The following is a 121896-nucleotide window of genomic DNA, read 5'->3' as shown; positions in this document are numbered from 1 at the left end:
ATGGACCACCGGGGGGCTGCAACATGAACCAACATGAACATGAAAGGTGCAACATGACATAAGGTCTCCATTTGTAATAAGAGGCCGCTGAGCTAGCGGAGGGTGGGCTCGTGACCTCTGGGGTCCTTCTGCTGCATGCCAACCTGAGAACTGTGACGGGGACACTGAGATGGCTGCCATCCTGTGCCTTCTCTTTCCCAAGTCTCTGGGCAGACATTTGTGTGGCGCTTTGACTTTCTAGACGCTGCCACATCTGGGGCTTGGCAGACAAGGCAAGGCGGCGGTCCGGTGAGTTGGCATGTGGCCCAGCGACACTTAAACCTATAAGGCACAATATGCAGGCAGCACCACAAAGCTCTTCAGAGGGAATCGATGGCTCCAGCTCCTGCCTTGGCACCCGATGTGGTTGGGGTCGGCTCTGGGACTCAGTAATGGCATTAAGAGTCAGACGGGGGTCTGGCAGGTGGTCTCCAGACCTTCTCATTTAAGGTGTGGGCTCCGCTGCTGGGACTGCCCATTGCCATGGTGACCTGTTTGGTAGGCCCACCTTAACCTGCACCACTTAAGTTGGCCTCTCATTTTATGTAAAAAGTTGGCACGTGGGCACCCGCATCTCAGGGCTTCTAAACTGTGCAAGACGCTATATAGTAGGGTCAGCCTTGTTACGTGCTGCACAGTGTGAAGACAGGAGCCAATGCTGGCCAAGATGCCAGTCCTTTATGGAGTGCACTCAGGCGGACACCCCGGGCTGATCCATGTGCCCACGTGTGCCAGTGTTCGTTCATTCTGTTGAGATTGATTGAGTTACTCGCCTGGTATTTTAAATTGACCAACTGCTGCCGGGAAGGCGAGAGCCCAGTCTCTGTCAGGAAGCCACTGGGTGTGAAGGAGACGGGCAGAAAGCCCCCGAGCGGCCAACGAGGTGCCAAGACGTCACTTCCTTGCCTCTTCGCTCAGATATCGACCGTTAGTCCACGGCTAAAAATAAAGTCCCACGTGGTCTCCGTCCGGTGCCAGGGGGCAAAGCTTGACTGCCCTTCCTCACTGGGCGCTCATCGTCATCCTCGTCAGGCTCCGTGGAGGGAGGTGACTTTCTGAGGACTCAGGCTGGTCCTCGGGGGTCCGTCCAGACAGCACTGGGCCACCTCCGGTGTATTAAATCAAAAGACTTTCCTTTTTACAGCACAATCTCATTTTAGTCCTACAGGACATCGGAATTTGATTTTCTTATTATGTACTGTGACAGGAGTGTGCCAGGGGGCAGCCGGCGGAGTCAGCTTTCACGAGGAGCCATATTGAACACAACGCTGGACGAAGGGGGGAAAGCCCAGGAACACAGGAGGTCTGTCAGTGGCAGATGAGGGGCTGCCAGGGGCTGGCACTGCGCCAAATGCTGTGGCACAGCAGGGGGTCAGGGTGGCAGTGAGGAGCCAAAAAAAAAAAATCAATGAGAGGAAGGCCAGACAGAAAAACAGGATTCTTGCTTTGGATTGAGGATATGCCAGGGTGAGGAGTGGGCACTCTGAGGCTGCCAGCTTTTGAATGGGTCTTTGCTCCTGCCATCCTGTGTTTAGTACTTGAATGTTCAAAACACAAACCTCTGCCCTGACAGACACACACACATGGCATGAGCCCCCTGGCATTTCACCTTTGTCATTTCTTTTGCGATTGTGCATTAAGATGCACAAGTCTAAACCAAAGCTTGTGCCCATGTATGTTATCACGTCTGCCAATGCGCTGATTTACGAGACGTGACAAAAGGTGACGACGATCACCTCAGCATACATGACAAGGCATCAGCGGGCACCAAAAATATGGCAAGGTGTACTGTAGGAGAATGGTGGCAGCCACCCACGTCACCCATGAGAGAAGATCATCAAAAATATAAAAAACATCTGGAGATTCAGAGCGTCACTTGGGGGGCATTCCCAAACCTGGAGGGGGGCTACAACTGATAGAGAGATACTTTATGAATCCCCAACTGGGCTGACTGAAGTGGGCCGACATATCTGATAAGCGCCCCCCCCAGGACCCTCTCCCCCAAATCAGAGCTTCCGCACAACATAAAGTTTGCATTTCATCTTTAATAGAAAATGAAGCCATCACTTAAAACAAGAAGTCATCATTCAACGTGTGCCAGACAGCGGGCATCATCCCCTCCGCGGGCGACGTCCGCCTTGTTAAAACCTCAGAGCAGTTCTCTCAATGTGCCAGCACTACAGTAAGAAATTCAAGGGGGTGCAGAACTTCAGCGGGGTCCTCCAGGGTGGGCCGGGCGACGCTCTACTCCACCTGCCAGGAGCCAAGCAGCGCGTCGAGCTGGGAGGGCAGACGTCCCTTCTCTGTTCCTGATGGCCACCAACCTTGAGAGGAAGAAAAGGGACAACAGCAGCGTGCCACCGACACCGAGTGGGCGGACGATGCCATTGAAGTAGTCAAAGTTGCAGAGACACGTGTATGGATGGGCAGCAGTCTAGTGACCCCCTGGCACAATAAACAAAGGGGGGGGCTTGATGCCCACCTAAGCACAGCAGTCATGACAGGCAGCCCCATGTCATCTGCCGCTCACCATGGACAGAGTGCCACAAACACCTGGCACCTCCAGGCTGCGTTGGCAGAGTGCGGTAAACACAAACAAGTTCCTGGGCGCTCCGCTCCTATTAGACCCGCTGAGGAACAATTTGAGCCTCAAAGACAATCATCAGGTGCCATCAGAGACGCTCAATTCAATGAGTCCGTGTGAAGCCATGGATGCCAGTCCTGCACAATGGTGCCCCGTCACCCGGGCAATTAGGCACAATTAATAGCCGTGTCAGCTGACTGCAAACCAACTTCACACCAATGAACGGAGAGAGAAGCACCGACTTGAGGGGGCGCCAGGTCTCACCACGCGGGCACTGTGGGTGCAGGGAGGGCACACCGGAGCATAAGAAGATCAATGAAGGAACACATGGAATGTCATAAAATGATAAAAAAATAAAAAGGACACAGTGAGTCGTACAGAAAGTCACCCCTCAGGTGGTCTCACACAACAAGAGACCACCCTACCACTTGAAAGCAAGTGAACGAATGAAGGGTACGTCCTCATTGTGCCCGCAGTTTCAGGCAGCATGCCCGCCATAGGGAGAGAGCAGGCTGGACCACTTAGGACAACACTGGAAAGTCAAAGCCCACCATGAAAGTGAACAGACCCCCCCAGTGCTGCACTCCCAGATTTACTCCTAGCTAACAGTGAGGTGTGCAGGGGGTGTCTCTAATAGGGGGCACAGCTGGCACACAGATATCCTGGTCCATGGCGGGTGGGCGCCGGGCTCACATCTTCATCATCTTGCAGATCTGCTCTCGTCTGCGCCGCTCGCCGGCCAGCAGTTTACTCCTGGAGCGGAACCTGAGCAGCTCGTCCTTGTGGTCCTGATGATGCATTGGGCAGTAGGCCTGCGGGTCACACCACATCTGGACAATCGAGAACACGACACACGTTAAGAGCAGGAGCAGCTGGCCCTGAACTGATGACCAGTGCTCAACTGGTTTCTGCCCCTCACCCTTACCCACACACAGAGCAGCGGTCGGTGGCCAGCTAGCTGGCAGCGCCTCACTTTACGTGTCGAGGACTTCGCTCTCGTGCCGCGCCACACACCGACACCGGGCTGCCAAATGCATCACGACGACAGGCGCCATTAAGAGGACGGCCCTCACCTTGTACTCGCGGAAGAACTCTTTATAGCCCCCCTTGAGGACGTACAGCTCGGGGTAATGGAGAGCCGGGTAGTCATTGGCACCGCGGTCCTGACGCCTCAGAAACCTGCACCTGGAGAGAGGAAGACGGAGAGTAGGAGTGAGCCCACCCAGAAGTCTGGCCTCGTCCAGTGGGACCCCCATCCGCCCGCATCGTGGTGAACAAGGCCCTTACATCTTGGGTGCTCTCTCAGAGGAAAATTCGCAGTGGAAGACGAGGACAATTCGCTTTTCTGCGGAGCTGGCGGTCACCGGCGAAGCCAAGAAGTAACGGCAGACGTCGTCCTCCTTGTGCAGGTTAAGTGCCCCCTGGTGAGCAAACAGTGGATGACACATCAGACCTCACCGGACAATAAAGTCCCTCCCTCGGTCCGTCTATGCAGAGCCCACCTTTACCGTCACGTGTAGAGTGCCAACGCCCCTGGTGCCACCACTCTGCAGTGTCACGAGATCAGAGGTACGAGGACTTTATCACCATCCAGGCAGCGGTGGGCACAAGGCTAATCTGCGATGCCACCTCAGTACCCACACATTCTTCTATTTAGGATGTTTCAGTGTCTTTTTCCTAAAAGTGGTCTCAGGCAGCAGACCCCAAGCTCCGTGATCTTTAACCCTTCACACGGTCCAATGACGCGTCCTCCTAACTTTACTGAAAGCTCTCACAGCTGTCCACCCACCGAGTGAAGCCCTCCATGAAACCCCCCCTGGTGGCCCCCAGTGCCACACGTCCGCTCTACATGCCAGTGCTACGGAGTAGTGAGCGGCCCCCACAGAGAGACCCCAGAGCAGCGATTCAGTGCGCGTAATGCAGACCCACAGACGAGTGAAGGCCACGTGACCGACTGACCTTGATGTGTCCTCCATCGTACTCGTAGGGGTAGCGACAGTCCACGATGAAATATTTCTCGATCAGGCCGTTGAATTCTCCGCAGAGCAGAGACACCATCTATTACAAAATCAATACGCAAAGTAGAGAGATTAGGAGACGAGCGCCCACCCGCCACCCTCTCCTGCCACGCGCCAGGGCCACACTGAATCACTCAGAGGTCAGCAGTGCCTCGGTGATGTCATCATCACCATCAGTGCCGTCACCGCCCGGCTTTGCTCGTTCATCTCTGCCCAGGCGGTTTCAGACTCACCGTCTCAGCGGCGATGTACTGCAGGTCTTGGTGGTTCCCGCTCAGCGTAGGGAGGATCCGAACCTGTGAGTGAGGGGGTCCAAAGGGCGAGGGTCACTCGAAATGGCAGGCAAGCAAAACGGGACAAGAGGAAGGGAAACGTCTGACCTTTGAGAAGTCGCCGATGAGTTCAGAGGGCACCATGTCCTCCTCCAGAATGTTCTGGATGTCCATGTCACACGAGAACGTTTTCTTCATCAGAGTTCTCTACAGGGAGGCAGGGGGACGACAATATTATGGATGAGAAGATGGACACACAGTAAAGGAGCCCGATAACAAACCTGCACCCTGTGCCCACATGATGCCAGGGGGTCTCGCATCACCTGCGTCTTAACATCTGCCTCTTCTCGAATGGGGCTGCTGGTGCTCCGGCTGCGCTTCACCCTCATAGGGGTCTCCAGCTCGTCTGCCCGCTCCGGCCTTTTTAGCAGGGGTCGGTGAAGCTTTTCGGGCATGGAGGGAGACCTGAAGAGACCCTTCCTCACTCGACGTGCAGGTCTGAGCACCTTAAGGGTAGAACACAGCAGGCTCAGGTGACGGAGCGGCACAAACCCACACTTGGAAGGGAAGAAAAAGCCCACTCACGGAACCACAAGCCGCCCCCTGGCTCATCAGCGGGTCCGACAACAGCAGCGCCATGCTGGAGGAGATGCTCCCATTTGTACCTGCCTACAGGTCACCAAACACAAACACAGGAATCATTACAGGACCTCCAGGGACACTTGAGGAACCAAAAGAGCTTCAGTTATCAGAGAAGAAGAATTTACCACATCCTCATAGCCCCCGAGAAACTCCGAGAAGCCGTCCAGGCCATCTGTGACCACAGAGACCTCCATGTGGGAGGATGGCTCCAGCGTGATGGGACTCATGTCACAGTGCGTCACTTGAATGGCAGGCTAAGGGTGAGAGAAAAGAAATTGAAGGAAAAAAAACAAAAGAAAAGATAGATAGATAGATAGATAGATAGATAGATAGATAGATAGATAGATAGATATATGAAAGGCACTATATAATAGATAGATAGATGGCTAGACAGACAGACAGATGGATGTTAAAGACACAATATAATAGATAGATAGATAGATGAAAGGCGTTATATAATAGATATATAGAAAAGAAAGGCGCTATATAATAAATAGATAGATGAAAGGCGCTATATGATAAATAGAATATAAAAGTCATTCATAAGGTATGTGCTGAGGGTGCACTTGAAGGTCAGCGTCACGGGCACAAGACTTGCATGACACAGAAGGCCCAGCTCTGTTGTTCTCAATGGCCGCTACAGAAGGGAGGTCCAGCGCCACATGACTGAGGGCAACACAAGAAGTGGGCACACAAAGACAGTGAAGAGGAGCAACGCTAGTGAGGGTCTGCTGCCCTGTAAACTCACCGCTATGGCACTGGCCTCCTGCTCCCATGTCTGCCCCTCCTGGTCACAAACCGCCGCCGAGGCCACAGAGCCCTGGAAGTGACGGGCCACCTAGAGGGGAGAAGGAGCGTCACGTTTAGGACGTCTACAGTTAACTGGGCCCAGCAGCACCAGTAGCAGCGGCCAGCTTGGATGCACTGCCTGTCAGTAACGGGAGGCTCTTTGACTTTTTCTTTTGTTTCCCGTCACCTACTAACCCAAACCTTCTAACAGTGGTGGACTTAACACCAGTAAACACCACTTGCATTCTCCTTGTTGCTCAGGTCTTCCAGCTCTCCACGATGTTCTCTGTTCACAGGAGGGCCGACTTTCGGACTGCTGCACATCAACGTGGGCTACAAACAAACAAACAAAGATTAGACAAGTCAGGGCACACAGTCACCCGGGTCACCTCCTGGCACTGTGACAGTCTGTGACATAATAACGCAATTGAAAGAAAAAACAAAACAAAAAGCTTATAAATCAGGGAAGCAGGAGAAATGGGGGTAAGCTGCCACTGCTTGACTGGTGACAAACGGGGTGGCACTGGGCATCAAGCAGGCTATGCTTGGGATTGCTTTCAGAATGGACTTTCCAAAGATGGCATGAACGGCTGATGCCCAGTTAATCCAAACTGTGCTGATGAGGTGGGGGTCCCTAGAGGATTAAAGACAAAGTGGAACATAAAAGCAAATGACAATTAATAAAAGTGACAATAAAAAGGTTACAATCTCAGAGATCTGCTCTGATGTTCAGTTAAAATCTGTTATGGCAAAGAGGACACCTCGGACACACCATAGGGGGAAAAAGATCGTCTAGAATGCCCAAAAAACCCGTTACTGAGGGGGCAGAGATGGGGCTGCAGATTACAAAAGGAGAAGCTTTCAAATGACTCCTTAAGGGTGGAAGAAGAAGGGGCACCTTGGGGGGGGGGGGGGGGGGTCACGGTGATCATTTAAATGGATGTGAACAAGCGACAGGGAGATAAAGAGGAAGAGGAGGGCTGGTGGTCCGAGGACTGAATGCTTTACTGGGCACCCCTTTATAAATCCCATCTATGCTACAAAGGCAACTGCCTGGGGGGGGGGGGTCACCCCGAGTTAAGGCAGAGGTGGGCGGTCAGATCAGAGCCACAGCACCAGTGCCACAGCTGGCACCTCATTCTACAACGGAAGAGAAAACTCCACCGGCTTACCAGCAAAGACCGCAATCCTTTAAAGCGCTGGCTCCTGTAATTACAAAAGAACAAAGGGAGTTTAAACAAACGGGAGCAGCACAGCGCCCGCCCGCCCGCCCGCATGACTTTTTAAATGAACCCAAAGAGCCATCGATACAAAGGAGCGCACTCGGTGTGTTTAAATAGAAAAGCCTGAAGTGAGCCAAACGCCCTGCCTGTCCACGTAAACACAGGGACGTCCAGAAAACTTTCGACTTTGGCATCTTAGACAATAAAAAGCGCCATAGTGACTAAGAGGGCACAACACCCCAGTGCCACACATGAACACTAAAAGCAGAGAGCCGCGAGGCACCGCGCACGAACGCTTCACGTTTTTTGGTGAAAGTCAGGAGAAGTGCGCCCGCTTTCGGGTACTGCTGCGGTGAAAGTCAACGGCAAACAGCCACTCACTCACCGGCTCCTCTCGCGGTGCTGTCACCTCCCCACCTTGGCCCGCGGATGGAGTCGCCTTTCAGTCCATCGCAGCGGGCTCGAGCGCACATCCAGGCCCCTGTTACATCGCCGCGTGCACAGCAGCTCCTCCGGCGCGCCCGCTGAAATCTTCAATGGGGCGCAGCGGGTTTTTGATGAATTGACTTCACGTCCGATGTGGGCTCTTTTTTTGGTTTGTTTTGACCCCTAACTCAGGTGGATTTCTGTATTCTGTTGGCAGGTCCTGTCGACGTTAAGCGCTCTATGACCAGCTAGCGTTACTTTTGTACTTCATGTTCGCAAGTTTACACTCACATTGCCGCTGCCTTCTTGCTCTTGGTGCCCGATTTCAGAATTCTTTCTACTAAATGTCTGTGTGTGGCTGTGCCGTTATTTGATACAAAATGCCGCGGACACTGTTGATCGTTATAATAATCTGTGCTCCGAGCTCATGCAGTTAATTAGACCCATGAGCGGGTGGGGTCTAGAATGGCGATGTCGCCAATTGCACGACACGTTTAAAACACATTACATCATAAATCATCAAAAGTGAAGCACAAGTTGTTGTGACGCGCAGGTACGAAGCCAGGGCCGGAATCTGCATGGCGCCCCTTAAATTCTGGACTGGCGGTGGCATTTCGGTGTGTTAGCCAAACTCTCCTTTCAGTTCCAGTCCTGGCAGTAAAGTACAGCAAGAAACACACGAAGCCTCAGAGACATGCAGTGTGAGCTCCTCTGCCCCTCCCGCTCAGGCCCTGCTGTCGATGCCACCCCTGCATGGCATCACATATCAGCTCAGACTGGGTGAACAAGCTGCCCACCTCCTTGCGATCGTCTGCCTCCATCACGGTGCTAATATTGGGTTTCGTGACTAAGGAAGTGTAAGTGGGGTGGCACGGTGGCGCAGTGCCTCGCAGTTAGGAGACCCGGGTGTTTGTTCTCCCCGTGTCTGCGTGGGTCCAAACACAAGCAGGTTAGGTGCATTGAGTGTGTGGGCTGGCACCCTGCCCGGGGTTTGTTTCCTGCCTTGCGCCCTGTGTTGTCTGGGATTGGCTCCAGCAGGCCCCGTGATAGCGGGTTGGATAATGGATGGAAGTGTAAGTGGCGGAGCTCGTCACTTGTGCTAATCAGTTTTGTCCCCTTGTCCTGCCTCACTGGCTCCCAAACAGATCGAGACTGATGTCTGCTCAGCTATGTTGACCTCTTCTGCTGAAGTGAATCATGTAAATGTACAAAAGTCAGTCAGGTTTCGATCTAAATCAATTGTATTTCACGGTCGTGCTCAGAAAAACGTAAAATGGCTGCATGTGTGACTTCCTTCAGTTTACACCAGGAGTTCACATCATGCATTTGGTCATAAGCTGCCGACACACTCAGCGGCCATAAAACTAAATGTCGGGTTCTCTCAAAGCAAAAGAATTGGAGGGGTTAGAAGGAAGGCAAAGGGGCGTGTCTTCATGCAAATAAGCTAGATTTATGCAAAATTCGAAATTTGTATCATCGCGAGTATTTGGCGACGCGTCAATTAGTCCCGCGCATCGAAACAATTCATTGATATGGACACTCAGTTCCATCTGTTTAAGATCAGGACGTGAACTGTGTGTTGTATTGCACTTTGTTTGTTGTGAACAGAAACGGCTCATGTACTTCTACTCGATTTGGATTTGGACTGGAGTTACGGTGGCGAAACTCTTCACTGGGTGGCGTTTTCCACTTTTCCTTTGCGTTGGGGGCTTGTAACACTCCGCTGTACACCAATTCCTAATCAAGACGAGTGTTATATTTGCATTCAAAGTTCACACCCGCGGTTCTGAATCGGTCACCAAAAAATAAAAAGTAGAAAAGTTTAAATTGCCCGCCGGTCCAGAAAAGATGAAGAGCGCAACGCGGACAGACGCGCGGTTTTTGGACTTTTATTGATTTATTTTGCCCCATTATTCAATTCAAAAGGTGACCAGAAGAGTGTAACGTGCTCCTCCATCACTCACTCCTCTCGCCATTTACTAAGCTTCATATTCATTCGTCGCACATTTCCTGAGGTGTACATGAAGTGTTCACTTAAGAGCCCAAGAAAGAACTGTTAAAGTGATTAAGAAGACAAAGAGCTGCTCAGGCGACAGGGACTTCACTCTCAGGTCTCTCTCTCTCCCCTGTCACACACGTCTAGTGACAAACACGCGAATCTCAGCCATGGGGCTGAAGCAGAAAGGAGTCCCGAACTTCAGATCTGCTCCACCTCACCTTCCTTTGCGTTTGAATGGGACATGCAGGCCGATGGCGGAGGATTCTGCTGGAATTCCGCTTTTGTTCTCGTGTCGCAGTTCAAGGACATTCATTAAATATTTTTAAAAACCTTGTGCCACTTTGTACTGTTTTGGGGCCAAATAAAGTCAGCGACTGCGGCGAGCGTTTGTTAGTTCAGCTTGGCTGTGTCGTAAATGTCGCCCCGCGGTGCTGTGCCACATGCAGGAGTGAACTGCGCGGTGATGCCAAGGCTGCCAGTCCTCACTCACTCGACCAGGGGTGGATCTGCTAGGATGATCGTGAAGCTTAAGGGACCCTAAACCCTGGAGGGGCCACAGAAGCACTTTAATTCAAATTGCTTAAAGGTTTTGGGTGACTTGGGGGGGGGGGGGGGGTTAAAACAAAACAAATGCGGTATGGCGAAGGTAACGGTGGTCACCCACAGCTTGTTGCTGGTGGCGAAGGGGCTTCAGGGCCCCACAAATGGTGGCGACTGTCGACTATCTGTAAGGTCCTTCTCTTTACTCTCAAGTGGGATTTGTATTCAGATCGTTATTTAATGATGATGATGATGTCTGCTATCATTTTGTTTCTCTCTTTTTACTTTTCTTTTCGCTGCACCACTGCGCTCTCGTTACGAACGTTTTCTCATTTTGTGGTAATTTTAACACGTCAGATGTCCGATCGCTGACACGTGACCTGCTCTGACCAGCCCCGCTCACGGGGTGCCACCCGGACTCATCATATATATATATATAATATATATATATATATATATATATATATATATATATATATACATATATATATATATATACATATATATATATATATACATATATATACATATATATACATATATATATATATATATATATATATAATATATATATATATCTATATATATTATATATAATATATTATAATATATATATATATACTATATACATATATATATATACACATATACATATATATTATATATACTATATATATATATATATATACATATATATATATATATACATATATATAATATATATATATTACACACACACACACTTTGTATTTATGGCCGATTGCAGGGGCGCGGCGTGTGCGTTGGGGACTTTTTCTGTCGTATATGGTAAGGCTCTGTTTGCAAACAGGGTGACAGGGTGCGCACCCAAGTCACCCTCCAGCCTGGCATATTAAAGTCTTCTCTATTGTCAGCCCCACAATCTTAAACTTTACTGGTTTATCGGAATAGAATTTCAGAACTGGAAGGCGTATTGTGAACACTCTTTTTACAAGCAGATGTCCGTTGAGGTTATTATTTTTTTTTTAAACATGGCACATCAATCACCTCGTTTCCTAAATTAGTTCTTTTCCGTAATTTTGTGGTTCACTTTTGCGGACGACAATGCAGTCAGTCGGTCGGAGCGAAACGCAATCACTTGGCAGGAAATGACGTGTTTCGAGCGCTCCAGTCCCTATGACGTGTCGTCTTTACGTCACAACTGTCGTGACCGCGCTAAAGACGGGGGTCCTGAGCGGGAGCGGCCCGTGTTGTGCCGAGTTCAGCCCCCCCAAACCGTCCGGGCATTAATGGGGCATAATCTACAGGTTTAGTAGGTGACAGCCGATGAGATCTGAAATGACTCAGAGTTAAGTGTGTGTGTTGGGGTGGACGGAATGAACTTTTGATGCCCATCCTAAAATTGTGCTGCAGCTCCAGTCTAATAATTCCTGCCTATAACGCCGTAACACGCAGAATATAAAATAACTGCCACCTTACTAACATTATGACAGCACCAGTCACTGGCACGTACCGAAGTCGGGGTCGGCTGTTGAATTTGGCACAACACCTGGCAGCCTCCTGCCACAGCCGCTTGACTTGGCAGAAATGACGCGCGATACATTTGCACACTATATAAAATAAAAGCTATTATGGGCGTAACCTTGCATTTTTGTAAAGGTCCTTTCATGTAGGATTTTGAAGGCCCCCACACACATTATCTTCACTTTATATAATAGTAATAATAACTGGAACAGGACGGGGTTTAAAGTCCAGTCCCTTTTGTCACCCGAAGAGTCGTCTCGACAGGTGACGTGCGCCAACAACAACGACGAGCGTAGAAAGGGCAGAACTTCAAACGACAACTTTAATAAGATGAACAAAAGCCGCAGTGCCAAGTCATTCGCCACCTGAGCACGACTGCAGCGACTGACAATTAAGTAGTAAAGCGACAAAAGATTAAGGAAACGGACAATCCGGGCAGTAACGGCCCCCCCAGGCCGCAGGCCTGGCCATTAATCTGTGGTCTCAGGATGCCACCTAGAGGCCAATGTTTGTCAAACGCGACAAGCCGCCGCACAGCTCGGCTCCTATGGCGCGACGACTCGACTGTAATTTCTTTTTACAGCGGCATCGATCTGAGCCGCACTGCCAAAGCAAATGAAGATGTCAATCGCGGGCTGCCGGAGGAAGCCCGATGGGAAGAGCTGGGACTCTGAACTCGAGACAGAATCCAATATTTGGGAGGGCGCTGCCACCTAAGGTGTCTTTACAAGACGAGGCGGGCCGGTGATGAAGTGTCTGACAGTGACGGGAACAACAAATGGGCAGAGCGGAGGAGTCGTTAAAGAGCAGGGGAGCGGGCACCGAGCCCGAGATTACTCAAAGTAGATGGACGGAAGCTGGCAGAGCGGCTCACCGACCGACACGAGGGTGCAGTGGCGCCAGTGTCCGCCAGAGGGCACTGCACACCCAGGCCTCCTCCTAATGCCAGGAGGGAATAAAAGAAGACCCCGAGTGGGATTTGCACAGGTACCCCCAGCCGGCGTCACGTCCATCTCAGGTCTGATGGAGAGCAGCTAACAGAAGAGGGTCCAGGAGGACCAACGCTGCCAAGTAAAATCCAGTGGGCACCAAGGTTTGCTTTGCTTGCCTGAAATCCCCTTCACTGTCCCGAGTTAATCGCTCGTTACTTTGGGTAAGCAAAGTGCCGCTTTTCATACATTTGGAGCCTTCCAGCCCTTTTAAATTGACCTGCAGGGGCTGCTGCTGTCATATACGCAGGCCAGGAGAGTGGCTGCGGACTGTCACTCGTTCTTACTTGTCACCTATCCTAACACCGGCCAGGACTGATTTAAAGGCCAAGGGAGCACAGCCATTGTGACGTTCAAGAGGACACCAAACTGTCATTCATAGCAGTGGCTCCGTGCTGGACTTTTGTCACACACAACATTAAGCAGATTGTCACGAGATGGGACACTAAGAGCATTCGTGAGTGTAACGTCATCACAATAAAAGAGGGGCCACAGGGAGGTACCCTTTACAGTAATCAGAGGGGCCTATTGTGGTGGTCCTGAAGGAGATGGTCATTAGCTGGCACCGCAGTGGCATCAGCGCTCGTCGTCTTGTGGCTTTTGTTTTACGTGACAATGTAGGACTTTGGCTGATGTGATATTTCTTCTTCTATTAAATTTACTTTTCAGGATTTCCCTGCCGACTGTCTGACCCACCAGGGCTGCAAGTGTGAACGCTCTTAGGAGAAATCGAGCGGCGGACAGCAAACCATAAAGGGGGACCCGAAATGACACCCACAGGCCAACGCTTATGAGGACATCGTGACACCGCTAGGTGCTGTGTGTGTGTGTGAGAGAGTGACGGATATGAAATCAAGGAGGACATTCGCGGGAACGGTGACAATGAAATCTCGAAAGTGAAGCCATGTCACTTATGATCAGCGAGACTGTGGGGCTGTCATTAGACCGGTAAAGGTGACATTCTGACAGGGATTCAGAATTATTCATTACCAGGTGACACAAATTCCATAACAGGAAATGCGTTTTAAAACACCAAAGACAAAGACTTTCATTGTTGTTGAGTCGTGTGCATCACCAGCGTGAACGTCTGGCGTCCTTCTAGTGTCCCACGTCCTTGTTTGGAGTGTCACCATTCGAGCTGTTTGGACTTGTGTGTGTGTGACGAGCTCGCTCTGCCTGCATGCATGGCTGGTACCCGACTGGTGGGCTCCGCTCCCCACAAACATAAGCCTGGCGTAACAATGCACAGATCATTGGGTGGGCCGCACGTCACATACGAGTGTTTGAGTGATCTTCTGGGTGTTCACGCGTGTCGTTTGTCATAGCATCCCTGGGTGGGCTGTGAGAGATCTTGTGAAGGTGTGTGTGTGGGCTGTGAAAGGCGCTATATAAAAATCAGTATGGATTTAAACACAGATACTCTTGGATATAATCAAGAGTAGTCGTCATGACCCAGTCGCAAGTGTACGTTACATCTTCAGAGCCACCACGAGAGACGGGATTAAAACAAACGAGAGCGCGGCCCGTCACCCCTAGGAGCTTTTGGCAGCCCATTTGCCGGACGTTTCCATTTTGTCTGCCGATGCTCAGGATGCGCCTCTCAGTCAACGCAATTTCAGGACTCGGTGGCTCAGCGTTTTTTTTTCCTCGACAGTAAAAGTCATTTGTCATAATGAACAACACATGAGAAGACACTACAGCAAACCATGCAGTGCTTCGAGCCGTAGCTCAGTGGGCAGCAGTGGGCAGCAGCGGGTAGCATGGCCTCTGAAGAGTACAGACAGGGAGCCTCACATCCACAGCACAAACAAACAAATCGCCTACAAAGACACTCGGGAACACTGGAGCGTTCATCCCAATGTTTTATACGGTTTAGCTATTTAAATAAATCATAAAGTTTATAATGAAAAAAAAAAAAAAAAAAATACACCTTTTAACCTGCAGGGGAGACTCCAAAGCACAAGGAGAGCTGGGATTACCTGCAAGAAAAATACAATTATTAAAAAACACAATAGAAATAGCAGATAAAAGACGACGATGACAATGACAGTGACACTCTGCTTTCAGTGGACTGCGTGAATCCCTGACCGCGTTTGTGAAAGGTGCTGCGTAATGCTGGCAGATGAAGAAGCCCAGTCAGTGCGTATGGATGTATTGTGGCCCATAGGGGGCGCTCCGACCACCCGGCCCGACACAGACAGACGGGCACAGGAGGCACAACTCCCTCAAGTTCCAGCAAGCACAACCCTCTCTTTCCTGTCTTCTCCACTCCTCCTCCTCCTCACTGAATAGCGTCCACCCGCCCTTCATATAAAAAGGCACCCAAGAACTGCTGCAGCACCACCTAGTGGCGCCTGTGGACCCCAACAGGGCCCACTGATACCCAAGGTGGCTGGCACATCTCCTCCCTGCCCACGACAGTGTGTATGTCTGATGCCATCGACAGCACGCAGCTTCACGCCGCACAGACAAACGCGCCACGCAGTATCAGACAAACCAAATACGATGAAAACAGAGCATCAAACACCAGGAGGGCGCCGCATGTGCAGCGGACAGATTTGAAATGGCAAGAATAAAAAAAAAGCATAAAATATCAAAACACGGCTCGGGGGGGGGGGAACATTTTAAAAATGGGGGCTCAGTCTCTAAAGCAAGCAGTCAAAGATTATGGCGGGAGTGATGTCACCCGTGTGCTGCTCTGCCAGCTGACAGAAGACAAAGACTCGGTGACATCGCTGGCCAGCCATTGGCTCCGATTCTGCACGACTGGGATGTGCTGGTCAGTTGGCACAAAGAGAATCGTTTTATCGTTCACAACTCCTCTTCGGCCAAACGGTGGAGCGGACCGTAGACTTTCATCGCCCGCTATTCAGGGGGTCCACGTCGGTGATAAAGCAGAGTGGTCCGGTAACACCGAGGCAGAGCAGACGCTCATTTTGCTTAGAAGTCTTCCTCATCTTCCTCTAAAGCTTTTCGCACTTGCACGTGAGATTGCGGTTTTTATTTTCCGTGTGTTCCTTAAATGTGGCCAGCGATGTCCTTAACGTGTTCGGGGACAACTGAATCGGTAGTGGGACACGCGCTCGACCTGCAGAACTGATGGAGGATCCCCTCGTTTAGCACACTAACAGCTCAGTACCAGGGGGTCCCGCACATGTACACCTCGAGGTGCCTCCTCACTCATCACGTCAGTTTCTTTTTATTTTCTTGTAATTCTCGTGTTTTACCGGATGGGTTGTCGTCGCTCTTTGTTTGAACTCTTCTGTAAAACCCAAATCTCCACTTGGGATTAATGAAGCGCCTGTGCCCTCAGGACGTCCACCGCCATGGCCTGCATGCTGTGACCTCGAGACTCGTCAGGCCAGCGAGTGCCATGTGAAGTCACAGACCTCTCCACGTCCTCGAGCCGCACGACTGACCAAGACTTCCGTGTAACTCTGAACCCCGCGGTTGTGTGCCGAGCTTTAGATGAATTCAGTATGCTGATCCAGAGCAGCCAGTCGAGCAGGAGGTCTTCTCCTCTGCTGTCTCTTGTGTGACACTCACGCCTCTCGGTTTTCAGAGGGGATTTCTGCTCTTCTTCTTTAAGGCAGCGACTTCCCCTCGCTAAGAAAAAACTAGAAGAGCGGCCTCGGTGTGGTGGAGTGGACCATAGCTGTTGGGCCCTGCCACCACAATAGCACATCTCGGCCACCCATTGCCGTTTGCTCAATAAACGCATGATTATTGTCTGGCAGATCACATCAACTGCGAGTCCTCATTGTGTTTCTTTCTTTTGTTCCTCTGTTGCCACCAACCCTGTACGGTGTGATTTATGCCACCCTCAGCCTGCCCTTTGGTGCATTCAACCGCCTTTAGTGCTTAAGAGGTTTGGGGTCAGTTGATGTTCTTGTAAGGACGGGCCTCATAAAGTTAGTCCCTCATACTAAAGTGTCAAACTAAGGGGCACAGCGGCGCCACCTCACCTGAGGGACTCTTGACCTCGTTACATTGAGGAGTCCCCCTCATTAAACCAAACCCTAACCCTCACTGCCCCTCACTGATACTGATGGCTGCCCTGCTCCTGAAGACGAGTATTAGTGGCGACTCATTAATGAGCATGCAGCTCTCACTCGCACACACTCATGCGCACACACACACAACTTCAACAGGACATTTGGTGTTGTGAGATGCCCACCATGGGGTCGCATTTCTGAGCAGACAACTGGCAAAAGAAAAGATAGAAACAGGCTGACCTGGCTCTCCGGTGTCCGAGGCGTCGGGCTCGCCATTTTGACTCAGATTGGAGAGGTCCAGACGGCACTTTGGTGTGTTGCTGAAATAAACAGGAAAAGAAAATAAAAAGAAGACGAAGAAGAAGAAGAAGAAGACACCATGTAGAAGGTCAGACAGCACAGCATTGGGCTACTAAAGGGAACAGCTACGGCGCTCAGAAGGAAAATTCCTTTGCTGGGAAGTCACGCTCTGAACACAAAAGGTAGGAACAGACAGACAGACAGACGGACTCCGGGAGGTCAGGAGCCATCAACTTGGGAAACAGCATACACAGACGGAGGCATGTCCGCTATACCTTAACATATTATTATTCCTCATGGAAGACTAGCCATCCCCCTGTGGCTTCGCCCGCATATTAGTGACACAGGACAGTGAGGAGGGCCCCGCCCACTCCTGACGTCACTCTTCCTCCTCCCCTCAGCCTGAAGCCTTCATCTCAGATTAGCGTGAATATCTCGATCCTGCTAGTGAACTCAGATTCTTAGCACAACGAGAGAAGTTGCAAATCAACCGGAATGTTCAAGCAAATTCTAGAAAAATAAAACCATCTAAATCCGCTAAGTAGTTCTCTCTTGTGAAAACAGACAGACAATTGGGATTTATATATATATATATATATATATATATATATATATATATGTATAAATAAAAGAAAATCCTGAGATGAGACGAGACTATTAGGCATGCCGGGGCTCAGCCTCCCTGCCACATACACTTGGGGGTCCTGGATTCTGTCACTTAGCGACCCTGATGGCCAAAGATAAGGTGTCCATCTGGACTGAAGGCCGCAGCGCAGACTGAACTCTGTGTGAGTGTGTGTCTCTCTACATTATAAAAGAAAATCCTGAGACGAGACGAGACCACTGACAAGAGACGTTTTCAAGTCCCACCCTCCTCTCCACCATTTCCGGTTCACAGCCCACGCCCTCCCGCGCTCCTCTCACCTCTCGTTGGTGTGAATGCTCTTGTCATCACAGTTCCTACGCTCTCCAAGCTCTTATACATTTTAACGTTTTCCTCACTTTAAGTTCCCAATTAAAGAAGATGTATTATGTCCAAAATATATTGAAGAATTTCATCACAAAGGGTTATCAACAGAAGGCTTGAGTACTCGGGCAACCCTAGCACTGAGAAACAATGAAGTCAAACAAATTAACGTGAAAATTGTTGATCGGTTACACGGCAAATTGGTGAAATGCGTATCAATAGACTCTGCTGAAACAGTCGGTGGTGAGGATGAGGAAGATGAAAACCTCAACTTACAATATCACGAAGAATATCTACAACCGTTAACACCGTCTGGTCTTCCACCAGCTGAATTACTGTGGAAAGATGGACGTATCCAAGAAAGGTAATGTAGTCCATCTTCACTAATGACATTAGACACCAATGGAGATCTCGATATGCCAGTTGTAGTGCTGGGTGACATACCGGTTCATACCGAAAACCGTTTTTATTTTTTTTTATGATATGGATTTTTCTTATACCGCAACACCGGTTTACATTGCCTAAACGACGTTCGGAACGTGGCGCAGCGGGAAACTGTTCAAGTGTGGACCTTTTTCACTGCTACACCGCTAAACACAGATTTGTTGCACTAGGGCTCTTTTTTCACTGCTACACCACCAAATAGTGGGGCGGTAGTATAGGTATGCTGCGCGGTGAAAATGGACAGAGAGCCGAAAAAAAAGGAGTCACGTCTGTCGCCTGGACATACTTTAGTTTTAAAAGGTCAGATGTGTAAATACTGTTTCTATACTACTGGATAATACTGCAAGCCAAGTTGTACTTGTTTTCAATACAGTGTAACGTACCTGGGCACTGTGTAATAGTGTGACGACATGTTCTCGACATTTCCACTTTAATCTCGACGCTTATGACGAGAATATATTCTTTTGACTCTATTCTCGTAATTTGTCATTAAAGTAGAACATCGTAAACTAAACTTCATCATAAAATGAATATTTAATTTGATGGATTTTCTCAAACCCCGTCATAAGTTATATAGCACATTAAATGCTTTGTGTTAAGTGATTCGTTCAGAGATGGGCGCAACTCTGAATGGATGGCATAATTAAACATGTATAATGAAGATATTTTTAAAGTTCTGAACACTCCGTGGGCTAAGTTTTATAACTAGTTTTAATTTCACAAAGACGTTTATCGTGTGGTGATTGGTTATGTGGTGAAAGAAAAAGGAAGGATAGGAACTGGGGTTTTGGTAGCCTACGTCAGATAGAGACAGCATGCATGCAATAAAGAGAGCCCACTCAGAAGAACATGCATTGAATTCTGTGTTGGTGTCTCTGACCAGCAGATCACAAACCAACATTTACACAATATTTAAGTTAAACCTGTGCGATAGCTATTCATACATCCAGTTTTTTGGAGGCCTCGTCACACCTGCCATAAAGTTCTCTACACTGAACGTACACCTGGGGACCCCTTACTGCAGAGGGAGCAGCACTACCGCCTCACTAACCGCGCACGTGTAATACTGCTTTAATGCATTTCATCATGAAAATAATATCAAGTTATTATCTTAGCATTCTAAATTTTTCAGAAAGCAGGAATATCATGAAGTGAATGGATTCTGTATGGTGATCGCTGTCCTTCTCTTAGTGCGGAGGAAGTCAGTTTAAGAAGCGTAGTGATTAACCACTGGGTCGGGGAGCATAACACAAAGCATTTAATGTGCTGCATTAAACTTATGGCGGGGTAAATTAAGTAAATTGATTAAACATGGATTTTAGGAAGAAGTTTAGTTTACGACATTCTACTTTAAGTATCAAGTAAACTATGAGAATAAAGTGGAAAATGTCGACTTTAATCTCGACATAAACGGCGAGAATAAAGTGGAAAATGTTGACTTTGTTTCTCGACATATAGTTTGTTTTTTTCTTCCCAGTATAGCTTAGCTTGAAGCAAGGTCCATATTAATGCAGTTTGCCTAAATGATGGTTCAGTTGATAAAGATGTCACCACCAAGTTGCACTTGTTGTATTTTATTTTAATTTGGTGAATACTGTGTAATGCACCTGGGCTTGAAGTCTTGAAGTAATAGTGCAACTATCAGTAATAATACTATTATTTATTTTATTGTTATTATTTATTAGTTTAAATATTATGCAGTTTAATGATGATAAAGTTGTTTAAAAAGTCACTTTAACGTGTCAGTGGACAGAGATTGTTAACATTAACAGAAAGTGTAGTTGGTTTACAAAAAATATTTACTATTTATTCCTTTTCTAAGACATATTCGGTGCAATACAATTTTTTGACAAGCACTTCTGGATATTTTACTAAGTCTAAATGCCTCTTTGTATGGTTGAAAATATGTTGTCAAAATTATAGTTTGTTTTTGCAAAATTTGTTCAATAAAAAGGTTCTATATTTTGACTGCATCTGTCATGCAATGTGATACCTTCTCCATTAGTGCCACCCCCTTGAAAACTATCACTTTATGGGGCAATGCAAAACTGTATTAATACTTGTGTGCACATTAAATTGTTTTTTTTTTTTTGTACAATGTACAATACTCTTGACAGTGGAATAGGTTATTCTTAGCCAGTAATTGCAGTGGAAAATGTGGTTAACATCCACTCATGCATGGGGGAAAAAATACCGTCGAATACCTTGAAACCGGGATAATTTAGAAAAATACTGTGATATAGAATTTTGGTCATACCACCCACCCCTAGCCAGTCGTATTTAAACGTTAACAGTTTCCTGTTAGAAGAGCTTTTACAAAGACAATTAACAAATCGCAGGGATAAACATTCAAAAAAGTCGCTTTATTTATTAGAGAGAAAGAAATGAAATTCACTCACAGGCAGTTATACGCTGTGTTGTCACGATGAAAGTAGAAACACGGAATCAAAATTCAAAGAGATAGACAAAAAGTTAATTCCAAAAATTAAAAAAGTAAAAGTGTAAGTTTAATAAGTATTTGTGTGTTAATTTCAAAGCCACACAGAATGAAAATGTATAACGCAACGAATAACTCGAACGCAACATGAAACATAATTTTCTTTAAATTTATTATTTTTTATTTTGGTTAATTACTGGCTGTAATGTAAAATAGTTCTGTTATTCATATGTAAGAATTCCCATGAAATCTGTTTACATTGTACATCTGCTTCCCCATACGTAGTGCTGGGTGGTATACTGGTTTATTATTTTTATGATATGGATTTTTCTTATACCACAACACTGGTTTAAAGTGTCTAAACAACGTAAGGAATGTGGCACAGCGTGAAACTGTTCAAGGGGGGGGGATGACCTTTATCACTGCTATGCAGCTAAACACATGCGTTAGTGGAGGTGCTGAGCGGTGAAAATGGACAGAGAACATTCGGAAACTGAAGCGGTAGCAGACGATAAAGTTCAACGTGATGACACTGAAGAACTTTTGCCAAAAAAAAAAAAAAAAAAAAAGGAGTCCCGTCTGTCGTCTGGAGATACTTTGGTTTTAAAAGGTCGCATGTGGACCATTATGTTCAAATGTGTGAATACTGTCTCTATACTACTGGATAATACTGCAAGCCAAGTTGTACTGGTTTCATTTTTTTCACTACTGTGTAATGTACCTGGGTACTGTGTAATAGTGTGGCGACATGTTGACTTTATTCTCGACATTTCCACTTTAATCTCGACGCTTATGATGAGAATAAAGTTGACATGTTGACTTTATTCTCGTAATTTGTCATTAAAGTAGAACATCGTAAACTAAACTTCATTGTAAAATGAATATTTAATTTCCTAGATTTTCTCAAACCCCGTCATAAGTTATGTAGCACATTAAATGCTTTGTGTTGTGTTCCCTGAGCCCAGTTGTTAATCGCTTGACGCGCTTCTTAAACTGACGTCTTCTGCACTAAGAGGAGGCACAGGCAGTGATCGCCGCACAGAATCCATTCACTTCATGATATTCCTGCTCTCTGAACATATAGAATGCGAAGATAACACTTGATATCACTTATATGATGAAATGCATTAAAGCAGGTATTAATCATGTGGGGGCACAGTGGTGTGGAGGTTGCACTGCTGCCTGGCAGCAAGGGGGTCTCGGGTGTACCCTGCCTTGAGTTTGCATGTTTTTCTGGTGGGTTTACTCAGTGTGCTTCACTTTCAAGGTCATGTAGGATGTGGGGTTTTGTTATGTAGTATTGACCCCTGGTGTGTGTGTGTGTGTGTGTGTGTGTGTGTGTGTGTGTGTTGCTCGTATTCACCCTGTGATGTGCTTGGCACCCCATTCAGGATTTGCTCCTGCCTCACACACAATGCTTGCTGGGATGGGCGCAACCCTGAATGGATGGCATAATTAAACGTGTATAACAAAGACTTTTTTAAAGTTCTGAACACTCCATGGGCTAAGTTTATAACTAGTTTTAATTTCATAAAGATGTTTATTGTGTGGTGATTGGTTATGTGGAGAAAGAAAAAGGAAAGATAGGAACTGTGGGTTTAGTATGTCAGACAGACAACATACATGCAATAAAGAAAGCCCCTCAGAAAAACATCCATTGAATTCTGTGTTCGTGTCTCTGACCAGCAGATCACAAACCCAACATTTACACAATAGTTCAGTTAAAGCTGTGAGATACCCAGTCAGTCAGTCAGTCAGTCAGTCAGTCAGCTTTTTGGAGCCTCGTCACACCTGCCATAAAGGGTCTCTATGCTAAACGAAGACCTGGGGACCCCTTACTGCAAGGGAGCAGCACCACCACCACACCGCCGTGTATGTTTAATACCTGCTGTAATGCATTTCATCATGAACATGATAACATCAAGTGTTTATCTTAGCATTCTAAATGTTCAGAGAGCAGGAATATCATGAAGTGAATGGATTCTGTGTGCCGATCGCTGCTGGCGCCTCCTCTTAGTGCAGAAGAAGTCCGTTTAAGAAGCGCGTCAAGCGATTAACAACTGGGTCGGGGAACACAACACAAAGCATTTAATGTGCTACATTAACTTATGATGGGGTTTGAGAAAATCTAGGAAATTAAACATTCATTTTAGGATGAAGTTTACTTTACGACATTCTACTTTAATTATAAAATAAACTAAGAGAATAAAGTGGAAATGTTGAGAATAAAGTCAACATGTCGACTTTATTCTCGACATATAGTTTTTTTTTTCTTCACTGTGGCCCTCATACACTCCCATAGGGCTTTACCACAAATAGCATCATAAATGCAAGTTGCAGTTTTATTACTTATGTATATGGCTTAGCTTGAAGTAAGGTCCATATTAATGCAATTTGCCTAAATGATGGTTCAGTTGGTAAAGATGACATCACCAAGTTGCACTTGTTTTATTTTATTTTTATTTGGTGAATACGCCGTAATGCACCTGGGCTGGAAGTCTTGAAGTAATAGGAGATAAAGATAACAGGCCCAGTGCTGCTGGGGTAGGCAGTGCCACCCGCACCGTGAACAGGACAAGTGGAGTAGAGAATAGACAGATAGAAGTGAAAGGCACTATATAATAATAGATAGAGAGATAGATACTGTAGATAGATAGAAGTGAAAGGCACTATATAATAATAGATAGAGAGATAGATACTGTAGATAGATAGAAGTGAAAGGCACTATATAATAATAGATAGAGAGATAGATACTGTAGATAGATAGAAGTGAAAGGCACTATATAATATAGATAGAGAGATAGATACTGTAGATAGATAGAAGTGAAAGGCACTATATAATAATAGATAGAGATAGATAGATACTGTAGATAGATAGAAGTGAAAGGCACTATATAATAATAGAGAGATAGATACTGTAGATAGATAGAAGTGAAAGGCACTATATAATAATAGATAAAGAGATAGATACTGTAGATAGATAGAAGTGAAAGGCACTATATAATAATAGATAGATAGATACTGTAGATAGATAGAAGTGAAAGGCACTATATAATAATAAATAGATAGATAGATAGATAGAAGTGAAAGGCACTATATAATAGATAGAGAGATACTTTATTAATCCCAAGGGGAAATTCACATTGTGCAACTATCAGTAATAATACTGTTATTTATTGTATTGTTATTATTTATTAGTTTAAATATTATGCAGTTTAATGATGGTAAAATTTTTTAAAAGTCACTTTAACGTGTCAGTGGATACGGTAACATTGGTAACATTGGTAACATTAACAGAAAGTGGAGTTGGTTTACAAAACATATTTCTCATTTATTCCTTTTCTAAGACATGTTCAGTGCAATCCAACTTTTGACAAACACCTCTGGATATCTGACAAAGTCTAAATGCCTCTTTGGATGGTTGAAAATATGTTGTCAAAATTTTAGTTTAAGTTGTTTGCAAAATGTGTTCCATAAAAAGGTTCTGTATTTTGATTTGTGATTCCTTCTCTTCATTAGTGTCACCCCCTTGAAAAGTGTCACTTTATGGGGCCATGCAAACCTGCATTAATACTTGTGTGCACATTCAAATGTACGATTCTCATGACAGTGGCACACGTTATTCTTAGCCAGTCTACCACAGTAATTGCAGTGGAAAATGTGGTCAACATCCACTCATGCACGGGAAAAAAAATGCCATAGAATATCATGAAACTGGTATAATTTTGAAAAATACCGAGATATAGAATTTTGGTCATACCACCCAGCACTACCCATACACAAGCAGCAGTGCCATGAATTGGTGAGCATGTAGCGCCCACACAGGGGTTAGTGAGTGAAGTGAGCATGGGGCAGACCCCCTAGTGTGTCTATATGTGTAAAAAAAAAACAAAAACCCCCACCATAGCCTTTTGTCATTCATTCCACCTTCACTTGAGCCGGTCGGGCCGTCCCTAGTGATTTGTATGAAACGGGACGTGCAAAGCTGCTCAGTCCTGACAAATATTAAGGAGAAAGAGAAGCCCTCTTTGTACTCGGGCGACTCGCCACTGTGGCAATCAGGTGACTGAAAGTCTGCAAAGTCCCAAACGAGGACACTCGTGTAACACGTATGCCAACGCATAAAGCTCATCCTCGTTTGTTTAATGTCTGCTTTCTCTTGACATGAACAGTGAGGGATGAGGACCCCAGGGGTTTGGGTAGGGGGGACCTTTCATAAACCGATACGCAGGACACAAGCCGGAGCTTTAAGTGGAAAGACATAAATGTCAATTGTCTGCTTCTGGGTCCTCCTCAGATTTAACGGCAGCTCTTCATCAAGCTTTACCTTACTGCACCACCACAGTGGGCTCCCCCATGCAGTTTCATACAAGCTTTTCTAAATATATTGTGAGGACGGAGCTAACAAGTTAGTATTCTTCAGTTATTTATTGGGACACATGGCCTGAAATCAGGACTGACCCCGTCACTGCAACATCTGGCCACCCGGGGAGATCATACTGCCAGTGAAATTGTGAATCATTGCAACCTGCAGATAATGACACTGTGACGCAGCTTTAGGGTTATGTTAATATTGAGGACCTAAAGTCACTGGGGCCTTCATTTATATCTGGATGACCTTTTGTTTTTCTTGCTTGCATTTATCACTTTTATGGTTAGAACAATCGTTTAATTACTCTGATATGCCTTACAGCTTTGGCAGGACTGAGGGACTCGTGTTCTTCATCGAGCAGAAACAAAGTGCTGACGCTGCGTCAGACCTGCCAATGGAGTCCCAAGCACTCAGGCAGCCAGCGACAGCGACTTCCTCACCGAGCACGCAGTCTGCCGGTGCTTCATTAACTTGTCTTGGGGATCTGTTTGCTGTCAGTAGTGGCTATCAGAAGTGAAAATATACAAAACCGTATTTAAGAAGACAGACCAGTTCACAAACTCATCAAAGCTTTACAAGAGGAGATTTTGAACATTAAAAACTCTGATATCTCAGTGAAAACTGAACCGTCTCGTCAAATATGTATAAAATATATATAAAAAAGTATGCTGCTGCTGCAGTATGTGAATTTCCCCTTGGGATTAATAAAGTATCTATCTATCTAAATTCCCTTGAAGATACGTGTGCCACATTTCAACAAACTTTATCCACAGGGGGCTGCCTTGTTTCACGGGGACAGACAAACAGACCCAGGCTCCTACATGAGGGGCTCAAGGCAACTTTAGAATCGAGGGCACCAGTAAAAGTGGGCTAAACAACAACGTTTTCCAAAATCCATCCATTAACACAGGGTCACGGGGGTCTGCTGGAGCCAATCCCAGCCAACACAGGGCACAAGGCAGGAACCAATCCCGGGCAGGATGCCAACCCATCGCAGGTTTTCCAAAATGAAACGTGAATATCGGGCCAGGACCTCCCGCTAGGCCGCACGTGAAACAGAGAAACGTTTCAAAATAACAAAATCTGGAGTGCTCTCCCCTCGACTTTCTCGTATACTCAGATATGGGGATGGAGATTTGAGGAGTGAACCACAAGGCAATGACTACATTTTTCTATTCTGTACATTAAAGAACCATCAACAGCAAATTTATAATAATTGTTCAATATATTATTAAAGTTGAATAAATCGGACTCTGTAGCTACATAAATAAAAAGTAAAGCACCACTTCTGGTTAACGGAAACAGCCTAAAAGTTGATAGAAATCAGCGTTTTGTACCTCATACTTGTATGCAAAATTTGGTTGACCGAAGTGAAAGCGTCCTCGAGTTATCGTCTTTATACAAACACACACACACATAGACACACACAGACGTACAGTAATGGTATTTTCAGACTCAGGGAGGTCTAAAACATCGAGATTCATCAAAATCTCGACATCAAATTTCTGGACAATTCCAATACTTCCCCTAAACACGAGCAAGTAATCGTTTAGAAGGACTAAGCTGACTAAAGGCCGACTTCACATAACAGACGACTCCTTGTGGTTCTCAGTGAACGTTTCTAGAACTTTAAGGACAACTGAACCCAGCCGATTTCTCCAAAAGAACATCAAGCTGAGATTTGAAGCTCCCCAAGTCCGACTCCCTAGCACATTATTTGGTATTTTATTGGCATTCTTTATCACACATCAATGGCTACTTTGAAATGTTTGAGGACTATTTGCTCTTGTATGCTTAACCCTAACTTCTGATCCACTTCACCTCTGACCTCTGCTGTAATATTCCTCTCTACACGCCTTTCAGCTTCCCTAAAATACGTTTGGCCCTGTGACTTGAGCTGCAGGGATTCGTCTTAACCAAGTGAGAACACACACACACACGTCGATCCATCGCTCCCCACCACAAACTCACAGCGTACCCTTCAGCAAAGGCGCTCAGGCTGTTCAACTTGCTGGCCAGGTCAGTGATGGGAGACGCCGCCAGATCCGCACTGCAGAACGAGGATTCCTTTTCCAAAGCCGTGTTCAATATCAGTCGGCATCCGGAGCGAAAATTCATGCTGTCACTTGTAGGATTGTCCTCCATGGCAACAAACACATTCACTGCAAGAAAGAATGGAAAGCTGAGTAAACGTGTGCCGGCCACTGCTCTGCAGACCACCAGGACCATCTATGGGAGTCTGACATGCCAGCTATTTAGACTGAGGTGACATTCAGGGACTTCATATAGCGCCTTTTCACTGGCACCCCATCACAAGTCATATTACAGGAAACAATGACATGACATCTCGCTGGGACTTTCTTGGTTTTCTAAATCAAATGTCATGAGAAGTCGAGCAGAATGACCGCCTTTGTTGGCGGAATAGAAAGATCATGAGATGCCAGCTTCAGGAGAGACGGAATCAAAAGAAAAGAATCAAAGAAGGGGCCTGAGGTGCCTCGAAAGCTGGCATCTTGTAATCTTTCTAGTCAGCCAATGAAGGCGGTCATTCTGCTCGACTTCTCACGACATCCATGACGGCCAACACGGTACAACAGCCCAGAACTAAATCAAATGGCAAATTCTATATGGAGTCTTCATGTAATCTTTCATATATCCATCCATCCATTTTCCAACCCGCTGAATCCGAACACAGGGTCATGGGGGTCTGCTGGAGCCAATCCCAGCCAACACAGGGCACAAGGCAGGAACTAATCCCGGGCAGGATGCCAACCCACCGCAGGACACACACAAACACACCAAGCACACACTAGGGCCAATGTAGAATTGCCAATCCACCTAACCTGCATGTCTTTGGACTGTGGGAGGAAACCCACGCAGACACAGGGAGAACATGCAAACTCCACGCAGGGAGGACCCGGGAAGCGAACCCAGGTCCCCAGGTCTCCCAACGGCGAGGCAGCAGCGCTACCCACTGCGCCACAGTGCCGCCCATCTTTCATTCTATGGTTAAATAAATATTCTTTCATTTCTCAGTCTAATACACGGCTATCATCTTATTCCTTATATGAATGTCATTAAACATAAATTGGACAGTTTAAAAATGGAATAAAATCAAAGAGGGCCGACATCCGAGACAACAGCCTCATAACATGAGATCACACACACACAGGCAACGTGAAGTGACACACAACAAATATAAAAGGGGACACGATGGCTTATGGGTCACTCGATCACACAGACTGCAGCCCTCTGCCGTTAGCCTACTGAAGCCAAGGCCAAATGAGCGCCGAGTCGCTGCTGTGTGATCACACGCATGATGAACAACGTGAAGCACTTGAATTTGCTTTGAGCAGAGGGAGTGAAATGTGCAGAAATTCTTTGAAAGACGTTAGCCGAGTACAGAAGTGAAAACAGCAGGACTCAACGAAACGTTCATGAAAGGTTTAAAGAGGAAAAAATGTGTGCAACCGACAAAACTTGACCTGCTTGATCATCAACATCACGCATACACACACAAGGCCAGACTGCCATGATGAAGGTCTTCGTCAGACATTACACATCTGGATATCAGCTATGGATCTGCACACGCCGCACTGCATGATGGACTAGAGGGTCCCGTAAAGTTGGCTCCCCAAACAGCACACTGATCTGTACAGCTAACAGCGCATGGAGGTTTGAGCCAAATTCCTAAAACATTAGGAGTGTTTTGGAGTGGACTGTCACCGCTGATGAGACATGGGAGACCAAGCATGCAGTGGAAACAAACATCTTCTACAGTGAAGAAGAAATTCAGCCCTCTGCCAACAAAATCACAATGACTTTCCATTTGGACACAGAGGGTCCTATTCAGGAACACACAGATAATCAGTGACCAGTGCAGCATACTGGGCTATGCTTAGAGGGAAATGGAAGAATGTGGTCACAAACTGTCCTGCTGCTTCATGGTAAGCCAAGTCCCCGTGCAGCAGCCACACAACAGATGCAGTGTGAACATCTTCCACATTTCTCTTACAGCCCTAATCTGGCAACATTCAGCCATCACGTTTGAAGAGGCTCTACGCGGTCGCAGGCTCACTTATGGTCAAGCGGTGAAGGAATTGGGGCAGACCTGGACTGGGGAGCAGCCAGACAGCTTCTTCTCCGTAGGAATGAAGAAGTCAGTGGAACAATACAAGAAGTACATTGACCTGCAGGGAGACCACATGGAGAAGTGATAGGACTGCTCACAGATACCACTCTTAAAGGGTAAGCTGCCTTTATTTAACTGTACATTCCCCCCTACACACACACGGTATATATAGTACCTTATGATCCAAGTGAACAAAACAACAGGTCTCAGCAGTGCTAATGCAATGGCAAAGGTTTCTCTAATAACCAGATAGATAGATTTGAAAGGCACTATATGATAGATAGATAGATAGATAGATTTGAAAGGCACTATATGATAGATAGATAGATAGATAGATTTGAAAGGCACTATATGATAGATAGATAGATAGATAGATTTGAAAGGCACTATATGATAGATAGATAGATAGATAGATTTGAAAGGCACTATATAATAGATAGATAGATAGATAGATTTGAAAGGCACTATATGATAGATAGATAGATAGATAGATTTGAAAGGCACTATATGATAGATAGATAGATAGATAGATTTGAAAGGCACTATATGATAGATAGATAGATAGATAGATAGATAGATAGATAGATAGATAGATAGATAGATAGATAGATACTTCATTAATCCCCAAGGGGGAAATTCACATTAGCATTAACACACGAGTAATTAACGCTAAGCTATATGGCCATTGACCATTAGGACACTGAATTGTTGCAGCAAATGGGGCTCTGCAGCCACATGTGAATAACAAATGAAAACATCAGTAATTCCAGGCTGTGATAGCCCTTATAAACGCTAGTAATGCCTTGGTTAGATTTTAAATTAATCAACGGTATCTTGATACTAAAAGGTATCAATTGCTATTAAAAACATGAACATTTCAGGGTGACCCCCAACTTTGAACGGTAGCGTATATACAGACAGACACACAGACAGACACCGAGACTCAGTCCTAAACATGAATATCGAGCGGCACGAGCACAGGACTTAATCCGGTTTAGTTTCATTAGGAGTTCGAATTAGAAGTAATGACAAAGATCGGGAGGACCCGACTTGGTCAGACTGCAATATAAAGCGGCTACCGGGCGGTGATACGTTCTGTCCGTGTCCAGATAACGTGACTAAAGATAGAAAAGCGCTTTATTATGTGCAGCCCGGTGAGAAGGTACTGACCAGCGGGGCGCAGAGAAGCCCGGATCGCCGAATGGAGAAGCTCCCTGGTCACTCTGGTCCGATTCCTCGGTGGTGGTGGTGGTGGTCAAGAAATCCAGGCTGTAAGCACAAAATCAAGGAGAAGCAAACAGATCTGAAGTTCCCATCCAGGATCTCGCCGATTCGAAGCGCTAGGCCGAAGACAAAATCCTGAAAAGCATAATTCCGATTGCAAAGCCGACACGGAAGTCCCTAATGAACTATCTGAAAAGCCAGGACGAAGAGGGATCCCTGGACGCCCCTTCACACTTTGTAAACCTCCCAGAACATGCCTGAAATTCCCTGCCTAATCGCACGTTCTCCTTTTTTGACTGATAAAATGCGAGGGGTTTAAATTTCGCACACTATTCTCCACCAATAGCATCTTCCGTTTTTAAAATCCTCTAACCGCTCCAGTGAAGCTAAAGAAAGCCCGCCTGTACAAACTAAAAGAAGAGCAGCAATTCGTTAAAGACGCTGTCACTCAAAAAATATGCGCGCGTGTCCTGTCCTATGGCCGGGCCCCCGTGATGAAAGAAATGCAGAAAAAAAGAAAGAGACGAATGCTTTGTATTAATTGGCTAAAGTGCAATGTCAGTCAAACATTGTGGCCCCGCCCAGTGTTTGTTGCACGCTGCCGATTTGGAGGCGCGTCGTCAGTGAGTAGGCGGTGCTGATCGCGCGCGCACCTGACCAAAATAAGCCTGAAAACGAACGTGTCAGCCACGCCCCTCGCCCTAAACTGCCGGGAGATTTAAATGGAGGTGGGCGCCGGGGGGGCTCACTACTGTTTGAAAAGTTTTTGGGCTTTGAGAGTATGAGTAAGTTTAACTATGACCGGCCACGGCTGCCAGTGGAGAGCAGGTAGCTTCGATGTCTCTAGTTCTCCGACTTTTACGGTTTGATTTACCGTGTCGCGGCGGTTCGTTACAGGACTGCGGGTCTCTTTATATTCGTGTTGGTGTCTCTTGTGGTGGACGCTCTGCGTTTTCGTTAGGTTTTGTAACCATATAACGCTCGTTGACATGGCGTTAGATAAAGTCGGATTTCATTGTGTCTTTGTCCGTGTTGTGTGGAGTGTCCCGTTTTTCACTTATCTGGGGGGTAAGGTGGGATTTCTTAGTTGGTAGTATTGCTGTTATGGCAATGGGATTGGATTGAAGCCCCTGAACTCACTATAATTTGAAGACCCTTAGCAAGGTGATCTGTTTTCTAGAGACATTTGTTAAGCCAAATCTAAATTTCTATTAATTTAGATGAACGTGTGTCAAGATTTCCTCCTGTCAGTTTCTTACCACAGGAATAGTTTAAAGAGCCGCTGCTTGAACTGCCCTGCTCTCCCGCCAGCCCAGCAGCTGACAGTTCTGATTGGCTGCCTATAAATGTGAGGTCATTACTAATGTCCAGGATGTGCTGTGATTCTCCCACCTCCTATTAGCCATTGAGTGGGTTGGGGACGGGGACGTGTCTGGTTTGAAGCCATCTGACTGTGATCTTGTGTTGGTTAAGTGGGGACACCCTGACATTCATGGATAAGTTCTTGTTGATTGTTGGGGGGAGTAAGTTAACTGTAATTTAAAAAAAAAAAGTCTGTTTTGTGCCCAATTTATTTGAGACTCGCTATAGGCCGCAGCTGCTGTCTGACTGGCTTCCTGCTGTGGATACGAGGCTGGAGAAGCGGGAGATCTTTCCACAGAATCTGCAGCTTGAGCCATGGATGCTCCCTGGATGCAGCAGTGCTTATAACAATTTAGTACAGTAAGTAAGAAGTCACGTTGGCATCTTTTATTGTGGGATGTTGCAGGAACGATCCTGTCCTAATTGCACTCCTTGTTGGGGTTGGCACTAGCGCTCTTTTGGTTTCCACTCTGTAGATGGTGTGATACGATGTTCCCATTCATTCATATGCCGATGATGCGTTGCCTTAATTAATCAGTCCAGTTGAAGGTCTCCACAGTTGGTGTTTCATCACCTTAATAAGAGGACCGGAGGTGAATGGTGGGGTCTTATGCCGGGTGAACATTCTGCAGACCGGCAGGTTCCTCTCCTACTGTCTCCAAGGGCCTGAATGTTGCATCTGTGAGATTTCTGCACAGTTTGGCGTTTTATTCTGTTGACACTTTTCCTCCATAAGTAGTCCCATTACGGCCCAGCGTTTCCCCGTTAAATTGGAGGGGTTTTCTCCCAATCTGCATGAGAACGGGCATCTCTGCTCATCAAAGCTTGCCATTACAATCCACTTCATTCTTCTAAAATATCAAGTTTGGATGGTCCTCGAAGTCCTGCGGTTTACCACACTACTTGGCCACTTATTCTTGTGTCTGTGGTTCTCTGTGAAAAGAAACTTCCGAATTGTGCGAAATTCACCCTTCAGTTTCCAGCTGTCCCGATGCTCTTGATGACCTCGTTTTAAAGTCACCGTCTCGATCCACTGGACTAATTCTCTTCATTATTTTAAACACTTCAGTCAGGTCTCCTCTTAATCTTTTTCTTAAACTGTAAAGGCTCAGCTCTTTTAGATAGATACTTTATTAATCCCAAGGGGAAATTCACATAGTCTTTAGTTCATTCCTTCACTTTAGTCTTTCCTCATAACTCATCCCTGTATTCCTGAATCAGCCCAGTCGCTCTTCTCTGGACCTTCTCTTGTGCTCTTATGTCCTTTTTGTAGCCTGGAGACTCGAACTGCCCCCAGTACCCCAGATGAGGCCTCGCCAGTGTTATAAAGCTTGAGCAGAACCTCCTGTGACTTGTGCTCCACACATCAAGGCGCTATATAACCTTCTGAACACCGTCTGGCAGTTGACATGAGTTGATGTCCAGTTCTTCTCATAAGGTGGACTTTTGATTTTTCAGACCTCCCTTCTTGTATTCAAAGCTTTTTCTTGCCTATGTGTCACACTTTACATCTGTGGCAGATTTAAATTGAACATCCGTAAATCTGCCCGCGCCTGTCTGCTGTCCAAGTCCCTCTGCGATGAGTCAATGGATTCTTGATTATCTGCCAGTTCACCCATCTTGGGGTGTGTGCGTTGTGTGGGCGTTTTGTGTCTTAATGGAAAAGTTAGTTTGGCATATACCAAGAATAACGTCGACTTAAAAAATGCCAATCCTATCCTTTAATACCCCGTCTAGAGACATGCATAGCTGAAATCTAAATCTTTGATGCCACCCTTGCTCCGTATTCCTGAGCCTCCATGCCCTCTGTATGCAGACTGTCCATGCAGTCAGTTGTGTGGCCAGCTTAATTTTTTTTTCCTGTTGGTGTGTTTCGGGGTGTAAGCCTGTCAAGTCACAGGACCCTCAGATCACGTTCTAATGTGCGAGCCTGAGCTGATCACATGTGTGTGAGTAATGGTGGGCACAGTCAAGCTTGACTGATAGACCTGTACTGGCATGTTCTACACCACGCAGGCAGATTCTAGAGGCTTCTGCTAATCCTGAAGAGCTGATCAGGGCTAGAGGACGTGGACCAGGAGTGTCGTTTTGGAGAAACGTTTGGTTCCCCCAGAATGCGTTGGTGTAGTTTGACTGCAGTCAGTGTGCTGTGCTTATTGGTGGCAGCAAGTGAGCGGACTTTGTGCCAGTGCCCTGAAGTGTGGTGTGTGAAGTATCTTCTTGTACAGAGCTTGCTCCGTGTGAATGAAGCCAGGGAGTTCTACACGACCAGTAGGCCTGTCTGGTGCCACCATCTCTGTAGACCCTACACACGTTCTACACGCTGACTTGCTGCCACTTGTCATGCGTCAGTCACATTTCTTCTTGCCCTCCACATCTGTAAATGTCGCTTATCACATTCAATCAGAACAATTCATTTGTTCCTTTACACAATTCCCTTAAAGCCATTTCTCAAACTGATCATTCGTTTTATTGACTGCTTTGCAGGTACACAGATGAATTGTTCATGTTTGGGGATGGCGTGAAGTTCTAGCAGGTGCATGTGTCTGCTTAGACTACCAAGGGGGTCTAACTCCTGCTGTCATTCCTCAAACTTGTTGATTGAATATTTTTTTATCTGCTGGTATCCTGGCACCTCTGGTTTACACCTCGTAGCTTTGAGCCATTGGCTGTTTTCTTTGGTCTGTTTCATGACGCACTTTTGAAGTTCCTAATGTTTTTGTCTCACTACTTTTTCTGCAGCTCTCCGGTGAGTTCCATTCCTCCTCCTCCTCCTCTTCCTCCACCTCCTCCTGGCCTGAATGTGTTTCGTTTTCCTCCAAATCCAACTGACATTAAAAGGTACGTCTAAGATGAACGGGTTCGCTTGATGGGCACTGTTGGGGTTTGTACCTGAGCTTTTATTCCATAAGATTCTGGGCACCCAGAGGTGGTTGGTGTCTTACATTTGAGGTTTTCTTAAGTTCTGAGTAGCGCTGCGTGAATTTGGACCCTGCAGGGCATCCATTCTGGAGCGCTGTATACTCAAGCTGGACACCACCAGTGTTGCCGTGGGAACAGAGGACTTGGACAGGGAGTGGAGAAGGTTGGTGACCTCTGATTCAATGGGGGGGGACCTTTCTTGCTCAAGACTGGATTTTGTGACTTTGGGTGCCATGGAGTAAGTGAATGTTGAAAGCTTTGGTTTTTCTCCCCCTCTTAGTTCGCAGAATTGTAGAAAGACCCCTCAAAATCTGGACCCAGCAAAGTGGGAGCTGGACGAGTCCGTACTGAAACGTCGGCAGAAGCAGATTGAATACGGGAAAAACACCGTTGGCTACCAGAACTACCTACAGGATGTTCCAAAGTACCTGTGCCAGGCTCTACTGTGCTCTTTTGGTTCACTATGACCCACATGTTGAGGTCTTCTCTGATGCCACCTGATCTGCTTTACCCTCCTGTTGGTGGTTGGCGTTTTGAGGAGTCCTGTCCACATCTGTGTTTTAACATTTCACCGTTTCTGGTGAATACAACTGGTTTTGGTAGAGCTGACATTTTGTGTTTTTAAACAGGAAGTCGCGAATACCAAGCGTCCATCCTCGAACTCCCAACAAGTTCAAGAAGTACTCGCGTCGCTCCTGGGACATGCAGATCCGGCTGTGGCGGCGAGCACTTCATGCTTGGGATCCGCCTGGAGAGGACCACGAAGTGTTTGACTATCTGTATGTACTCCGAGGGTACCGAGCACTGATTGGGGGGGACGCTCTTCAGTCACGTAGTGACGCTTGTGGGCCTTTTAAAGGTTCTTGTGTACTGACAGTGTAGAGAAATGTAATCTAATTTAATACACACCAGAGACTGGTGTGCAATACACGCCTGGCAGGGGGCTCATTCTCACGTTGACCTCTGTTGTCATTCCAGGTTTATACCTCTCGACATTCCAATAACCCCTGGCATTAAGAGCCATTGAGCCGCCCGTAAAGAGTCTACTTGTTAGTTTGTGGGTTTGATTTATTGATTTGTCTGAATGGTTCCTGAAGTCCTTCCATTCAACTCCCAAAAACTGGAGTTTGGGTCTGTGGCTGTGAATCTTCAGAAACTTTGAATGCAAATGGCCCGGAGTGTGAAGATTCACTGCATTCAAACAGTAAACCACGAGGGGGTGCACTCTTAAGATTGGGGAGGCTTGGGTTTATTTTAAAGTAGTGGCTCCACCCACAAAGTAGTGAAACAGGACAAACTTTAAAAATCAAATTGGTATCGCTGGCTAAGGGGACACAAGGTGCACTCCAACAGGTGGAGCGACTCGACTGGAGGCTAGCATGTGAGTGAGGATCCCGTTAGCACCCCCCTTGGCCCGCAGGCTCTCGCTCTTAGATTAGTGTGAATATCTCGTCCCTGCAAGCAAACTGATTCTTAACACGGAGAAAACTTGCAAAATCAACTGGAATGTTCTAGAAAAGCCCAATCAAAATCCGTTAAGCAGTTCTCTTGTGAAAAGCGGAGACGGACATTGGATTTTATGTCTTCTACGTGAACATCTGTCCGGAAATCTGTCTGTCCGGCCTAGCAGTGGAGTTGGGGGTGAGGATACACAAGCGAGGCCAGCATGTCGGCAAAATGAATCCTCCGAGGACCAAGAGCGCGAGAGTCGCCCAGAGGAGGTCCTTTCAGTTACCTGACTGACGTCTCTACGTGTCCATTTTATTTTTATTCTCACTATTTCAATATTTTCTCGGACCCCAGGCTTACACCACCACTATAATGTATATTTATTACCTATATACTGTATGTGTGTTGTATTTTTGGCACCAGAGTCCAAGCAGTAGTCCATTTGACATCAGGCCTGCACACAAGTGCCCCCCATGGCCAGTACGGTGGCCACTTGTCTCCACTTTTTTATTTTAATGTGCCCTTTCATTGATCGAGATGGTCTCACTGTTTTGTTGTGTGGTGAAAAGCTGGGCTCCTCTAACGTGTTCTTATTCTTTTGTGCAGGCAAGACTTTCTAGTAGACACCCCTGAAAACTTTGGGGACAACTGCTGGGACCACCAAAGTTGGTCAGAGCCCAACAGCAGCGTACATCTGCCTTTGCAGGTAATCTCTCTCCTAAACCACTCTGATGGTCTCTTCGGCCCCCCTTAAGCTGGTGGAGGTGCGACGCACACTTGGGACGGTGGGTTGCCCCTCTGCAGGCTCTTGGCTGGTGTTGATGGTTTGGTCTTTCTGATTTTTAGACCCAGCACGTTGGGTGTGATGCTGTACCAAGTGGTCTGATTGTTGTAAGTTTGGTGGTACCGCCTGTCTGTGTGAGGTGGTTGATGTTTGCCGCCTCCTGAGGTGCAGATGGTTGTGGTGTTTTTGTTGGACTGACTTGATTTTGAGTTTGTCCTCCTGCATGTTGACCAGCCTTTGCTTATGAGTGACTTGTTGCCGTGTGCTGGATGGTCCGGATGACTCCATTCCAGAACTTGAGTTGGTGTGTAGAGATGTGAACTTTGTGGTTTGTGTGTTTCGTTTTCCTTGCTCAGGTCCCTGGCACAACCTACACATTTGACAACAGTCGCAGTCCTGAGGAGAACCTCTTGGGTTGGATTCGCTATCTGATGGAGCCCGATGTTCTTGGTAATGAGATGCCAGTGTGCTAATGTGAGCCTCTTCTCCCACCTTGCCATGCTGCAGTCTCGTTAGGACCCTTCCATTCAAGTTTTCTCTCTATGAACAAACGGCACCTTGGCAGAGATGCTGGGTGCTTTTCATTTTCTTGTGCTCTCCTGATTTTTGTAAACGGTTTGTTTTTGTCTGTTCTCTTTCCCCTTAATAAATTTTATTTATTGAGGATCTAACAGAGGAGCTGCTCTTTCATTTAAACTCCCTGGTACGGGGTCTTGGCACTTAAACTGAGGAGGAGCAAACGGGCCATTGGAGGGAATTAAGGGTGGGCACCTAGTGCTGTTGGGTTGCTTGGAAGTTGGTGGTGGGATTAGACTGACCTGCAACGTCACATTAAAGCAAAGCCTAACTTTAATTAATCTAGTGCTTCAGCCTCTGCTCATGTAACCTCCACCTGGGTGATGCAACAGCCGCCATTTTTGCACCAGTATACTCGCCACATGTTAGGTAGTCAGAGTAGCCATTAGACAGGATGACTAGACTGGTGGGCAACTTAACCTGGACATCGGGGCACATCCTACGCCCTTCACAAAGGAGGCCCAGGGATCTTTAGTGATCAGAGAGTAAGGACCTCAGGTTTTGTCTCCTCAGAAGGATGGTGCCATCTTCTAACGGCACAATGTGCCAGTCACTGCACTGAGGCATTGGGATCCTCATTCAGACCATGGGCTGAGTGCCCCCTGCTGGCCTCAAACTCCTTCTGCCAGCAGCAACCCAAGCTTTTCCTCAATTGACTCAAATCCCAATCCTGGCCGGGCCTGAACAGGCTTGGCTTCGGGTGGGCGACCTGTTGTTGTGCAGTTCATGTGGGATGGAACAAACTGGGCAGTGACGGGCATACAGTGGTTTGCTTGCTTAGGTTTGATACAATTTGGAACATCTAGGGAGTCAATGTGTAATCTGATATTTGAGACCATCAACATTATGATGGGTGGGCATGCCCATTCCCTGCCTGGGATGCCAACTGTACTGAAGGACCAGGGTTAGAGAGAGAGCACATTGGCAAGGCAATACCTTCCCTGGGACACTAGAGGGCAGTCCTCCTGGGTGGCTGTGTCATGATACATTCCTGCAGGGCATGCTGGGAATTGGAGTTTGGTGCAGTGGGGTGACCAGGGGGTGCCACAGAGCCCTATAATGGACTAATTGTAGTTAAAGGAGCCAATCCTGAGGAAGGAGTGGCAGCACAAAGGCCACTGGAACAGAAGGTGCTGTTGGAGCAACGAGAGCTCCACCACTGAATCAAGGGTGTTGGGTGCTGGAACTCGTGTCTGTGTCAGGTTAGGGTGGCTGTATGCAGCCCAGTGGTCCATACCATCAAATGGGAGTGGTGGGTTTGCTGGATTGCAGGAACACCTTGGCTGAGAAAGTAAACCTGTGCCAGGATTGTGGCTCCCGCTTCTCCGAGGCAGATTTTAAATCTGAATGTGTGGGTGGTTGGGCTGGGCAGGCGCCTGGGGGGTCCTCTCTGCAGACTCAAAATTCAGCAAGCAGAGTTGGACACACCAGAGTAACTAAAGTGTGCCCAACGTGCCTCTGGATGGTAGGAACATCAGGCCTGTGGAGAACAATCTTGAGGGCTGTCCAAGTCAAGTTCAGTGCCAGTCCAGTTGGTGCTTCTCGGAGTCTTGGGGGGGCCTGATGTGAGTCTCAAACAGGAGTACCTGTCTGGGGGCTACGTGTTTACAGTTTGTAGTGCGTAGCGGTGACATCTGCTGCTGCAAAGGCTCAATCATCGGGACTTCCTAAGACGTCCACCTCAAGGATTTGCACAGGAAACCCACGAGAACAAAAGGCCCAATGCAAGAAAATGAAGCCTAAAGTGCGGCCATCAATGCATAGCAGAAGGCGGCCGACGTTTACTTTGTATGTTGTGACGCAGACTCTGTGTCTGAGAGAGGCTGCTATCGGCCGTAAGATCTTTGACATTTTGACCGCTGCATCATTCTGTGACATAACCACAGCCGGCCGAGATGAGCCTTGTGGTCTGTAGGCCGAGTGTTCTGGTGTGGCAGCCTTGCATTTCCACTGCGACGGTGGTGTTGAATTTCCGTTCTTGAGCGTAGCTGTGCAGTCAGACGGTGGGCGGGTGATGTGCGGCCTCGGTTGGTGCTTTGACTAATGGCAGGTGGGCTCACATCTGCAGGTCTTGGTGATCCCAGCACTGCTTTCTTTTTGAGGAGGTGTGGCGCAGTCTTTAACTGCAAATCTTCATGAGCGTCGCTGCCAATACTTCACCCTTCCATCGACTCCTGCAATGAACAAGCGAGTGTGCGGCCCCTCGATTAACATCCGCCATTGATGGCTTTGAATGCCAGTGTTTAATCAGATGTTCCTCACTTGTGCCAGTTTTATTGTAAACACATGCAACGTGTTCTCCAGGTCTGATCCACTTGTGTTTTAACTGGCATGTTTAGGAGACCTCTGGGCTTTAGGAAGTTACTGTCTGGTTAATGAGAGCAGCGTCACCCCTCTGAAGATTACAGCCCACTGTGTCCTCTTTCAGGCGGCCATTTTAAACTCTCGACTGCCTCGGAGCTCGATCAAAGCATAGCTGACATTGGGGAGAGTGGGCTATTCAAAATGAGAGAGCAGATTTCAAACAAAGTGGACAAGACAAAGCCATCGTGCACATCGCTGGACAGAGGAACGTTCAAAGTTTGGTCCTTGAGGTTACGTGAACTCCACATGAGCACCACGTGTAGCACGACAAACATCACGACGGTAGACCAGTTCTGGCCACACACGACTCAAATGGTCCCCAGTTACTCAATTTACAGCTTCCTCAAATCGATGTCACAAATCGTGAGGATGAAGACTAGCAGGCATAGGTGGAACAAACCCCCTCTTTAATGTACCGCCATAGGAGGTCTGGAGACCTGGGAGGCCACAGACGATGAGCAAGATCTCGGTGTCCACCTCTCCCAATCCATCGTCCTGGTAACGCTGGACCTTCATGCAGGATGGTGCGCCGCCTCATGTCCACTTGGATATACAGACGACCCCTGAAATTCATGGGGGTTACGTTCCTAGAGGACCCGCGAATTGGGAAAAACTGCAAATTTTGGATGTGGTTAAAAAACAAAAAGCCTATTTTTATAGTTTAAACCCTAAATCTGCCCCCAGAACACTTCAATTTCATTTCAAACTCCGCTTCATACGTTACCCTAAAAAATGAATGTAAAGGTAAGCCCGTCTACTGTCCAGTACTGTACTGCTGTGTCACCCGCAGGGCTGGAGTGTCAAATACCGACGTTACCCCAGTATGTACTGGAATTCATGCAGGCGCGTTCTCTTTGGTATAAGTAAGGTGAACACGTAATAATTTAATAAAAATACAGTAAAATGTACAGGTACTCACCAATAACGAATGATGATGATGAATTAGCGGTGCAGTACGATGAAGGTCTGTAATGAAGATAAGGACTGCACAGCAAAGCAGAGGATTTACAGCTCCTCGGGTGGCACCTCTTCTTCAGGAGTCGTCGAATCTTCTGACGGGTGGGCTTCTGGTGGGGTTTTGTGCTGACTTTTCTTCATAGGTTTGAGGAACATTCAGATGGGAAGTTGTGGCATAACGTTTTAGTTCCTGGAGCAAATCCAGCAGTTCAACCTTCTCCTGGAGTGTCTTAAACTTCTTCTGGCACTTGGGGTCATCGCCAGAAACCTTAGAAGGTGAAGAAGAACAGAGCGAAACACTCGAGATAGCGACACGTGGTAAACTGTTATGATGCGGGAATGCTGGGCTGCATCTGCCGGAGACGCGTCTCAGGGCAGCAGCCAATCAGCAGCAAGGAGAAATGAATAACGCTCTCGGATTGGCTACTTTCACCATCCCAAGCCGCGTTTTCCTCTACGGTTGCTTCCTGTTCTCTCTACAGTGCAGTATTGCCACCTAAAAAGCCATAAAAAAATTGCGGAGGATATTTGCGGTTTCCGTTAATTATTAGTTCGGCTCTAAGGACAAATCTGTGAATGACTGAATCGTGACTTCACGGGGGTCTACTGTGCTGTGTATATATTCACTAGGGGGCTCTGCCCCCTCCTTGCTTCGCTCACCAACCCCCGGGCGGGTGCTGCACACTACCCACTTCACGGCTCTGCTGCTCGCGTATGGGAATGCGGTTGTACAATTTAAACAGATTGTTATTTTCGTGGGAATTGTTACATATGTGGAATAGAACTAACTATTTGACATTACAGCGAGTGATCAACCATATTATAAAAGAGTAAAACGTAATAATTTGAAAGTAAATTATGTTTCATGTTGCGTTACAAGTATTCTCTGCGTAATATGATTTTGTTCTGTTTGGCTTTGAAATTAACACTCGAATACTTTTTAAACTTACACTTTTACTGTAAAACTTCAGTAAAAACAATATCTGGAATTAACTTTTCGTCTGTCGCATTGAATTTTGATTCCGTGTTTCTACTTTCATCGTGACAACACAGAGTATAGCTGCCTGTGAGTGAATTTCGTTTCTTTTTCTCTAATAAATAAACCAACTTTTTTGAATGTTTGTCCCTGTGATTTGTTAATTCTTTGTCAAAGCTCTTCTAACGGGAAACTGTAAATGTTTAAATACGAACGGCATATCGAGATCTCCTTTGGTGTCCAATGTCATTAGTGAAGATGGACTACATTACCTTTCTTGGATACGTCCTCTCAACAGTAATTCAGCTGGTTAAAGACCCGATGGTGTTAACGGTTGTAGATATTCTTCGTGATATTGTAAGTTGATGTTTTTATCTTCCTCATCCTCACCACCGACTGTTTCAGCAGAGTCTATCGATACGCATTTCACCAATTTGCCGTGTGACTGATTGACAATTTTCACATTAATGTGTTTGACTTCATCGTTTCTCAGTGCTAGGATTGCCTGAGTACTCATTTGTTCTGCTGATAACCCTTCATGATGAAATTCTTCAATAAGATTTGGACCGAATACGTCTTCTTTAATTGGGAACTTAAAGTGAGGAAAACGTTAAAACTTATAAGAGCTGAGAGAGCAGGAACTGTGATGACGAGCATTCACACCAATGAGCAGTGAGAGGACCACATGGGCCGTGAACCGGAAATGGTGGAGAGGAGGGCGGGACTTGAAAACGTCTCTTGTCTCGTCTCGGGATTTTCTTTTATAATGTAGAAACACACACTCACACACAGAGTTCAGTCTGCGATGAGGCCCTCAGTCCAGATGGACGCCTTATCTTTGGCCATCAAGGTCACTAAGTGAGAGAATCCAGGACCCCCAAGTGTATGTGGCGGGGAGGCCGAGCCCTGGCGTGCCTACTGGTGGTGTTGCCTCCCTTGCAGATCTTCTACGTGATTTCTACACGCGGTTTGCTACTCCTGAACAACAGACTGGTGGGGAAGGCAAGCACCTCTCAGGGGGATTCTGCTGGATTCATCTGTTACTGATGTGAGCTTTGAATGTGAACTAACACCATGCCAGGCTGAGTGCACAGGGGACATGCCAACCAGCTAGCAGGCATCTTGGAGGAAGGTGCCATCTAACTGCATCAGTTGATTATTTCTGTGAGTCCTGCCCAAGTGCTTCTAAACCACCACCACCATCATCACTTGACCCCCTTTAGCCTGGCCTGTCACCCAAACTGATGCCAATTCACTGGGACCAAAGACACACTTGTGCTGGAATGCTTTTCATGGACTTCAGTTCAGCTTTCAATGCCACCCTCGCTCAGAAGCCCATGGGGACTAGGGGGTCTGCTAAGCTACAGCAGTTCCCTCTGCGACTGGACTTCCCGACTGTCCACATTGGAAATGCCATCAGCCTGACATCTTGTGCCCCCCAGTGCTTCGTGTACTCGGCCCACTTCTGTTCACATCCTCACTAAGTGGGCGGGTGACACGACTGTGGTGGGTCTCCTCGGCTTACAGGACAGAGAGAGAGGTGACAATCTTCCTCCTGATGTGGCCCAGACGAGAGACGATTGGTGACCTCAGGACGTGCCGTGCTATCCACACCTGACACTCCGCTGTGAGGCCTCACCGGTGGCCTTGGTGCGCACACAGCGGCTGACCTCGTTTTAGTCAGTTTGACCAAGAAGGCGCAGCAGCGTCTCCACTTCCTTTGGTGGCTGAAGGTGCTGAGCTCCCTTTTCTATTTTCGGGCCCCTGTAGCAGCATCACGGTCTACTTTGGGACCTGCGGAGTGTCGGCCCTCAAGGTTCTGCCACAGATGGTGCACACAGCAGAAAAGCTCACTGAAGACCACTTTACAAAGCGCCGCCTACGACATTGTACTCCCTTTGTCCTGCTTTTATCTGGCAGGTGCCAGCGTGGCATCCAAACGGGTTCTGCCAGCGACTCACGAAGGTGTGGACTCTGAGCTCTGTGCTGCCCCCTAGTAGTTTGTTTATCTGCAGTATCTCTGTCTCGCTTCCCCTTTATGTGCCAGTTTATAGTTTGGCTCTTTGCCATCTTGCACTGCTCTTGTGTTCCTGTGGAGGTGGCACCACGGTGGGCCTTATTGGGTGGCATAACAAAGCCACTTGACTTGGCCCAGTGAGACGCGACTCATCCTTAATGGTGACGTATCCTAAGTAAACGAATCCAGCCCCGCCGGTGGGATGTGGGAGGAGTCGGATCACAGCCGCCTCCCCTCCGTAAGGGTTTGGTGCTGCAGCACTGGCAATTGGGGGGCTTCTGCCCTCTGTCTGTATCTGTGCCCCCCCACCCCCCCCCCCATTTGGCTCTTTCCATGTCTTCTCAGGTACTTCATACCCTGCTGCAGACATTTAATAAGTCTGGCTTGGAGACAACCGTACCAGCCTGGCCGTCCTCAAGTCTGTGCTGATCCAAGCCAGCGTCCCCAAGAGTCACCTGTCCTTAGCCCTAATGGCTGTCAGAGATGCCCCTTTAGCAGTAAGGTGCCTGCAGGTTGCTGCCCTCTAACCTACTGTGTGCCCTGCACTGGTCCTGTCGTGGCCAAGCTGCGTGGCACTTTCTGTGGAGGTCACTTTGTGTTTTAGCACACACCCCACCCCACCCCACCACACCACACCACATGGCCGACTATTCAGTGTAAGGAAGTCGCACGATGGCGGCACTCTTTACACTTCTGTCACCTGCGTTACAAAGGAGTTTTATTAGCTGGAGGTCAAAATAGCTGGGCTTGGGTTTGTGTTTTGAGCCTGAGGTTGAAGTCTTGGTTGAATATGGGGGGCTTGTGGCGTCACTGATGATTGGGTCGTGTCACTTCAGCCACTGACTTAAGGTGGTCTGCCATTGGAGCGGAGTGAGGCTGCAGCTACTGTCCATCATTCAGCCCGCCACCACGACTCAATGGATCTGCCGTCACCCTTTTGTCTTTGGGAGTCTAATCCTGCCATCTCTTAACAGATAAATCAGTCAGACCTCCTTACGTCACAGTGAGGCTGGGCTGACTCCTTACAGACAAAGATCAGGATTTGAACCCGGGCTGCTGATCGGGGCAGCAGCATGGCTAATTCCTGTTCTGCCGTGTGTGCCTGTGGAATTTCCACTCCAAAGCAGACACCCCCATCTGACGCTGTTAGTGGACAGGTCTGGCTGTGCCCCCAGCTTCATGGTGACTAAGGGTCCTCCACTGTGGGCCAAGCAGCAACATCTGTGTATGTTAAAAACAGTAAAAGACCATTTCAAGACATGGCGTGCCTAACAGAGCAGTGTTATGTGAAAACAGGGAAACCGAGTAAGATCCCTATACAGCCAAGAGACAAAACCAGAATTCAAGACCCTTTAAAATCGTCCACACCGTAACGAACCAATAAAATCAAATGAAGTTCAATTTGAACATTAATGGATGGAGGACCAGCCCACATATTTTAGAGAATATTCCAGCAGGTGGCGCATTGGAGACATTTAGGGATACAATCCGGACGCAGTGCGCGAATGCCGCTCTGGACTGGCAGCTTTCTTGGCCCAGTACTGACCCGACGATATATCGAAGATTAAACGCCTCTTTTCGCCGGTTATCGAAGTGGGAACTGCAGAATCCGTCTGCCGTCCGTGGCTCGGGAAAAGGGGAATGAACGGCGCAGGACTACACTTCCCATAACTCTCCACGAGGGTGCCTTGTCGATACGCGAGTGCCCGGCTCACGACTACGTTTCCCAGTTTCCCTCGCGAGGCGTAATCTGGAATACGAGAGAATGCAGGCGACGACTACATTTCCCGGAGTGCACTTCGAACTCCTCCTCTAGCAGCCGCGCTGAGACGGTACCACTTGATTCTGCACGGGGTGTTTCGGTCAAACACAACAAAGCGTTTTCTTCTCGTTTTCGGACAGATTGTGTCGGCATCCCAGTGAGGAGAACTCCGTTTGGGTGCGCGCGTCGTCCGATCCTCCTTTCGCTTTGCCTCTCACGACTGATAGTCGCTTAAATAAGCAACCGGTTAAAGACCAACGGCACCAAACGGGCTTTGTAATGCTGGTCAACGGTGGCGATTGAGATTGCGGCCGCCGGCGAGCCCCCCCTCCCAGCAGTGGTAGCGCCCGCGTACTATTTATCTCCGGTGCGGGGCTTCTGATCTCTCCGTGCGGCTCGGGGGGGTTACTAAGGAGACGCTCCGGAGGTGGCTGATGCTCTTAGGTGAGGATGAGGAGGGTCTCGAAAACTGGAATTAAAACTGTCGGAGCGTAGCTGTTGGCGCTCTGCGCCGCAGTCCCGGAGGGTGGGTGGGGGGGGGGGGCTGCTATTAATACACGGAAAAAAAAGGGAGGGGGGGGGGGTGTGCGTGCGCCGGGCAGCCAGGCGTGTTGGGCGTGCTGAGCAGAAGCCAAAGCGCCGACATCCGCAGGAACCGAGAGGGGACCGGACGGAGATCGTGCCCGGGCCGCTGGCGGTGTGCTGAGGTGCCACGGGGCAGGAGAGAGGGAGCTGACAGAAAGTAAGTGACACAGGGCAAGGGGGAGATGGTGGGTGATGGTGTGCCGAGTGCCACAGGGCAGGAGTGGCCCGGCAGAGGTGATGTGGTGAGAGTGCCGTACGACCTGAGCAAGAAACGGAGTGGCATAGAGAGCATAGTGAGTGCCAGTGGGCAAAAGTGATCTGGCAGAGGTGTGTGCCATGGGGCAGCAGGGGGCCTAAGACAGTGTGGTGGTCCATGAGGCAGGAGAGGGAACTTACATGAAGAATGGCATTGGGCACAAGTGGCAGAGATGGTGTGGTGAGTGCCACAGGGCAACAGTGACCCGACAGAAGTGATTTAAAGTGAGTGCCATAGGGCATGAGTGAGTGGTGGACAAGAAATGGAGAGGAAGATGAGGTACGAGTGGCATAGGTGGTGTGGTAAGTGCCATGGGGCAAAAGTGATCTGGCAAAGGTGTTGTAGCATGAGTGGCACAAGGCAGGGCTTAGGTTTGTGGTGAGCTAAGAGTGCCATGGGGCAGGGGTGAGAGCAGAGAGTAAGAAACTGAGGGGATGATGAGGCACGAGTGGCATCGATGGCATAGTCAGTGCTATGGGGCAGTGTTGACACAGTGAATGCCATGGGGCACAAGAGAGTGGCAAGCAAGGAACCAAATGGGAAGATGAGGCCCGAGTGGTAGTGATGTTATAGCGAGTGCCATTCTCGTGATTCATGAGAGACACACCAAGTGCCTTGAGCTGTTGGGCACGCAACATGCATGATGCAGATGATGTAACAGCATGTTATGGTTCTGTGACACATGGCACAAGGGCACCCCTGCCCAGGAAAATGGGTGCACTATTTGCCAAAACAAGTGCAGTTAAAGGCAGGAATTTAGCACTACTGGTGCCGGTCCTGCCATTGAAGCCGCTGGCAGCATCCACTTTAGGCCCCGTTGACTGAGATGGGCGACTGGATGTTCATCTTTAGCAGGCTTGCTGAAGTGTGGCACGTTGTGCTTGACTGCCCGCACCCTAATTGCTAAGTGCCCCGTCTTTCTCCCATTAAATGCCAGCTGCTCTGAGGGCACCCCTAGAAGGGGGTGCTTTACACCATACCTGAGGGTGAGACTGATGCCCCTGCAGTCAGCTGCTCACTTGGCACAGAGGGTGGCAGCAGAAGAAGCTGTGAGAGCAGAGTTCTCTGGGGGGCTGCGAGTGCCAGGGAATGCTAGATTCCTGGAGCAGCTGCATCACTAGGGCAGTGCAGGGGGTGCTGGGTGACCCCCAATGGCAGTCACATTTTTGTGTAGTGTTTCAGGTTGAACTCACTAAGAGGGATGCCACCCCTTCACCGCGTGCCATTAATGGTTGCATTTACCGAGTGGCATCAAACGGCCGTGTGTTGGCGCACTGCATTGTTAAAAGTGTGTTGAAGCCCCACTCGTCAAGTCACCCAGGGTCCTGTGGGGTCTTAATCCGGCCTTAGTGATGCCACTGCTTTGGAGGGACCCTCACAAGTGGGCACTGCTTTTGGGGAGACTGCATTGGACTCCTGGGGTGTAAGATGGGCACACATCCGGTAATCGGCCCAACTGAGTGCCCTGCGGGTGACTTTATTTCAGGTTTTGTGGGCACATACCCTGAACCTGGCATCTGGTTGTTTGTCGTCTGTTGGGAGGGCATGCCAAGTCACACCTGATGCACCCTGGCTGGGTGGCAAGCCTATTTAGGAAGTGCAGGGTCAGTCAGGGGTCACGGTGTGGCATGTCAGTTTTGAGCTGGGCGACCAGTGAGCTGATGCCAGGGTGATCCCGGCCTGGACTTTCGAGCCCGTCAATTGGAATTGGGGGCCATGCTCTGTTAGAAATGGCATGAGACTGAGAGCTGGCACTGGCGGTGCCAAGAACAAAGCCATTTTGGTGGGTGAAAGGCCCCTTCTGAGGTGTCAGGGTCAAAGCGGGTGGGTGAACCTGGTGACCTGGCCCATGGTCTGACTATGAGTGGCACATGTGACATGCCACCAAAGCGTTCCTCTAGAGTGTGACTCAAGAAGGGACCCATGTAACAGTAGTTGTAGTGATCTGGGGCCTTGAGGGGGACTTGGGTGGTCCCGACGCGATCTGCCATGTTTGTGCTGCCCAACTCTGCATCTGTGGCCACCTGGCATGGCAGCCTGTGAGCTGGCATCAGTCAGGCCACTCGGGGTGTTCTCACTCAGTGGTATTCCTCCCACAGAAGATGCAGTGACTCGTCCTGCAGGGTCCCCAGACGGTGGCCTATGTAGCCTCGGGGTGCCCGCAGTCACCCTGTGCCAAGCCCTGCGAGGTCTCGGTGGGTGGCAGGGTCCACTTCTCTGCTTGTCTTAACATTTCCTGTCTTCTGCCCACAGGCAGGTATGAGGGAGTAAGTAACGCATCAATGGAGCTCAGAGACATGAGGGCCCTGGCAAAAGACTGAGGGGGGCTCTGACCTGCCAGAGTTGGCACGACTCGCCCCTTCTGCTGCGTCATTGGACCAGGAGAGCCTTGGGCGTGACAATGGTGACCCTGATTACCAAGCAACTGCAGAAGCAGAGTCTGGAGGACCGGTGCAGCCCTCTGCACCTCCACCTGGTAAGAGGTTGGCCTGGGCCCGCGGTGGGCGGGTACCGTGAACGCTTGCCACCCTAACACTTGTCTCCGTGTTCCTTCAGCCGGCGCCTGACCACCCATGTGCTGGAGTCTGCTTGGCGGCCTGTGGACTGACGCCAGGTAAGAGCTAGGGGTGGCAGTGCCCCTCTTCTCATGCGGGTAACTCGTTGAGCCAGTAAGTTGGGGCTCGTTGCCCGTCTGGATGCCATGTTGACCTTCTGTTTGCATGTGCCAAAGTGTCAGAAGATCCCAGTGGTTGTGGAGAGGGAAGAGGTGCATTGTGGGAGGAGGCCCTAGCAGCCGTGGTGTGGAGGTTCATGTTTGGGACAGAAGGCAGACCCCCGAGGATGAGGAGCGGTGGGACGCACAGGTCTGCAGAAGGGCACAGAGATGGTGGGATTTTAAAATGGGGACCCAGAGAGGCAGTGGTGAGATGTGTGGCTTATTAGGGGTACTAGAGAGACTGGCATTGCGGGGGTCCGTGTGGGACCTTCCCAGAGTTTGAGTGCTGTGTATGTTGTGTGAGGGCTGGATGGGGTCTGGAAACGCGTCCAAGATGGAGGAAGCGCAGCTGGGGACGTCCTTTATACGTGAAGACAAAGAACGACGCTGAGACGGGGAACTGGGAGTACTGGTGGGATGAGTCGAAACCTCCGCTGCTGTTGGTTTAGAACCAGTAAGACAACGGCCATTGGATTGTCCTTCAGTTGAAGGAAGTTGCTGGTCATCCGATAAGAATATTGGGGGGCGCCTTGGTTGGGCGATAAAGCCGCGGGTCGTCAGCATGGCAGTGAAACTGAATAGTGTGATGGCGCAGAACGGTGCCAAGGGCATGAATAGGAGCCACCCTGGAGGTGGGCAACTGCAGCCACGCGCAAACTTCACCGTTTGGTCACAAAGTCATTGCGTTTTGAGACCTTGGGGATCTGCTGTAGGTCACCTTGGCATCTCCGTGGCTGTAGGCCGAGTCCATGGCAGTGTTTGTCCACCACTGGATCACACCGCCGGTGGGTCGCCATTGATGGGTCGTGGTGGGTGGTCCGAGTTAATCGAGTGTTTGTAAGTGGGCTCATCTCATTGTGTGAGGGTGGCAGTGAGGGCCGAAGGCACCAACCTGAGAGGGTCCGCCAACCTGAGGCTCTGGGAGATAATGAGCGCCAGGCCTGGCTTTGCCCGTTTCTGGAGTGTCATTACCCCGTTGTTTTCTGATGGCTGTTGGACGTCCGTAAAGACCACCTCAACTGGGCATGGCGCTGCGGCACTCCCGTCATTGGTGTGCAAGGCCACAGACGCCAGGCCTTCCGGAAGTTGCTGACTGAAGTGCCCAGTGGCTGCTGATTTGTAGGCTTTGGAGGGGGGGGGGGGTGGATGAGAATGGAGACTGTGCCCTCAGTAAGATGGGCACTGCTTATGATTGCCATCATAGATGGTAGACCAGGCAGGCAAGCAGGCCGGCCTCAGTAAGGCTGGTGGGGGAACTGGATTTACTTCCTAGCTCAGCTGTGAAAGGACGGGCAGATTCCACAGATGAGCGGGCAGTTGGTGGTCCAAGTGCGTCTTACTATGTACAGGGAGCCCCCGCCACCGGAGTTCAGGTGTGAAATCAAATATTAAGAGCTGAAGACCGCCAGGCGTTTCAGTGGGCTGCTAATTCTGCAGATACAGCAGATGTGACGCGATGGGACATGCTGGCACCTTGAGTGCCAGGTGGGTGCCAGTGGCGCAAGTTTGTGATCTGAAATGGCTGACTCAGCAGGAGTGACCCCCCCCTGATGACTGGAGTGACCCCAGAGCAGTGGAGCAGGTCTGCTTGTGAGCTCAGAGCTTCACCTGTTGGGAGAAATGAGAAGAGACGGGCAAAGCCACCAAATGGTGGTCCGCGGATGTTGTGAAGTCACATAAGGGGAAGCTTTCACTGAAGGACAAGAGTCACCCACCAGACTGGGGAAAGATGGCACCGGGGCCAGTTATGTGGCTGGTGAGGTGGAATGGGATGACGTCTTATGCCATTAGCCCCCCCAGGTCTGCAGAGGGAAGGAGTGGCATTAGTGGCAGTGCCAACCCCCAACTTGGGCTGGTATTGTAAGGCCCTGATGTCGTCTCCCAAGCGCGGCTTTCACCACAGCAGTCGGGCGTTGTGTTAAAATGTTTGCTAAACATGTTGGTGGGCACATTGAAGTGCCGCTTCGCGGGGGTCTTAGAAGTCGTTGCACTTGGAGCAACTCAGACAGCTGGCACCACCATAATGACAACAGCAGCAATTGCAGGCGAGGGTCCACAGCCATCCAAAAGAAGATTGGCTTGAGGGGGTGGAGTGGGGGGACGCAGACCATAATACATAGAGAAGAGGTTGGGGTGCCAACTGGGTGACAAAACAAAGCAAGGGGGCTTCAGTCAGCCGTATGTAAGAATAAAGAGGGGCCCGAGCCAGTTAGGCCAGTCTGGGAGCGTTCGGCGCCAGGAGGGGCGGGGCTGAGCGTCGCTGAGCAGCTTTTTGGTGCTGCGGGTTAAAGAGGAGGCACTGTGAGCGTCGGCGCCCCCTCTCGTCTCGGGGTGGCTGCACGTGTGTGATGCCAACGCGTGACCACCTGCCCTCCGCGAGCAATGGGGTTTACAGACGTGAAACTGCAGGACTAAGATGGAGAAAGTCGTCCATGGGGGCCGAGTCTCCATGACCAGGGGGCAGAGCGCCACGTTATAAAGAAGGGAAGAGCGTAAACGCCAGGGGGGCTTACTCAGTGGCACATTGAAGCCAACACATCGGTCAGAAGGCAGACCAGAAAGAGCGAAGAGTCCTGTGATCCCCTCTTGGAGGTCTGCAGGCGGCTCGGATGGCATTCAGCGGGTGAGGACGTCACATAAAGCGAGGTGGAGACGCACTCGAGTCGGGAGCTGGCAGACGCAGGAAGGGTAGCCGAGAATCCGAACGAACGACGTCTAAACTTGCAGACTCCAAAATGTCCGTCCATCCGTCTAATTAAAATCTCGCACAAAAAAACAAAAACGAACGGGAATCCAAAACGAAGACGATGAGCGGCGGCGACCACAATGTGCCAACATCCACTCACACCAGCGGGTGCTGGATAAGGACGGGCATGATGGCCCTTGGTGAAGGTGACTGCCGGCTCATCGTCATACATCGGGGTCTCGCAGAGAATGGGGGGGGGTTTGGCCCATCCACACTAATTACATAAGGTGAGAATTGTTCCAGAGCCCACCTTCTGTAATGTGCCCTGGGTGCCACTTGCCGTGCCCCTCGTTGTGTGTCTGTGTTGTCCTCTTTTGAATGCCATGGTGCCACCGATTTACGTAATGTCCTTCTCATCGCTCAGCGACGCAGGGCACCTTGTGCCAGCCGCCCGGCTGTGGCTTCGTCTTATCAGAGGTGGAGCCGCCCGGCCTCAGATAACCCGGCTGGCGTGGAATCGCAGAGGGAGATTAGGTGGGGGGCCTCATGACCCACCCTGTGTGCCTACAGCTGACACATGACGGCTGCCCCCCCCCCCCCCCCAACAACACACTCGTCTTTCCTGTCTGTGTCTGAGGGTCTGCAGCTGCTGTGGGTTCATTGCCAGGCTGTGGTCACCTCTTATATCCTGGTATGGCCCCTGGCTCAGCTTCGAGGGTGAGGCTGGCACAGAGCTGTTGTCTGTCCATTAACACGTGTGATGCCCTGCCACCCCACCTAGTCAACATTCAGGGCCTTCATGGGCATCTTATTTGTGGGTTCTGCCACTTCTTAGTGGCGACTCACACTGACGGTGGCACCATGGTGTGCCACACTCGGCCTCTGCCAATGTATTCGCTGTCTTTTTTGTGGAGACATGCAGGTAAGAATCTCATTGTGATGCCAACCTCCAAATATTAAATTGAGTCCAGTGTGTGGGTGCAGCCCCGACTGAGTCAATGGAGCCCCAGCACCCTGTAGTCAAATAAATGGCCTAAGAAGAACAGACTGGCACTCATGGGCACAATCGAGCATTGAAGTAGAGGAGCATCTGACTTGAAGCAGAGTTGGCAACATTGGGGAGGAAAAGGGAGACGTGGCAAAGACATGAGTTGGCACTGGGCAGAGACAGGTATTCACAGGGTGCTGGTGGAGGTGATGTGTCCCAAATGTCCCCTTAAACCGACGATCCTTCCGGAAACCCAGTTGACCCTACTTGGCATCGCCTCATTGGCCCACTTTGCCCACACCACCCATTCGCTCGTCTGTAAGGGGATGTGGCAGCCAAGAGGTGTAGCAGGGGATGCACAGGCCGAACATCGGCAGGGCGAGCGTGTCACGCCGGCTGATGTGCCCACCGATATCTGGGCTCCAGAGAAATGGTGCCGACGCGGGTAGAGGCACATTGGATTTGGTACCACGGTGAAGAGGGCATTCTGGTGACAAAAGCGACCGTTCAGGTACTTGGGTACATCCAAACAGAGTGGCCCACTGAGCCCTGGGAGATGATGGAGCACCAAGGGAGAGGGGTGTTGAGGGAGACCAGAGTTGTGCCCACCAGGGGGGGCATGTAGGAGGGCTAAAGGAGTGCCCATTAGGAGTGGGGAAGATGTTTAGGACGACCAGTGCAGTGCTCATCATGACAGGTAATGCCAGGAGCGGGGGCACTTGAGGATGTGCCCATCAGTCTGGTACTGTCCAGGAGTATGATGGTCGGGGGTGGGGGGGGGGCGAGGGGGTACACGGGGACTACAGCATAGGGACTGGCAATGCCAGGGGCAGAGGCTGTGTAGGTGGAGTGGAGCAGTGCCCATTAAGAGTGATGCTGTCTCCCTGGTATGGTGGAGCCCCATCTTGGCAGCGTGTCAGTCTGGTCTCCCATCCGCTTTGCTGAACTTGGCACCTGTGCCCATTGTTATTTTTTGCTGTCCTGCATGGTTCACTTTGTGACTTTTTTTTCTTTTATTTCTTCTGCCAGAGAGTGCCAGCTGGAAGGCTGGCAGTGCCCCACCCAGTGGAAATCTTTACGAGGGTCCACGTTTGTCATCAACAGCCCACTCTGAGTGCAGTCCTGGCCATGCCCTCCAGGAGGTCCACATGCCCAGCGTCTCGGCCGCGGATCTGTCCACCGGCCACGAGACCGCCAGCACTCCTCCCGCGCCCCCACCCAAGCGCCACTGCCGTTCTCTGTCTGTGCCTGAGGACTTGTCCCGCTGCAGGTCTACCTGGCGCCCCAGTGGCTCCAAAATCTGGACTCCGGTCAAGCGGCGATGCAACAGCGGAGGGGGCAGCGGGGGGATGTGCCCGTTTGCAACTCAGCGGCCCGCCAGTCTGCGCCTCCAGAAAGTCACCAGCACCTCGCTGCACTCCATCAAGACCTGCAGCCCCACCTTCTTCAGCCTGGCGCTGTCGCCCGACTCCCCCGTGCCCTGGACGTTCTCCCCGAGCAGCGGCTTTGGGGACTGCTGCTCCTCTGCCCTCCAGTGCCCGAGCGACTCGGACGCCAGTGGCTTCGCCTTTCCCGCCTCCTTCTCTGCCTGCGCCCAGAGGCGCTTCTCTCTGTCGCCAGTGCACATGCACGAGGGACCCAGCTTCTTCGCCCCCTCTGCCAGCAGCACGCCCTCCTCCACTCCAGAGCCGTGCCGCCGAGCGGCCGGCCTCCTGCCACGCAGCCACTCTCAGCCTTGTGACCTGGACCACCGCAAGGTCGGCGTGAAGCGGCGCCATGACCACGGGGCACGGTGGAGCCGGCCTGTGCTGGACTTCTTCAAGATGACTCAGGTGAGCGTGCTTGGGGGGGGGGGGGGGGTCTCGCCAATCTGAATGGGTAAGCGGGCATCACAGGGAGGACGGAAATTCGAATTGTGAGCTTGGAAAGCCCTGCGTGTGTCAGGTGCCCCTTTCCCATCATGCTCTGGCCTGACGTCTCTTTGGAGGGGCTTGAGGATGTTCTGGAGCATTATGGGATACTTCACATCATGACAGAGGATTATGGGATATGCCACGTTATGACAGCATCATGGGATATGTTGCATCTTTAAAGAGCATTGTGGCTTACCTAGCATTACTGCAGAGCATTCTCCTAGAGCATTGTGGGATACTTCACATTACTGCAGGGCATGATGGGATACGTGGCGTCATTACAGAGCAATGTCATAGAAGACCTTCTGCTTATCAGAGTTATGTAGAAATGCTCTGTAAGGATGCCACGTATCCCATCATGCCCTGTAGTAATGTGAAGTATCCCATGATGCTCGGCAGTATGCTGTTCTCTGTGCCCCACCCACCTCTGGTGCTTCTCTGCAGTGCCTCCCTTTTCCCATAATGCCTTTCTGTGGGTGGAGCAGCTGGCTCCTCACTGGTGCCACCTGTTGCCAAACATCTTTGGGCTGTTTGTTTTGCTAGAGCAGTGCCCGTGGAGAGTGGCATTGGCACAAAGCTGGGGATGGCGGCCTAACGGGTGCTTTGTTTTGATTTGCAGACCCGGAAGTGTCCAGAAGGCGAAGTCCAGAGCGTCCCCTCGAGAAAGTTGCTTCTGCCGTTCGAGGAGCCGCCTGCCAGCCTGAGCTTTGGCACCCTGGGCGAGAGTGAGGCCGAGGCCGACTGGCCCATTTTTCAAAGGGACTGCACTGACCTGGACCTGAATCTGATCGAGGAAAACTAGCAGCTGTGCTGGCCGTCGGCAGTGACCACCGCTACTCAGGTCTCCCCACTCTGGGTGGGCCCCTTCGGCTCTCCCGTGCTGCATCCTGTGCCCCCCTCGGGGACATCCTGTGGGCACTGGTGGGCAGGCACATCTTGGTTCTGTCTGGAGGGCCGACGGCAGAGGGCCTCTCCACCCATTCTGAGGTGGGGGGGCACACGGGTGAATTCCTGTAATTGGGGTCTCCTTGGAGATGCCAGGCCTGAACTCCGCCACTCAGCTTTTTTGGGTTTTCTCATTTGTGCACTTTTGGGGGGGGGGGGGGGTACTGAATGGCCAAAAGCAGGGGCCACGGCGCCAGGGCACAGCGCAGCGTACTGTACAGCACGGGTACGTCGTCTTTTTATTGTCTGTTTTGTGGTGGGCTCTGGCGCACGCGCGCTGGCACCTCGGGTACAAATTAAACTTTCTAGAGGTGAATTTTCCAAAACTCCTCTGGTGGCCGAAGCCTGTGCTTTGTTTTGAGCTATGAGTTCACCTCTGACCTGTGGGGGGGGGGGCACCTTGAACCCAGGGTGTGACAACTGCAGGTACGGCGCACCCGGTGGCTTTAATGCATCAGTGCCAAACATGTTTGGGGAGGGTGAACCGGGTGAGGACAGAAATAATTAAATCGCAGGATGAGGGGATTCGCTAAAAAATCCACAGGGGATGCGAGGCAAGTCCTCGAAAAAAGGCCTGGATACCCCAACACGATGCCAGGCCATAATACACCCGAGTTACAGAAAAAGAGGCCAAAGGAGGCCTAAACTGTCTTAAAAATGACCAACGGGCAAAATACGCCAAGCCCACCTGAATCCTTCAGTAGACCCCGGGATGTAATACTCCAAATGGCCAGGACCCCAACTCTCGAGACAGGCCAAGGGCCTCAACGCTGCAGACGGCCCAAGAAGTGAACACTCAAAAAAACAGAAAATGAAACCTGCAGCAGAAAGGGAGCAAAGACGGAGACGACCTCGGTGGGGTGGGGGTATGTGGGCTTGTTATGGTGGGCAACATCAGCCACTCAGAGACCCTCGAGGGGCCTCGCACTTTGACATGAAGATGCCCGCCTCGGCTACCCTTCTTGGTCTTTATCTCTTTGATGAGGTTGCGTGTGTCTTTTCGCTTACGGCGCCACCACCTGGACAAACTCACCCTTGTTGCTGGGCTATCGGGTTTCTTCCGACATTGCAGATGCGACGCCAGCCTTGAAGAAGGGAGACAGCAGGGCTCGGCTAATTCTGTGCCATGCACAAATATGCCAAGTGTGATAACAAAATTCAAAGAGGACCCGAAAATAACAACCTAAGTAACTGCCAGCCCACCCGGAGAAGAGGGGCGTCCCGCCAAACGACTCTCAACTGTGGTGGCTGACAAATGCAAAGCATTCGGACCACCGACTACAGGACCCCAGTGGAAGTGAAGGGCACGTGCATTTAGGACTGAAGTCAGCAAGAACTTCTTCATGGGAACAAACTACGGAGACACCGAGCCAAAGTAGAGACCTTGAGAAGGACCTGGAGGAGAGCTGGAGACCACCAAGCTGGCAATCACGCAGGCTTGGTGGGCCGAGTGGTCTCTGCTCGTTGGTCGTATTTCTTGTGTTCTTCTCATCCTCAAGGCTGGTATCGCAGGTTCATTTGTTGAATTCCCGCTGGCCGATGGACCTGCCCGCTGGCCGATGCCCCCGTGGACCATTCGATGGCTGGCTGGCTCGTGCATTGGGATTACTGTGTTAATCTGCCCATCACGGGACACACACACACATGTAGCCGGGGTCTCTTCACAGGTCGTGCCCACCGACGACCTGCAATCAAAGAGCCAGTCAAGCCCAAGGAGACGTTCACCAGCTCAGGTGACCAGTCATCCTTGTGTGGGCCAGCAGGTGGGGGGGGGGATGCAACCAGACCAGTGAGTCCTTTGGGTGGGGAAAGAAAATGAAACTCCAGAGACAACCCACTGAGAGACCAGAAGGGGGCGCAAAACCAAGAGTCCCCCCCAACTGGGAGCATGCTGCACCGGCCCCCCGCTGGACCAGTTTTGTATAGTGCCATGCTACGGTGGTCACCATCTATCTGTCATCTAGCACCTCTGTTCAGTGTGCTGCCTTCCCTATCTAGTTATCTGTTATATAGCGCCTTTCATATCCAGCAGCAAGTCAGCGTGGAGTCAAACTCGGACCACTCTTTCATATCTTGTATCTATCCCCCTGTGCCTTTCATATCTATCTGTTTATTTCTATTGATCTGACTGATCCAGCGCCTTTCATTTCTACTTCTGTATCGGTCATGCAGTGCCCCCCCCCACTCATTGTATTATATAGCGCCCCACATCTGTGCATTTAGCCTCCGTGCAGTGCCTTTCACATCTGGTGTACAGTCCAGTTCAATTCTTCATTCCATGTAAAATGTTGCTGCCCTCTAGCAGGGTCTTTAGTGTCTTTATCCCCCACCCTGGCACTGCCCCCCAGCACAAGACGGGACTCGCAAGCCAAAGGGGACGCAGGGTTGGCACCAACAGCACTGTTATCTGCAGCCCAGTATCGTCACCACTGAGCACAGACCGTGTCCCAACCCGATGACAGTCTGCCACTAGGGTCACGACTACCCAAAAGGACAAATCTGTCAAAGTGCCTTGAGCATGGGAAAGGCGCTATATAAATAAAATGTATTATTATTATTAACATGCAGACTTGGCTTATTGTGGCATTTAGCTGCCCTCCCAACATATTCAAGTGCCCTCCCATGATAACATCCAACTAGTGCCATGGCCCGTGATGCAAGGTGTCGACCCTGCCCCCCCCCCCCCCCCCCCGGGACAATTGGGCAGCATATTCCTGACGGTCATTGCTCGTGGTGCTTGTTGTCATTAGATAGATAGATATAGATACTTTATTAATTTTAATTAATTTATACACTAAATGTGACATATCACGTAAGCCCCTTACGCCCGTCCTTACAGCCAAAGAGCACAACACACTATCAAGAAGGATGAGTGCCAGTCCTAAATAAAATGCGACGGGCCAAGCCATGCATGCGCAAAAATGTGTGAGGGTGGCACAGGTGCTGGGCACCTTACCTTATGGCAGTGCCAGCCCCAGGGGCTCATTTAGCAGGGCTTAGCCCACCCCTAATCCCCGGCGCTGTCGGTTGTGCTGTTTTCTGATGGATTTTTGGGACTCTCTCTCACGATGCCCACCACACTTTACCGTGGCCGCTTTGGGCACACTGGCACATCCGTCCTTTTGTCAGCCGTTCCTGGACGGTCCTCGAGGCGACGTCTCTTTCACTCCTCCCGTGCGTGCGCTTCAGCCCTTGGCCGCTAGGTGCCGCGACCAACGAAGCGGCGTGGGACGCAAAGCCCCAGAGGAGCTCCTCTCTCCCTGCCTCGGAAGGAACTCGTCGAGTAGCTCTCTGACCTTGTGAACCGAGGGCTTCCTCTTTCATGGCGAGCTGGAGAGAACGCTGCTGGCCGACTGCGAGCTGTCCCGCCCCGCACTTGGACTGCGCCCGGTAAGCCGTCCGGGCGAAGCGCGAGGCCCGGGGAGCGTCAGCGGCGAAGGGAGGCCGTGATGAGCCGCGGCGACACACTCGCTTACTCGGTCGCTCACGCACGCGCTGTCGGTCGGCCGGCCGGCCCTCCTCTCCGTTCCGCTCGTCGGCTCCCGTCTGTGCCTGTCGCGCGCGTTCCTCGGGCTTCGCGTTTCGCTTCACTTTTTAGTGACCACTCGAGGGGTTCTTCAGGCCCGGGGGGCGACTCGCCGTCTCCCGGACGCCTGCTTTCGCCTTTTCCCGTTGGCTCTTTTCTCTTTCTTCTCTGTCGCCCCTCGGAGGCCGCGGCCTGCACCCTCCCCCACTCACCTGCACTCATTACCGCGGGGGTCTCCGCTGCCCTCCGCTCCTCCTGACCTCCTCGATCGGCCGTTGTTTATCCCTGGACTCGGACTGCCGCTGCTTTCTCCTTGGATTTGCCACTTCCATGTCTGCTCGGCTTTCTCGTGCCCCTCCGTGTTGGCCGTTTGGTGCCCCCCGATCCCCCCGCCTTTGTCAGCTGCCATCCTGTCATGCCATGTCCTGTCTGCCCCCTGATCTCCAGTCTTGGTCTCCCACTGACCCCCTGTGTTGGCCTGTCAGGTCCGCCGTGGCGCGGAGTATGGAAAGGGGCTTCACGGGGACCCCCGAAGTGATTGGAGTGTGCCCGGCTGTGCCCTCGTTTTTACACTTTGTTCGGAGGGGTTTGCTTGGTGGTCACCACCTGCGTGCCAGTCGAGCTTTTTATAAAGTGGAAGAAAAAAAACCAAAAACGACTAAGCGCTCCAAATAAGCGTCTTTATGTGGTGCCCATCATGCCAAGGCGCTATATAAGACCACAGTTCTCCTGTGTTTGCTTACGGTGAGGGTGTGCACAGATGAAGGGAGTGTCTCAGGATCACACTGGCACTGCCCTTCTGGTTTGTAGCCCCTGGAGAGTTTGGTTGATTTTTGTATAGCGTCTTTCCCTGAGTGCCGGCGCAGATCTGACCTCCATTCCCAGTTACTGAGCGCGTGATGCCCTCACCAAGATGGTTTATTTAAAGACCCCGATGTGTCAAAACCCCCAGGAAACCAAAGTGAGTGATGTCAAATGTAATCGCTGACCAATGGAGGGAAACAAAAACTGAAAAGTCGACCTCTGGGTGTTCTGTGGTCAGTTATAATGGACAAAGGCCCCTGCTGGTCACTCTACTGGGCCTCCCAACATGACCAGTAAATCTTCCACTATCTCGGGTCTCTTTCTGTGAGCAGGAGAACAGCTTGGCAGTCGAGAATTGGGCACAGCAGGGCACCAAGATGTGGAACCAAAATTGGGGGGGATTGAACGGTCAGTCAGAGTTCACATTTCACACCAATGGCCCGCTCATGAGCTCCCTAACCGGGGTATGCCAGGCTAAGGTGACCCGGTGGGGCATCTCCTATACCAGCAGGCCGGTCCCACCACGGCTTTGGGGCCTGGCAGCTGTGTTCTTATTGATCCTTTAGCAGCCTGACTTGTGCCTGCAGCTTTGGGTCATTCCGAGTAATCGGCTCTAAAGGTAGCTGGACGCCAGTGCGACGAGTTGAGGACGCGGGCGATTGACGCAGCAGCACTGTGAATGAGGCCGACATGTCGCAGCGGTCCGTCCTCCTCGGAGTAAAAGCACGCGTTTATTTCTCAGAATGCGTCTTACTCACAAGTGATGTAAATATTACAATATTCAACAAAAACTGTGGCCAGCGTCAGAGGGGCTTTAGATCTGCTGCGTTAAAGTGACGCGGCGGTGTTACGGTTGGCATCGTCTCCCCATCAAGTGCCTTGTCCCTTCTTTGTCAACCACCCTCTTCATTGAATTCCTGGACACAACAGGAGAAATGGCAGAGCTGAGTGCCCTCTGCGTACCAGTTTGTGTTGCCCTGAGTGCCAGGGGTGCTGTATGTGACTTCTGAAGGTAGTGATGCCCACATGTGTCTGCAGATCACGAGATCGACTTGAGCATGAGAAAGGGGCACAAGAAATGACCTGCAGCACGTCCTGTTGCACTTCTTACGTGAGAAGACATGAAGATGGTGTTTGTGAGCACAGTGGCACTTCTCGGGTAGAGTGGGCTCTGAGTGAGAGGAGGCCGAAGCTGCGTTTCAAGTACGTTTAATAAATGTCTATAAGGAAAGCTGCAGGTGTGCCAGCGTGTTTTGCACAGGTGGGCTTTGTTTTGAGGTTTAGCTGGTGCCCCCCATGGGTACCACTGCTTTTAGCTCAGTGATGATTAGACTGGCATTGTTTTTATGGCCGACTCCTCGCTGGCACTTCTATTGGCTTACCTTGTGTCCTCTTGAGTTCCTATGTCTAGTGATAAAGCTGAGAGCGGGCACTGCCCGGGCACCTTTTCACCAGTATTATCAGCTTGTTTTCCAGTTCAGCCCTGAGCAGAGAGGTTTTGTGAAAGCTTACGTTCCTCCATGCCGCAGCTGAAAACTGAAATGCCGTCGAGTGGCCTTTTCTTGAAGCCCCTCAGGTGAGCAGCAGTGCGCTATTTTGAGCGGTGGTCTAGAAATGTGAGTGGCATTGGAGGAAGCAGGCAGACATCTCAACGTGCAGTGCGGGCCTGGGAATGTGGTGGTCCACAGTGTAACAACAAATTGGGGGGTTTGTTTCGCTTTGGGGTTTCTACAGAGCGGCTTCATTGTGAGCTACGGGGTTGGTCTTCACTTCACTGAGATGTCCTGCTTAAGAGAAATGCTAAAAAACAGAAGCTCAGCCCTCGCCATCTGTGTACCCACTGGATTGGTCAACTCTGAGATGATGATTCCGGATATTTCCATTTTAACAAACTCTTTAAAGTCGCCTGTTCTGTCAGAGAGTCACTTGACTCCGTTTGTAACATTTGCTTTTGGTAAAATGTGAATTGCTGAAGAGTAGAATTCCGCTGTCACGATGTCATCGGGCTTTCGTGTTCCAAATGTGTCCCCCCGGGTTGTTTTTTTATTTTTAATATTTTTGTTGTTGTTTCATTTGTCCTGCCCTTATCGTGAACTCATTCTTGTCATTTTGTCTTAGAGTCCCCACGTCGTTGTCACTTGGCCTTTGGTTTTTAGGGTTTCAGAGCCCACTTTGTTTCTGCTGCCTGTGTGTGCAAATGCAGAATTTGAAAAGGACACGCTAAATGTACGCCGTTGTCCTCTCCGCTTACAAATGTGTGACACTGCAAGTTAAACGGTCACAGCTCATCGGGTCAGTGATGTCGTTTCGCTCTCAAGGCAGACACAAATCTGTTTTTGAGCAAACTCCATAATGGGATAAATGTGGTGCTAATGAGTGTGTGTGTGTGTGTGTGTGTGAGGGCAGAGCCCACCAGAGGAGTGGCAGTGACAATAATGTCACTAAAATAAATTAAAGCCCAGATGCACACAAAGTGCTCTTTAGTTGACACCACAAACGCAACTGTCTGTCTTAGCAGCGAAATCTGAGTGTCGATGAGTTACCATGCAGTCCTGCGGCCCGTAACCCACCACACACACACAACTAAATCAATCGGACAAAACGATCATCAAACCAAAGTCAAAGCTAAACTGTCACTTCCTTCAGGTCCAGGTGAGTCCATCAGCCCACAGACGCCTGGCCAGGGCACCAGGAAGCTCTTTGTCACGCGTGTGTGAAGAGCCACACAGACTGGAAGCAGCTGGGACCCCCCAGTGAGTGTTGGCCAGTCCACTCACTGTCTGAAAGGCACAAAGCCCCCTGTTATTCACAGGGCAAGTCACACACACAGCAGCAGGCGGCACCCCAAAGCCGTTCAGTCGGCAATCCCACCTATAAAAGGGGCTCACAGTATAAAAACACTAATGGGAGAAAAGCAGAACATCAAATGGATGGCAAAAGGCCGGAAAACGTCTTGGACCTGTCAAGGGTGGATGTCGTCCTGGGCGGCTTTTTAATTGAGCGGTCACTGTGATGTCTGGATGCAGGGGTCCCGTCCCTCTCCCGCTCTCTCTGTTTTTTGTTTCTTTCCTTCGACATGTCTTGGTGTCCGACTGGTCACTCTGTTGTTCTTTATGTTGAAGCTCCACGGGTGTCTCCAGGACACGTGACGTGAAGTCCCATCTGGTAGGCCTGTTGTCCTTGTAGTGAGTGACGGCACTCAGAGGCTTTGGTCCATTTTGCACCTCCTCACTTTTTTTTTCATTCTCTCAACCACTGAAACTTCTAGGAAGGGGGTACAAGAGAGGTGGGCCTCTGAGGTCCTGTAAACTCCATTCCTCCCGGTTAGTTTGAGCAAAATTCCAAGTTATTACGAGCCGCCTGGAATTTGAGAAGGAGACAATTTCACCCTGCAGGTCACCCTCCAAAGTCACATCAACGACGACGATGACATTTTATTTCTACAGCACATTTCATACAGCAGTGGAGCACCAAGTGCTTCACAAGATGACAGAGAGAGTTACAAGAAAACCAAATTAAGATTAGGCAATAATATGAAAGAATAAGTGACAACAGTCCAGGCCAGGAGGACCGTAAAAACTCAAATGTGCAGGGGTTCATGTGGCGACGCCATCACATGACAGTGCTACTCCATTATTAGCCTGTGGTGTTACGTCTTGAGAGCTTTGGCATCGAGGCGACACCTGAATGTGACGTCCCCATCCCTGAGCAGCTCCACACCCTGCCCTCCAAGCGGCTCCACGGCCCACACGTTGTCCGCTGGCCATTGGATACAACTGAGGGGACCAAAGGGTGGAATGGCAACGGAAACCTGAGCAGAAATAGAAAGGTGTCGTGACTCGAGCCGGTCCTGGGGTGGCTGTGACTGCGCGATTTCTTCTTCAATCAGCCGGGCCGTCCCACTTGTGACAAACAATCTGTTTCGTATGTGACGTACTTCATGTTGTCTGTGGCGACAGGTGAGATAAATCTGTACTCTTCGTGCCGAATGGCGCTGATGTCCCTTTAAGAGGACCAACACTGGACAATTGTGAATTTCCCCTTGGGATTAATAAAGTATCTATCTATCTATCTATCTATCTATCTATCACCAGACAGGATGGACACACCCATGAAGAACACTTCCCACCCCTCAAGTGTCCAGTCATAGGCGCATCACATCCCCATTTTATAAACATATTGAGAAGCAAACACTCTCATGAATGAAAACAGGACGCACTCAGACATGAAGAAGCTTTTGAACTAAAGAGCCGCCTCCCCGTGTCCCTCATTGGTCAGGAGTCCCACTCCGTAGCGGCTCATTCATTGGCTGGCCCTCCACTTCACGTCATATCGACGAGAGGCACGCAGTGAGCGATGGGTTCAAACCAAAGTTTAAAGTTAAACAAGAGCGAGTGAAGACCCCGTCTGTGGACTTGTGCGTATTTGAGAGGCTTCAGCAAGCAGGTGGTCCGTTCGCCCCTGGCACGTTCAGTCTGTCACATGATCCTCCGGGAGGCGGGGCTCCAATTCAGGTTGAATTTTACTAGTCACACACAAGTGACCCACATGGTACAATGCAGTGTGTGGTGACAGAGCTCAGCTTCAAGAAGAATATCCAAGGACCACAGGAAGACTGACCTTATAAGGCCCTTAAAACGCTTGTGGCGTCTCAGCGCTCTACATCTTCATTTATGACAACGTTTTCCGGAAATGGCTTATCGAACAATTTGTGTGTTTGGGATGTTCATTCAAGTGGATGGATGGCTTGACAGGACAGTGACGTGAGGTTTCCTCAAGCCCCTTCTTAATTTGGATGTCCAGTGGTGGTCTCCATGGATGCCCGTTCTGTTAGTCAGCTGATGCTCGGGGTCAAAATAAATCTATTTGCTGGAAGCTGATTGGAAGTCGATGAAGCTGACTGATGCTAAGATGGCATCACCAGCCGGTTTGACATTAAACTCCTCAACATGGCGATTTGAAGCAGACATCCGTGTGCTTGAGTCCACTGGCGTGAAGTGTGTGTCACTTGTCCCGTACATTGAAATATGTAACGTGATGGTGACATGAAGAGCACACGCAAGCCAGCCTTTCAACACCCAGCCCCACGAGCCTGGTGTGACATTTGTGAGAGGTGCTGAAAAGGAAACGAGCCCCCGTGGTACATGGGTGGGTTCTCCCTCTAGTCATGTTGATGTGGTCATCACGTGTACAGACAGACAGGGACGTTGTTATGTAGTCACTCAAGAAGGGGTCCCCCTCTTTCTGTGCCCCCATTACCTGCACCATTGTGCAAATATATAGCGCCCTTCATGGCTGGCCACACACAGCTTACAGTAGAGCATCCAGTCCTGAGCAGCAGGTGGGCAGTACAAGTGGGAGACCAGCACCATGCACACCATGGGCGTAGGTGCCAGCCAAAAGGGGAGGTTGGCTTTTAGAGACCCTTGGAGACATATGGTTGGGGGAGGTGGGGGTGTTTGAGGGTGGGCACAGCAAGCGCATCCCATATTAATCCTTATCCGCCTGTCACGTTGTGCCTTTCCTGTCAGCTATAAGGTGCTTGTTCTACCCGTCTGTTCTTACCCTTTGTATCACTGCCACATTGTGCCTTTCCTCCCTGTTGCCCTCCCCTGGCTGGAGTATAGCGCCTTTCCCGTCTTTATCTTCATTATCTGACACCTTGCTTATTTTATAGTGCCTTTCATATATCTGTCTGTTCAATGTGGTGTCCTCATCTCACTCTCTCTCTATTATATAGCACCTTCTCTGCCTTTTATCGGTGCGCCATGTTGTACCTTCACTATCTGTTATAACTTATGTAGTGCCTTTCAGTTTTTTATTCATGTCTGCATGTTATGTGGTGACTTCCTTTTCTGTTTCTCTCATATAGCTCCTTTCACATCTCTTAGTGGTGACAGTTGTAGCCGCCGCGTTGTCCCTTGTAGTTCTCACTTTCACTCCTCGCGTCTCCAGCGCCATGACAGACGACAATGTCACGGTATTTACTAGAGATGCCCCTGTCACTCCGCACCCTCCTCGGTCCTCGTCACTGAGACTTCAGACTTAAATGACAGGCCACGTTCAGCTGTGGCCCACTTTTGTCCCCAAGGCAAAAGGTCTGTGCTGGGTATCAGAGGGGAAGGTGAGGAAGAGGATGACTAGAAAGAGAAAGTGGGACACAGCTGAGCTAGCCGACACACCGAAGGGTGTTCCCTAAACACAGCGGGGCATAAAGGTGGCAGTGAGGGTCTGAGGTCCATCCCTGGGCACAGCACTCACATGGAGTGGAATACGAATGGAGAGACTTCAGGTATTCAAGGGTGGGATTGTTGAGGATGTCCATAAGCACATTTTAGAGCTGTAGTTCATACGTGGGGGCGCTTTGACCCCCTGATGCCAGTGGGCACGGTGTGTTTAGGCTCAGCTTTTATTCAAGTGATAGGCAGCAGTTGTGTAATGGCAGCACTGGCACAGCTGCACATTCTAATTTGGTCAGAAACGTCAAGCAGAAATGGAAGAGACGCCACCGAGTACCCAGCATGCACCACAGCGAGGCCAAGTGACACTTGGCGTAAAGTTCAGAAGTGTCGGCTTTGACTGCCTTTAGAAGCTGATGAGTCTAAAGAGAGGAAACGGGGGGGGGGGGGGGGGGGGGGCAGCATGCAGCAGCCGACATCAGCACAGGATGTGGTGTGGTGCCAATGACAGAGCGTGACCGCCTGTCAGCACTTGAGTTCACTGTCACAGGCACCCTGGCATGCTAGGTCTGCCATGTGCAACACTTCAGGAAAGAAAGTGGGCAGCAAAACAGCTTTGGTGCATAGACAGGCCATTAACAAGGAAATGCTGCCATGGCACACTAACGGGCACCTGTTGAATGAGTGCCATCAGTCTGAGGAGAAGACCTCGGCCGTCCGTGCAGTGAAATTCCGCCATTAGTCATGTGATACGAGTTAACCAGTGAGTGACGACTGTGAGGCTTGTAAAGCTCCCCTTCTATCACTGAGACCACCAGAAAAATGTCCTCCCCAAAACAGGGCACAAGCCGGCCATCTCCAGAGACCTCGGCCCTCCAGCTTTTACTCTTCCCGTCTGCTGCTCACTGAACTGTCAAGGAGCCCCCATGTTGGGAAGAGGAAGACTTGACGTTTTGAACGGACATCACATCAAGCTGTCTCATATGCCACCCACAAAAGCATGGAGGGCTTAATGGCCTCCAAAGAGGACCCCAAGAAAACCTGCCTTGAGAAACCAGAACTCCTCTGGGAGAAAAGTCTGATGAAACCAAAGTGGAGCTCTCGGCAATGCGGCCCACCAGAGAAATGAAGTTTAGAAGACAAAGTCAAACGCGGTGGGTGGCTGCCCTGCTGCCTCTGGTCCTGGAGGCCTTTGATGCATGAAGGGAAACCAGAAATCCAAGGGTTACCGAGGGTCAGGGTGTGGGTCAAAGGTCAGGGGGGAATCCTCATCCTCAATCCAAAGGGAAAACCTTTGGAAAGAGCGGACATTCAAGAACAACTGGAGAAACTGGGAGAGGAGCTTCTAGATGGTCACAAGGATTAGGTGAAGGGGGTCTTTCTTCCTGTCCAGGTCACATTGTCCTTTTCTACAGACCACTCGAGCAGACGTCTGTTTTCGAGTGTAGCTTTGGCCATTCCGTTCAAATGAGCCATCTGGCATGACAAACCTAAAATGCCAGACTGCCAGTCATCCAAAGTCTCTAGCTGTGGCATCACGTCCGCTGTGCAGATGGTCACTCCTCTTAGGGTTTAGTGACACAAGCCAAGTGATTAGGGAGATCACGGTTCAAGGTATCTGGTTTAAGAAATTGGGCTGTACTGGTTTGAATGGAAAATAGCTTTTGTGCCTTCTGCAGCCTCGCTCCCTCTGCTGGATGAATGGGCATTTTCTGGGTTCTGTCAAGTAGGGCAGTTGCCTCCCCACGAAGGGAGTATTGGAGTAGAATTGTTTATGGCTTGATGCCCTTTATAATGCCAACTTCCTTTAGTCACTTTCTATGTCATATAACAGGGAGTTTGACCTTGCAAGCTGCTCTCTGTAGTGTGAGAAAAGAATTGAACTGTCCAGTGAAACCAGGGTCCAGTTACGTTGGGGTGGGTAAATCTGGTTTAAGAGGGGCACGGCACTGGCAGAAAGCAAAATTGAGAAAATGGCCAGCATAATAAGCAAAAGCCAAGAAAATGTCTGCCGCCCTTTACTTGTAGACGTCCACCTGTACCAGGCGCGGGTACCCTGGGCAATGACACAGCGTCAGCGGGTGCCCCCTTGTGCTCAGCCTGCCAAGGTTTGTAGTAAAACTTTATTTTTAAATTAAGTGAGCAGTTTTTCCGATCCTTTCCGATTTCCTTAATGTCTGCTCAACTCTGATTTAGCCGTAGGGTGTGACGTCGGCCCGATGCCCGGTTTACTCCTTTTATGTCTTCTGTTAAGATTTAAAGGTGGTGCCCAGAGCTTGCCCCCTGGTTCAGGTCCCTGTCTGTGCGGGTTCTCCGTGTTTCTCCTCCAATCCTGTGATGTGACTTTTGGTTGATATTCGGTGCCTTGCGTTTTGTCCTGAAAGTCGCCAGTGGTTGCGTTGTGGTGCTTTGTACCCTGAGCAGGTGTGGTAAATGGTGCCATAGTAAGACCCCCCTGGATGAAAATCCAACATTTCTTTGACTCCTTTTTACTTTGTAGTGGTTTTGTGAGTTTTGCAGATTTTCCCCTGTGGAAGTCTTGCTTTTTGTTTCTGCATGCGGATGTTGCAGTGACAATAAGAGATCCCTGCTGTTCTGCGGTCCTGTTCCCATGAAGCATTGCGCACTTGCTAGGGGCGTGGCTTACAGAGGTTGCACTGAATGACATCATCAGCATGACGCTTTGAAAGTCGCCCTGTTGAGTCCGTCCGTTACTCTCTGCGGTGATCTGGCTGTGCGTTTCTGACGCTTGCCGATTGCATGTTGTTCTAGCGTTCAGATTTCCTCACGTTTGATTAAGTTTTATTGCTCACCTCCTGGTCCGTCCAGTTTTTGGGCTGCCCAGTTCCTACCTGTTGGTAGGACAGCCATTTGCCCTGAAAGTGCACTCCAGCGAGAGGCCCGGTGAGCAACACTGACCCCCTGAGCCGACATGTCAGTGAAGGGGGGGGCCTGGCAGCTGCAGCTCTAGCAGAAGACCGGTGTGCCAGGGCAGCCTGCATAATGCCCAAAGTGAACAGCACTGACCTGCTCTCCCCATTTGTCTCCACAGCCCAGCGATCCTGAGCACACCCTAGGAGGAGGCGTCAGGCCCCGGCCGACCTTGTGTTTCTCCCCCTTGTTGGATTTGTGATTTGTCCTCAGTCAGCAGTACTCAGACCACTCAGAGTGTCGCCGGCGTCTGCCGCACATCTTCAATGGCTCTCATGGACAAGCATAAAGTGAAGCGACAACGTCTGGACCGCATCTGTGAAGGTAGGTGGTGTCTGTCGTCTTCATCGTGTCCGTTCAGACGAGCCCACCTGGGCTAAGCAGGAGTCCAAAACAAGCCGAAGTGTTAAGTGGCGTCATTTGTTAATTTGTGATTATCCAGGTAGTGTCTTTGTACGACTCGAGGGGCTTGTTGAAGGGCTTGTGTGTTTGTGATGGACGGACTGGCTGGTCTGAACTGGGCCTCACGATTGACTACTCAGAGAGGCCTTGACTGACGTCAGTCAGCGTAAAGAGGATGGTACAGATCATGGGGGATCTGAACTTTTCAAGCCTTGACTGAGAAGCCCTGTATGGGGAATACAAAAGAGGAAGGTGAGACGGTGCTCAGCCAGTTTGTGTCGAGCCCCACATGTGGTGATGGCCATCTTGATCTCATTGTTTTGCACAATAAAGACAGAGTAATAAAAACGGAAGTTATCGACACTGTAACCGTGAAGATCCTCAACCTGGTCAAATTTGAAACCACCTCTGAAAACCCACAAATGTTTAGAACCAAGACAAAGACTTCAAAAATAAAAACAGTAGAAGTGGAAAGACCGGCATACAAGAAAACAAAGAAACAGCCAAATCATTCTGACGTGGACGAATATTGGAGAGCACAGCAAAAGAGAAACCGAAGAACAAACCGTCCTACGCCATTTAAAAGACGATAAGAGAGGACTTTAGGGACACGTTTACGTTCATTTGCTCCAAAGCGACTTGCAAAAGAGGTAAACATAATGGAGTAGCTTTAGGCCTGGGCCTGTTTGTTCTGCTAACAGAAGTGAGAAGATGTCGTAATTCATACATTTACAATCGATAAAGCAGTTCAGATTAACTCTTTTAGGGCTAATTTTTTTTTTGTTTCTTTTCTCCCAGGGCTGAATATTTTTCCAAAAACTAACATTTTTAGAAAAGAGCACAAAGCAATTGTTTAACACATCAAATCAACAAAAAAATTTACTTTTGACAAATGTTACTGTCTTGCATGTTGTATGAGCCTGCATACTCTATGATTTCACATATATATCACATACATTTTACACAGCAAAGTCTGATCTCGCTCAAAGCAGCCAATTTCAGTCATTGCCACTTTGCACTCCTTACAATATGTGTTGCTTTGGTGCCTATTTTTCAATTGTCTGTTGCTGCACTTTCTCACATATATTGTTAGTGTGTACTGTAGAGAGACAAGTCACCCATTTGCCATCGTGCCATGCCAGTGCCACCAAGTTTTCTGCCTGCATGAAAACCGTATTGTCACCTCTTTTCATCTTCTGAAACTTTATGAACTTTATGTATGGCATTATAGCCTGGCTCACCCCATGGGATTTGCTTCTGTTTATTACAGAAGTGAATAAAACTTTGCAGCAGCACGTACCTAAGCCACCAGGGGACAAAACACGTTTGGACCAATGCTCCCTGAAGTTATATCACCAGTTCTGTCCCATCTCTATTTGTAATGCCACAGCGCGCTTCATCTCGTCTTTCGTTGTGGGTTTCCACTTTGAAAAACGAGAATGCGATGCAAACGCAGCCCGCGATTCAAAAAAAATCTCTGCCTACCTGTTTGTCTCGTCTGACAGTAGCTGAAAAGCAGGAGAGAGCAGCCTGAAGTACAGCAGCTGGTGATCTGTCGTGTCCAACAGCAAGCCATGCCGTCTTGTAAACTCCGGTAGCCAGATCGGCTCTCAACGGATCAATGTCTGTGTATTTATCCCATGCGAACTTTGCTGTAGATGCATCGGCTGCGCGAAGGCACTCAACTGGCAGCAGATCTGCTGGCGCGGCATCGGCTGGTGTCTGATTAGCTGATGCCTGCTTCTAACTCTCTTGCTCGATCTCCTGATCACTGCCAATAAAGTCTGATTCTGAAAAATCAAGAGTCCGACTCCGCGATAATGCACAAAACATCGCCTGCCGAGTGTTTTCTTTTCTGCACTTGCTTCGCTGCCTTTTCACATGTCGGTGCCATCTTGCCTTTGTTTACATTTCGCAACTCACGCACACGCAATGTTTATTTGCTGAGTCAACGAGTCTAGCATTCCTCCAAGCACAGAGGGAATGCCTGTGACGTGACAGTGAGATTTGTCGCCATTAACAGCTGATTGTCACCCCCTATCCCTGGATGTCGACTTTTGTCGACATTCGCCTTCAACCCCTCCTGTCGACAAAAGTCGACATCCGCCCTAAAAGAGTTAAACAAGAATATCAAAAGGAGAAATCATCGAAAGTGAGGAGGTGGCAAACGAACTGAACGAATATTTCACCCAAGTATTTGTAAAGGAAGAAACAAAAGAAATGCAGAAGTAAAACCACACTTGGGCTTCCTAGATTCTCAAATGGACGAGCCTGACGTGTTTCAAGCCCCTGATACGCTGAAGCCCTCCGGTGCTGATGGGACTTGACCAGTCATATTGACAGAAACGAAGGACGTCGCCTGTAAACCCTGATTAGGCGCACTGGGCAGTCACTGGAGAAACACCAGAGGACTGGAAAGTTGCTGATGTGACGCCGACCTTCAAGGAGGAAGACTAAAGAGGACCAATCAGCAAAATTAAGGAGACCGCAATAAAAAATCAATTAGAAAAATACCAGAGTGACAATAACCGCATAAAGAAGAGCTAGCGTGGGATTAGGAGAGGAAGGTCCTGCCAAACCGACCTTCTAGGTGTTTTTAAAGAGGCAGTCGTTAAACATTCTGGTGATCTGCACTCATTAATGTAGCAAAATCAGAGCAGGAATAAATCATCTAAATAAGATCAAATTCCATTAGCGTCCATAAACAGGACACGCTGGCCTCCCAGCAGTCAAATGGTTAGTGGGCTCCAGTGGGATTTTAGGAATTCCTCTCTCTGCCTTTTTTATTTCCTCTCTGTTTTTTTCATTTCAGTTTTCCTTTATTAGATTATATTGTCAGTCATCTACTCCACCTGTTGGAATGAAAAGTGCAGTGCGTGTTGGGACTGACGCCCTTGGGTGAGTCTTATTTGGTGGTGGCCTGCAGTTCCACTCTGCTGAGGTTGATTCACTTGGACGGCTCTTCTGTGCTCACATTTAAATGCTAGACTGGTAGTCTGTGATTTGTGCTGCTTGTGCCAAGGATGATGATGATGATGATGTCACACCACAAGGGCTGAAAGAACAGGGACCAGGAGAGACATGGGAGTCAAAAGGCAGAAAAATCGGAAAGCCTCACGCCAAAACAGAAAGTGAAATCCTCACACAGAGCCGCAAACTTCTAAACGTCTGTCCTCCTTCCTTGTTTCATATCCGCAAGCTCGGACAACGTGGAAGACCAAGAGACTGAACTTTACATGATTTGACAAAGTACTTAACTTGGTCCCCATCGTCACTCCGTTACCAACTTCTTAGCCGCTTATACACAGATGTGGAAGAGGGTGTCTATGGGGAAAATGTCAAATTATTTAAACTACCTAAAAACAAAAGAATTCAAAAGAAGTAATAACAGAAGTAAATTCTATTACCCAAAAAACACCTGATTAAAAAAAAAAAAGAAACAACAAAAGGGATTACATCTGCAATATTAACATAACAAAGGAAGTGACGGACCGGGCCGGGCTCTCCCCTCGACTTTCATGTATAATCAGATATGAGGACGGGAATTTGAGGAGTAAACAGCAAGAAAAGGATTAGATTTTTATATTAAAGAACCACCACCACCAACAAATCAAATGAATAATATATTGGACAATTATTATAAAAGTTGAATAAATCAGACTCTGCAGCTGCATAAATAAAAGGTAAAGCACCACATGAGGTTAGCGGAAATGACCCAAAAGTTGATAGAAATCGACGTTTTGTACCTCATACTTGTATGCAAAATTTGGTTGACCTGAGTGAAAGCGTCCTCCAGTGATCGTGTTTACACACACAGAGACATAAATTCCAAAAATGGTGTTTTCGGCCCATTGGGGGGGGGGTGGGTGTCTGAAATATCGAGATTCATCAAAGTCTCAAAATGCAATTTTTAGAGGATTCCAATACATTCCCTGAACTTTGTATACGAGAAAGAAAAAAACGGAAGAATTCAGCTTCCCGGGAAGTGCTGCAGGTCAGAAGCCCCCAAGCGCATTCCCAGTGAGGCCGGTGTATCGCCTGAGGGGTGTAAAGGAGACCCCGTCTCGCTCCTTGATGCACCTCAGCTGAGCCCTCCGTGAGAGGATGGCCAGCATTGTTTGTAATGGCCGTCGGTCTTTGCCTTCATTCTCTCTTTCGCTGGCACCTCCACAGCTTTGGGCCCTGAGGTTTTGTTATTCCCCGGAGTCTTCATCAGGCCGACGTCTTGGTTTGTAAGTACAGCAGACACCCGATTATTTAAGGTAGTGTGGACTGGTGCCACGGCCATTTCCAATTGAAAATGACGACTATAAAAGATTTCACTTTTAAGCCTGCTTCACCGGGGCTGCATTACCTGTCCAGTCGGCCGAGTGGCTCTGATCACCTTGTCCAGTCTGATGACCGTCCACGTATATTTTTTTTCTTTAGGTCTGCTGATGCTTCCTTCATTCCAGGCACAATGCCAGACTCATATTATTTGTGCCTTTCCTTTTACTCCTCCCTAACACGCCATGTCACATCTTCATTTTGATTAATTAATTGGCTATCGCCTGCCATTGGCCCCCCATGATTCCTTTCTCATTAGTCCCCTAAGGTCCTTAACAAGAGATGCCGTCTGAATCTTCAGCCACACTGGCCAGGGTCGCGTCAGAGAGCGAGGGAAGTGGCACAGCTTTGTCATTTGTGTGTTTGCTGTAAGAATAAATTGAGGGCTTAAAAACTCTTAAACACGTCCTCAATGACGAGACGTCCCACATGTCTTCTCTCTGCCTTCTACCGGGTCCTCCATTGACCCCCTGATCCTCTGGGTGGCTGCTAAAGTGCCGCTGATTGGTGCTGAGCAGAGCTTGGGAAGAAGATTCAGAAGAGGAATTTCCTTTCCCTTGCTAACTCAGTGTGACTTCTGCTAATGTCCTTCATTTTATTGTGCAGACATTAGCCACCCGGTATGAGTGACGAGAAGCATCAGGGTACAGTCAGGGCAGTGTTAGGCCCCGGACAGACACTATGAGGCCCGCTGCCTTTCTGTATTCATGTGAGGCACATGACGACGTTTATTTATTTATTTATCTACCTTGTCATTATTTACTAAGTGGATTTGTTTTTAATGCCATGTGTTGCTTTACCTAAAAAATCGATTCAATGAATTTTTTCCCACAAAAAAAGTTATGTTGACTTGTATATACTGGCCATCCCCTGCGGCTCTGCCCGCGTACTGGTGAAACTGGACAGTGAGGAGGGCCCTGCCCGGGCCACTCCTGACATCACACTTCCCCCCGGCCTGCAGCCTCTGTCACGGATTAGCGCAAGTAAATCGCTCCTGCAAGCGAACTCTGATTCTTAGTGCAATGAGAGAAGTCACAAAATCAACTGGAATGTTCAAGCAAATTCTAGAATAAAATAAAGAGATCTAAATCCGCAAAGTAGTCCTCTCGTTTGCCAAGTAAGCGGAGTTAAGGTTACGCCCTGAGGCAGATGCATGAGCGAGGAGGGCCCTGTCTGTCAGATTCGCACTAATGCAGCGGTACCACAAGCGACCTCTGATACTTCAAACTATAAACCAGGAGTGTTGCACTTTTAAGACGGGGGGGGGGGTATTTATTTTAAACTAGCCAGCCCCCCCATTACTCTGCCTATGTAGTAGGGAAGCAGGACAAAGTTTAGAAATCAAACTGGGGTCGCTAGCTTAGAGGAGGCAAGGTGCGCTCCAACACGTGACGACAGGTAGAGCGAATCGAATGGAGGCTGGCATGTGAGTGAGGGTCCTGCCCACTTCCCCCTCCCTGCGACCCACAGCCTCTCGGTCTCAGATTTGCACAAATGGCTCCTGCCAGCGAACTCTGGTACTTAGTGCGATGAGAGAGGTCACCAAATCAACCGGAATGTTCAAGCAAATTCTAGAACACAACCCGATCTGAATCCGTTAAGTAGTTCTCTCGTGAAAAGCGGGCAGAACGCGCTTGGACCACGAAATGTTTCAAACCGTTTCTGAGTGAGCACCTATGGGCCAAGGGTCGCCATGTCCCAAGTCGTCCTGGTTCAGGAGATTTCGTGACGAGCGAGTCCGCCCGCGGTGTTTGGCTGTTCTAGATCTGTAGATCCGGTCTATAAAACCAGCAGCAGAAGGTTTGCTTCGGGTGACGTCGACAGTTTAGAATGCACGGGCCTCTAAGGTACCGATACCACGGGTTTGAGAGCAGGAATTGAAGTCGACCTAACAGACGTGCGGTATGCGGGTAACATGGGGAGTGGCTCCTGGAAAGTGGGCGGAGTCCAAGAGATGCCCCTGAGATTATCAACTTACGGGCCTCAGCATGTCTCAGGTCAGAGGCTTCAGACCGTCTTGAGTGCAGCTGGACTCTCTTGGAAGTCCCAGGCGGGTAGTGGGGTGTCTTGTGTGGTTTGGGACTTTTCAGGGACCCCCTGTCCCGCCTCATTGGGATCTCCTGAGTTTTAGGTTGGATTTTAGGAAGAACGACAAGGTCACTGCCCCATGCTGCCTGGTCCATTGTGTGAATGTGAAGAGCACATGAGGCACGTTAATCGAGTGCCATGTAGTGCCCACTGTGTGGTCACCACAGTAATGCCAGCTCTGGCTGACCACTGTTTTTAATTAGTATTGCTGAGTGCTGGAGAGGTCGGCATTGCCATTTCAAACCCAAAGTCCAGTCTCCACCACCACCACCATAGTTTCCAACTGTGAGAGCAGCGTTCACATGTCGTGTGTCTGTTAAGCCCCTTATGGTGCCCTCTTTACTGCAAGGACAGTCCTTTTGTAACTTTGCTGTATCAGCCGACGTGTACTGTGCCATGGACTGCTCGAGGGTTTTGTGCCACACTGCCAGTCTCTCTCTTTTGATGGCTTGTTGCCCTCTTTCTAGTTGATCGGAGCCCTCAGAAGCCATTGCTTGTCATCCGTCCAGACAGAGCAGGCCGCTTCGCTTTGTCCGTCGGGTCCTCTTTCATGTTCTCAGGGTTCTGTACAACATGCATCACTCATGGCTGACGAACCGTGCCCACCCAGTAAGGAAAATGTTTACGTTTTTGGTGTTTCAGTCTGAAAATGTTAGTGTGGATGGAAAAGGTCCAAAAGGCAAGTGGCATTTGTCAGCTGTCCCCGTGTGAGTGTGGACTAAAAACTCGCGTGGATGAGCTGGGAAAGTTCAAACCAAACCGACTGAAGGTGAGTCTTTATGAAAAGGCGGGTGGGGACACAGATGTCGCAGTGACGCAGGATTGTAATGTGACCGGGCGCTGGCTTTGGGTTGCTGATGATGATGATGTCCCCTCTCTTAACTTCCCCGCACCGACTGACGGGTCCTTCCGGCCTCTTGACGTGTTTGTTCACCTGGCCTCCCGGGCTTCACTCTCCATGGCTCCTGCCGCTCGTTCTGGACCTTTAAAGGCCGTGGACGTCGTCTGTCCGGCTCCGTTTATCCGTCAGGTGCTCTTTAGCCCCCTCGTGCTTTCGCTTCTGCATTTGCTCCGTACAGCAGACGTCATAAGACCAATGAGGAAGGTTTCGACTTTTTTAGTGTTTGACAAACTTAAAACTCGCAAATTTGGCCAACGTGGGTGGCACTGGTTAGACGCCACGGTGAGCCCTCAAAGAAAGAGAGGCTGGGAAAGGGCGAGGAGCTGTGGCCATTTTGGCTCAAGTCCAGTGGAGGGAGAACGTCAGGGAGACCCCCACACTTGAGATATTTGAACTGCTCCCCTCTTTTGGTGGCATTTGGTTTCTTTCTTTGTGTGGCTTTGCCGAGCTGTTAGTGGCTCCTAATCCTTTTGTCCCACTTTGCCATCCAGGGTCACGGTGCTGCTGGCCTCTTGAGGGGCGCGAGCTGCGTGTCGTGTCCTCTGGGCCGCGGTCCCTTTAAAACAAACAAAAGGCCCGCTTCCGTCAGCTAATGAGATTTGGAGTGGCTGGATGATGCCGTGTTATGGCGCAGTCTGATTGGCGCGTTGGCGGCCTGCAGTTTACGGCACGCTCTGAGCGAGCCGTGCCTGTCATCGTCGGTGTGTGGCGTGCGTGCGTGCACGCGGGCGTGCTGAAGAAGTCAGGCCGGCCGAGCGACAGCAGGATGCAAGGTGGGATTGCTTTTCGGGTTTGTTTTTGCTCACGCGCCGCTGTTGCGTTGCCCCTGTCTGTCGACACCCAGGTAGGGCCTGTCGGGCTTGGCTTGCGGCTGAACAAACGAGCTGCCGGCCATCTGTGAATAGAGGGCTTTGTCATGTGGTCTTGGCGACGACCTCCTCCTCCTTCCCCCCTCTACTGATCATTACACAGCGAGCCCCCTGCCCGCCGTCTCTGCAGGTCTGAGACGAGAGTGTCTGCCGCCCCCATCCCCCCAAACTTGGCGTCTCCAGGGCAGAGCCGAGCTGAGCGTCCTCCGCGGATCGCGTGCTGCCTTTGTTGTGTACCGCCGGGAGCCCCCTGACACGCCGTTTTGGCCGTCCCGTGCGCCGCCGAGGGCTTCACGTCTGAAAGAGCGGCCGCGGTGGAACTGCTGCTGCACCTGGAATGAGGTGGGCATCAGTCTGTGGTGACCGCCAGCTGTCCCTGCTTCCCAGGTGGTGCCAGGCTGTCGAGAGACATACTTGGGCTCTGCGATTTGGGCTGCACAGAGTGGTCCTGCCTGCCAGGCCAGAAGGAAATCGGCGGTGTTTGGTCATCTGCTCCTGCGTGCTCTGTGACATCCAAGCCCCCCACCTTGTCGCGTTGGCCTTCACGCTGCATGCGGGTTAAAGGTCACCTCAGGCTGGCGGTGGGGGAGGGGGAGCATGAATGGGGACCCTTGTTCATTGTCCTGGAGGCTGAATGCAGTGTGTGTGGGTCAGGCGAGCAGATGCAGATTTGCAGACAATAGCGGCACAGGAGTGGCCCCTTCTGTTGAACTTGGCGCATGTTGTCATGTGGCACCAGAGCCAAGCCTTTTTATTCTTTTTTTTTTTTTTTTTTTTTCTCCCTGACGCCCACTCCTGGTGACTCCTCCTCGTACTGTTGGGCACAGGCTTGTGGCCTGGCAAATGACTTACCCAGAGGCTGTGTGCATCATGGGTATTATGTAACTGTGGCCAAGGGTGGGCACAGGTGAGGGGCCACAGCACAGTGTGTGTCTCGCACACACACACGCAGACTGGGAAACTGTCAGGCCTGGTGGGCTTTATCAAGAAGGACAGGGGGCACACTGGAGTGTCTGGAGCTCTGGAGGGGCCGCTTGGCGCATGTGCCATGGTCTCCCTGACCACAGATCTGCAGGTCACTCATTTAAACCGATTGATTCTTCTGAGTGTGTTCAGGTTTGTTCTGATTTGTAATTTTGGTCACTCACTGTTGTCATTTCAGGCATACGCCCTCCAATTTTAAATGGCCCAATGCATCCTCGTCCCCTGGTGGCCCTCCTGGATGGCAGAGACTGTACGGTGGAAATGCCCATTCTGAAAGACGTAGCCACCGTGGCATTCTGCGATGCCCAGTCGACGCAGGAGATCCATGAGAAGGTAGGAAAGCCTCGGCTGTTTTTTTGGTGTCATCTTTGTCTGTTGAAAGGCGTCGTTGGACCGCCGTCACATGTGTCACAGCACAACTTGACATTCCGGTGTCGGGGACAGCAGGAGTGAACGCTGAGGCTTTGACGGGACCCTTCATTGGCGTGTCTCGTCGTCCTGCTGTTACTGTTAGGGTGACATGAGGTGTCTGAGGCCACACACACACACACACGCGTGACACACCTCTGAGGTTTTAGAGGAGCAGCAAGGCATCGGAACGCATGATGCTGTGAAAAAGTATTTACCCCCGTGTACTGTCCTCTGTTTCTGTATATGTGACACAAAGTGGGCACCTGAATGAACACTAAATCGGGGCTTCATTTATTCAAAGAACACCCGTGTCGTGAAAAGCAATCCCCACCATTAATCGCATTCCTCTAATTGAGGGGGTTCTCAAACTCGGTCCTGGTGGGCCGCAGCGGCTGCAGGGTTTTGTTTCCATCAGCTTCGTCATCACACTCGTCTCATTTAATTAGCTCTGATTTTGTTTCTCTTATTCTACATTTAGAAAAGCACAGCAGCGTGATTTTCACATTTTGAAGTCATTTAGAAATCTTTCTGCCGTTGCTGTAGATTTAAATTCTGCCCTTATTCTTTGTTGTGTCTTAATATCGACGATTAAAAACGAGCAGAGCGGACAGCCAAGCAAGCAACACGGAACTGTGAAAGGACGCAAGACCCGCCGATTACTAAATAATGGATTCATTAAACAATTAGAACACCTGGAGAAGATGAATGAAAATCAAGATGAAAGTGTTGTTAAAAAGAACAGAAAATAACACCGTCTCCGTATCACTGCTTGGTGCAGTTTTGTTTTACCAAACCTCGTTCTTTAATTTCTGGGAACTTGGGAAATAACAGTTCACTTAATGAGCCCATGCGGTGGGCTGGCGCCCTGCCCGGGGTTTGTTCCTGCCTTGTGCCCTGTGTTAGCTGGGATTGGCTCCAGAAGACCCCCGTGACCCTGTAGTTAGGATATAGCGGTTGGATAATGGATGGATGGATGGAATAATGAGCCCAGGAGTCCAATTAGAAAGAGAGCAGCCACCGGGGGTCCGACGTTGAGAACCCCCATTCTAATTTGTCGCCCGTCTTACGCATGACCCACTCCCCTTTAGTGGTTTGAGGGTGTCGACTGCTCTTCTGGGCCCTCCCTCTCGGGTTCAAGCGGGGACTTTACAGGCCATTCAGCTGCAGCTTATCATCCTGCTGCCTGACGCGGTGACATTTGAGCTCACGGACTGACGAGAGGACCATCTCCTTAAGAATTTTCTGGTCAAGTCTTTCATGGTCCCTTCAGTTTTCAGGGCATCACCCCCGAAACCAGTTCTAAAATTGCAAATGAGCATTTTTGCTTTTACGTTGGCACTAAAGTGTGACATTCTCATGACTCATCCTGAAAACAGCAGCTTTTAACCACATGTGACCCTTGAGAGCACCAAAGGCCGGGTGCCCTGCCATTGGCGTCACCAGAGCAAAAGTGGAGCGGTAATGTGCTGACGAAACACAGACAAATCCCTCGCGGTGGTTCAGACGCGCTGAACGCGTTTTTTCTTTTGGCCGGTTTGCCGCCTGTTTGCTCTTATAGGCCAGAAGATGTTGCTCTCCTGGGCCTTCTCCGTTTTATGTAAACCGAGGCACTGCGAGTCTTGACAAGCGCTATATAAATGTAAAGAATTCTTCTTCTTATTATTATTTGGTCACGTTCAAAGCTGCTGAATGTCCGGAGTGCTACACTGTGATCCATTTTCAAGTATTTCCTGTAGCCAGCAGGTGCCCTTAAGGAGAAGTGTGTAAAAATGAGTCGGGGACCTCCTAGAAGCACAATACAAAGTCAACTACATTTACAGAATAAAAAGCAAAGCCCAAAGGGGGTCGAGCTCGGATCCTGGGGGGTGGCAGTGGCCACGGGTTTCTGGTCAGCCTCTTCATTAAGCCGATGTCACATTACACGACTTGTAGTCCTGGGGTGGGTCAGATTTGCAGTTAAACTCCAGACCACCGCTGGACTTGTCGCGTTTACAGACTGAGCGCAGATCTGTCAGCACAGTTGTGTTTGTCCCTTTCTGTGACCGCCAGTGACGGGGAGCCTGTGCTGTAGGGAGGGTTAAGCGCTATGGCGAGGTCAGCCGCAGTCTCGCTCCTTTGATTTTTCTATTTTTCGGTTTAGTTTGCAGTTTGTAAAACCTGAGACATCCGACAGACGAGCCTCTGTTCTGTGTGTCGCTACGAGAAATGCATTGCACTTCCACATGAGCATTCATTGGTTGTCGGCTTTGCTGCACACGCAGCCCACCCTACGACTAAAGACAAATCGGCATGGGAGCGAGTCGCTGGGTATGTTATGTGACGCCAGTGTCCTCCCACTCACTAAGATGATGGCAGTGAGGGCAGCGTCATGAGGCTAATGTTTACGGCCGCTAGTCCATCAGATGTCTTGCGGCCTCATTGCTTTTTCTTCTTAAGTAGCAGACGCACACAAGTGAGGTGGTGGTCCTCAGTTGACTTGCTTCACAAGACCCCAACCCGTCTCCTTGTGAGAAGGCAGTCCTTGGTGTTAATGAAAGCCGTTCTTGAACGCCATGCCATTTCTCTTTGTGCCGCTCCAGACATTTCCAACACTGTCCATTTTCCTTCCTTGATGGCTCAATGCAAGTGGAGTTCTCAGACCTTCTCCTTTCTTTTCAGATAAGGTGGAGTTACGACATCTTCAGACCCCTTCGCTTGTTTCGCTTTTTCTTGGGTTGCAGCCTTCATTTTTTCCTCTCATCAAGCATCACTCAGAACCTGAGATCAGTGTTTCTTAGGCCCTTTTTTTTGTCTTATGACCCAATTGTGCTCCTCTTAGCGTCTTTGAGACCCCCGTCATAGTGGATCATCACGAGACACTTTACAAACCGTACATGACTCGAGTCCCAACCCTAGATGGCCCCAAAGGTGACCATAGAGTGACAAAGTAAAACCAGGATCACATTGACACAAGCATTTGGACCCTTTGCTTTGGCTCAGGTGCTCCCCATTCTATTGATCATCCTTGAGATGTTTGTAGTCCAACTGTGCCGTCTAAAGAAGGTCCACCAGTTGAGTGAGGTCCAAGAAATTGTCTGCAGAGACACAATGGCGTTGAGGCTCAGATCTGGGGGTGGCTGTAGCAGTGCGTGTTTCCAAGAGCACAGAGGCTTCCGTCATACTTAAATGGAAGACGTCTGGAACTCTCCCTAAAAAGATGACCATCAATCACACCTGACTGAGCTCCAGAGAAGCTTTCAGAAGGACAATATGACAGAGTGGTCAGATAGAAGCCTCTCCTTAGTAAAAGAGACATGGAGGCTCACTTGGAGCACCCAGAAGACTTTGTCGTAACCAAGATTAGCATCGTGTCTGGAGAAATATCATTCCCGTGATAAAGCATGTTGGTGGCAGCATCAGGGACAGGGACAACAGTAGTCGAGGAGAGCCGAACAGAATAAAGTCCTTAATGGAAGCCTGCACAGAGTGCTCTGAATCTCAGACTGTGCCAAAGGTTCACCTCCCATCAGGACCAAGCAAAGCCAGTGGCATCCCTGGAGAACAGCAACCTCTAGGATGGGGGTCCAGATGAAAGGCCCAGAGACCCTGGCAAGTGCCCGCCCCCTGCTGGTCATTCTACCTTAGGGTCTGTGCTCTGCGTTGTGAATAGCCAAAGTGGTGTGAAACCTTCACAAATAGCCAGAGAAGCAGGCCTGCTTCCCACCAGCCATCCCAGACGAGGTGCACAGAATGGCAGCCTGGCTTCCACTCGAGTGGCTGGCTTTGGCCTGCACCAGTCAAAAATGCACTTAACTCTCAAAGTTCAAAAATATACTCTGAAATGCCCCACTAGGGAGGGGATCACCGTCAACCCCTGGCTAGTATAGTGCAAGGCAACAAGAAATTATTATCAAAAAATACTAAAAGCAGAAAAGGAGGCAAGAAGGATTTGCCAACAAGGCAGTCCTAATGAAAAAGTCCTGAATCAGTAATAATAATAATAATAACAAATATCGTAATTCTTTACATTAATATAGTGCTTTTACTTTCTACTCAGCCACTTTAACCACCAGTAATGTGCAGCATCCACCTGGGTGATGTGACGGCCGCCATTTTTGTACCACTACGCTTGCCACACATGAGCTGTTAGGTGGTGAAGTGGCGAGAGAGAGTCACTTAAGTGACGGGGAAAGATTAGGGGGGTCAGAATGACCAGGCCATGGAGGGCAGTTTAGCTGGGGCACTGGGGTACACCCTATGTTTTCAGAAGATGCCCTGGGGTCTTTAATGAGCACAGAAAGTCAGGCCCTCAGTTTTACGTCTCATCCAAAAGAACCTCCTCACCATTTTTACAGCACAGTGTCCTTGTCACTGCACTGAGACATTTAGACCGCAGGGTTTAGCCTCACCAACACCTCTTCATACAGTAACCCAGTCTTTTCCTAGGTGGTCTCCCATCTAAGTATTGGCCGAGTCCCAACACACTTAGCTTTAGGCGGATGATCTCATCTGAATTCCAGAATCAGAAGCAAGTAAATACAAAGAAAGAGCTCCCCAGTCACCAAGCGCATTCAGTGTACCACAAAGGAACTGCAATTCCCATGAGCCTTTACAGGGTGGGAGCAGTAACACAGCGGAGACTGACAGGGGGCTACCCACAAACCACAGAGCATCCACACCTAGACACCAAACTGCAAAGAAAACCGATGATAAAGTAAATAATTATACAAATGAAAAACATAATTATCACCAATAACATAAAGGATAACCACAGGATGAAAAATGATCAAAAAGGACATAAAAAGAAACGTACATGTAAGCCGGGGCAGCGACTCTGACATAGACGTCCGCCTAATCTGATGACTGAATCTCTCCAAGGCTCCCCGCATCTCTGGTGTCTTTCATGTGGGCAGGAGTGGCACCAAGTGGCACAGTAGGACACCAGCAAGAGAAAGAAAGAAAGGGAGGAGAGGGACAGCCGCAGATCCCAATCATTGGGGTCATTCCATGTAATAATTGATGAAAGTTAGTATAAGAGTTACGCTTTCCTTCTGAAATGATTTTTAGGGTTGAGGTTTCAACATGAAGTACCCGCACCGTTCTTTACCATCGACGGTAAAAATAAAAAGTGAGGATTGCCAGTGGCTGTTGGCGCCGCCTGGCTCAGCTCCAGCTCATTTGCCTTTTTGCAGGTGTGCAGGTTTCTTCAGGTTTGACGTTCATCTCCCAAACTGTATTTTGTGATTACATTTGGCCATTAAAATACAGTAAAGTGCTTGGAGCAACAAACTGATTTTTTTTTATACTACAATACGTATTTGTGGGGGTTGCAAGCTTAGAAAAGACTTGGCCCCCTTTATGAGATCAGACAGGCAGGGGGGGAGCAGGTTCAGTTTTTGGACCTTTTAAACCCAAAATAAGTGCCACTGAAGAAAGGATTCAGAGCCTGTGACCTGCAGCGATGTGCTGTCTTTCAGTCGCCTTATTTCATAAACGCGTTTTCTTTTTAATAATCAAAATTGGCACAAAATGCAGTTTGTGAGATTCATTTCAATCATGAAAGGGAAATTTAGACTTGCAAGCAAGTAAGTTACATTTCTTGTGAGTTTACTGCACAAAAATTTCAAAGAGGAATGTAGGCCTTCAAAAAAAAAAAAAAAAAAAAAAAAAGTAAGTCCTGCCACTTCCACAGGTCCCAAGTCCCTCCTGAGGCCTCACCTCTGGCAGCCCAGCCCCAAACTGAAACAGCAAGCTTTTAAATGACAAAAGTTCCAAATGTCCACAATCCAAAAGCCTCAGGTGCAAGACAAACCAAACAAAGTTCCTTTATATCTTAAAGATTTATTACAATGATTATGAAGGATTGCAAAAATAAAAACAAACAAATGCAGTACTTACAAATCAAAATCCAGGAACTCCAAAATTCAATGAGAATCAACAAAACGCAGGCATCAGATAAGGAGGGATGTCCACTTCTCCGTTGATACAGCTGATTCATCTGGTGGGCCTGCCTCCTCGAGCTGCACATGCAGGAGGCAGGGCAGACACTTAACAAAATGCAAAATTCAAACATAATTTATAAAAATCACAGCCCTACATAAGTGCAACACAGACAGGACAGGACGGGACGGGACGGGATGAGGCCGAAAACAGAATTCATCACGTGAAAAATAACATTTCAAAGGTAACAAAAAGCTTAACGAGACGACGAGTACATTTCAGCACACTGTCACTAAAGTCTGAGCTTTCCAATGAATTGCACTCTGAATTGCCGTCTTTTGCCGTTTGCGATGATTAGAAGTGCGGATATCTCATGAGGAAGAAGGGAGGTGTAATCGATGTGCCGTGATTCATCAGAATGACAGACGGTAATGCAAAGGACACAAGTTGAGTTCAAATTCATGCAAATGACTAACACGGATTTTATTCACATGGTGACACCTGCTCTGAGAGCCCTAGAGTGGGTCAACGTGCAGATTTAAGAGGGCATCGGATGGCCTTTGAGATGTCACATGGTACGCCTCGGTGCATTTCGGGCTATTTGAACAGAGGAGGAAGGCCTACTTGAGCACACATGAAATGTCCCATCTCTTCAAATGAGACGCTGATGACGCACACAGATGTGGGCCTGCGGTTCCTTCTCCATTCACTGTGCCTTAAGTGACGTCTGAGACATCGGAGTGTTAGTCTTTCGAGGCTCCGTGTCCAGTGTAGCTGCCTGCTTTGGTTTTGACATGCCTGTCCATGTACAGCTTGTCCATCTGAGAGTGCAAGGCTGTAATAGTCGATAGCTTTCTCTTTGCAGGTCTTGAATGAAGCAGTAGGAGCTCTCATGTACCACACCATCACGTTATCACGAGATGACCTGGACAAGTTCAAGGGCTTGAGGATCATCGTGCGGATTGGCAGCGGCTACGACAACATCGACATCAAAGCGGCTGCCGAGTTAGGTGAGTGCGCTTCTCCTCTTCTGTCTTACAACCCGCCTTCTGGTCGGGCTGCCACTCAGAAAGACCATCTGTCTGCTCGGCATTCTTGTTCTCTGCCTTTTGCCGTCAACCTGTGCATCGCATTGCTTGGACGGTCATTTTCTTGAATGGACTGCACGGGGTATGGCGAGTTATTACTGTTGTCTTCCAGCTCCAGTTGTAAAGATCTGCAGTTCTTCATGGAACTCGAGGCTTATCCACATTCTGACGTTTGACTAAGACCTCCATCTGTACTTGAGGTTTTCAATATCTCTGCCCCGCTAATATAACCAAAATACACACGATGTATCCATTCACCTGCACTGGGCATGCACACAGCTGCGTAAAACCCTTGATGGGATGATATCTCCACCAGCCCCTGGATTTGTCCCAAAACCAGTAAGTGATTTGACTATTCACATTGCACAAAATGCAGTTTAGGTGCATAAAAGTGCTCAACACATCAAACACCACAGAAATCGACTCCTGCGTTCTCTAGGTTGGAATATGGTGGTCTTCTGTGAAGGCTGACCAATCAGGGGAAGAGATGTAATGAGCAGGATCCAATCAGGAAAGGGCTACGTAATAAGCACAGACAAATCAGAGGGAGGTTAGAGTCTGCGTTTTTAAAACTCTCCATTTTCTCACCCATCCGCACTCGATAACAGCAAGTCGGTGTCTTTGGCAGTATGCGTCTCTGGGGAGTGGTTTTCAAAATTCCCCATTTTTGGGAGTTACAAATGATTGGGTATTGTGGACAAATGCTGAAGACAAAGACTAATGTGTGCAGGTTTAAATGAAAATCTGGTACTGTGGACATAGTCTTTGACTTTGACTCAAACAGATACAGTCTAGATACAAAAACCAGCCTGGCCGCAACTCAAGCAGAAGCCTTCATGGCTTGCACAGGCCCCAAAGGATCAGACTGAAAGAAACACCTTCAGTACATTTAGTCAGTCAGTCATTTGACAACCTGCTATATCCTAACACAGGGTCACAGGGGTCTGCTGGAGCCAATCCCAGCCAACACAGGGCGCCAGGCAGGACACCCACACACCAAGCACAATTTAGGATGGCCAATCCACCTAACCTGCATGTCTTTGGACTGTGGGAGGAAACCAGCGCAGACACGGGGAGAACATGCAAACTCCACGCAGGGAGGACCCGGGAAGCGAACCCAGACGGGTCTCCTTACTGCGAGGCAGCATTGCTACCACTGCACCCCTATGTCGCCTCCATTAACTGTTTATACTGCATACACAGAAGGAGAAAACGGGGGGTTCTACTCACAAAAAACAAATTGAGTTCTTTTATACTTTAAAGATTGTATTTAAAAAAATGAGTGAAAAAGATAAAACTGAATGAAAAAATGAAATGCCTAAAAGGCAAACAAAAGCAAGTCAATAAATTAAAAATCTTCATCTTTTAAGCAGAGACAAAGATCAAAAAATCATAAAGAAAAAATATGTAGACTGTCAAAAAATGAGCCGAAGAACAGAAACGCAGTCGCAGTGTTGAGGCAGGGGGTGATCCCACCCCCCTTGGTTCAACACATAAAACACAAGATGAATAGAAAAACAAATGCAAATATTACAAACAAAAGAAAATAATCTGAAATGTGTAAGAATTAGGAAGTGGACCCCCCCCGGCCCCCCGTCAGTGTTGGTGAGATGCAGCCTGATCACTAGGCAGGCAGCCCCCAAACTCTACAGGCAGGCTTTGGCCTGCACATGCTTTAAAATGGGGAGCTGGCTTTAAAAGTTTATAAACAGTAGAAATGTTGTAGAAATATCCACAAAGCCAAGCAAGAGAGAAAAACCATCAAACCTCTGGCTTGATAAGACGAGTCCTTACGGAGATCTTTATAAATTGAGAGTTTATTACAAACAAAGCAAAAAGAAACCGAAAAATCGATTGGGGGATCATAGAAAAGGGATTTTCCTGAAAAGAACAATGCAACATGCAGAGGACAGAAGCAAAATGTCCACAAAAGCAGAAACTCCGTTTGAGACAAAGTGTCGTCTCTCCATCCTCACATATAACTGGTCCTTCACCAGTTACATAAAGCTGGCCCCGCCTTCTGGGTTTTGTGGGTGGTACCCAGATGATGGAAGATCCAGTAGATAAATACTAAATAATAAAAAACCTAACCAATTACACAAAAATGTGAAAAATGAACACAAATCCTGGCTGTAACGGAACAACTTGATTGTCAGATTTGGAAGGACAACAAGACCTCACCAGGGTCCTTCATTGGACTGCATGCCTTCTAGTTGTCATTTTCTGTGTGGTTTACATGAACTGCAATTGTGGTCACTTTCAAGTCTGTCATGTCCAGGATCTTCAGGTAGAACTAGAAATGGACCCGCTGTTAATCATCAGAATGTTTTTATATCAGGACAAGTCACGGACTGTTCCGGGTACGCAGGCGTTTCTTTATTGCAGAGGACCATCTTAAACGTGTTTCAAATGCTGTTTACTGCTGGACAGTTTTCTTCTTTTATGTAGCAGGACTGGAGACTTGCATGCGGAGACGCAAACACATTACAATTAAAGCCGACAAGCGGGATCTCTCCGGACTTTGAGAAACTGGCTGCATCATCCTGCTGACATTTATTTTTAAACTGAGCGACAGAGTGATGAGTAATTGTGAACCAACGTCTCGCAGAGTGTGCAGACACATCAAGGTTTATTCAAATGATCAAGTCTGACCAACTTATTGCCGGCTGTAGCCCCGGCATTGACTGTAGCAGCTCTCGGGTATCCAAGCCAGTTGTTTGTTTTATTATGTATATCATATAAACTCGTGTATAATCGGGTCTTGAAACCCAAATAATCGATCATAAAATCAGACCCCGACTAATACGCCCGTTCAAAAATGCGACACTTCATTTTTTTTTTTTCTTTAAATCTTCTTGCCTCCTCCAACCTCTCGTCAGTTTCTCAGACGCATCGAATTTTGTTGCACCAGCGCACTACTTCATTTCACTCCTTCAACGACGTTTAATTTAAAACCTGCTTCATATTTTCTTCTGGTTGAACTCTCCATTGTAGATAAGGGATGCTCTTACAGTAATGGTGTATGAAGGTGTGAGACACAAAAAACACAAAACAGTACAAACGTCGCTTCAGAATAGTGCGGGCATTAAATACCATGTGGGCACAGTAGGGGGGGGGGGGTTAGGAGCACACGCTGATACAGCGCATTGCCACACCCACATAGACAAAAAAAGGCTTCCTGGTTACTCTGTCAGGTGGGTGGGCATTAGCATATCATAATCTCTTGGACCAATAGCGTGAGTTTTCTGCATTCGACTTATATGACCGACATTATAAAATACCAGAAATTTTCAAGTCCCAACTTGTCTGTGGGAGAACTTATCTGCGAGTCTGAGAAAAGCGCTATATAAATGTAATGAATTATTATTATTATTATTACAGTATGTGGTTTGTGGTGTGGTGGGAGCAGCAACATGCTGTCGGGACAAGCACCCCACCCCTCTCTCTCTGTCACTTCTGTAATGTTCTCATTTCTCATTGGGGACAAATAAAGTACATTTGTCTGTCTGTCTGTCTGTCATACAACAAAGAAGATGATTGTGCACCTGGTTTGTAGAAAATGACTGGTGAAAGACCCCCTTTTCCTACTAGTTGGCTGCTCAAGCCTTGCCCATGGTGGTGGCCTCCACCCGTTTCTTTACACCATCTAGAAGCTTCTTGCCCCTTTTCTGGTGTTTTCTTCTTTTTTTGGTTCTTGTTCTTGAATGTTTGCAGAATTCTTTTTTTTTTTCCAGTTGCACATTTCTGCTAACGTTCCTGTGCATGTTTGAACCTCATAACAGACATGATACATGTGGACCACCCGGTCTCAAATTGACAACATGGTATATGAATGGTGACATTTTGATTTGGTCATCGTCTGCTTGCATCATTCACTTGTATTTGACATTCCACTGGACATGTGACGTTGCCCTAACCTGGACTAATGGGAAAGGCGCTATCGTTGTACTGCTACTACTCAAGTATTCGGATTCAGTTGTGCCAGGCATGTTGTAACAGTCGCCCAATACAGGGCACAATTACTACACTTCACCACCCAATAGGGAAGTGGACGATATTTGAAGGATAAAGCAGCATTAAAATATTCGGTCCTTGGCCCCTCTTCTCCCCTATATGCACCCCTAAATACTTGCCAAAAATCAGAAGGAAGTTGGACTGGTCAAGTATATTATAATCCAATTGATACATTTACTTGACCGGTGCCTGACTGCTCATTTGTGAACCCTTTTCCCCAGAGACCTTCCCCAGCGGGCAAATCTTAATCCCTGGTTTGAAACGGACATAAAGAAAAAGGATCAAAAAAAAAATAAAGATTTAACGTAGTCCATGACACGGCGAAGAAACGTGCAGTACAGTTCCTACTGTAAGATGGAGTGGAAAAAAACAGTCCTTGGGCTAAAACTGCTTCCCGGCTGGCTATCCCGAAGAAACTTAAACACGAGTCTGACTCGCCAAACGGGAGCACCCAGAGAACCTCAACGCCTGGCCTCTTCTCGGGGATTCGTCTCACTGTTTCAAATTCGGGGTGGCCACCTACAAATGCAGACGTCCCTGAGTGAAATCTGATCCTGAAGATTCTTTTAAGCGTAGATCGCCGCCTCCTTGCCTTCTGTTTTTTTCTTTTATTCCTCCTCCTCAATCCGCCATTCCCCTTAAAAAGAAAAGTTTCCCACCGAAACATCCTTTCTCTGCTTAGTTGTTATAGCAACATGACACTGACAGCTGGAATACTTACCAGGCGGGGTCCTCCCAGCAATTGGTCGTCCACAAAAGTGCCTGAAGGGATATTCGTACCAGCCACATTATACAGTGACAGCCAGTCCAGAAAGCCAACCTGCTTGACATGTTATGTAGGCTTGCTACAATGTATTGGTGTCTTTCTTGTCCTGCCCGACCTCGGAGTCCTGTGGATGTAGCATGACACTTTTTAAACCAGTAATGGCTGCTTAATGGTGCGGTGGTAGTTATCACTTCAGACTTGAGTTTAGATTTGCAGTACTAATATTACTATTGTCCCATGTGCAGAGTCCACTGAAATTCCTGCTTGCCTGTGCTAACAACTGTGAGGGTGTAGAACTGCTTGACATCAAAACTTCTGTCACCCTTACCTGAGAAAGCTCAGGACCCGATTTATAACATTATCTGCTATTAGCGATGCCTTCTGCTCATGCCAGATATTTTTATATTGGCTTGTACTTTTGTGATGATGTATTTTTTTTGTTTCTCTTTAGGAGCTGGTCGATGTAGGCAGGCACACTTTAATATCCACTGCTGTAGAGCCGGTTCAGTGAGCTCTCCAGTGGGCCGTCAAAATATAACAAAAAAACTCATAAAGGTAAAGCAGTTACAGTGTCCTAAGGTCAGGAAAGGAGCAGAAGTACAGAAGCCATAGAGTCACCCCACTAAGGTGGGACATATTATGGTGTGACACCACCAGCTTCATTCCTTAGCCGCTGACCTGCTTAATCCCATTTAGGGTTGTGGTGGGCAGGAGCCTCCAGGGCAAGGACGTCAATCAGCCGCAGTGTCCGCTCTTGCACACGCCTGTTGGAATATCACATGTGTATTCATCCTGAACCCCCTTGTAGTCCAAAGATGTCCGCTCAGATGGAGCTCACTTAATCCCTGTAGGTTCTCACAGGCGTGGCTTTTCATTTTTCTGCTTGCATGTCTCCTTGCATTTCTCAGGAATCGCAGTATGCAATGTTCCCTCATCATCGGTGGAGGAGACTGCCGACTCAACACTGTGCCACATCCTAAACCTCTACAGAAGAGTCACCTGGCTGCACCAGGCCATGAGAGAAGGAACTCGCGCCAGCAGTGTGGAGCAAATCCGTGAGGTGGCCGGAGGTGCAGCACGAATCCGTGGAGAGAAGCTTGGGATCATTGGGCTGGGTGAGGCTCAAAGGGGCTTTTTCTGTTTCTTTTGCATGTATCATTCTAGATATAAGTGCCAAGTATTTTGGGATTGCTGGCCAACTTGCAGAGGTTTGATGGGCAAACAGACAGAATGATGTTTAGAAGTGCGGAGCAAGCAACTCCGGCATGACGAGCAAATGGGATCCAACGGAGTGAAGGACTCCATGGTTGGCTATTGACTAAGTAAAGAAAGTGAAAGACACCAGCTTTACCTCAGGAGTGTAAAGTGACTCCAACCGGCCAGCCCAAAGCAGCCTCACCAGGACCAGGGCTGATAAGGCCGGTGCCATCACCCTGTGAGGGTCACATTTCCTTCAGAAAAAAACACCCTTCCTTGCTCATCGAGCTGCTCATCTTGCTTGTCACGACGGTTCCAGTGCATTACTAAGCCCTGCCACTCCGACCTGCGCACACACACAGATGATGTTAAATTCACAGTAAAGCCAAAGAAACCTGAAGGATTAACATAAAGAGATCCTGACAGTATGGTCAGTTATGGCGCAGCTGAGCTAGAAGTGCACTAGCATCGTATCAAGAGCAGGCCTCGTAGGGGTGATCCTTTGGTAGATCGGCTGGTGGGCCCATAGGACTGACTCTGTTCTTTTTTCAGGACGGATTGGCCAGGCTGTGGCCTTGAGAGCAAAGGCGTTTGGCTTCAACGTGATCTTCTATGACCCGTACCTCCCAGACGGAGTGGAGCGATCTCTCGGTTTACAGCGAATGAGCACCTTGCAGGACCTCCTCATACACAGTGACTGCGTGTCTCTTCATTGCCGTCTAAACGAACACAACCATCATCTTATCAATGACTTCACCATCAAACAGGTACTGACTTCTGCCCCAATGTTGTCCCCATCATAGCTGCGGTCTCTCCATCGCTTTCTTCCTCTCTTCTGGCTGCATTTCTCTGGGACACCCCACTATGTGCTCGGTTCCTGTTTGCTTCTACTTCCTCCTCCTCCTCCATTATTCTCTCAGGTGCTTTTTCTGAAAGTGTAGCCACATTCCTGGTTTTCTGCTGCTAGTCCTGCTCCAGACTGGCCCCCCACATTTGTTCCACAATGGTGTCACAGTCACACTTGAATTTTATTGAGCAAGAGCAGCCGTGTCTCAAAGGGTGGCCTTCTGATTCATGATGGTGAAGCTCTCACTCACAGATGCATGGCTGAGAAATAAAAAGTAATAAAAATGTGCGTCAAAAATAAGCCGTAAATCTGTACAAAAATATAAGCACACAGTGAGTGGATTCCAAAAGTACTCCACAGAGCCCTTCACTTCATGGACACTTTGTTGTGGCGTAGGTTTCATTTTAATTAGGCCAGTTTGCCATTTTTACCCATCAGTCTACACTCAGTAACCCATAATGGCAACATGAAGACAGGTTTATTAAAATCAAAAACTGAAATCTCCCATTCATAGAAATATCCAGACCCTTACTTAGATACTTTGTAGAAGCCCCTTTGGCAGCTTTGGGTTTTCTTGGTTAAGTCCCTATAAGCTTTGCTGTCCTGCATTTGTTCAGTTTATCCCATTCTTTCTGGTAGATCCTCTCAGGTTCCATTAGACTGGATGGGGATGCGTCTGTGAAGGGCCATCTTCAGGGGTCTCCACGCATGTTCTATGAAGTTTGGCTGCGCCACTCCGAGACTTGTATTAAAGCCACTCTTTGTTGCTTGCTATGAATCATTGAGATATCGCCCTAGTCTGAGGTGGCATGCACTCTGGCACAGGTGCTCTTTAATGCCCCGATTTATCTGGCTGCATTCATCTTCCCCTCAATTCTGACCAGTCTCTGTGCTGTGGTACCACCATACTTCACCCTAGGGTTGCTAATAGGCAGGTGATGAAAGAGTTCCACTCTTTGTTCCACCAGACAAGTGCAAGGGGGCTGTGTCCTACTTGTCTTACTCAAGAAAGGCTTCTGTCTGGCCATTCCACCTTTAATAAACACCTGGTTGATGGAGTGCTTCCAAGATGGCTATCCTTCTGATGGGTTCTGAAGCTCTGTTAGAGTGACCATTGGGTTCTTTGTCACCTCTCTGACCAAGGTGCTTCTGGCCTGGTTACTCAGTTCGTCCAATACTACGATTCCTTATAATTCCACACATCTTGTATTTGTCCAATCTTAAGGTCACTGTGCTCCTGGAAACACTTGAAGCTGTAGAGGTGGTTTTATGCACTTGTCCTGGTGTGTCCCTCACCACACTTTGATCATGAAGGTCTACAGGGACTTCATCGCTTGGCTTTTGTCTAGACAGGCCGTATGAATTGTGGACCCTGCCTTGTGGCAGAGTGGTGGCTCTGAGGCTAGAGATCTGCACTGGCAATTGGAAGGTTGCCGGTTCGAATCCCATAAATGCCAAAAAGGAACTCTGCTCTGTTGGGCCCTTCAGCAAGGCCCTTAACCTGCAATTGCTGAGCGCTTTGAGTAGTGAGAAAAGCGCTATATAAATGCAAATAATTATTAAACACCGGTGCCTTTCTGAATGATGTCGCGTCAGTTTGTCACAGGAGGCCCTCCAGTCAAGTTCTGGACGCTCCTCATTCAAGCAAACAGGAGGCACCTGAGCACAACTTGGAGCGCCCCACAGCGTCCAGGAAGTTAGAAATTTCAGCTTTGGATTTTTCATAAATTTGCAGACCTTTCTGAAGCCATGGCTTCATTAGGGGTGGTGGAGTGAGGATTGGTGGGTGGAAATGGCAGAGAGAGTCACGTATTGGATGAGTTCTACTGTTTGTCGTCCGTATCAGTGAAATGCGGGGCCGTAAACCCATTCAGTAATTTGTTTTTAATTTTTTGTGTTAAAGCAATGTTACATCTGAAATATGTTCATCTTACGTACCCCCTGTGCTTTGTACAAGAACTTGCAGTCAGGTTTTAATGGAGAAGGGAGAAACAAAAAAATTAAGAATACACACCAAAGGTGACCGGCACTGCATAACGGCAAAGAGTGTCAAAAACAGCCATAGGAGAAGATCTCCAGTTACTTGTGTCCCACAATCCACATGTTAGTCCTGCAGTCGTCTGCTCACAAAGTGAAAAAGGTGTGCAAATCCACGCAGGACATAAACTGAGAACACATTCAGACAGGACTGAGCTCTTGAAGTGAAAAGGTGGCCATTGGTCAGGAGTCCTGTCTTCCTGTGTGGATGTCCAGAAGTCTGTTTTTAACAATAGTTTAGAAAAACATTTCCCTCCATGGATGTTTTGATATTGATCAGAGTTTTATTTGTTCCTTAGGGAGAGTTTGGCTTTTGTCTGAAGTTCAACACATGAATGTTTTTCTAGAAATATCTACATATGTGTGAACAGAGCGGACACTTCACTCGCTCACTGACTCGCCATTTCCCGTTTAGTGAAAAAGCTGAAATGTGGCAGGGTGGCACAACATGGGCTGCAGGCATCCTCTATGAAAGGACATTTTGATACATCAGTGTTTAGAGGTACCAGAAGAACTAAATACCCCAAAATCTCAAAAACACTTTGACTGATTTAGTTGAAACTTGGTGCCATGAAAGACAATTAGCCGACGTGTCTTTTTAGATTTGTCAGTGGTGGTTGTTGGTAATGATGTGGTAGTGAGTGGGCTGTTCTTGGACCCCACATCCTCCTCCTGTCTCAGCACAGAGAAGTGGGGCAGGCCAAGGCTGTGCCAACGCTTACACAATTGGGAAGAGGTGAAGTGGAGGAAGGTTCAGGGAGACTCCTGGGAGACGTGCTCAGCCACTTGCATTGTTGGGTACCTGCAGCACCCCCTATTGAGTCGGCGGCTTCTCTGTACTCCTCACCATGCGGTGTAAAATACAAATTCAAGCATAGCACACTGGCCATCACAAAGCTGTCGGACGTGTAAATGTGTCAGTCCCCACTTGACAGGAACGCTGTCTCCTAAGAGAAGAGTCTGCTCTGCCCTTTCTCCTCTAGTCATTCTGTGTTACGAGACCCCGTTCAGCCGGCCATTGATGTGGACCCCCAAGTACATGTAGCAGTGTGAATGAATGGTGAGCAGGTGTAGAGGCCCTTTGGTGCGATGAAAGTCAATAAGCAGTTCTGTGGTGTTGCTGATGTTCAGTTGCAGACAGTCCTCCAAGTTCTCCACCTAACTGCTCTTCTCCATCTCATCCCCTGTTAGTGCAGGATCATCTGGACATTTCCTCAAGTGACGTGACCTGCTGTTACACTTGAAGTCTGAGGGGTACAGAGTGAAGAGAAAGGATGACGGGCCTGTTCCTTGTGGTGACCTTGGGGCTCACAGAGTGTGTTCTGCCGGACAGATAATCCATCATCCAGGACCCCACAGGCTCATCCACTTAGTGTTTGCTGTTGTACAGCATTGCTTACCAGAGGACCCCCCTAGTCTATCACAAGCCTCCTTGATGTGTCTAATGGGACGTTGTGGTGTAGGGGGTGTCATGTTCACGCCTCGTCCTGTCCAGGCACCTCTTGTGTCCTTGAAACTTTTGCCAACTCACCAAGCTTTTCATGCTGGTCTGACTTGGTCACACATTTAGATGTGATGGGACGTCGCTAAGCAGCACAATTTTTAGAAGAGTAAATGGAAGCAGTAAAAAATGTTAGTTGTGGAACCAGCAGCCACTCTGACCATTCTTAAGACTGAAAGGTGGGCTTACAGTCTCCGTGTCATTGGGGGTTATCAGGTGGACTTTTTTGGGTTTGGCTCCTCGGGTCCAACACGTCCTTGCCAGCCAATGAGCTGCTGTTGTCTTTTTGCAGATGCGTCAGGGTGCATTCCTTGTGAACACGGCTCGAGGAGGCCTGGTCGATGAGAAGGCGCTTGCTCAAGCTCTGAAAGAAGGTCGGATACGAGGAGCAGCCCTCGACGTGCATGAAAACGAGCCTTTCAGGTGAGCGGCCCACCAATTGAGTCCTTCCGGAGACCTTTGTGCTTCAGCTACTTTAAGTGCTTCAGCTCCAGTGTTGCTGGTGGTCTGTTGACACTGACATCCTCCTCCATGAGGGGAGCTACAGGCTTGTGGGGAACCTCCATGTTAATTCAGAACTGTAATAAGAAATTGTAAAGTGCTGTACCAAAAGAACTCTGTGGCTTCTGTACTTAAGACAAACTTGAAAACAGATGATGACCGATGGCCGCCACCACCAATCTGTCACTTCACAAATGCTGATTGTAGTTTGACCTGCGCCGAGAGTGCCGTGGATTTGTTGCTACTGGCGCCTCTTCCATTACAGCACATCATCTTCTCCAGCCAAAATGACATTTTTTTTTAAAAGTTACTTACATTTATTTGATGCTTTTATCCAAGGTGACTTACAGCATTCCATTTCTTTTGGTTTTCCAATTGGAGCCCAGGCAGGTTAGGGTCACACAATGGTGTCTGTAGTGGGATTTGAACCCACAACCTCAGGGTTTGAAACTCCATGTAGTCTGTAGTGGTGGCTGAGAAAATTTATAATGTCCTGTCTTCATCAGACGAGAAAGTGAACTCTCCATCAAGAAACGTGAACGAGCAGGAAACGAATCAATCGCTCCAAATGTTCCTCTGTTTCAAGGCAGACGGGTTTGAGAATCTGTCAGTGATTTTCAGTGAGCAGCTTTGACATTTCCAAAATGTGTACAGCGTTCTCAATTTGAAAACTCAACCATAAGAGCCAATCAAACTTTCCCAGCAAACTTCCCTGAAGAGCCAGTAGTGTGTCAGATTTCAGCAGCATCAGTCTGCTAATAGCCGGCTACCACAGTAGGTGCCTTTTGAGTTCTGTGTCAACGGAACTAAAGTCAGTTGTGACTGATGCTGTCCAAGCATTTCCTCCACACTTGGTTTGTAATAATGCAGTGGTGATAACAGCCAGTTCTTCTGTACTCCTCACGTTTCCATTGAAATGTGTTCATTGGTCCAGATGAGGTCAACGTAATCGAGCTGACATCAGTCAGTGTCTGTTCTGAAACAAGCGTTACAAGAGTAGGCTACAAAAATTGACGGAAAGAAGTGAGAAACCAATTAAAACACAAGACAGATCGATGTTACCATCACTGTATAAAGAGCCGGGCCTACGTAGACACCTAGACGTTCCACGATTTTCTACGTGAATGTAATGCCATTACAAAGAAAGTCACTCGACAGCCTTACAGTCGATTTCGATAGATTGCAGCCCTCCATCTGGTGAGGTCTCCCCGTGGCACTGCAGCACTGGGAGCCGCTCTCCTCTCTTGCCTTTTCCCTTCTTTTTGTGACTTCTCTACCACTTAACTTCCTCGGTTACTCTCCTAGCTGGTCCAGCCCACCAAAAATCGTGGGCCGGTGGTCTAGTGCTTTAATTGAAGTGCAGAAGTGTGGAGTTGAATTCAGCTGAGTGAAACTGCGAGTGGTCAGATGATACGTCAGTCGTGCCACACTCACTCAAGGGCGCCCTTCTCAATGTGCCCACTCCATGGTGTTTGCCATGTGTTCTAATGAAATACGATGCATTTTTATTCCTAAAGATGGCACATACAACCGACATCAAAACCTAATAAAAGAAAATTGAATTGGAAAATGTGATAGGAAATGATCTTTAATCCCATTAGAATTCATTGATTGTCTAACCACAGGGGTCCTGATAGACCAGTGTACCCTGTTGAGAGGTGCCAATCAGTGGCATTTCTAGTTTCTTCCTGCTCTCACTTTGCTGATCGCTTCCTGGACCTGAACGAGACCAGCGCTCCCTCCATCGTCCTTTTTTATCTCCTATGTTACGTTTACCGTCAGTTTGTCCGTCGGCTCCAACAGCAGGGCCCGTGTTTATGATGCCCCACCTGTCGGAATGAAGACTGCAGTGCATTTTATTTCTACATGTGTTACTAAATGCATTCCAACAGATGGCACAATGTAAATGTGAACGCTGAATTCAGAAGGTAATCCGTCTCGCATTGAACAGATTCACCAGTGAAGCCAGACAGTCCCCGTCAGCTCGGACGCAGAACTGCTTGAATGCCAGCATTTCTGTTTTATCAAAGCCGTGCCATAACAATGAAGTTGGTCCACTTTGGCCTCCGAGTCGAATGTGAAATGACCTCTGTGTTCACTGGCCATGTTTTGGCAAATACTTTGACGTGAACATCAGTAATCCATTCCAGGTAAAGGCTGCCATAGTGGCATCCCAAGCAGATGATAACATGGCTATGGTCGTCTTCTCTCAAGATTGTCATCCATATGCCTGCCACTGTGATTGGCTGGTCCTGGCTTGCATTGCCACCTTGTGTCACATGACCGGTTTTGTATGAGAAACCCAAGCCTTGCGTGCAGCTCTTTCAAGTGGCAGCCGGGGACTTGCATTCGATTTGAAGTCCTGATGGGTTGATTGATTGGTTTAATTTTGGACTTTTCCTTGCAGTTTTTCTCAGGGCGCTTTGAAAGATGCACCGAACCTGATCTGTACCCCCCACTCTGCCTGGTACAGCGAGCAAGCTTCCATTGAAGCACGGGAGGAAGCTGCCAAAGAAGTAAGACGTGCCATCACAGGTGGGTTCTGGGAAAACTGTTTAGAAGATGGGAGATGTGGTGGGGTATGATGGGATTTGGTCTGATGCTAGGGGAAACGGTGCCACTTGGAATTTCAGAGTAACTTTTTCTGCACACCCCTGCTGACTTGGCACGCTGGTGGCCATCTGTCTGCACATCTTCAGGATGGCCTGTCACTTATTTTCGCTTGAAGCAGCTGTGCATGAGAGGCTTGTGGTGAACTCGTAGAACTGAGATGGCAAGTGTTGAGCATCACTAAGGTCTCTCGTTTTGCTCAGTTAAACCCAATCTGATGCCACAGACTCTGGTCTGCCCAGTTTATACCCACACAGCACAATCACACGTGCAGTTTGGACGGTGTGCCTAATAAAGCGGCCAGCCTGTACAGGGGAGTTTGGTGGGCTGCCATCTCTGCCCAGCTCGTCGGTGTCCTGGCACACATCTTGCCATCTCATTATTCATGGTGCTCAGGCCCCCAATGGGATGGAGCCGGTGCTGTGATTGCTCAGACCGATGTCAGCTTCTCTGTTTTGCTGTTCATTAGTTACGTCTTGATTAGTGAAGCCACTGAATTGAAAGAAGAGTTTCACGCGTCTCACTCCTGTCGTTGTCTTGTCGTTCCTCTTTAGGACGCATCCCAGACAGTTTGAAGAATTGCGTTAACAAGGAGTACCTGATGGCCGCTGCCCAGTGGTCTGGCATGGATCCCAGTACGGTCCACTCGGAGCTCAATGGTGGGGCCGCTCCATACAGGTAAGCAGCTTCTCCCACATGTGGCGGACTCTGAGCTGCTCCTCCCACCCCTGCGCTCGTCTTGTGGAGCTTGATGGTGAACGCAACACCCCGACAAGCCCCTGCATCGTTGAAGCCAGTCGTTTCCTGCATGGCCGTCCCAATGGAGCCTCAATGCACACAGACCACGTGCCATCTTCTCTGCTTGCTTTGCTCATCCTCTCCACCTCTGCCTGTTTCTCTCCTCCTGCTTTCCTAACTCTAATTCTCTTTGTCCAGGGGTGCAGCCAACTCTGGTCCAGGGTCCGACTGTCACATACGGAGTGCTTCGATTGAGAGGTTAACCTAAAAATCTTGTGGTGGCTGCTCAGTGGGACAGGGTCAGACCCCCTCAGGCTGCACAGCAATGGGTGGGACTGAGGCGGTGGGCACTCTTTAGGTCCTCAGACCTTTGATATGGATGACCATCCTAAAGTAGGCCACATCCAGGTGTGGCACACGCACAGCACATGTTAGGTTTGTCATGTCCAGCGTCTCGTGAAGGTGTGTGGCCACTTGAGCGTTTGTCGTGAGTAGCACAGGCTGACAAGCTGCCATGATGCACTCGTAGGCCTCCTTTGGAACGACTCAGGTAATTGTGAATAGAACGCGATTATCAGGGTGGTGGCCTGCGACTCACCAATGATGAGCTGCCATTCAGGTCACGTGACACGATTCAAGCAATGAATGACGGCGCCTTCAAGGCTGATAAAAGTCCCGTTCTCATTCCGTTCCTTATTGGTTGGTAATGGTGAGCACACAGGAGCTGTCTGAGACCATCAGAAAAAGGAGACGGCCATCTCCAGGGGTCTCGGCCTTCCCGTTTCCAACTTTCCCAACATTGTTAACCGTTAAACAGATGTGGTGGGAAGAGGGGGTTTGACCACAGAAAGTGTTGCATGAACATCACGTCCAAACGTCCAAGGAGCTGATCTGAGTGACCAGGGGGTCAAGCCGTCCCATGCACTAATTTTGTGCACCACAGCCAATGAGAACCCCACAAATGTCAATAGTTGAGATTGAGTTTTGTCCAAACCTGCCGAGAGAAACCAAAATCCTTCACAACAGAAGATCTGAGGAAATGAAAATGGACAACGCAGAGCAGCAACGAAATGAAGCAAAGAAGGAAAAGAACATGGTGTGGGGCTGCTCTGTCCTGGGGGGCTTGAATGCATGAACCATGAAATCCAAGGATTAGCAGGGCATTTTAGAGCGGAAGATGCGGCCAGAAAAGGAGAGGTGGATCAACGTTTGGGGGTGCGAGAGCTGACAAGGAAGAGTGGAGCCGTGTTCTTGGGCCGAGGGCAACCCTTTGGGAATGTGCCATCCTGCAGACATTCAGGAGCTTCTTGATGGTGACGAGACACGTGTGCCAGAGGGCCTTTGACCCTGTCGGGGGTCTACTTGTCACTTTGTGCGTGTCGGTTGTTTTCTTACTTGGCCACCAATCCTGTTCAGATGTTTGCGTGACCTGAAGGTGCTGGACATGACAGACCTAAAAGGGCCGGGGGGGTCTGAAGGGTCCGCCAGTTTGTTTTCAGCGCCGTCATGGTCCGCGCTCTCTTGACGCCTCTTTCTGTTCCTTTCCGCAGGTTCGCAACTGGCATGGTTGGTGTGAACCCCAGTGGCCTCCCAGCCGCTGCAGTGGAGGGGATGGTGACGGGCACCTTGTCCATCTCCCACGGGATCCCGCCCGTCGCACACACTGCACACACCCCCTCACCTGGACAGACCAGCAAGCCAGAGTCGGACAGAGAAATCCCTGCGGACCAATAGCAGTGCACCAAATGACATTCCTGCGCTCGCTGACCCCTATAAGTGGCAGTCGTCGGCCCCCCTCGACGTGCTCTCTCTCCACAAGTTCTAGCGACTCTTCTTTACTCCGTTTACTTCACCTTCTGTTTTTGGGGGGCCTTCATCAGCCCTCGTTTTTATGTTGCCTTCCCCCCCCCCCCTTTTGCAGTGATCATTTTGGAGTAATTTTTAGTTTTTTGTTGTGCAGTGTTGGTTCTCTGATTCGTAGGTGACCGCTGTCAGTCTCTCTCTTGAACCAGGGGGACGGTGGGCTTTGTTCCTCTCTACCGCCTGTGGGTCAGGTGGCGAGCAGCTGGTTGGCAGATCTCGAATCGAGGGGTTGACCGACCACCCCCCACCTGTCCTGAAGTGCAGTGTACTGAAAAGGGACATTCCTGATTTGAAGACAAGCGTCTGGGGGGGGGCCGAGGGGCCGCCCGTTGACTGCCCGCCCCCCTCCCCGGGCCCTGTTTTCATTTCACGTCTGAAGAAGTCTTAAAGGGTGTCCTGCCTTGGCGGCCTAAGTGACCAGGACATCCCCCCCCCCCCATGCTGCTCTTCCCTGACCTCTATGTGTCCCCTGTGCTGTTACTGCTCCCAGCTTGCAGTACCCCCCCTGAACATGCCCACCCGAGCCCCGCCCACCGGCCTCTACCCCATCCTTACAGGAAAGAACTGCACATCAAAAACCTGCGACCGTTTACACCAAATGGGTCCCAAGTGCGTCTTTGTCCCGGGGCGACCAGACACCTCTAGGAGTGTCCCAGAAACGTGTCCTCTGTCTCCTCAGCTGGGGGTCTGCGTGGGGGTGGGGGGGGCTTCAGATACTTTTTAGAAATCGTTTTTCTACTCTATTCCAGTAGATGTTCATTTTTTGTCGTCTTTGTTTTTATACTGCTGCGTCGGAGGACGTTTGGACTCCATTAGGGCTCTGGTGACATTCCTAGAGGGGTCTGCCCCGCTCGCCCACCCACCTGCCCGATCAGTTACCGTATGGTTTGTGCTTCAGCGCCTACGGGTGCAGCTCCAGACCTTTACTGCTCTTTGGCATGCGTACCAAGAGGTGACACCCTTCATGGAGGGGGGGGGTGGGGGCGCGATGCGCCACGTTAGAGTCGAACCCGTGGAACTGAGCCAATCCCAAGCTGGGGTCCCTTTAGTGCCTCCTGAGGGCGCCGTAGAGCAGGTCTTACTGTCCAAGGCTTGGAGTCGGGTGTTGGCGCAGATGTGATCAGATGGTGGTTCAGCTCCGCGTGCCCACACGTCGGGGGGGGGGGGGGGCATTTCGACAACGTTAGATGACACATGTGCCAAAGCAGTGGTTTAGGCGGGCAGGATACGATGCCTACTGGCTGCTTGGAGCCGCTGCTCTGCTGCCTCCCCCCGGTGGTCTCGGTGCCCCTTTGCAGTCATCTCTTGCCTTATTGAACCCCGACAGAGCGCCGCTCGCTCACCTCGTGGTCAGTTGGGTCGGGGTGGCGGGGCAGGCAGGATGCCACTCGTGGTGCGTTGCCAAAGGAGGTAAACGTGTGCAGTGCGCCCTCTACTGTGAATGAACCTTGTGTGGCAGCGGCCTCATAGTACCTCAGACCTGATATTGAATGTACTCACTCGCGCTCTCTCTCTGTACAGTTTATTATTATTATTATTATTATTTTTTTTAGATACGACAGAATTCTTTAGTATACAAAAGACTCACAATAAATAAATAAAAAGAAAGGAAGAAAGAAAGAAAGGACACTTCGGACTTTTAGATACGCGAAACAACGTTGGAGGAAAATCTCAGGCTTCTCTCGTACCTCGGTGGGGGTTTCACTTCACTTTGGTCCTTTGGTTTTGTTTTCTCCTTTTGTTTAAAAGCACCAGCACCCCCTCAACCTCCCCCCCCCCCCGCGCCCCCCCCCACCTCGTCCCCAGTCCTGTGATAAAATGAGGTTTGTCTGGCTGGTGGGGGCGGGGGGGGGGGGGGCTCTTTAAGATGATTATTAACTTTTTTTTTTTTTTTTTTTTTTTTTGGTTTTGTTAATAAAAAGCATTAATGTTATAAAAAAAAAATAGAAAAAGAAAACCAAAAGAGTGGCCGCCTCGTTTGTGAGATGTGGGGGGCCGACTTCGGGCGGTCTCGTCGGGCCGCTGCTAGGAGGTCCTCTTCATCCCCAGCCTGTGCCCGGTGGGTGGTGGACCCTCGCCCACCCCACTTGCGTGCCCTTGTGGTGACTGACCTGCTTTTCTTTGTGGTGGTCCGCGCCAATCTGAAGAGCCGCGCTGGCACCTCTGCTGGTCCTGAAGTCAGTCATGTGACCAGCCGGCTCTTCAACGCTGATGTTCCAGACTGGTGAGGGGTCCGTGTGTGGTGGGCACCTGTGGTCTCCTCATTACTTGAACTGTAAATTTAAACTCTGCCCGCCTGAGACCCAAATTAGTAAGCTGGATCCTCAGGGGGTCTGTGTAAATGTTTGGGCACCCCAGGTGACAGCAAACCACGGCATTGTTAATGGGCGGGCGGGCAGTGTGGTGTAGCGGTGAAGGCTTTGGCTGCGGGTTCAAATCTGAAATCTCATGGGTCCAGTGTGACGCTGAGGGGATGTGGGGGCATCGAAGAAAACTCGAGGAGCTCATAAAGGAAAGCCAGGCGGGTGGAGGGCGAGACCCACTTTGTCAGGCGTCACCTTCATTTGCATAATCCCAGCCAATCAGAGGCCTCACTCCATCCGATCCAAGCAGGTGCCATTTTGTCATAAAGTCTGCAGACGGAGGAGCTGGAATGTGGCACCGGGGACTGAGGGACGTCACAAACCGAGAAGAAGCTCGTCTGTCCATCCGTCCGTCTCTCGTGTTTTGCGCAGAAGGTGCCAAGTGGGCAGCTCAACTCGCCATAGCAGTTCACCCTTCATGTGGCACCTGTCGTCTAAAGCGATGTGGCGTGCCAATGAGATCCACAGCGACTAGAAGTCACAGAAAGGGACACGAGACAAATCCCCCCCCCCCCAGCACTGGCCCAAGGGATTGTGGGAGAAACGGAGAGAACCATGAGAAGATGAAAGACGACCTGCTGAGAGCCTTCCATGTTTTAGTAGTGAAAGACGAATCGAGGGAGAGATGAAGAGCATGGGGGGGGGGGGCGGCACACAACACAGTGAAGGTGGTCCGGTTTACACGTGTGAAGAAGTCTGGGACCACCAGCAGGAGCACAGAGAGAGAAGAGCGGCGTGGATCAGAGAGGCGGACCTCCAACATGGCGTCACGGCCAGGTGGTATTTATCTGAGAGTGCTTGGGGGGAGTTGGGAACAGGGGGGGCACAGAGTCACATAAGGGGCGTTGGACTTTAAAATTTTGTGAGGAACCAACAAAAGCCTTGAGGGTGTCCATCGGGGGCGGGGGCCACAAAACTGGCCTCAGCAAAGGGTTATGGGAAGGGCGGCCGTTGAGAGTTCTGTCCAGCAGGGGGCACTGTGGGTGCAGGGGGGCACGTTTGCAGATGAGGCCAAGACTGGCAGGCTGGCAGATACCCGAGAATCCACTGAGTTGTCACAGAGGGACTTGGGCAGAGTTGTGGATGATGACACTTAATGTCACTAAACGTAAAATCAAAAGTGGGAGGGAGGTCTGCAACGCCAAAGTCCACCTCAGGAGAAGATCTCGGTGCGGTCACCATGTAGACGGAGCGGAGCGGAGAGGAAGGCGAACAGGATGGCAGCTTATATAGCGCTTGGCTCTGTGCATGGTACAAGTCCGAGGCTTTACAACGCACTGGCAAGGACTCAGCGGGGTACGGAAATGACAAACACTGGGGGGCCTGACTGAGGGCTTGACACACACGGGCATCGGAGACGACATCGGACCAGGGAGTGTGGTGGGCAGGAGGAGGTGAGTGTCACTGGCCTGAGGGGCTTCTTCTCGGCCCTGAAGCCCCACCTGAGCTGCTCGTTTCAGCCAGTGAAGGTCAAAGGTCAGTAAGGTTAGCCATTGCTGGGCTGGCAGGCCTTTGTCTCCCCCCCTAGAAAGTGACCACCGTCCACTCCCAGCTCCAGCCATGCAGATTTCGGACTCCTGCACTCAGGTGTGCGCCGCTGCTGCCGCCTTGTCATATGCATTTAAAGGTGGGTACCTTCAGCCTGGCATGGCTTGGGTCACCAGCATCTCTCGACTTTCCCCAAAGTCCACAGTACCCACCGTGAAGGTGGACGGAGTGGTTGGATCGGCTGAGTGGAGCTGAAGCTTGAATTGAGACTTGGACAGATGTGCCCACTACCATATTGAGCTCGGGTGGCATGAGGGTCCGGAGCGAGGGAAGCGTACCCTTGAGCCCCCCTTTATTGAGTGAGGGTCATGTGTGCCTTTCCATAGTGAACTCTGACCTCGGGACCCTTATTTTGAACCACAAGACCAGCAGGTCCGTCACTCCCACGCCCCCCTGATTTAAAGGACGCGGCGCACAAGGAGGAGGTTGGCGGTCAAAGTGGCACTCGTAAGCGGGAGGTGAAACGGTGCCCAGGCGGCCCTCCGCAAGGCACTATATGGTGTGCTGCAGCGACTCACGCTGGCCTGGCAGGGTGTGAAGCCGTCCTTCAATATGGCGCCTCTCCAGTCCCGGCTTGTGTCTTCAGCAGGGGGGCACTGGGCAACTGGCAGGTACCCTTAGATGTCATGTCCACCGGGGGGCAGCGCACTCAGTGTCTCGTGTTCTGATGAAGCTGACGCAGTGACGAGTAACGGAGCTGGGGGGGGCAGCACTGTGACATGGAGAGGACATCTGCTTTAATGTTGATGATGTCACAAATAAAATGGAAGAAGAGAACGGGTGATTGATGGGGGCACAGGATGCCAACACGCACCCTGTACCCGCTTGGTGTATTCAGGCAGTAGGAGAGTCACCCGCCCTCCAGATGATGAGAACTGAAACACGGTGGTGCAGTATGTGGGCATCTTGTCATGATGGGTGGGCATTGACGTTATCTCGGCTGCATTCCTGTGTGTCGCAGGTGGCGTTGGCGTGGCCCTCGCCCTCTCCATGCAGCCGTGACTTTTTTCTCTCCTCATTGTCCTCTGTGCCACCTCCGTCTGCCTGTCCCCCTGCTCGGCCTTTTCTTCTGTGCCATTTCCATCTCCTCGTCTCGTTTTTTCAAATTCAAATGCGCCATCCAGTTGAGAAGCAACAGAAAAAAGCCAAAGGGTTGACACAAATAACCAACTAGATAAGGGGCTTCTCCTGGTCGGGGGTCTCCGTGTGCCTGGGCACCCCCTGCTGCCCCTTCACAGCTCCAGCCGTGCACCCTGTTATGAGCCCGCTAAGCCTGAATTGGCACAAGTGTGGCTGCTGCCCGGCTCGCACTCTTCACAGCCAGACAACCCAAAGGAGATCTTATGCCAAGGCGCCAGCCTTCTTCTGAAGCACCCTACCCCCCCTTGTTCCCCGCCATTATACCAGCCTGCCTGCGGGCAAACCCACAAGCTGCTTCTGTCATTCCAGATGTGTTACTCACGGGAAGTTACGCCGGACCCCCCAGAGGGAGTGGGGCAGGCGGCTCTGAGCTCTTGTTACAGCGCTAAGAGTGGCGGCGGTGGCAGTAACGTCACTGTCACCACTGACCTGTCCACCTTCGGCAGACTCCTGTCTAGTGGGGTCACAGACTGCCCTCCTAGCTGGGCACACGTCCCGACCCCCACAGGCAGCACGTGAGCCGTTTAGGCCGGAGTTAAAGACCCTCAGTGTGCGACCCCCCCCCCCCATGTGGCCCACATGCACGCCATAAAAGGAACTTTGATGACGAGGGCAGCTGGGGGGCACCGCCATCTGTTAAAGGCAACAGGTGGGCAACACACAGGACGGCGGGGAGGCAGCAGCACACTGGTAAGCTGAGTCGGGGGCTGACGTCTGGGGGGGGGGTATACTGAGAATCAGCCGGTCGTGTCTGCGGGCAATGGGGGGGGGTCTCCTAGGGTGAGCCTGGTTGTGCCCGTGGCATTGGACACCATGAAGCCTGGTCAAAGCTGACTTGGCATGTTAAGGGGGGTGGGTGGGCACCTTGCCAGCTAAAGGGAGCACATGAAACCCACCACTACCCCCCTCAGTGGTATCGAGTTGAGGTAGACAGAGTGCAAAGCCACTCCCCTGGTGACATGCCACCCATCACCATATACTGTTTTTGCACATGATGCCCCTGTGACATGGCACCATATAAGGTGGCACACATTTTAAAGGAAAGCTAAAATAGATTTGATTTTTTCCTCTTAGCAGAGGACTGTGAGGGCCAAGTGGTGCCCACTGCTCTGTTTCATTCAACACAAGTGAGTGTAAAGAAGAGCGTTTGTGAAACAAAGCTGGCACACGGGCACTAACCTCTCAGGAATGTGCTGGCCCTGCTGACTGGAATGAAGAGTGTACCATCCGGTAGGTTCACTGAGCGTGAGGTGGTTGGTCCTAATGTCACATTGTGCCCAGTTGTCGGCTCAGACCCAGTGATGTTGGCAATAACGATGTGCCACATCAGCCCACTTCCCATGGGCTCACCACCTATGAGAGGGGCCAAGGAGGTCGGGTGCAGTGTGAGTTGGGTGGTGGCCGAAGGCGGGGACCTTGGCGGTCCGATCCTCGGCTACAGAAGCTGGCTCTTGGGACGTGGAATGTCACCTCTCTGAAGGGGAAGGAGCCTGAGCTAGTGCGCGAGGTCGAGAGGTTCCGGCTAGATATAGTCGGACTCACCTCGACGCACAGCTTGGACTCTGGAACCAATCTCCTTGAGAGGGGCTGGACTCTGTACCACTCTGGAGTTGCCCCCGGTGAGAGGCGCCGAGCGGGTGTGGGTATACTTATTGCCCCCCGACTTGGAGCCTGTTCATTGGGGTTTACCCCAGTAGACGAGAGGGTAGCCTCCCTCCGCCTTCGGGTCCTAACTGTTGTTTGTGTGTGTATGCGCTGAACAGCAGTTCAGAGTACCCACCTTTTTTGGAGTCCCTGGAGGGGGTGCTAGAGGGCATACCTTCTGGGGACTCCCTCGTTCTGCTGGGAGACTTCAATGCTCACGTGGGCAATGACAGTGAGACCTGGAAGGGCGTGATTGGGAGGAATGGCCCCCCCGATCTGAACCCGAGCGGTGTTTTGTTATTGGACTTCTGTGCTCGTCACGGATTGTCCATAACGAACACCATGTTCAAGCATGGGGGTGTTCATATGTGCACCTGGCACCAGGACACCCTAGGCCTCAGTTCGATGATCGACTTTGTGGTCGTGTCGTCGGACTTGCGGCCACATGTCTTGGACACTCGGGTGAAGAGAGGGGCGGAGCTGTCAACTGATCACCACCTGGTGGTGAGTTGACTTCGATGGTGGGGGAGGATGCCGGTCAGGCGTGGTAGGCCCAAACGTGTTGTGAGGGTCTGCTGGGAACGTCTGGCAGAGCCCCCTATCAGAAGTAGCTTTAACTCCCACCTCCGGCAGAACTTCGACCACATCCCGAGGGAGGTGGGGGACATTGAGTCCGAATGGGCCATGTTCTGTGCCTCTATTGTTGAGGCGGCTGACCGGAGCTGTGGCCGTAATGTGGTCGGTGCCTGTCGTGGCGGCAATCCCCGAACCCGTTGGTGGACACCGGCGGTGAAGGATGCCATCAAGCTGAAGAAGGAGTCCTACCGGTCCCTTTTGTCCTGTGGGACCCTGGAGGCAGCTGATAGGTACCAGCAGGCCAAGCGGAATGCGGCTTTGGTGGTTGCTGAGGCAAAAACTCGGGCGTGGGAGGAGTTTGGGGAGGCCATGGAGGACGGCTTCGAGGAGATTCTGGTCCACCGTCCGGCGTCTCAGGAAGGGGAAGCAGTGCAGTGTCAACACTGTATATGGTGGGGATGGTGCGCTGCTGACCTCGACTCAGGACGTTGTGGTTCGGTGGGGGGAGTACTTCGAAGACCTCCTCAATCCCATTAACATGCCTTCCAATGAGGAAGCAGAGCCTGGGGACTCAGAGGTGGGCTCCCCCATCTCTGGGACTGAGGTCACCGAGGTGGTCAAAAAACTCCTTGGTGGCAGGGCCCCGGGGGTGGATGAGATACGCCTGGAGTTCCTCAAGGCTCTGGATGTTGTAGGACTGTCTTGGTTGACACGCCTCTGCAACATCACATGGACATCAGGGACAGTGCCTCTGGATTGGCAGACCGGGGTGGTGGTCCCCCTCTTTAAGAAGGGGGACCGGAGGGTGTGTTCCAACTACAGAGAGATCACACTCCTCAGCCTCCCTGGAAAAGTCTATTCGGGGGTCCTGGAGAGGAGGGTCCGTCGGATAGTCGAGCCTCGGATTCAGGAGGAACAGTGTGGTTTTCGTCCTGGTCGCGGAACAGTGGACCAGCTCTACACCCTTAGCAGGGTCCTGGAGGGTGCATGGGAGTTTGCCCAACCAGTCTACATGTGTTTTGTGGAATTGGAAAAGGCATTCGACCGTGTCCCTCGGGGAATCCTGTGGGGGGTACTCCGAGAGTATGGGGTACCGGACCCCCTGATAAGGGCTGTTCAGTCCCTGTACGATCGGTGCCAGAGCCTGGTCCGCATTGCCGGCAGTAAGTCGAACCCGTTTCCAGTGAGAGTTGGACTCCGCCAGGGCTGCCCTTTGTCACCGATTCTGTTCATAACTTTTATGGACAGAATTTCTAGGCGCGGCCAGGGCGTTGAGGGGGTCCGGTTTGGTGGGCTCAGGATTGGGTCACTGCTTTTTGCAGATGATGTTGTCGTTTGCTTCAGCAGGCCGTGATCTTCAGCTCTCTCTGGATCGGTTCACAGCCGAGGGTGAAGTGGCTGGGATGGGAATCAGCACCTCCAAATCCGAGACCATGGTCCTCAGCCAGAAAAGGGTGGAGTGCCCTCTCAGGGTTTGTAGCGAGATCCTGCCCCAAGTGGAGGAGTTCAAGTATCTCGGGGTCTTGTTCACGAGTGAGGGAAGAATGGAGCGTGAGATCGACAGGCGGATCGGTGCGGCATCCGCAGTAATGCGGGCTCTGCATCGGTCTGTCGTGGTGAAAAAGGAGCTGAGCCGCAAGGTGAAGGTCTCAATTTACCGGTCAATCTATGTTCCTACCCTCACCTATGGTCATGAGCTATGGGTAGTGACCGAAAGAACGAGATCGCGAATACAAGCGGCTGAAATGAGTTTCCTCCGCAGGGTGTCTGGGCTCTCCCTTAAAGATAGGGTGAGAAGCTCAGTCATCCGGGAGGGACTCAGAGTAGAGCCGCTGCTCCTCCACATTGAGAGGAGTCAGATGAGGTGGCTCGGGCATCTGATCAGGATGCCTCCTGGACGCCTCCCTGGTGAGGTGTTCCGGGCACATCTAACCGGGAGGAGGCCCCGGGGAAGACCTAGGACACGCTGGAGGGACTATGTCTCTCGACTGGCCTGGGAACGCCTTGGGATTCTCCCAGAAGAGCTAGAAGAAGTGGCCGGGGAGAGGGAAGTCTGGGCATCTCTGCTCAAGCTGCTGCCCCCGCGACCCGACCTCGGATAAGCAGGAGACAATGGATGGATGGATGGACATCAGCCCACTGGCCTAATGGTCACACTGACTCCTGCCCACCTGGCACTCACCTTACACTCTGGAGCCACACAGTCATAGCACAACCCCAATGGCGCCCATGGCAAAGGGAGCTTTTGAGGGGGCAGGGGCCTTTCCTCAAGGGGTATGTTGATGCCCACCCTGGCTAGCTAGCCCTAAAGTCAGTCAGTCATTTCCCAACCCGCTTTATCCTAACTACAGGGTCACGGGGGTCTGCTGGAGCCAATCCCAGCCAGCACAGGGCGCAAGGCAGGAACAAACCCCGGGCAGGGTGCCATCTCACCGCAGTGGCCCTGAAGTACACAACAGAATTTACAAAGCCTCAGCTCCTGCCAAGTGCCCTGTGCTGCTGGGATTGGCTCCAGTGCCCGGGACCCTGAAGTGGCACGTCTGCCATGCCAGCCACACTGCTGCTGTCCACCCTTCACAGCTGACCGGCAGGTGGCATTGACCTAAATGGCCTTTAATGCCCTGACCTTCCTGTTTTAAAGCAGCCGTTAATCTGCAGAGGCTCAAAAGTGAGTTGCCACCCAGGGGGTCCTTGTTGGCACTGATGGCTGATCAGAGGTGGGTGTACCAGAGGCAGCCCATTTGCTTCTTCTGAGTGACTTTTCTCATCACCACACCAGTGCCAGGGGGCATGCGTCACGTCGAGGGTGTGTCCATGGTGGAGGTCCGCCCAGATACGAGGAAATCATGAAAAATGCAGTGATGGGGTGGGGCCACAGGGAGATGCAGCTGCTGAGAGGTTGACAGAAGACCACGGCCATTGGCGGTGGGAGGCACAGTGGGCGGCACCCTCAAAGAAGGTGGCAGTCCCTCTAGAGAAGCCTGGCACTGGTCGGTGGTACTCATCCTGCGGGTGGCGTGCTGAGGGTCTCGTGTTCATGGAGAACGGACATCTCTGAGGACCAACACTGGACAGCAAAACGTCCTTAAAACATCTCGTGTCACACCACCCACTAGTATGCTGACGATGCCCAAAACGTGTGGCATTTACCACAGCATTGCTAAGTAAATCACTTTGGGAGGTGAAATCGAGTTGTGAAGTGAAGTGAAGACGACGATGGAAGGTCACAACGACAAAGTGTGGATTCAAAATCCAAAATCTGAAATCTCGCAGACCCCTTTGGCAGCTTCAGGGGAGTCTCGACAAGCTTGGCACACCTGGATTGGGCAGTTTCTCAAGGTCCATGAGACTGGGGGGGGTCTCTCCACACACGATTAAGTCAGGGCTTTGGTGCCGAGGGGCTCGTCCTGAAGACCCTCCAGTATTGTCTTCAGGTCAGTCTGAGGTGCTGGGCCCTCTGCAGCAGGTCTTCTTCAAGGACCCCCCTGGATTTGGCCGCATTTGTCCTTCCCTCAGTTCTGACATAGTGGGACGCTGCCACCCCCATACTTCACCGCAGAGATGCCAGCCCTCAGAGTCTGGGTGGGCCGGCCTTTTACTCCTGAGTGTCCTCCATAAACGCCTGATTGATGGAGTGACTGACCTCCCTGACCAAGACCCCCCGTACTCAGTTTGGTTCTGGGTGCTACCGAACCTCTTCTGTTTCCCAGTTCTGGAGACCACCCTGTGCTTCAGAGATGGTGTGGTCCCCTGGCCCTGACCTGTGCCTCAGCACAATCTGATCGTGGGGGTCTCCCTTTGAGAGCCCCTTTGACTTGATGGTTTGCTTTTTGTCTCCGTTACGCATTGTGAATTGTGGGACTCTGTAAGGTGGACTCTAATCAAGTTCTAGAAACATCTCAAGGAGGATTAAAGCAAACAGGGTGGACCTGAGCACAACGTGGGGGGGGGAGTCACAGCACGGGGTCTGACGTTTTGGACCAGCCTTTCTGGTCACATGTCGTCACTTTGCCATTCCGGGTCATTGAGTGGAGACTGAGGGGCACAAACGGCAAATGAAATCGACGAGCGAGTAAAGCGTGCAGGAGGTGAAGAGCCCCCAAGTCTTCCTCACTCCGCTGTGCATGAACTCGCGTTTGTCACTCGTGTTGGTCTCGTTTTGTGAGTTCGCCGTCTGTTCCCCCGGGTGGTCTCAATGTCACACTTGTGTCCCTCCTAAAACTGGACTCGGATGTGTCCCCGTCCTTGCTGTCACAGTCATTCTGTTCATGTGGACCCCCTGGCACCTTCCTGTGACGCCACATGGCAAATCCCAAAGCAAAGCGTCATCGGCAGCCCGTCACATCTGATTGGTCACATTTTCAAGTCAACTCCGTTTCTTATTTGTCATTTTTCACTTAATTGAAATGTGACACTTGCCATGGTGGCTTTGTACTGTAAATAACTTAAACAGGTGGCACAGAAGAATCGAATCGGCAAAGTGAGGAACCCGATGCTCCACACAGGACTGAGAGCCGTGACGTCCTGAAGATTTCAACGTTTTATACCCGCCGATAGAAGAGTGTGGGCACCAGTTGGCAGTGGGCTGTTTGTGCCCTTCCTGAACGTCTTGTGATCAACGAGGAGGGGAGGGCCAGTCACTCACAGGGCATGGGCGAGGTCAGCCTGTCACCCTCCTACAACTGCACTGACCTCGTGGTGTGGCGGCTCCACGGATTTACTGTACGATGTTGTTGGGTCCTGGCGCAGTAGGGGGCGCCATAAATAAGTAAAGGAGACCCTCATTAAGGCATTGAATAAATCAACTGCCATCGTCTCAGCCAGCCCTGTTCCATCCCGAGGAGCGTCCATCGAACGGCGCCTGGCAACAAGGGGCCAAAGCAAAAGTTCTCAGGGGGGCTGAAAAACCGAAGGGGACGCTCGATACCCGTGGCGCCATGGGTACTGGCCGAGGGGCTGTGACCGCCGTTGTAACAAACAAAGATCTGCATGCTTGAACCTGACCTGCTCTTCTGTTTCAGATGGCACCACACGGCGGGCTACAAGGACTTCTGGGAGTGCTGCTCCTCTTGGCGGGCAGGCCAGCCTGTCATGCCACCGATGCCAAGCCCTGTCTGGCCGCTGGCCCTGCTTCTTACCTGCTGCTCTTCTCTGGACAGTGGAGCTCCACAACTTTTCCCAAGCAGTACCCACTCTTCAGGCCGCCTGCCCAGTGGTCTAAACTCATAGGTAAGAGGTGCCAGTCTGGAGGGCTGGGGTGGGAGTGCCAGAGTCGGCACGAGGACACAGGGCAATGTGTCACTCAGCTCAGATGATGGGGCCAGCGTGAGGACGCGGTCACTTCGGCTTAGCTGAATACCACTGCTGTGCCACTAGGGGGCAGCCCTTCACCCTGTTTGACAACTGTGGGCACCACCTGGCACTCTCAGTACAGTGTTGGGGTACCAGGGGATTCCCAATATGGTAAAAGAAAGATGGCCGAAGTGGCCAGTCATGTTATCTCAAACGCCAGCTTCCAGCTGATTGGTGTCCTACATGCTGGCGGGACCAGAAGGGGCGGAGCTTGAGGGCGTCCCTACTCCACTCTAGGGACAGAAGCAGAGGACAGGTGAGTGACATCGTCACACTTTTATCCCTGTCACTCCCTGTGCCCGCGTGTTCCCACCCACGTAAACACAAAGACACGACGAGCAGCTGCTCTCTAATGATTGGCCAGTGGTAAGAGGGTGGGTGGGTCACTCATGATTGACAGCTGACTGTTTATCTCGTTTTGTGATGATTAGGAGAGAATCTGGTGGGCATCAGAGATGTGAAGTAGGAGGATGGCACAAGGCAGATGGCAACGAGACTTGCCCAGACTCCCCACTAGGTGTCCTCGACTATTTCAGTGGAGGACTTTCGCTTGCCGTGATTGGTTGCCGTTGATCTTCCTTTTCCTTTCTCTTTAAACTCATTTGTGTGTTTTTGTGTTTAGGGTTCCTGCTTTCCCTCTGGAGTGGCACACGCTGCTTGGTGCCACACAGGAGATCACACCAAACAGACCTGGAAACGGCCCTCGTCCCACTGACCCTCCGAGCGGCCCACCAAGCTGCACGTGTCTGCTACTGTGGGGTCTCCTAAACCTTTCTGCTTTCCTTCCTTTCAAGTGATCACACACGGCCCACCGTTCCGGCTCTGGCGAGAAGGTGGCCATGCCAGCCCCGGAGTGAAGCGCTTTGCAGAAGACGGGCAGGCGGATGAACTCGTCAAGGAGCTGACAGAGATCAGAAAGAGCCTGAAGATGATCCACGCCATCCACCAGGCCCCCAACGTGTCCAGTGGGACCGGTCGCACCGCAGCTCGGGTCCTGGTGGTGCCCAGAGCCTCAAGGGTATGAGAGTCTGACCCCGTCACAAGGAGGGATGGCCTGAGTGTGGTCTCCTAGCGTGGCCTGCTGTCGCCCATGTGGAGTGTGGGGATGGACCCCTGTGACCATTTGGGGTGGTCTTACCGGTGAGGGTTGATACCCCCTTGAGCAGCCTGCCCTGACAGAGCAGAGGTGGGATGTGAACTCACGATGTGCTCATGGAGAACTCCCCTGGTGGTGACCGCTTAGCCCGAGCACCGGTGGTCTGCCTCGGCCGCTCCTACGTGTGCCCACAGCTGTCCCCTTCTCTAAGTTGAGCCCCCAGTTGTCACCAGGGTTGGTGACCCCACTCTCTCTTGAGTCTTCATGTTGGGATGATGACCGGTGATCGATGATCCCGGTGGTTGAATGCCATGAGCTGCATGGCCGCATCAAGGGCAGGGCGGCCGTAGAAAGATGAACCTGTGGCCGTGAGGAGCTGGCAGGAGGACTTCAACTCCCAGGAGTCAGCAGGAGTGCACAGGGGGCTGCTGGGAGGAGGAGGAGGGGCGACATTCACACAATACAAAGAGAGTGAGTGTGTGTATGTCACACGAAAAGTGACGCTGCTGTGTGATGTGGGATCCCAAACACAAAGAAAGGCCTCGTCCTGGGCAGCCTGGCCCCAAACTCACGTCTAGTGCTGCTGTCATCGTGACTTCGTTCTCCTGCCGTTTGGCAGTTTGATTTGTGAGGCTTCTGCCATCTGCTGTGGCGCCGTCGTGTTGGAGGCTCTGTGTCAGGCGTTTCCTTGGCAGTCCTTCCCAGAATTCTCCAGGAAGCGCGACGTCTTCAGATGGGCCCGTACCTCCGCTCGTTTCAAGCTTCGCTTCTCAGGACCTCGCGGTCTTTCCTGTGACGGTTTGCTAGATGGGGGCCGCCATTTTAGTTGCGTGTTGCCATGCTGTGAGGTCGAGTTGCTAGGGGGCGCGTCTCGCTCGCGCGTGTCTCTCAGATTTGTTTCCTTCTGCCGTTTCCTCTCATTTTTAGTTCCGTGTTTCCCCTAAACGGTCGCCTTGCTATTCCTGACCTTTTGTGTGTCCTGACGGCCATGACAGTGTCACTCGTGGGCCGCCCGTCTGCCTGCCATGCTTCCTTTGTTCTTTTCTAATCAAAGAATTCTTTTCTGGTTACTTTTGCTTTTTGTTCCTCGACACCATTTTGTTTTTCATGGGTGCTGCCATTTTGTGGTTAGACTGCTGCTTGTTGCCACTGCATTGGCACGAGATGCCAACGGGCCGGCATGTGTGTGTGTGAAGGTCCGCCCGGGCCGGCGTGTGTGTGTGTGTGTGTGTGTGTCTTCACAGCGTCCTGTGGCTGTGGCTGTGACTTTTCACGGACCCCCTGGTCAGCTGTTTGTCTCTGCATGTCCCGGTCCCCTGTGCTCTGCCATCTTTCGTCTCCTGCCCGCCGTGCCTCATTGTCTCTGCTCGCCCACAGATCTCCCTGCTCATGAAGCTCATCCCGAGTCCCGACTGGTTTACCGGCGTCGACAGCCTGGACCTCTGTGACGGTGGCCACTGGAAGCCGAGAGTCACCTTGGAGCTGCGCCCTTACGATGCGGGGACAGACAGTGGCTTCACTTTCTCTTCCCCCAACTTTCCCACCTCCCCGCAGGAGAACATCACACGGGTGGGTCACCTAACTGACTGGAGGGTCTGGAGGGTCAGTGCCCTGGACAGAACCGATCCTCACGTCTGTTTGTGCCCTCAGATCACATCTCAGAGCCCCAATCACCCCGCCAGCTCATTCTACTACCCCAGGCTGGCAGAACTACCACCACTGGCCACGCTGACCATCGTACGTCGGACAAAGCGGCCCACCGGACGTCTGCACCCCTCTCACCACATGCGACGGGTGCCGGGGATCCAGCAGTTTTCTGGTAAGTTGCCGTTCCATCGTCCATTTTAGAGTCTGCGGTGACCTCCTCGTCTGTCCTCCCATCTCCCTCTGGCCAGGGGTTTCTGGGTTCCTCTCACTTGAGCGGTCAGCTCCTCGCACCAAAGGTGGTGCCCAAGGTGTTAAAAGACACGTCTCCATTTTGAAACACTGCTGAGGTGCTCATGGGCTACCCATGGACCCCAAGTTCTACCGGGGGGCCTTTCAGCTTTTGAGCGCTTCGCTGTTTTCATTGTTGCTCGGCCGCAGCGCACGTTTTGCTTTTTCTTATCACGAAACCTCGCGACGAGCCGCCGTGGTACCCGGGACGGTGTGGTGATTAAGATGGGGAAGCTCTGAGGAATTTCTCACTAATATTGGGGTCCAAGTAGACCCCCCCTCCCCCAGCAGGTCCCCCCCATTACATCTAAGAACCCCTCACAGAAGAGAACGGTCAGCTCAGCTCCCTGTGCGCCGCCGCGACTTACAGGCGTCTGCTTAAGGGCTAATCTGGCCGGACCCCCGTCACCTTCAGCTACTCGGCCAGGAACTTCAACAAGATAAAGAGCCCCGCGGCCGGAGTTGGGCGTTTTGAGGACCTTACTGTTCACTCGGAGCCCCTTCACAGATTTCTAACTCCTTCTATTCCAATCTTCCAGAAACTCCGCTGGACTGCGAGGTGTCCCGCTGGTCATCGTGGGGCTTGTGCTCGGCCCCGTGTGCTCAGGCCGGACTTCGCCAGAGGACGCGTTTTGTTTTGCTCCGCCCGGCCAATGACGGAGAGCCGTGTCCAGACTTGGAAGAGGAGAGTCCCTGCGTCCGGGAGGGCTGCTCTGTGGACGGTGACAGAAGGTGAAGCCCACCCAGGTCAGTCATCCTGGTCACCTCCTCCTCCATTGTCTTAGAGCATGTGAAGGGTGGAAAACCTTAGAAGTCAAGCAATGAGGCAGAACTGGGGTCTACGGAGGACACCCACCATTCAACCCAGCGCAGGGTTAGGCTTTGGGGCATCGGGAGACAAGCCAGTGGGCCGGGTTTGCCCCCATTTGTTGCCACATCCTAAACTCCTGCAGTTTGGTCTTACTAGGTACTCCATGTGAGTGAGGATTGCACCCCCTCCAGGGTCAGTTCCTCCATAGGCCTCGGCCCCCCCATGGCCCAGGGCTGCATTAAGCTGGAGACTTAGTGACACGGTGACGCCCCCGTCCTCCTTTCCCTTCTTCATTGTCCTTTCTGTTTCGCAGGGTGAAGCCCCCAGTAAGCTGACCAGGACATCTAAACTCCAGCCAATCCCTTCATGATATTCCGTCAGAATTCCTGGAGGCCGCCATGCCGCTCAAGAGGGAGTCGAGACCCCCGGGGCTGCCAGGTTTGTGGGGCGCCTCTCGGTGCTTTGGGGTCCATTCAGACAAACCCTTTTTGTCTTTTTTGTGTCGTTCTTCTTATTTTTCTTTGCCATTTTGTGCTCCTGTCTGATTATGAAATAAATTCTTTAAAATATGAAGGGATGTTGTTTCGTTTTTGCCTTAAAAGCCAGAGATTTGCGGCCATCTTGACCCTCAGAGGTGATTTCTGATGAATGGGACACCTTTGATGTTTCCTGCGTAGGCCTTTTGAGCTCGGGGCCAGGCTGCCTGCGGTGAGGCCTTGTCTTGGTGATGCCCTATTTTGAGGCCTGTTCTCCCCTTTTTGACAATTTTCTATTGCAGTATGACAACCGTGTAGCGGACTAAAAGACCCGCACCGCGCTGGACGAGGATTTATTACACAGCCAGCCTCAGCCCGACTCACACACACTCCGTCACAGAGACGGGAATAAAACAGAAATGTAAGAATATAATAAACAGTAATCAACAAATATAAGCGCACAAACTCCCACCATCCCCACTGCAGCTCCCTTCTGGCACACAAATTCAACGATAACCAACGACTAAAACTGACCGTGAAACTGACGTAATGAGACGATGGAGACGAGCTGCGAGTGAATGGAAAGGTCAGGCGTCTCCTGATGATGATGACGACGACGTGTGACGGGATCAGGGCGCTCCAGGAGGAAGACACCAGACGGGAGACGATAAAGAAGAAAAGAGGAAGGCAACTCCAGACACGAAACTGCAACAGGACCCCCCCCCCCCCCCCCCCCAAACGTCACGCCGCCTCAATCAGAGCCACCGCAGGGACTGCTGGGAGTTGAAGTTTTCTACCACCGTAAGACAAAGTATTAATAAAGACGCAATTTTCATATTAATGAACGAGACAATAAGCACAAAGAAATAAGAAAATAAACAAGAATACGCAAAGGACGGAGGGGCCGAAATAAATAAAATAAATCATCAGTCTCAGAGGACCCGCAGCGAAACTCCGACTGATAACACGACGTCTGAGTGAAAGTCAGGCCTGAGAAGAAAGGAGGAGCGGAGACCAGAAACCTGCAGGCCACCACCACCAACATGACGTCTCGTAATACTTCAAAAATGGAAAAGGCAAACCAGCAGAGACAGAGAAGGCAAACCAGTACAGAGAAGGCAAACCAGCATAGAAAAGGCAAACCAGCACAGACAGAGAAGGCAAACCAGTACAGAGAAGGCAAACCAGTACAGAGAAGGCAAACCAGCATAGAAAAGGCAAACCAGTACAGACAGAGAAGGCAAACCAGTACAGACAGAGAAGGCAAACCAGTACAGAGAAGGCAAACCAGTACAGAGAAGGCAAACCAGCATAGAAAAGGCAAACCAGTACAGACAGAGAAGGCAAACCAGTACAGAGAAGGCAAACCAGTACAGAAAAGGCAAACCAGTACAGACAGAGAAGGCAAACCAGTACAGACAGAGAAGGCAAACCAGTACAGAAAAGGCAAACCAGTACAGAGAAGGCAAACCAGCATAGAAAAGGCAAACCAGTACAGACAGAGAAGGCAAACCAGTACAGACAGAGAAGGCAAACCAGTACAGAAAAGGCAAACCAGTACAGAGAAGGCAAACCAGCATAGAAAAGGCAAACCAGTACAGACAGAGAAGGCAAACCAGTACAGACAGAGAAGGCAAACCAGTACAGAAAAGGCAAACCAGCAGAGACAGAGATGGCAAACCAGTACAGAAAAGGCAAACCAGTACAGAAAAGGCAAACCAGTACAGAGAAGGCAAACCAGCATAGAAAAGGCAAACCAGAACAGACAGAGAAGGCAAACCAGCACAGAAAAGGCAAACCAGTACAGAGAAGGCAAACCAGCAGAGACAGAGAAGGCAAACCAGTACAGAAAAGGCAAACCAGTACAGAGAAGGCAAACCAGCAGAGACAAAGAAGGCAAACCAGTACAGAGAAGGCAAACCAGCATAGAAAAGGCAAACCAGCATAGACAGAGAAGGCAAACCAGTACAGAGAAGGCAAACCAGTACAGAAAAGGCAAACCAGTACAGACAGAGAAGGAAAACCAGTACAGAAAAGGCAAACCAGTACAGAAAAGGCAAACCAGTACAGACAGAGAAGGCAAACCAGCATAGAAAAGGCAAACCAGCACAGAAAAGGCAAACCAGCAGAGACAGAGATGGCAAACCAGTACAGAAAAGGCAAACCAGTACAGAAAAGGCAAACCAGTACAGAGAAGGCAAACCAGCATAGAAAAGGCAAACCAGAACAGACAGAGAGGGCAAACCAGTACAGACAGAGAAGGCAAACCAGTACAGACAGAAAAGGCAAACCAGCAGAGA

General features: G+C 49.9%; 6 protein-coding genes across 10 annotated transcripts; 4 read left to right on the top strand and 2 right to left on the bottom strand.

The window, feature by feature from the left end:
- Positions 1 to 2066: 2066 nt before the first annotated feature.
- On the bottom strand, positions 2067 to 6387 carry LOC114661311 (M-phase inducer phosphatase 1-A-like). The gene is made up of 10 exons (XM_028814526.2): positions 6304 to 6387; positions 5681 to 5809; positions 5499 to 5582; positions 5237 to 5419; positions 5022 to 5120; positions 4875 to 4937; positions 4583 to 4681; positions 3911 to 4044; positions 3697 to 3808; positions 2067 to 3453 (listed from the first exon to the last, which is right to left on the bottom strand). Exons 2-10 carry the CDS (start codon positions 5780 to 5782, stop codon positions 3313 to 3315), a joined length of 1017 nt encoding a protein of 338 aa, XP_028670359.2. The 5' UTR covers positions 5783 to 5809; positions 6304 to 6387; the 3' UTR covers positions 2067 to 3312.
- Positions 6388 to 6563: 176 nt separating this feature from the next.
- On the bottom strand, positions 6564 to 31456 carry LOC127529715 (M-phase inducer phosphatase 1-B-like). Its single transcript, XM_051934299.1, has 6 exons — positions 30842 to 31456; positions 27518 to 27701; positions 17260 to 17339; positions 14955 to 15003; positions 7517 to 7550; positions 6564 to 6677 (listed from the first exon to the last, which is right to left on the bottom strand). The coding sequence occupies exons 2-6, from the start codon at positions 27682 to 27684 to the stop codon at positions 6564 to 6566; spliced, it is 444 nt and encodes a 147-aa protein (XP_051790259.1). The 5' UTR covers positions 27685 to 27701; positions 30842 to 31456.
- A 140-nt stretch (positions 31457 to 31596) lies between these two features.
- On the top strand, positions 31597 to 38048 carry slbp2 (stem-loop binding protein 2). 2 transcript variants are annotated; one of them, XM_028813190.2, is made up of 8 exons: positions 31597 to 31723; positions 32486 to 32617; positions 35000 to 35098; positions 35256 to 35342; positions 35460 to 35603; positions 35809 to 35958; positions 37235 to 37334; positions 37769 to 38048. In XM_028813190.2, the coding sequence occupies exons 1-8, from the start codon at positions 31677 to 31679 to the stop codon at positions 37883 to 37885; spliced, it is 876 nt and encodes a 291-aa protein (XP_028669023.1). In that variant the 5' UTR covers positions 31597 to 31676; the 3' UTR covers positions 37886 to 38048. The 2 variants fall into 2 exon arrangements, with proteins under 2 accessions (XP_028669023.1, XP_051789533.1); XM_051933573.1 differs by having other exon boundaries at positions 31608 to 31680.
- An 8162-nt stretch (positions 38049 to 46210) lies between these two features.
- Positions 46211 to 56479, top strand: fam53c (family with sequence similarity 53 member C). Of its 2 annotated transcripts, none has more exons than XM_028813187.2 (5): positions 46211 to 46508; positions 49159 to 49381; positions 49462 to 49519; positions 54325 to 55127; positions 55828 to 56479. In XM_028813187.2, the coding sequence occupies exons 2-5, from the start codon at positions 49307 to 49309 to the stop codon at positions 56008 to 56010; spliced, it is 1119 nt and encodes a 372-aa protein (XP_028669020.1). In that variant the 5' UTR covers positions 46211 to 46508; positions 49159 to 49306; the 3' UTR covers positions 56011 to 56479. The 2 variants fall into 2 exon arrangements, with proteins under 2 accessions (XP_028669020.1, XP_051789418.1); XM_051933458.1 differs by lacking the exon at positions 46211 to 46508 and adding an exon at positions 47060 to 47207.
- A 2909-nt stretch (positions 56480 to 59388) lies between these two features.
- LOC114660471 (C-terminal binding protein 1) lies at positions 59389 to 104618 on the top strand. 3 transcript variants are annotated; one of them, XM_028813186.2, is made up of 10 exons: positions 59389 to 59543; positions 69715 to 69917; positions 79342 to 79496; positions 86359 to 86503; positions 92270 to 92476; positions 93111 to 93325; positions 97236 to 97366; positions 99852 to 99979; positions 100609 to 100732; positions 102343 to 104618. In XM_028813186.2, the coding sequence occupies exons 2-10, from the start codon at positions 69860 to 69862 to the stop codon at positions 102524 to 102526; spliced, it is 1347 nt and encodes a 448-aa protein (XP_028669019.1). In that variant the 5' UTR covers positions 59389 to 59543; positions 69715 to 69859; the 3' UTR covers positions 102527 to 104618. The 3 variants fall into 3 exon arrangements, with proteins under 3 accessions (XP_028669019.1, XP_028669016.1, XP_051789323.1); XM_028813183.2 differs by lacking the exons at positions 59389 to 59543; positions 69715 to 69917 and adding an exon at positions 77921 to 78083; XM_051933363.1 differs by lacking the exons at positions 59389 to 59543; positions 69715 to 69917 and adding an exon at positions 78503 to 78521.
- A 3052-nt stretch (positions 104619 to 107670) lies between these two features.
- On the top strand, positions 107671 to 119071 carry spon2a (spondin 2a, extracellular matrix protein). Its single transcript, XM_051933576.1, has 6 exons — positions 107671 to 108396; positions 114948 to 115155; positions 116073 to 116296; positions 117752 to 117943; positions 118025 to 118193; positions 118849 to 119071. The coding sequence occupies exons 1-6, from the start codon at positions 108286 to 108288 to the stop codon at positions 119043 to 119045; spliced, it is 1101 nt and encodes a 366-aa protein (XP_051789536.1). The 5' UTR covers positions 107671 to 108285; the 3' UTR covers positions 119046 to 119071.
- Positions 119072 to 121896: the final 2825 nt, after the last annotated feature.

This window comes from Erpetoichthys calabaricus, chromosome 11 (assembly GCF_900747795.2).
Source record: "Erpetoichthys calabaricus chromosome 11, fErpCal1.3, whole genome shotgun sequence".
Taxonomy (NCBI): domain Eukaryota; kingdom Metazoa; phylum Chordata; class Cladistia; order Polypteriformes; family Polypteridae; genus Erpetoichthys; species Erpetoichthys calabaricus.
This window is presented reverse-complemented; position numbering and strand designations above follow the sequence as displayed.

Coding starts and splice junctions, on each gene's coding strand:
- LOC114661311 (XM_028814526.2), bottom strand. CDS start 5,782: ATGAGTCCCATCACGCTGGAGCCATCCTCCCACATGGAGGTCTCTGTG. Junction 4,938..5,021: donor TCATCGGCGACTTCTCAAAG/GTCAGACGTTTC, acceptor CCTCACTCACAG/GTTCGGATCCTCCCTACGCT. Junction 3,809..3,910: donor TCTGAGAGAGCACCCAAGAT/GTAAGGGCCTTG, acceptor TCCTCTCTCCAG/GTGCAGGTTTCTGAGGCGTC.
- slbp2 (XM_028813190.2), top strand. CDS start 31,677: ATGAGTAAGTTTAACTATGACCGGCCACGGCTGCCAGTGGAGAGCAG. Junction 31,724..32,485: donor CGGCTGCCAGTGGAGAGCAG/GTAGCTTCGATG, acceptor GACTCGCTATAG/GCCGCAGCTGCTGTCTGACT. Junction 32,618..34,999: donor GCTTATAACAATTTAGTACA/GTAAGTAAGAAG, acceptor CTTTTTCTGCAG/CTCTCCGGTGAGTTCCATTC.
- fam53c (XM_028813187.2), top strand. CDS start 49,307: ATGGTGACCCTGATTACCAAGCAACTGCAGAAGCAGAGTCTGGAGGAC. Junction 49,382..49,461: donor GCCCTCTGCACCTCCACCTG/GTAAGAGGTTGG, acceptor GTGTTCCTTCAG/CCGGCGCCTGACCACCCATG. Junction 49,520..54,324: donor GGCCTGTGGACTGACGCCAG/GTAAGAGCTAGG, acceptor TTCTTCTGCCAG/AGAGTGCCAGCTGGAAGGCT.
- LOC127529715 (XM_051934299.1), bottom strand. CDS start 27,684: ATGGAGGACAATCCTACAAGTGACAGCATGAATTTTCGCTCCGGATGC. Junction 15,004..17,259: donor CTCGGACACCGGAGAGCCAG/GTCAGCCTGTTT, acceptor TTTTTCTTGCAG/GTAATCCCAGCTCTCCTTGT. Junction 6,678..7,516: donor AAGGATTGCGGTCTTTGCTG/GTAAGCCGGTGG, acceptor GTTTGTTTGTAG/CCCACGTTGATGTGCAGCAG.
- spon2a (XM_051933576.1), top strand. CDS start 108,286: ATGCACGCCATAAAAGGAACTTTGATGACGAGGGCAGCTGGGGGGCAC. Junction 116,297..117,751: donor TGGTGCCCAGAGCCTCAAGG/GTATGAGAGTCT, acceptor GCTCGCCCACAG/ATCTCCCTGCTCATGAAGCT. Junction 117,944..118,024: donor CGCAGGAGAACATCACACGG/GTGGGTCACCTA, acceptor TTGTGCCCTCAG/ATCACATCTCAGAGCCCCAA.
- LOC114660471 (XM_028813183.2), top strand. CDS start 77,936: ATGGCGCAGTCTGATTGGCGCGTTGGCGGCCTGCAGTTTACGGCACGC. Junction 86,504..92,269: donor CAAAGCGGCTGCCGAGTTAG/GTGAGTGCGCTT, acceptor TGCATTTCTCAG/GAATCGCAGTATGCAATGTT. Junction 92,477..93,110: donor GCTTGGGATCATTGGGCTGG/GTGAGGCTCAAA, acceptor TTCTTTTTTCAG/GACGGATTGGCCAGGCTGTG.